A 101766-nucleotide genomic window follows, 5' to 3' on the forward strand; every position below is an offset into this window, starting at 1 on the left:
TTCTCTCATGTCATAACAGAAGGGTTGCAGACACACTCTTAATTACTGGTAAACTAAAACTTGTGCCTGTCTTTAAGGTGGTCCACCATTCAGAAATGAATACATCATTTAGGTAAATGCTCAATAATGGCAACCCAGTTATTAATGATATTTCATAATACCAGCAGAGAATCACCTCGGCCACTGCTTAAGAATCATCAAACACTTCGAAGAGAGTTGCAGCAGAACAACAATTTTAACATGGAACTGTTTTTTTTAATTATTTAACAAAGAACTTCTTACAAAATATGAAAATAGACAAACTACACATTCTACGTGTTTGTCTATCAGATGGTGAGATAATATATATGTGTAAATACATATAGAGATTAGCAGAATCAGGTACTTTCGAGAATCGAGTCCGCACTCGATTCTCTAGCAAAAGGATCAATCGATTCTGTACTCTAATCGGAATCGGTTTTCTCCGTCTCTAAAGCACCCCGCTTCTCCCTGCTCTTGCAATCCAACAGTGCGTTAGTGGCAGACAGTTTGTATTCCACGTAAAGTAAGTCAAAGTATTTGGCAGTGCAGTGTTATATATACGTCGTCTGCATACGTTTCCACTGCTCTGCACTCAAACGCGTGCAACACGCAAGCACGACTCTAGCTGAACTCCACTGTCTAAGCATGTGCAAGAGAATGCTACCCAAATGAATCTAGAATCGATTCCAGGCAATCAGTGCACGTGTAGGGAATGCAGAATCTGAACTCAGTTGCGGAAAAGCGATTCCAAACACAAACACAATCGATTTACTATAATAATGCTAGTAAATATAAAAGGAATAACTTACCTTTTAAGGAAATTTAAAGAAGCTGCTACAAAACAAAAGTGTAATGTGCTTTCGTGGCGCGAGCTTTCTGTAGACATACTTCCCAGTTCAACTCCATTTGGGGGTACTTGCCTTGAATAAAAATGCTATTAATTGTTCGGAACCCACCTGTAGCAATAGATCCCGTGTGAGGGGCACATGGTCCCGGGTTCAATTCCCAGTGGAAAAACACAAAAATCTAATTTCATAATCACTCACTTTAATCAGTCATCCATCTTTAGCGGAAAGGACATAAACGTTGGACGTCAAACTAAGATAATAATTTCATTTCGTCCGCCTGATATAGCCGTGGTGTTGAAATTAGATTTTAAACCCCAATTAATCATCCTATCAAAACTTGGGGCAACGAGGCACAATGATTGAGAGGTCTCCTCTGGTGCGATGGGTCCCTGGTTCGATTCCAGACCGTATGAGTTTGTGGTGGACAACAGCGTGTTGATGGATTTTCTCGAAGTACTTCAGTTTCCTCCTATGATCTCATTTCACAGTTCTTCCGTAATAATTCATTTTCATCAATCATCCATCTCATTTGGTCTGCGTAGCGTAACTGTGGGATGTAAATTAGAAATTTTATTTCATTTCTAAACTCCCGGCATTCAGCTCACGAAGGGCTCGGTTAGTCAGTTTTTAGTTGGGCAGTGTGTGGTCAGCATATCAGCCCCTATCACGATTATTTCCGCCTTTCTAATCCAGAGTTCTATATCGCTTAATTTAAATAGTTTTCATGTTATCTTACGGAGTGATAATTTTAGAGGTTGTCCCGGGGAAAGCTACGAATTTTTCCCCTGGCACCATATATCCGTTCATGCTTAAAGTGAGTTTCTAATATTTGCAGTACTATTTTTCCACCACCCTGTCTCTAAGAAGAAATCTGAAATCTAGTTTATCTATTATTTAAGTTCTATCTTAATATTAGCATGAGTGATAAATGCGGAAACAAAAAAAAAGTTTAGCCTGTTTCATGTGCGCATCATGTTCGTGAATGCACTGCCAGCGAGGTGAGCCAGTGAGTGAGCATAATCAAACAGACTAAGAATCGATTCCAGAGAAAGTGAATACTGTGTATTCGTGAATGCAGGTCCAGTAATGTACGTCAGGGAATGAAGGCAATCAAACCGAGTACAGAAACAGTACCAGAGAATAGAATACTTTAAATAATCTTTCCGTACTCCATTCTGCCCATTTTTAGGTACACGGTATTCAAATTAAATTGTGGAAATTTAAGTTAATTCTTCTGGGATTTTAACAAAATTTAAGGAGAATGATGTAAAATAATGCATCATCATCATCATCTGATAAAATATTGATTGTTTATCACTCTGTTGCATTTTGAAGATTGTTCCTTTTTATTGTTAAGAAAAAATTGAGCGTCATGTTAAAATGGAACCTTATCTGTTGCTATTCTCCCCGAAGAAATGCTGGCTCTTAATGTAATTATTTTCCTTCGTAAAGATAATTCAAGTCTTGATCTGGGTAAAATTGAAGAACAATTTCAGATCACTTGAAAGCGCTTTACTATATTAATTGTGTTATGGCAGTCGGTTTATTTTTTTACTTGTTGATTCAATTTTTGCTTGTTTTTACTTGTAGTACATTAAATTGAGAAAGATGAGTATTCCAAGCTCTCACTGGAAATTTAACTGTAAACAGTTAAAACTGAGTGGCTTTCTGTTGTTAATTGATGCAAATAGCTTATGCATTATTCTTGTTTCTATGTAGTGAACCATTTTATATCTGTTTAATGTTACTAATTATCGTCAATTAGTTTTGCCATCTTGGCTTGTAACACTTATTATGTTTCGGAAGTAATTAAAGATAATGTTGAGAATGGATTATGCAACATTCTTTTCCATTACTGTAAAGGTTTCCTCGTAAAATCCAAATGGGATCTGCATTCAGTTTGATTATCAACAATTTCTGTTGCTGAATGAATAAGATATTAATGTATTTGCCGGATCTTGTCATTAAGTTACCATTTGCACAACTGTGCATAAAATGTAGTATTAAGTGTAAGTGCATATTCATTGTTCCTCAGGTATCGAGAAGATTCTCAGTGTGATATGATGAATGTGTGCTGCTTGTTTGGCTAATGATTCTGTAATTTGTAAATATATATGTATAATTATTGTTTGATTTCGCTGTGTTATCTTGTTGATAAATAGTTTCGTGTGTCTTGTTTTTGTATGCAATCCTCTGTGGTGTGACTGAGAATACAGGAGTTGTTCATGTATCTCGAAACATGTCATGAGTTCTTGCCTGAGAATATAGCAGTTATGAAATCTAAACCCATTTTGTATCAGCTTCCGAATTTCTGTGATATTTGAGTTTATGTATAACTACCAAAACATTCATGGGACCATTTATGTTTAGCTGAAGTCATGGCGTAAATTTAATTTGAACAGTGAAGAATGAAATAATGCTTCTTCATTAGAATGAGCTAACGAGATGCCAGTGATTGCAAGGTTCGTACTGTAAAGTAGTCAAAAGTGAAAATTTCCTTGCTGCTATTATTATTATTATTATTATTATTATTATTATTATTATTATTATTATTATTATTATTTAACTGAGTAGGTTAAAATGAAACAAGAACAGTTCGCATTAAGTAAAGATAAAATAAAAAAATTACCATTTTTTATTTAGATAAGGGAATTACAATTAGAACGGCTTTGCTAAGATTCCGATGTTATGGTTTGATATGTTGGTGTTCTAGTTCAATAGACTGAAATAATGTGACGTAACAGCCTTTTCGTTGGCATGGTGATCGCCATTTTATTTTCTAAACAACAAGTTGCCTAAATAACAAAGCACCTAAATGCAAAGCGAAAACAGATGAGCTATTTTTGAGTTGCAAACATTTGAGTGAATGAAATATTTATGTTTCTTTTTAAACATTTCTAATCAATGAAACTAAAACACAAAGAGAAAACATATGTACTCATTTTGTTCATAATCAGATATTAACCTTAAATAATTCTGGGAATTTTTTGATTCATTAATATAAGTATCACAACATTGCGTACTTGAACATGATTAATGATTAACAGTTGTTTAGAATATATGGGTGAACCTTTCATAATTGGATGTTTTCTTATTGTACTGTTTCTAAATGCTTAAAAAAAAAAAAAAAAAAAAAAAAAAAAAAAAAAAAAAAAAAAGATAGGAAATATAACAGAATATCTGACCAATATCCACTGATAGTATGGATTGAAATTTTTCCAAAGGCTTGTTTTCTTTCTTTTTTTTCCCCCTTTATTTTTTAATATTGTAGATACTTATATTGTGTATAAGTGGACATAAGAAAAATAAATGTGCCAATAGAATTAATATTGCTCTAAAAGATTTTTCCCTTTTAAAAATCGTGAAAGTTTTCCTTGTGCCAACAGTTTGTCAATTTGCACGTTAGGGATTTTATATTGTGTATAATTGCTTCTTAAGGTGGATTACATGATGATAACTTTTATATGATTTCTACATTATCACTTAAAGATGTAGCGCTTTTAGAAATAAGTTCCTTATGAATTTTCTTGATTTTATTCGTAGTTTCCTAAACGCATTTCCATATTCTAAATCTATACTCTTTCCCACCAACTTTATTAGTCATTAAAACATTTTATAATTGTAACTAAATTTACAACCGTTGTCCTTGTTTGTACTAAACTTTAAAATACACCATTCCCTTCACGCGTTTGTATAGAAAAAAAACATGACGATCACCATGGTAACGGAAAGTAACTGACGTCATTACTATTTCTGTCTATATTAAGATATCGTTAAAAAGTTATTTCGAGAAAACGCACATTTAATGTATTTATCCTTGAAATTGTATTTTTCTATTCTTCTCATCCAAGTTGCACATATTGGTTTCAAAGTATTATTTTCAAAGAGCTACTCCAAAATCACATTTGAAGAAAAACAGATTTAAAAAATAATCTAGTACCAGCAATGCATCTTACTGATGTACCTTATTTAAGTTTGGTAATCGATCTAAGTGTGTTTATGCCAAAATTCAAATCTTTTTCTTTACTCTTTTTGTGAGAAATGTGAAGTTTAGAATATTATTAACATTTTTTTTTTATTTCAAAAATGAAGATATACACCAATTAGTATAATATTGTTAAATTTAAAAGTTTCCATTTGTGCTTGCATCCGAAATTAGTTTGAAATACTTAAGCCACAGACTTGTTTCTAAATATGCCGGTAATGTTATTTTCTTAAATGTTTTGTGCTATTTTATTTGTTAATTTTAATTTTGCTTGGGGACCCAAAAATTTGATCCATTCGAAGCGAACAAATTTTGGAATGAATTGGGTGGAAAATAATTAGTTTCCAACTAGACTCGCATTTTTATTGATAAAAACTAATTAAAGGTAATTGTAAGTTATTCAAGATTTACCCTGGACAATTCTTGATGTACGTTTTTTTCCTGCAAACTTAGAACCCAAAAATAACGAATTCTTTTTGAAAAAATGACCCTTTTACCACTTCAATTCTTCCCAAGCTATGTTATCTCTTTTGAAGTTTGTATCTCACCTATGCAAAACATTCAAACTAAAATTTATTAAGATTTACCTTGAAATTCAAGTTGAAAGTTTGTGAACGTTAAAGTAAAGTGATACTTCCGTCCTTTTAAAAGCGCGTCATTCAAGAAATAATTTCTTGTATTTCATTTTTTTTTTTAATCACAAAACATGTTTATTTATCGTGCTTGAGTCATCGTAGAATGCGTTAGTTTTGAGTACATTTGATATTAATCTTTGGGGTTGACCCACTATTGATGAAAACACCAAATGGCTACTTGTAATTTGTGCTGTCGAATTTAGACAAATATTTACAATTCTAGAATGTCCTCCTGTTTCCATGTGTTAGAACTGATAATCAAGATGGAGGATGACTGGCTTGTATCTACAATGGCTGTTATTCCTGTAAACATTTGACAAACATAAAGTATGTATAAAATACCAACCATGCCTAAAATTTATTGTATTGTTCCAAATACTTTTTTATAACAAAAATAAACGTTAATTTTCACACTTTCCGTTGTCTTTTTATTTTAAGCACAAGAAAAACCTGACTGTCATTTGTTTCACTACAGCAAGTTAGAACAGGTAGCACAATTATAAGTGAGTCAACTTGTGATATTTTGTTTTGTACGAGGACATTTAATATCGATTATCATGTGTTTATTATTTATTTATTTATTTATTTATTTATTTATTTATTTACTAGCAGCGTTCACCCCGCTTCGCTGCGGTCACCCTGGAACGCAATAAACTTTGTTACTTAGATAATTTTTACTTTTTCGCTTTCAAGTGATATGATAAAAACCATAGAAGAATGTTAACATTATATCGCCTGTCATTTATGTGAACCCGCCGAGTGACACGGTCATGTGGGTTGCATATAAATACGGTTAGATTTAGCTATGATGAGCTAACAAAGGATTTGTACGTTATGGACACTTGAATGGTCAATTATCTCAAGACACTGGTAATTAAAAATTAAAGTGATATGATAAAAACCATCTAGGGTCCAAATCCTAATAACCCCCCAAAAATAAAAGAAATTGGTTCAGCCGTATTAGCGTGATGAGGTAACAAAGGATTTGTGCGTTCTCTTTTATATATATAGATGAATCTATCCCGTTCGTAGGGGATTCTACTAGACTGATGGACATAAAAAAGTCTGTGATTTTTTTAAATGTATTTTGTAAACTTTCACTCAACCAGCTATTGCGTCAAGACGATTTATTGTAGGATCATGGTTCAGACCTCGTTTTGTTCGGAATGAAGCAGTGTTTCCGATTGTATCAGTCAAATTTCCCTATTATGTACATAAGGTGGGAAATTCCCTCCCAAAATGGATTTTTTAATTTTTTTTTTTTTTTTTTTAAAGAAGACTCCGTTTATGGCGAATTTCTCCCCTCAGGTACATAACATGAGCATGCGAATACAAAAAAAAAAGAAAGAAAAAAAAGCTTCATTGTGAAAAAAATGAATTACGAAGAATAGTCCGAGGAAATAATAATCTTAATGCTCTAGCTGATTTGCCAGTTTTCCCTGGATAATACATTTTCAGTCAATTTTTATTCAATAAGCTTCAGCATAAAGTCTGTTCATTGTAAGAAAATGAAACGTACCTCGTTTTCTTCGGAATGAATTACGCTTTCAAACGGTACCACAAGCATATCGGTATCATGTACCCCAGGAGAGAAAATTCCCTAAAAAGTACATTTTCTGAGGAAACACTTTTTCCAAATTTTGGACCCCTCTGAGCGCCCCCTGTATTAACGCTCAGATCCCAAAATCACCTACATAATGTATGTAATACCAGTCCAAAATCTTAATCTTATATCTTGAAAACTGGCAGCGAGGAAAAAATACTTCCCTATTTGTAAGGAATATCCCACGTCCTTTTTATCATGACAAAGAACAAAATATTATGTAAAAATTTCCCGAGACATCCCGAATTATTATAGGACCATGAATCGTTCTGTTCGGAATGAATCAGCTTTTCGAACGGTACCACGCACATGTCGGTACCATGTACTCGAGGAGAGAAAATTCCCTAAAAAGGTGTTTTTTTTTGTGAAAATCCCTTTTTTCAAAGCAGGGAATTTTCTCTGCTTAGGTACATGGTACCGACATGCGAGTGGTGCCGTTCGAAAGGCTGATTCATCCCAAAGAGAACAAGGTAGGATTCATGATTTTAGAATAAAGAGTGATAATACTGTACATACTTCACTAATTTAATTGACTAAAAATGTGTAAATAGGGGAGAAATTCGAAATTTTTTTGACACATCCTTATTTATCCTAGGGTCATGATTAGTACCTCGTTTTGTTTCAAATGAGGTTAGGTTTCAAACGGTATCATTTGCGTGTCCTTATCGTGTACCTAAGGGGAGAAATTCTCAAAAAAGGGGGAAAAAATTCTCAAAAATCCCTTTCTTCCAATTTGGATGAAATTTTCGCGTTTCTGGTACATAATAGGAAAATTTGAGTGGTACAGTTGTAAAATTGCTTTATTATGAACACAACGAGGTTCGAACCATGATCCTAGAATAAATAGCGATGTCAGTAATTTTTAAAAAATAACTAAAATTTACCTCTTTTCTGTTCTGTTTGTGACGTTACTGCCCCCAGGCATCGCATGCCTAACTGCAAAATACCAATGAAACGTGTTCTTGATGCTTTCATGCTTGAATGAATGCAAAAAACCCGGTGGGGCAATCCAAATGAAATCGACCAATGATGATTGCTGACAAAATTTAGTTATTATTTATTTTTTACCTAAGTTTGTACCACATTCAGGGAGTTGAAAACGAGTATTAATTTATTTTTTAGCCCCGTAAGTTTTCTCATAGCGGCCATTTTGTATAGGCGTCTGAACTTTTCAGAGAATTTCGAAGAAAAAAAAAACGCTCTGAACAGAAAGATTGGAAACCTAGAAATGTAGAAATAAATGAGACTCACCTTCATTTCTTTCCCACATACAGACTAGATAATAGACAACGTCCCAAACAAGTTTCAGTTCTGAGAACCATATACGTGATTTTTTAGAATTTTTTCAACATTACGAATTTTCGAAAATCGTGTATTTTCACCATCAAATATCTCAAGAAGTTAACACGTGAAAAATCTCAAATTTGCACAAAATAGACGATAGTTCTGCAGTAACAAGCGGGTAAAATTGCGTCTCTGGGACTTTATATCTTGAAGCAACATGAGGCGTGGATATAAACTTTATAGTAAAAGTCAAAATAACGCGACAGTAATGTTAAATGGGTAAAGTATGCATAATTTATTAATCATATCCTGTACAAAAAACGAAACATGTCTGTTATTTCTTTTCTGCCCATAACGCTGCTGTTAAGACAGTAGTGATTTAAACAGTTGACTAATTTGTGTACAGGTTGGCACTGATATTGAAAGTACGGCCTATAGGAGTTGTGAACTTTCTGGGTGTGAGTTTCCGGAAAACTTTAGTGATTGGCATCCAGATTTTGTCATTCGTAGATAGTTTAGAAGAGGTTCTTGGGCCATGCGGATAGAGAATGTGAACAAAAAGATCGTTATTTTCCTGACTGATGTCTTTAATTCTCCTAATCAGCTATTTCTCGTTATAAATACAGGCTACGGTATTATTAGGTGCAAATGACAACATGCTATGTTCTGGGAATACTGAAGTATTGCAATCAGTAGATTCATCTGATTGGGAGTATTCATAACATCTGATCTGTGTTTGCGTCAAAGGTACAAATCTATGATATGACCTGGTATTGATAATTCTTTTACAAGTAGCAAATCTCGAATTTATTGCTGTTTGGCTGCACTACTTCTGATGAAACATAGATAAATTGTATGCCTGAGATAGTATCAACACAAAACCTGTACATAGTAGAATTAGGTCGGTTTTGACCTTTGACCCTTAGAGCCGGTGTAAATCAGTGTGTTGCTAAGTGTTAGGACCCGCCCATACTCTTAGAAGCCTGTAACGTCCGAAAAACCGGAACTTCCCAAGGGAACTGGATTTGTTACCAGACTGCATCGAATTTGACGGGTTCCCATGTGTTAGGTATCATAGCATATGATTACAATATGAAAGAAATGTGTGAGACTTCTTTGAAATTGGCCTTGGGATCTCACGTGAAATTGATTTGCTTCTAAGGGTATATAGCGTTTCATGACAATTTTGACGGAAGTAATGTCACGTGACTGTGTGTGGGTGCGTCGTATACCTGAAGTAGTAGGATCACGTGATGAAAAGTAGCGAACGATAGGACGATGATGATGTAGACCAGTGGTTCTCAAACCTTCCGATAACGCGGACCCCCTGTGCATTCGGAAAGTGATCCGCGGACCCACTTGCAGTGCTATGTGAAATTTCACGTGGTATTGAAAACTATACTAATTAGAATTACCACTGACAAGAAGATCAAGAAAAATATTGCAATAAGTAATTTAGTCTAAAGATTGTTTCCTGGTGAACGAAATTTCAATTGAAAATACAGTAACTTTCAAGACTGAAAATCAATGTACTTTTAAAAAAGGAAATTCACTTGATAAACAATGATCTCAAATGTGGGATCACCAATATGAGGAATGAAATTCTTTCTATTTGTCCATAACTGCACTGCAATGTGGAATAAGATTTGTCACCAACAATCTTAGGTCCGTTTCCACATTAAGACGATTTCGCTTTCAGTCTTTAATATTGCAAAGAGCAGAAAAGGTCTGTTCACATAAGTAAGTGGTAGGAAAAGGCATCAAATGTTGCAATGCCTTTTCAGACAACTCTACATACTCAAAGGGCAGAAAGGTGAACAAACACCGTGCGCGTGAGTTTTCTCGGGGTTCTCCCGTTTCCTCCCACTTTCTTCATTCCACCATTTCATTCATTACTCATCATCACCGTCTCCTTTAGCCTAACCGGCATAACCGTGGGACGTAAAACTCAAAGATTTCATTTTCAAAGGGCAGAAATTCAGTAAAGTAGGAAAACATTTAAATCTACAAACGTAAGTATAATTTCTAATTGGTTTCTTTCTAGTAACTGAAAAAAATACTTCTTGCATAACAACTGTGAGTTTCATTTTATTACAACACATTTCAACGTTTGGGCGTCGCGGACACCCAGGGGTCCGCATACCCCACTTTGAGAACCACTGGTGTAGACGGAACGTAGAGCGTACACGTATGTGTATGTGTAGATCATTCTGTTAGTAGTGGTTGTGAAGGAAGAAACATCGAATTAAAGATGTCCTTGACAATGAATCTATTAATAAGCTTAATATGCCATCATTGGAACCCTTTACAAAGATGTGCGATTTAGAGATTGGCGTAGCATTTGGTATTGTAAAGTGTGAGATAATTACAACGATATGTGGAAGGAAGGCGTGTATGACATTTGAAGAAGGAGAAAAAGTGATTTTACCAGGGCGCTGCTGTACTGAAAAATAAGAAGCAGATAATGGTGCATCATTATCTTATTTGCAAAGTAGAAATATATATTTAACATACAGAGGAATGAGCATTAATTTATCTGGACGTAACATGCACGATCTTGAATTTACAGAGTTGGTATCATCTTCGTAATTGTATGGGGCATGTATAAACAAGTGAAACATGATTTTTTCTCTCTTCTTTCGCACTCTCCTCTTCGTGCTCGCCTTCATGCGTGCACAGACATCTGTATTGCATACTGACGTTATTCTTTGTTCATGAGCTACTGGGGTAACATGTCTATGAGTGTGCATCAACTGTGGATACTAAGAAAGAGTACTTATTAAATGTTGAATATGGTCTTAATTCAATGGAAACGAAATTAATTTGTATTGGACTGGATAGTGACACATTCGAGCGAATGATTCGTTGGTAAAGGACTTGTGTTTGGAGTGAAGTTAAATTTGGCAGTGGGAGAAACTTTACATTTGACCCCATTTGTTTCGGGTTTTTTAATTTCTCAGGAGGAAATTACATTTATAAAATCTCTTGGACGGAATAACGAACGGGTGGTGAGAAACTAATGGGTGAAAAATTAGTGATGTTAGAGAAGAAAGGAACACCTCATGCTCCTCGCAACAGTGTGTATTTAAATTCAAGTGGTTGGCTTCATTTCTTGGAAATATTGAAGATGCTGTGAAAAACAAAGTTTGCAGCGTTGTACTACTTGCATATTTTGACTTGTGTACAGATACGGTTCGTAATCATGTACAATCGCAGTGTCTTACATGTAGAGGACTTGCTGAAATTCATACATATGTGGACGAAAATGTATTATTAATGGAATGAACATCAGTTTCCCAAGTGTGTCTCCTGATTATAAGAACGATGATGTGAACATTGATGGTAAAATATTAAAATTGGAAATAAAAGTATTTTGCAAACAAAAACTCATAGATTCAATTAGGGATGAATTATTTCACAGCGTACAAACACAGTCATTGTGGAACGAAACCGATACTCAACCTTTGGAGGGTATCGATGAGGTGGACTTCTGTTCATAAAGAAGAAGAAAATGATTTTTTTTTCGTTTATGTTGAGGAGTGTAGTAATAAATTTATTGCATAATAACAATAAAAATATAGTGAAATTGAAATGTATTTACAAATAAATTTGTTTTGTATTCGTTTAGTACTCTTAAATATGATAGGATTTTTGTTTTACTAGTTTACGATTTTTTGTTTTATGAAAAGAAAATCCTAAATTTTCCTTGCATACTATAAGTGTTATTTATAATAAGGAATTTACATGCTTAATTCGTTCTTTTAAATATAAGAAAAAGTTCCTGTTTGAATTCATTATTATAGAAGTCTTTTTTTAAGTATGAGAGGACAAGTTTTTATTTTAAAAACTTTAAAAATATTTATAACATAATCCTATCATATCATTACTACTAAAACTTTAATATTGAATTCACATACTTGTTTTAATTCAAAGAAGAAAGGCTTATTAAGTATTTGAATTCATTATTATTAGTTATATGATATATATATATATATATATATATATATATATATATATATATATATATATATATATATATATATATATATATATCGGGTGTCAAAAAAATTCCACCGACAAACTACGGGAGCTAAATCCTCTCATACAAACAAAGAAAAAAGCTCAGTTAACATGGGTCCGGAAACGCGTTGTGTCGGAGGTACAAGGCGCCGAAACCGTGGGAAATGAATCTTCAAAGACGTATATTTCAGAAACTATTCAACGTAGAGGGTGTGCTTTGAAAGCTCACCAGCGAAGTCATACCTGCTCTTGTTAAACATGTTTCATAATCTTGCAATGCCTGCGGAAGGGATTCCCCAAAGGAGCATAGGGATTCCCGGATAATCTGCCGAGTGAAGATGGCTCGAAAGGGGTATGAATGGACGACTTCCTCACCTGTTAACAGTACTTCCTTGTACCAAGACGATAACTCAAACGGATACAAAATGGTGGGCACTTGTATACCTGCTGTGTGTGGTTGCATAACTACCACATACGGATGGTGCCCAATAATGAAGTTCGGAATATGAAGTACTGTGAATATGCAGTCGAAGGTTCGTAGTGAGGCACGTGCGGTGTTGCTACAGCATAACACACGAAGCAGAGTGATTGAGAACTGTTGAAACTAGATGCAAACCCGCTATCAAAATGTACATAAAATATCATGGACAAATGTATGTTAACATATGCAGCATTGTGAAGTATAGTATTAACATACGTAAGAAGCAGCTGACAAATGACCTCCTGGGAACAGCGATAATGTGATTCGCATATTAGTGGCATAGTTGATGGCTGTGCAATGCTGTAAAGCATAATCTCCAGGCACACAAATAAAATACACAAAGCACAAAGACAGAAGAAGACGAGTCAATACAGGAAATGGTGTTTGTAATTTACTTGTACCTTACAACGTCACGAAATCTACTAAAAATGTGAACCATTGACTTCAATGCACAAGAGATAGCGTCGAAGCACTTCGTCTCGCACACGAGGGAAAACGTCGTGGTTAACACGAATTCTTGCGGAAGCCTCGACAATGCGGCCCACAAGGTCCAATTCATTCTCCACTGGTGTCTGGTAGACCAACTCCTTCATGTGTCCCCATAGGTAAAAGTCCATATATACCATATCCGGTGATCTAGGAGGCCATGCTACGGGAGCACTATGCCCGATCCATCCATTCCCAAACATATCAGAAGTACATTTTGAACACGCCGCGGTCGATGGTGTGGAGCTCAGTCATGCTGGAACCACATTTGTCGCCGGACTGCAAGGGGGACATTTTCTAGCAGTTCCGGGGGTAACTCTGAAAGAAACACGCTGTAAGTATGCAGGTTCAGTCGTGGAGGTAATACATAAGGTCCTACTAAAACTTTATCCACTATACCGGCCCACACATTAACTGTAAATCTTTTTTGATGTCCTCGGCGAAACATTGCATGCGGATTGTTTGCTGCCCACACATGCCTATTATGAGCATTGTAACATCCGTCACGAGTAAAACTACTCTCATCCGTGAACAAAACATGCCGCGCGAACTGCGGATTCTCCAAACACTCCGGCAGGTATCATCGGGCAAATAGCACACGTTTGGAATAGTCTGTAGAACGCAAAACTTGTACTCTTTGAGGATGATATGGATAGAGATGTTCTTCATGTAGGACGTTCCACACTTGCTGGTGCTGAACATGCAACACATGTCCAACGGCCCGCGTGATTGTTGAGGGATTTTGTTCAAATTGGTCCAACACATTCTCTTCGAATGCTGGTGTTCTCACTGTTCGTGGTCTTCCTGCATCAGGCCGGTGAATATGTAAAGAACCTGATTCTCGCAGCTGCCGATCAATTGACGTAAATGTAGTGTGATGGGGGCACCGTTGTTCTGGAAAACGTTTTCTATACAGTCTTTGTGCCTCCCTTGCATTTCCCAAAGCTGCACCATATGCCAGATGTATATCACTTAATTCTGGCCAAGTAAACTCCATTTCCCTCTACGGTGTTTTATAAAGCACAGACAGTAAGCACTGCACACCAGTACAGTCGCTTCCATAATACACGTCAGTCTTCGGTAGACTAGCTTCTTTAGGTGCTCATCTGTCATATGGCTTAGAGTCGAATCCCACTAACAGCACGACTCTGTTAGTCAATGTTTATTTTATCTCTTCTATCGTATTTTTGTTTCTTTACACAGTTTTGGACGTAAGAAAAACATTATGTACTGTCATTTCAAGAACAATGTCTTTTTGTTGAATATTCTGGTCTCAGTTAAAATTATCGTGTGAAACTGAAATACCTCTTACATGTTTTAATATTTAAAGAAGACAAGAAACCAATTTCTTTACACACAGTAAAATGATAATCAATGTTGTTTTTGTTTTTAAAGGTCGACAATACCCTCCAGAGTTCGACTGCGTGTGCATTTGAATGCAACCTAAATCTGTTTACATTATGAGAGTTAATTACATCCGACGACTAAAGTTCAGACACAAATGCAGGCGATCTTGTGGCCAGAACGTTTATAGAGGTACCATCTTGGCATTCGACTTGTGAAACTGAAGAAAGCCACTCAGAATGGTTGAAAAAAAAAGTGGTGAATCTAGGCTGGGGTCGGGGGGCCTTGGTCCCCCATTTTGCTGCGTTAGTAGAAAATCACTAATGTCATAAATACCAAAACACAGTTCAAATTACGTATTTTACATAGCAAAATACTGACACCCCCTCCCTCTCCAGTTTCACTTTCAAGACCGGCTACTGAACACAAGGATCGTACCCGGTTCTCTCTACACTTAATCTACTCTGGTGTGCTAAATTGGAATAGGCGTATAGATTTGAGGCTCCAGCAGTTGCACTGTAAGGAAAAATAAACATGAGAAGAGTATGACGCTATGATTATTATTTTGTAATAACGTCCCCGCCTTATAGACCTAACAAAATGGACACGAAGATAATCTTGATGTAACTTTAAATGGTTTAAAGACAAGGTGTAAAATATGAAGGTGGTTTATTTTTCTGTTTACATATATTGGAATCCGTTAACACGAGCGGCTTGGGTACCCACAGAGAAAACGAAACCGTAGCAGAAATTACATTTAATTTAACGAGCTAAACCAATTCATTTAGATATCACATTCGCGCACTACAGTATCATTCAATTGTACGTTTATCACAATTGTTTATTGTTTGATTGTTTATTTGTTAAGATGTTCAACGTGCCTTTTCAGCAGCGGCGCTATATGTAGACGGGACCTAAATCTTCAAATGCGATCCGATCCATCTCTTGGTTGTTGAGTCCAAAGCTTGGACTCTTACTGGGGATTGACCTCGTGACACGGCGCGTCAACTTTGCAACCTTGCTTTCTGTTGCTTCCTTGCTTATCCACGTAACGGTGCAACAACTGAAAGGAACAAGTACCATTGAAATCATGTAGATGGTTGCAGACTTATTAAGATAATGCCTATGATTTCAAATCACAAATCTCTTATACATTTAATCAGATCATTCATGTAATGCACTTAATATTGGGTCTCGTTCATTAGTGACATTCACTCAGTTCACTAGACATAACGATATTTCTAGCTATTGCTAAACGTTACTCATATCTGGAAATGTGCTGACTGTATTCGCTATCGCGCTATTTGAGGTTTTCCTTTGCATTAAGTGTTTTCACAATTTCAATCACTCTGCTTCGTGTGTTATGCTGTAGCAACACCGCACGTGCCTCACTACGAACCTTCGACTGCATATTCACAGTACTTCATATTCCGAACTTCATTATTGGGCACCATCCGTATGTGGCGGTTATGCAACCACACGCAGCAGGTATACAAGTGTCCATCATTTTGTATCCGTTTGAGTTATCGTCTTGGTACAAGGAAGTACTGTTAACAGGTGAGGAAGTCGTCCATTCATACCCCTTTCGAGCCATCTTCACTCGGCAGATTATCCGGGAATCCCTATGCTCCTTTGGGGAATCCCTTCCGCAGGCACTGCAAGATTATGAAACATGCATGTTTAACAAGAGCAGGTATGACTTCGCTGGTGAGTTTCCAAACCGCACCGTCTATGTTGAATAGTTTCTGAAATATACGCCCTTGAAGATTCATTTCCCACGGTTTCGGCGCCTCCTATCTCCGAAACAACGCGTTTCCGGACCCATGTTTACTAAGTGTTTTTGTTTCTTCGTATGAGAGGATTTACCTCCGGTGGAATTTTTTGACACCCGATATATATATATATATATATATATATATATATATATATATATATATATATATATATATATATATATATATAATTGATCATAAAACATGTATTAGAAAATGGAACAACAAATAAAACATTTTTAAAATAAAAGATTACAAATTATTTATTGACAATAATAATATTTACTCAAGAGAGAGAAGAAAAAATTAGGTTAAGTACACTACATCTTTTTTCTAAATTTTTAAACACAGTTCTTAATTGGCACAGTTTAAAAAACATTTCGGGCCTTACGCAGAATCGTTTTGACGTATGATTAGCATCATACTTAAGACCTGACTACTGCAGGTAACATATGTTAGTGGATCGCTTTAGTATTGCACTAATCACTCGTCAGAACGACTCTGCATAAGGCCATTCATGTTCACTGTGTTAATTATTTGATCATTTCATTGGACGTCACTTCACACACACACACTATAATATTCCTTCATTTTTCATTTCAAACTGTCACTGAAATTTCCATATTTATGATGACTGTCCACACTGTTCACACTAATTTTCATATTGATGATGATAATCTTATGAAACGTAGCTAGAAGTCATATCGTACAATTTCGCTGATCATACATACGATGTCGCTCTTTTGTCCTCTGAAATGAAAAACTGAAAAACATAAATTTAAAATTTATTTTATCTATAATAATGAACAAATGGAGAAATGATAATAATAAGTATACAAAACGAAGAAGAAGAAGAAATAACAGAAATAAATGTACTACTAAATAATAATGAAGAAATGATATGTATACAAAACAAGTTTCCTGTACTAACAAAGAAGAAGAAGAAGAAATTAATACCTGCAGTAATAGATAGAACAATCGAAGATAATTTTTTCTGGTATTGATGAGAATGTGTGATGAAAATCATTTAAGGACTTCCCTTTAGCCTTAAAACATAAAAATAAGTAAGAGCTGTGTCCACATAGAGACGATTTCACACTTTGAATTTGTTTGTTATTAAATTTATAAGAAAGAATTTCTACGTAGAAATTGAATGTGTTGCATTACATATGGAGGAAATCCAAATGTATCGAAGTATTCTGAACGTCCATCAGTATGAATATACGGATACCCAATGGGTACCGATTTTAGTGGATGGATCTGTATTTATGATGATAGCTGCAGGTACAGGAACATGAAACGGTAATTGATTGGCTACAAATACGCCTATATAATGATTGTGAAATAAAGAATTTGTTTCAAGAGCGTGTAATAATTTAGTGTAGATGACATCATATATAAAATGCATATATGCACTTATATGTTGTGGTATTTAACTAATAATAATAGTAATAACGTACCTTTAAAATCCATGATGTTCCTCTGATGTTCCATTTCTAAGAGGGACTGGGATTCACCATATATGATGCGTGCTACAGGTGCAGGTATTGGGTTCTTAAAATGTACTTCCAGAGGAACACAGCCATGTCTAATGAGGCACGGCGCTGGCTTCTCCCTCTTGCATAATGTCGAAAACAAAGATAGTGTATCCTTGAGGAAGGTCAAGGCGAGGAATGTTGTTGCCATGGTTGGAAAATTGATACCTGATCCACAGAATAAGGTGTGATATAAGGAGCATATAGGTTGTTTTCAAAATTTGGTTGTAAAGGTTGTGAAAGTACAGAATTTCCATCAATGTATCATAAAAAGAAATTGAGGTCAAAATGTTTGAAATTGAACGGATTTGAAGTCATGGTTCCTGTATAGGCAACATTTTGAGTGAACGCCACAACCACTCGAGTTGCTAATACACTCATAAATAAATTATCTATTGTTTTTGATTGAAGATTCTTTGGAACGACGGATGACTTCACTTGCACTATTGTAAGAGGATATTGCGCGGATGTTAATTGTAGAAGCTTGTGTGCTAGTTTTATTGTAGGACTAACATCAATCTTTTTAAAATGTAAAGCAGCGTCCAAAATATTTACTTTAGCCTCAACAGAGGAATCACTAGCGAGAGGCAAAAGTTTGGCTAAACAGGAATTAATTTGATGTGTAATTCTACTCCTTCGATTAAAAATTTTTCCTTATTAAAAATATCACAATGAAGATGTCCAAGGATGTCGAATTTGGCAGTTTTTCTTAATTCATAACGATGTTGAAATCCCGTTTTTCTGCTAGTAGTTGCATCCATATGTCCAGCAGTATCTTAAAACCATAATGCACATTAAAGATGAGTGTTTTTAGCAGGATCATCATAATTTAATAGTTTTTCGATGTATGATCGATATGGATGATTATGAGAAGGAACTGAAATCAACTTGTTATTTAAATATAATTTCCACTTCATTGAATATAGAATTTTAAAAATCATTAATAGGAGCCACAGCCTTATCACTTTCACCAAATGTTGATCCATTAGACTTAACGATTTGAGCTTCAATATAAAGGACAATATGTGAAAGATCTATGTATTCATCACTTGTTTCTGGTATGACAAATTCTATAGGTGCATTATCAGCTAGTTAACTAATTGGCTTATATGTAACAACATGATTGTCTAATATAATGCTTTGTGTTGGTTTGCAAAAGATTATCTGCACTTTTTACACACTCGCAGGATGGATGATGTAAGAAAGCCATGTTGATTATGAAGATTTAATCAAAGATGTCGTCTGATAATTTCCTCCTCTTATAAGACTGATTTTTCTTTGCTTTTTGTGTACGTTTCCTCTTTTTGCTCTTGCACTTCTTCCTCTTCCTCTTGATGATGTGTAATGACGAAGGGTTAAAGATGGAATGATGTGTAATTCTTCTTTTCTTGCTTTGATATCCAAATCTTAACATAGATTTCAGTTTACTTTTAGCTTTTTCTTGCAAGATGGACCTCGCTTCACCCATTCGTTGATGAAAGGATTCGTTAATAGGTTGTTTATCAATATTGACGTCATTGATAATGTTTGCACAAAGACTGTAATAATTCCTTCCCTATTGTTTTAGCGCCTTGTTTTACTAATGGCATGACAAAGCGAAATAATCCTCCAAGGAAACTTCCAAATCCATGTCCAACTTGTTAAGGTGATCCAACATAAACTCCAGTTCCAGAAAGAGCTTGTTTTTGATAATATTGTAAATACGGATTATTCATAATTGGTGTTGACGTCGCACTGGTCGAAAATGTAGTTTAACGCATACAGTTACGAAAGTAAATGCCAGTGGAGAGCCTGTACTATCTCATATCTATGTTTGAGCTCAAAACGCATCTTCTCTATAGGTACATAGTGTGCAGGATTAAAAATTTCTATAGCACTACTTCCAAATGTATGATTCACATGATTCTTATTTATGATACGTAACAATGGTGCTACTGTATCTTCAACGAATACGAATTGAATTATGTCACAATATACATACATTGTAGATGGAAGTCCTAAACGAAAATTTGGAATCCTTTGGCCTTGTTGCATGCCCTTTAAATCTGCTTTTGGATCAATTTCCAACATCGCAATAACACTTGGTGATAATACAACGTCCACATCTGTGTCTTTATGAACACGCCTTATAACACAGGTATAACTTTCAGGAATGTAGGAACTATGTGAATTTGTAAGTCTGGTGTGCGTATTAATTATCTTTATCAACAGTGTAATAACGACATATCAGTATAATAACGAACATTAATAGTTACAAACTTCTATTCATCACTGTTTGCAGATTTGAAAAAAAATATTTTGTTCATTAATATTTAAAATTGAATGATGATAATGAATCTAAACAATAGCCACTTCCCACTTTTCACGGAATTCCATTCCTTGATGAAGTTCAGTAGTGTATGATGTTAAGGTATTATTAGGAAAATATTCAATTGAACTATTACTGGGAAGAATACCGTAAAAATCTTCGTCAGGTCCCTTGTACTTCCTGATCTTTAGGGATGATGCAGGTATCCAAGAATCGAAAGAAGGATATCCTATCCAATGAAGAAGATATTATTTTTTGTTAACCTTTTCTTCTTGTGCGTGTGATTTTATCTATGTAATACGTTCTTGATAACGTCACAGGTTCTAATTCCTCACTATAAAATAATCCATCCAGAGTATCCTAGAGTGTTCTATTACATAAACAGGTGGATCTCTAGATATTATCTTCTTCACTTTAAATATTTCCCAAGTCCAGTTTTGCATGTATCCTTTCTCAAAAGTACGTTTAGTTTTACTAATTCGTACTGTATCACCAAGATGTTTTGAAAAATCCAGATTCTTCTTCCTCTTCATTTTATTATCATACTGATTATGCCATACTTGTATTAGATTATTTTGAGAAACGTTTGCAGGTGACATCTTAACGCTTGAATGATAACCTTCACAAGCAGACGTAATACATTTACATAATTATACGTTATAAAAACAACTTTAAATGCTTTTAACACATCACGTTTTTTATTTTATTGACAGAGCCTAGGCATATCGACTGAACACATCTATCACTGTAAGAATATAACGATATCTGTCATTAAATTTATGAAGAGACTGAATATCATTAATATCACTTTCCCACTCATCATCAAACTTGTAGCCCAGAGCATATATTTTAAATATTTATTTCATGTAATTTTCTATTTAATTAATCATTTTTATTTTCTTGAAAAGTTAGAAATTGTCCATTGAATTATTTTAGCAGAATGAGGTTAAAAAATTTAAAATAACAAAACATTACACAAGCTACAAATAGTGTAACTCTAAGTCTTACAGCATCACCTACCATGTTGATTTTTCTGTGTTATTGTTTAAATTTGGGGATGATAACGGAGCATGACACAGGAAGGTTACCTTTTGTTTATTATTTAGAATGAAGGGAAATAAGTAAATGTACTTAAATTACATACGAGGAAAAGTACTTGAAATAATAAATTAGATTTTATAAGAGTTATGCTTATGTATTTTGAATATAAAAGTATGTTTTAAAGTTTATAGTGTGTGTGTGTGAAGATTGGGTAAGTCATTTTTGCCAGATTTTAATAACGACATTGTTGGACACTATATCACTGATAACTGATTTAGAGAAGGAACACATACCTGATGGCTCTTGGACTTTTCCCTGCGTACAGATGACAATGTGGGCCTGCAGTCATAACCTCCTGGAACGTCAGTGGGCTCAGTTTCTTCCTTGGATCCATGTTTTTTTTTGGGGGGGTGAAGTCCTAAACGACCATTTCTTAAGTTGTAAGTATTTTTGGAGTAACATGGTTCTTGGTTTATGAATGACTTGTACTTTACTAGTACGATATTGCTTTTTATCTTGCTTTTTCGCCCGAATTTCGCGCCGTTTATTCCTTTTATGTGTGACTTTCTTTTCTGAGACTTTTTCACTTCTCTTTGCAACTTCTCTCCAACTTTTTTTTTCAGAGATCAGCGACCCTCCGGTTTTGTTGTGCTTTGCTTTTCCTGGATTTTGCTTTATCATCAATACGTCAGAGGCGCGCTGTTTCTGCTTTAGGAAATTTTTTAGTTTTTTCATAGTTGATTAGTGATGGAAATCTTCAGAATCCTACATCCGCGATGCTGGCAGTTTTGACATACCTGAAATTGTGTTTGTGTTAACAAATTATTCATAAAATTTTGTTACATAAAACTTTCTTAATTCTTTCCTAGTAATGACTATTTTAGATTTTTCTTTTCTTTTACACCTGTTACAATAATGTGCCGAATTACGTTTTCCTTGATGCCAAAGTTATATAATCATTACATAAATTTGATTATACAATTTGTAGCTTTTGTAATGTTTTGTTATTTGACATTTTTAACCTAATTCTGCTAAAATAATTCAATGGATATTTTCTAAATTTTCAAGAAAAAATGATTTATTAAATAGAAAATAACATGAAATAAACATCAAAATTTTTATTGTTCTGGGCTACACAATTATTCACAACATACAAATCTCTTTTAAAACGACGGCGCACTGGTTTGCGTAATGTATATTTTCAGTGTTTCATTAACCAATTTCTTATACAGTGTATGGAAATTTTCTTCTTTGTAGCTATCCACATTTTTTTTAGAAGTTGGAAACGAAGCAGGATGTGAAGGGTTGTAATAAATTTTGTATCTTGACCATACTGGACGTTTACACGCGTTTCGTTTTCCTTATAGGAGATAATACTTTTCATTTTCTTCTTCTTCTTCTACAAATGATTTCAAAGGCTTTTCTCTTGACGATGATGCTACTGGTGATGCTTTGTTCCGTTGTAAAATATATGAAGAACGTTTTGGATTTCCAATACGTTCTTGTGGTGTGTTATCAGAAGATAAATAATTATAAAATTTCGCCCATCCGGGTGGATTTGTCTCTTTCCGTGGTCGCGGCACATCACAAATTAAATCTACAATGCGAGATCCTTCTAGTTTATCACCATTAATGTTAACAGTTCCTTTATTGTTCCACGTGATATTATCGTCTTCTTTCATTCTATGTAGTAGTGATTCAGCTCTTTTACGATACATTTTGGGTATAGATAACAACATTTCTTCTACTTCAGGCTTCTCTGATTTAGTTGACGTAATTGAAATTGTCACAGATTCTTTTTGTTTTCGCATTAAATGTAAATATATTTTTAAGAATATTATTTTATTGATTCCATTTTTCATCACTAAGAGAGGATAAATGTAAAATGTTTTACATTTCTTGATGCAAACTAGATTGACGTTTCTCCAGGGTTGATAATGGTGATTGTATATTTAAGAACTTCAGGTGGAAGTAAAATCGCTTTCTCTGCATTTCCACTTCACTAACGGAATAGTAAATTTGATAATGCACTATTTAAAATGGGAGTTAATAATGCAGGTAAGAATCCACCCTGTTGCACTAAAATGCTTCTTCTTCATTTTGATGGAGTTTTCTTTGTTCACAAGATATCGAAGCTTCCTCTTGCATCGCTTTAATCTTGCTTCCAGCGTTTTGCAAAAGGTACATTACCTTTTAATACATTATAACAAAATTCGAAAATTCTACGAATCACAGAAGAGTGTGCGTTTGCCACTATAGCTTTATGTAATTTAGGATTTGCTTTGCAAAACGTACGAAGAAGATCCCCGAGTTTTACTTTTGGAGACCTATTGATAGAGTAAACAAACAGTTTAAAACTAGCAATATAAACATAACATGGTCATCATCATCTTCTTCTACCTCGTTGGCATATAAACGTATTGATAAACATAATCAGAAAATATATTTCTTAGAAAACGAATTTCATCTGTATCCTGTTTCAAATCAATCAATAAATAAATATCCATATGGTAACTGTTGCGTCGTTAAAACTTTCTTGAGTCAATTTTGAATCCTCAAAAGTTAGCTGATAACTTATATGTTTAATGTGTGATTCATCTCTTGGATTTTTTAAAAAATACAAGAACAATTCAAACTCATGTGTTTCATTCCTTTTCACTGATGAAATATGTTTTGTGTAATAAATATTACACTAAGATTTCTATGATGAGAACCTTTTGTAAAAAATCAACTATATTACGGTTCAATTCACACATATGATTGTCAATAATAATAAAATGAGGTCCAGTTTCAGGTAAAAAGTTTTTTGTTCGACATAATCCTTCAATAAATTGTACTTTCATTGGAATATACCTCTGTATGCATGTTGCCACTCTCCATACTACAAATAAATAATACGAAACGATGTATTAACCGAGATAAATTAGAAAGTAGTCGTATTAGAAAGATTTTTTCACATTCACTTGGTCCTGCAACAATGCATGTGTCTGTGTCGTATCCATGTTAAGGAATATGATAATTCTGTCTTCAACTATATATGTATAAATGATTGTGCTACATTTCTCTTCTTTTGATTGAAGGAGTGTATCCATTTGGTAGAGTATCATATGAATTTAGAATTCTAGGTCGTTTAATATAATTCATCTTATACACCTTTCTTTCGGGCATGCTAAGATAAGATAAGATAAGATAAGATATGCTTTATTGTCATTAAACAACATTTGTTGCAATAGACATTGTCAAATATAACATACATATATGTATACTAGCAGCGTTCACCCCGCTTCGCTGCGGTCACCCTGGAACGCAATAAACTTTGTTACTTAGATAATTTTTACTTTTTCGCTTTCAAGTGATATGATAAAAACCATAGAAGAATGTTAACATTATATCGCCTGTCATTTATGTTAACCCGCCGAGTGACACGGTCATGTGGGTTGCATATAAATACGGTTAGATTTAGCTATGATGAGCTAACAAAGGATTTGTACGTTATGGACACTTGAATGGTCAATTATCTCAAGACACTGGTAATTAAAAATTAAAGTGATATGATAAAAACCATCTAGGGTCCAAATCCTAATAACCCCCCAAAAATAAAAGAAATTGGTTCAGCCGTATTAGCGTGATGAGGTAACAAAGGATTTGTGCGTTCTCTTTTATATATATAGATAGATTTACAAGTTTTATCTATGTATTATTGTTCTTGCTTTCAACTCTTGATAACAGATTTTTTCATATTCAGAGATACTATATACAGAATTGCTTATAAGGAAGGATTTACAAAAGTTTTTGAAGTTGTCGTGAGGCATTGTGCGTACATTTTGTGGTAATACATTAAATAATTTCATACCTGTATACTTATAACTCTTTTGAGTAGTGGTTAACCTAACTTGTGACATATTAAGGTCGCCTTTATGTCTAGTATTGTAGGAATGAACATCACTTCGCTGATTAAAATTATCTAAATTTTCTTTTATATGCATGAGACATCGATAAATAAATAAAGAAGGCACTGTCATAATTTGAATTTCCTTAAACACTTCCTTGCATGATGCTGTTTTAGGTAATCCCTTAATTATTCTTACTGCTTTTTTTGCCATTTGAAGACATTCTGTGCACCAGAAGAGTTACCCCAGAATATTATTCCATACTCCAAATGTGAATGAAAAAAAGCATTGTACGATGTTATAAGAGATTTCTCACTAATTACAGTTTTTAATTTACGCAATAAAAACAATACTCTGGATAACTTTCTACATAAATTTTCTGTATGTTCACTCCAATTTAACTTTGAATCGACGTACATTCCTAACAGTTTTACAGATTTACGTGTATCTGAATGACTCGTAGAATTACTAAGATTAATGTACATAGTTTCCGTTTTATCCTGATTTACTGTAAGTCCTTTACATTTAAACCATATAGAAGACAACTCAAACATTTCGCTATTCCTACTTTGAATATCAATTATATTTTTGTCTGAATTTACAACAGTAATATCGTCAGCATATAAAACACAACTATTGGGCAAAAAACTTGGAAAATCGTTTATATATACAAGAAAAAGAAAGGGGCCCAATACACTACCTTGTAGAACACCATTTTTTACACACATGAAACTTGACTGTTCATTTCCAATGCGAACAGCTTGTTTTCTATTACTAAGATACGATGCAATTAAAGATAATTGCAAGCCAGTAATACCATAATAGTGTAACTTCGCAATTAATATATTATGTGACACGGTATCGAATGCCTTACTCAAATCTAATAATGTAACCCCAACATGAAGATTGTTCTCCAAATTATCTAACACTTCTGATACTATATTTTCCACGGCTTTAGTCGTTTAACACCCAGGTCTAAATCCAAATTGCATATTATGAAATAATTTATTTTCCTCAAAATATCTTGACAATTGATTCTTAATACATTGCTCAAAAACCTTAGATACTATTGGTACCAAAGATATTGGGCGATAGTTACTAAGCTCCGTTTTATCATTTTTCTTGTAAATCGGAACTGTAACAGTGTATTTAAGGCACTGCGGAAATTCACCTTCGAGAAGTACGCAATTGAATAAATAGGTCAAAGGTTCAACTATTATGTCTATTATCTTCTTTAGCATGTTGTTAGAAAACCCATATATATCATCACTATTCGAACCTTTTAATTTATTGACCACTGACAGTACAGTTCTAATATTTATAGGGGTCCATAGAAAATGAGTACTATGTTGATTAATATTTGTCTGTGTCAATAAGCAAGCGAGATCTACTTGTGAACTATTGCCATTTTTGTACCTACCAGTTAGTTTTTTTAGCACTATTTACAAAATATTCATTGAATTTATTTGTGGATATCTTTATCGAGTCTTCAACAACCTTTTCCCCTAGCTCCCTGTTAATAATAGACCAGGCCGCAGAGCACTTATTTTTTGAATTATTTATGAAATTCTCATTCGCAGCAATTTTCGCTATTTTAATTTCTTTTCTGTACAATTTTCTTGATATTTTATATTTCTCTTTGTCACTGGCTGACCCTGTAGCATTAGCTATGTTATAAAGAGCCATTACTTTATTCCGGAGCAGTTGAAGGCGAGGTGTAAACCATTTCGGATTTCCTCTGGTCAATTTGTTAACGCGCTTGTAGGAAGTAGTTTTTTTCTTTTACAGGACAACATTCATCTAGATATTTAGTCAAAGTCCACATGAAATTATGAAAGACTTCAGAAATATTTTTACCGTTTAAAACTACGTTTTCCCAGTTAGTTCCCCTTAGATTACTTCGTAATGTTTGTATGTTAGCTTCCCCCATTATTCTAAACTTTTTAGTTTTAACATAGTTAGAATCCACGCATACTGTCACAGGAATCAGAAGCCACAAACCTTCATGATCAGATAGCAAAGGCTGTATGACGCCACACGTCATTCTGGTCTTATCTTCGTTAGTAAGTACATTATCTAGGCATGCAGATTTTCTAGTTCGTTGATCATTAACGTAATAATAGTTGTGAGATCTGAGGAAATCACAGAATAGACTTCGTACCGGTGAATTAGTTAGAACGTCAATGTTCATGTCACCAATAAAGAATACTTTGTAATTTTTGTATTTATTAAAATAAATATTTAACTCTTCCCAATTAGCAATGAAAATATTGATATCTGAGTTTGGGGTTCGGTATATGGAAACAATTATTACTTTTATGCTTTTTAGCAATAACCCAACTACTTCAAAACTCTGTTCAATACAAAAACATTCTAAATTCAAAACAGTGTATTCAATATTAAACGTATTTTTGAGATATATACCTACACCACCATGGAGTATTGAATCTCTACAGAATATAGCGGCTAACCTATATCCTGTTGGAACATACAAATGTATTTCTTCATTTGCAAGCCAGTGTTCATTAATGCATAAGATATCACAGGGAAATGTATCTAAGAAAATTTCAAGCTCAGCCAACTTGTTTCTTATCGATTGTAAATTTAAGTGGAGTATTAGTACATTCTGCAGAGCTGTGTTAATACCATAGTTCTTAGAAAAGCTATTATTATTATTTCTTGCCTCTATTATGCCACTTATATTACTAAAATGAAGAGACGTCGTTAGACTTGAAGTTTTCACCCGGCCCCATGCAATTTTATTCATGGAGTCGGGTGAATTTGGTTTTCCTGTGCTACCCATGGCATCGCTATTGCTTCCTTACTTTCAAATTTACTGGCTACGTCTTTATCAACTATTTCACAGATCCTGGTATTTAATTCATCATTACCCTTTTGATTGAGATGCATACCGTGCTGAGTGTACATTTCTTTACCTAACATACTGATATCCACCATTACAACATTCTTAAAGTGATTGCACATTGCTTTTAATTTTAAGTTAGTACTTTGTACAGCTTTATTAACACACGAGTCTTCAGTAAGATCATGGCGATAAGGGACATTAACCACAATTGTTTTACAGTTATTCAACACAGAGAGTTGTTTTGCAATTCTACTAATAGCCTCACTACCTTCATTTTTGGCCACATCATTTGTTCCACTTAATATTACTACATAATTACCTTCCTTATTTACCATGTTGGGATTAATACCTGACAACACATCAACACTTTTAGCTCCAGGCTTGATATTTCCTTGCACTGCCAACTTGTGTTTAGAGTTACTATTCACTTTTTCGGACAGTCCACGACCGTGACTATCACCATATATGTACATTTGTGCGTCTGTCTTAGGCTTTCTTCTTGTATTAGTTTTATTGTTTGTAACTTTCGGCACGTTTGGTTGCATAGTAGTTTTTACCTTGTACATGGGTATCCTTGCACTATTCTTCGTTTGTGAGTTTCCTACCGGTTTTTCATTTGAATTCACGTCTCTTTCACTTCCGACGTTTATGATAGTATGATCTTTCCTTCGGCAAACTTTTTTCTTATTTGCAGACTCTTCTTCTTGGCTCATTCCAATTGAGCCGAGCCAGTTAACATCACTAACAAGGGGGAATTATCCAGTAGGTCCTACTCATTTCCAGAATGTCAGTAATATGGGTAGGGTATTTGCTTAAAATTCTTCCAAGTGTTTCAAACTCATACTGAAACACGCCCACATACATACATTTTAGATATATATAAATACAGATAAGAAAGCAGCTCGGCTCACGGCTCAGTCATCATCGTGCCTAACCGAGAAATGAGCCGAGCCAACAGCTCACCCAACCGAGCCGGTTCGAGACATCGGCTCAGTAGGGGCGACCTAAGCCAAGCCGGTGAATCCCCCCAACCGAGCTGGCTCGAGCCGATGGCTCACTTGAGCTGAGCCGATGTCTCACTCAAACCAAGCCGGCTCGAGCCAATGTCTCATTACAACCGAGCGGTTCAAGCCGATGGTTCACCTGAGCCGGTGGCTCATCGCAACCGAGCCGGCTCGAGCCGATGGCTCACCTTATCCGAGCCAAACCGAGCTGTTGGCTCAGATGAACCGAGCCGAGTCGACCCGGATTCTGATTTGAGGACAATTTTAGTGAAGCAGTTGACTTGACCCTTTGGTCGCGACCTTACAAGGTTAGAAAATTTTATCTTTTCCAATTTTTCAATGATGTGTGTTGGCAACGCTGATTATCGGAAAAAGTGTACGCAAATTGTTTACATTATTTCATGACAGTTTATTTTTTCGAAAAAAATATCTGATAAGCTGCACTCAATTTATTTACATTTTTTCATGAGAGTTTAAGTTTGTTTGTTTTTTTTTTTTCGAAAAAAAGTAAGTTAAAAATAGGGTTATAAAGATAGGTTAATATTTAGTGAAATTAATGGTACACTCCTGTTTCCGACATTTGTATTTGTGTAGGAAATCAGATGTAGACGAAGTAAACAAGCTTTGCTTTATCAATTCGTAATTGTATTTCACGTGCAGTTTTACTATACGGATCCATAGTACAAGTAGCAATAGTAGTAGTAGTAGTGTTAGTAGCAGGAACGTTTTAGCCCCGCAGGGGTTTGTTATGATCTCGACATAAAATGGCCAAATTAAACTTTCCCAAATTTTGTTGGAGTTTTACTATACGGATCCATAGATTTATAAAATTTAAAGAAGAAATTTCGGTAACAGTATACATCAGAACCTCCTGATCTGCGTTTATTCTGTGTTCTATTATCACTTCTACATGAAATACCATAAATTTTATGGTATACATGATACTCTACAGTATACATGAAGCTGCATCAGTTCCCGAAGGAGCAGGACGCTCATACTTTTAGGGATTATTTATTGAGTATGTACGAACTTAGAAAGGGGGTAACAAAGCGACTTATCGACTGATACGAAAATAAAAAAGAACGTACCTGTACTTTATCTATGACTGTATGTGTGCGGGGGATTTAACGTATATCGCATGTCTTGTGCACATGGATACTTCTTACTATTGCACTACCTAGAAAATTTATGGTATTTCATGTAGAAGTGGTAATAGAACACATAATAAACGCAGATCAGGGGGTTCTGATGTATACTATTACCGAAATTTCTTCTTTAAATTTTATAAATCTATGGATCCGTATAGTAAAACTCCAACAAAAATTAATATTTTAATAGAGTGGTATACAAGCAGTGGAAATATGGTGTGCACTTATCTCTGAGATGCGTATTTACTTGGAATCATAGAAACTAAAGTTGAATTTGAAATGCTCGTAATCTTCCTTTAGCTGCCATAAAATTTTGGAAAGTCCATAATTTCCCCATTTTATGTCGAGAACAGAACCCAACCAACCCTTGCGGGGCTCTAACCCGTTCTTACTACTACTGCTACTCCTACTACTACTTATACTATGGATCTGTATAGTAAAACTGCACCGTATTTTATTTCTCAATTTGACATTACCCGAGCAAACGGTTCTACAAAATTTTGACACATTTATTACATTTTCAGGTTAGATTAGAGCTTTGTATTTCTATTAGCAGAGCATGCACTATATTAGAAGCTCCATTAGCACTTGCAGACTGACTTCAGAAAGGCACCGTATACATACACTGGACGTATGGCATAGAAACTACAGTGCATAAAAGATCAACCAACTTGTGTTAGGTTGCTACTAAAAAGCACGAATGCTATCTAACCGAGTCACGGTAGGAGCGTAGCAGGGTGCCCGAGCGGTGGCGTGTCATCGACGGGTAGTATACGCGTAAGCGATAGTAGTACATACAGTACTTTCACTATCACTTAAAATCCGTTTTTTAAAAAATGAAATGAATTCTGTGAATTTTACGTCCCACGTTTATGCCGGTTAGGCTAAAGGAGACGGTGATTATGTGTAATAAATGAAATGGTGGAATGAATAAAGTGGGAGGAAACGGGAGAACCCCGAGAAAACCCACGCGCACAGTGTTTGTCCACCACAAAGTTCACTTGACGGTGGCTGGGATCGAACCCGGGACCCCAAGCACCAGAGGTGAACGCTCTACCACTGAGTCACCGCGGCCCCTTAAAATTCGTTTTAATATGTTATATAGTAATTACTTATATTCACACGTAAGTACATACAGTTCTTTCACTATCACCTAAAATTCATTTTAATATACTGTACATTAACAGTAATTACTTATATTCACACTCTCATTCCTTCACGAAAAATGATTCACACCGTATATTACCTACAAATTTTCTATTTGGTATTTGGTCTAGGAATTAATTCGTGCGGGTGGACAAGAGATGGCGCAACGAACGGAGCGTCCCACAGTTGCGTGTATCCACACATGTGTTGCAAACCCCTGTCATCGCGTATCGTTCGTAGTATAGGGCAGTGGATTAAAGCGTCAACAACACCAGTTTGTAGTTAAGTGAACATGGCGCAATTTGTGCCTGATAAAGTGTTTTTGCGGGGTGTCCTGCTGCATTACTTTAACATGCAGAAAAGTGCGACTGAAAGTCATCGTATTTTGGTGGAAGTGTATGGTGACCATGCTCTAGCTGAGCGAACGTGTCAGAAGTGGTTTGCACGGTTTAGAAGTGGTGATTTCGGCTTGGCAGACCAAGAGCGAGCTGGACAGCCAAAAAAAAATTCAAGACGAAGAATTGACAGCATTGCTCGAGCAGGATTCGTGTCAAACGCAGGAACAACTTGCAGCAGCATTAGGCGTTGATCAAACAACAGTCTCCAAACGCTTGAAGGCCATGGGAATGATTCAAAAGATGTCACATTGGGTTCCACATGAATTGAAAGACAGAGACGTTGAAAGACGAAAAACCATTTGCGAATTGCTGGTTCAACGACAGAGCAGAAAGGGGTTTCTGCATCGAATTATTACGGGTGATGAGAAGTGGATTCATTACGAGAACCCTAAACGAAAAAAGGCCTGGGTGAAACCAGGTGAACCAGGTCCATCACAACCAAAACGAGATATTCACTGTGCAAAGGTTATGCTGTGCATATGGTGGGATATGAAAGGTGTGGTGTACTATGAGCTGCTGCAACCGGGTGAAACTATGAATGGAGAACGTTATCGACGACAATTAATGCGTTTGAAGCAAGCTCTGGCCAGAACACGACAGAATGGGAGAACAGACATGATAAACTTATTGTTCAACATGATAACGCTCGCCCACATGTCGCAAAACCGGTCAAAACCTATTTAGAAAATGTCGGATGGGAAGTTTTACCCCACCCGCCGTATTCACCAGACGTTGCTCCTTCGGACTACTACTTGTTCGATTGCATGAACAACGATTTGATTGGACAGCGGTTTACTTCTTCAGAAGATATCGAAACATGGGTCTCTGACTGGATCGCTTCCAAGGATGAGGACTTCTTTCGCCACGGAATCCGTACATTGCCTGACAGATGGGCGAAAGTGGTGGCTAGCGATGGACAATATTTTTCTTAAGGTATTTATGTATTTTGTGTTTGTACTACAGCTTCAATGTGTGCGTACCAACCGCACGAATTAATTCCTAGACCAAATAGAACCGTTTGCTTGAGTGAACCCCTCAATTTTTGTTTTTGTATTTGTTTATTTGTTGGTATCAAGAATGGTGATGATTGACAATATGGTTTCCATGTAATCCTCATAGTACTGTAACAAATCGGTTTCAACGAAACTTTTCTGCTAATGTACAGGGTAGGGTTATTAGTGATACGATTATTGACTCTATTGCTGTTAACCGTCTCCGGGTGGAAATATGCACACCCTTCCTCACTGCTACTCTACCACAATACTTGAGAACATACGCCTTACCACAGCCTCGTTCGGATATTCTACCTATTATATAACTATCAGCTCATTACGAATTACATATGTGTGCATTTCCCTGGTCGGTGGTTCGGACATTATGGCCCATTTGATGGCCACTACTTCACCGGAGCTAACCCTCTCGACTACTGTATATAGGGTTGGGTGCAAGATTTGATATACTAAGTGAAATAACATATGGATGAAGCCATTCAGAGGATTACAGAAACTTCCGCAGTTGTAAATGAACTCGCATTCCTAAGGTATACCCAGTCGTTACTGCGACATCTTCAATGATGTCGTGGAAGTGGTTGTAGCGCTGTCGATATCACGTCATCCCTTCCATATCCAGTAGGGCATTAAAATATTTTGCTTGTGTCTATTCATAGTGGCAAATCTAGATCTACTCAGAATAGTCCACACATAATCATTTCCTTAAATCTTAACTATTCGTCCTGAAACGATCTGTATGTTCTCATATTCTTTTCCAGGTATGTACAGCCTTTATTCGACCACGTCTGCAATTGATGTTAGCTGTCATAGCGCTGTTGCCTTCTTACAGAACACTCTTCTTCTGGCAATTTCATTTACATCAATCCTGCATAGGGGACCCTTCTGATAGCAGTCTACCTCCGATATGGCTCTAAATTTTATTGTAGTTGCAACACATAAGTTACAAAGTGAATTTAACTGTTAGTAAAACTTATAGAATTACTAAAATTTAATATTTTTTTGCCACGGGATTATAACTTAATAGTTATAAGAGAAATGTATACTAATGTAAGTATAATTTTGGTTTTAACGTCCATATATCTTCCAGGTCAACAATCTCAGTATTGAAACGAAGACGGCAACATGACATTGGGAACTATTAACACAAGTTTGAGAATTGCAAGGAAAATCTCTCTTCTGCCATATTTAAGAATGAGTACAGTAACTGCTAGCTTAAATAAGGAAATTTGGAAAGGAAAACCTTTCTCGGGTATCCCAGGACCATTGAAACTACCACTGGTTGGTAACTTGGTTCAATACAAAATAGGTAAATAATACATCATTCGGCTCTGATAATGCATCATTTATATACTATGTATAAAATTCTCTTTATTGCTTGTTTGTCGCCAAGTATCTATATTTATTTATTTATTTTTTTTTTTTTTAATAAAAAGCTTGAGTACCGTTTAACCCCTTCAGTGCGTAATTTTCAGATGCGAACCGCCGTAAAAAGTGTAGTTTTTTGGGGAGAACTTTGGATGTTGATTCTAAATCTGTTTCAAAATCACTTACATCAGAATCACTAATTAATAATTCTTGCTCGATCTCAGCATCGTTGAAATATCGTCTTGAAGCCATTACTGTGCTGTCTGGTCTCAAACAAAACAAAGAATGAAAACTGTATTTGACGAAGCCCAAACTCTATTTTAATTTCTTTATTTTTCCTCTTCTTCTTTTAATTAAGCAACAATTGAAACCAGCTGAGCGCAAACTAGCTAAATATTGTCGGGATAACATTACTCATATTATAGGCAAGTATATTCGCCATACGCAATACAAAATAGCCAAAGCAAAATGAAAGCGTGTATATACGCCACCCACACTGAAGGGGTAAAAGAACGATTTCGTTCAGCTTGTATTTATTTGTGTAGTTATTTAGTTTATTTTGTGGTGCAATGCTATTGTAGGTTATGGATATTAATCCCTGATCGGAAATTGAACCTAGGACTATTCCATCAAAGGCGAGCGCACCTCTGCGCTCTACTGTTCCCTTTGCATTTCCAGGGTTCACACTAAGGTTGAAAGTCAGGGAAGTCTGTTTCATTTCACAGAAATGTCAGGGAATTTTTTAAACAACGCCTCAAAGACTCAATATAGATTGAGAAAGAAAAAGATTAAAAAAGAATAATAAAATAAACATTAAAAAAAATAAAAATTTAACAGAATAAAAATAAAGAAGCTTGTGGAACGCCGAGGTTTTGAAGCTTCAAAATTTAAAGGAAGAAGAACAAATTAAATCAAAAATGCTACAGACAAAACAACGTTAGGTTTGTTGGTTTAAGATAATCAAATAGATAGACCAAATTATGATATATGTTTACTTCTTTGTGAGTGTATTAAGAAAGCTGAGATATTAAATATATCAATGTGTATAATTATTGTTTGGTACTAGTCTTCTATTATATTTTAAATGCAGGAAGAGTGACTTATAAGTATTTACAGTAAGAAAGTAAGCCTACACTATATTTAAAAAATTAAAAAAAAAAAAGCGTTGGACGGCTATGGGGATGGTGGAGGCCGATTAAGAAATGATTGTGTTCGTACTGTCGCGAGTAAGGGACACTTTATTTATTCAGTCATGGAAATTCAGGGAAATCAGTACTAGAATTTCAATGTGAACCCTGATTTCGTATACAGTATGGCGCTAAATTCGTTGCACAAAAGCAGAGGAGTGATTCTTGAGAGTAAAACTAACAATAAAGTTCCAATAAACATAAGGTGAAAACCACGTCGTTTACGTGTTATGTGCTGCCGAAAGCGTGGGAAAACAAACTTTAGAGTTAAATATTTCACTAACTAATGAGTGTAGACGTGATGCGGTATGATATCGTCAAAGGATCCTAACCTGCTCTATCCAAATTTGCAGTTTTTAAATTTATGCAATGGCGGCGCAAGGGATTCCCCAAAAGACGTTAGGGATTCCCGGACATTTTCTGACGTAAATTGAGTGGACAAGAGCATGTAAAGGACGTCTCACTGCCTGGAAATAATACTACGTGGCAGGTCAGTACTTACACACGCAGATTAAAAGATGGCGGATGAGATAATAATTACTGCGTGATTGCATACCTCCTCAAAAAATACTAGTAAAAACGTTCTACAAGAATTCAATGGAAACGTCATGTCGCTACAATGTAAAAATACATAGGACGAGGAGATAGGTAGCAGAAAATAAAGAAATTCCGATTGCTGATCTGGAATATTAATGATATTACATCGCTTTTAATGACGATCTTTTACTAATGCTACTGTCGTTTAGTTTATTTGTGTTTCGTAATGTACACTCATGTCCAAAATTATTGTCGCATGTCTAAAAATATGTTGTTGTAGGAATATAATTTTATAACGAATTCGCCCGGTATTTCTTATAATGTTTCTATGTGTATAATCGGCAAAGATATGTATGTGGCAAATTTCATGTCAAAAGAGCAGTAAATAAGAACAATAAAACGAAAATAAAACATTTTGTTTTACTCACTCTAATTTTCGTATTTATATAATTATTTTCCTATGAAATTTACCACAAATACACATTCCTCGATTACACACTTAGTATCAGTATTAAAAGTACCCTGCATAATCATTATCAGATTATATTCTTACAAGAAGACAGTATAGATATGCGACGATCATTTTGGACATGAGTGTACATACTCGTCTGTCATTCTCTCCAGTATCTTTTTCAGCCCCTTCGTGGCTAAGCGGTTAGCGTTTGCGACTTTCGCATGGGAGCCCCGGGTTCGATTCCCTGCGGGAGCTTATGTGGTTCGGATTCCACGTTAATCAGTTTGTCCAGTGGCTACGCGAACAGCATGCTAATACACCCCGCTTCATGTCTCGTAGTTCTCTTCACAGATGAAGCTACATTTTCCCGTGATGGAGTGTTCAATACTCACAAACAACATTTGTGATCTGTGGCAATCCCACACGGAATGTCAACTCTTGCCCATCAGAAACAGTGTTCTGTGAACATGTGAGCAGGAATCGTTGATAATTATCTGATCGGACCGTACCTACTACCACAAGGCTTGACCGGGTGGGAGTATCGCATATTTTTGGAAGAGGTTCTGTCTGAACTAATAGAGATTGTGCTACTGGCTGTTCGTCGAAACATATGGTTTATGCACGACGGTGCTAAAGCACATTTCGCTGCGGAGATGCAAAATTTTCTCAACACATTCTACCCGAACAAATGGATTGGTGAAGAAGGACCAGTGTCTTGGCCACCTCGCTCACCAGACCTTAACCCCTTAGGTTTGTTTTTCTGGGGCCATATGAAACAACTATTCTATGCGAGCCTGTACGATCAGAGGAGGATTTGGTTGCTCGAATTTTCGGTGCTGCCTGGAGCATTAGTGAAACGCCAGGAATGTATCAACGCGTCCGCCGGTCCCTTCGCCGCTGCTGTAACCTTAGCATTGAAGTGGCTGGTCGAAACTTTGATCACCTTTTGTAGTGACAGTTCTGACAACCATCCTCTTTTAATTTCAACAAAGACCCTTATCTGTACCTTGCTTCCTACAACTCTCTTCGGTATGCAGTCCCGTTATACGATTTGGGACCAGAAACATCAGCCTCTGTTACATCAAATATCGCAAGTAGAACGAATGTTTTGTTTCACGATCGTCACTTTAGAACATTGATTGAAAAAAATAACGTATAGTAATCGCATTTATGTGATATACTGATCAAAATGAAAGTTATTATTATTATTATTATTATTATTATTATTATTATTATTATTATTATTATTGTTATTATTATTATTATTATTATTATTATTATTATTATTATTATTATTATTATTATTATTATTACGAGTTCTTTAGTTGTCTTTAGTTCTTGTTCAATTCCTGTAGTAGTAAAATTGGAAGCGTTCTCAAAAGCGTTGCCATATCATTAATATGAGCAGATCAGCAATCGGAATTTCTTTATTTTCTCTTACCTATTGTGTTGTACGTATTTTTACATTGTAGCAACGGACGTTTCCAGTGAATTCTTGTAGAACGTTTTTACTAGTACTTTTTGAGAATGTATGCAATCACGCACAGTAATTATTATCTCATCCGCCATCTTTTAATCTGCGTGTGTAAGTACTGACCTGCCACGTAGTATTATTTCCAGGCAGTGAGACGTCCTTTACATGCTCTTGTCCACTCAATTTACGTCAGAAAATGTCCGGGAATCCCTAACGTCTTTTGGGGAATCCCTTGCGCCGCCATTGCATAAATTTAAAAACTGCAAATTTGGATAGAGCAGGTTAGGATCCTTTGACGATATCATGCCGCATCACGTCTACGCTCAGTAGTTAATGAAATATTTAACTCTAAAAGTTTGTTTTTCCACGCTTTCGGCAGCCTATAACACGTAAACGACGCGGTTTTCGCCTTATGTTTATTGGAACTTTATTGTTTGTTTACTCTCAGGAATCATTCCTCTGCTTTTGTGCAACGAATTTAGCGCCATACTGTATATGGAAGCCTATCATTCCGTACATGTCCGAGCCTAGTGAAAGGAGTGGTAATGGCCAAAATCTCCATGAGTGTTCTATAGTTCCAACGGATTTTTAAATTATCCTCGCTTTTTCATGGAAAGTATGTGTTAGTACGTTAAAAAGTTTCCAGTCAGGACTGTAATAGCTGATTGAAATCTCCTAGTAAAGCTGTTAAGCTTAACTCACTTTTCTAATTCTGCATATAGACATGTTTACTCTCTAAGTACCTGTATACACAGTTTCAATCTATATACTTACTACCAACATTTCGCTTATTATACATTTTCTACTCTTTAAGTGTCTGCTTCCAGCTGTATTGTGTTTCTTTAAGAAAGAGAAGTAGAGAGAGAGAGAGATATCTGTTCAAAATGTAAGAAGTATGGCTGCAGCAGCATTGAGCATATAAGAACAACTAAAGATATAAACGATTTTAAGAAACAATGTGGCATTTTTTTTTACGTAAATGATTTCCTCCGTGGTTTCGCGTTTCCAAAGTGGTATTATATTAGCAATCGTACATTCAATTTTCATTCTCTTTTCCACTTATTGAAAGCAAAGCCAAATCAGACAACCTTTCTTGGCATCTATTCTTAACATAAGTTTATTAGAGTGACTTTAAGGGGTAAAAAATAATTTCCAACATTTCAGTTCTTCAAAAAAAAAAAAAAAAAAAATCTATTTAATAAGTCGCTTTTTACCCCTAGCTCCTGAACTTGAGGTAATATCGGAGTATTTGCCTAGCGTGTTATGATGGGAACTAAAGAATCTTCAGTCAGGTCGACTGGTTCAGGGATTTGAACCGTGAATGTATTGGGGATTTTATTCCTATTTTATATTATATGGAATTACCAAGCTCTTTGTTACTCTATTTCCTTCTTTCTAGAAATCGAAATATAAGCGAGTGTCAATGGTGCAAAGTGTGCCGTATGAAACGCGCGGATTCACTTGTTTCGACCTTTGAAAGAAAGAAAGAAAATAAGTTTAGTTCAGTGACACGATTATGTCGAGCCTGGGGGAGACGATGATGATGAGATAGATGATAATTGTGGCATAACGAAAGTGGGAGGAAACGGGAAAATCCTGAGAAACCCATGTAGACGGTGTATGTCCACCTCAAAATCCACTGGGCGGAAGCTGTGATAGAACGAAGAACCCGCGTCAGAAGTGAGCCACCACTGCCCAACAAGGAAGTTCCATAGTTTCATGAATGCGATAGAACATGAATGCTTAAATGGTATTTTGAATAGGAATATATATTTAAATATACGCACAAAATTTAACAAAACTCAGTTTTGACCAATAAAACCCACTGGGTTGGAATTCTGAAAAAAAAATGTTCTGTTTTTTATAATTTTGTTCTGATTCCGCGTGTAACTAACGTCAATTTGTCTTACTGATCGCTATAATTTCCGTAAATTTGACTACGGGAAAAGGAACTACGGGACACTACTAATTCGTGTCTTCTCCCACGACACTACGGCTTGCTGATCTATTTAGCCCAGTTCAGCCTGGGTGGTTCTTCTGGTAGTGAATTATCATCGATTTAGCCCTAACTTCAGTGTAGCACACAATCCCCTTCACCCGACTCATAAAAGTGTATTCATGAAGGTGATGTCTGTGTGTGATTCAATATTGATGGAGTTCTCTTTCAGTCGCTGCCATTCAAGGAGTCAAAATAAACACCATTTGCCCGAGAACAATTTGTATACGTAGAGTGAAAATACTAAAGTACGAGGGTGGGCTGATAAGTTCTCGGCCTGACCCAGAAGGACTTGAGCTGCAGGCATGAAAGTGTGAGACTATTCAACATAGTCCCCTCGAAGGTCAACACACTTGGCATTTCGATGCTGGAACTTCTCCAACCCCCCCCCCCCCCCCCCCCCCCCCCCGCAGCTGCTATCACTTCTTCATCACTGTGAAATTTCTGTCCTTTCAGTGCTGTTTTGAGTTTTGGAAACAGATAACAATCAGAAGGGGCAAGATCTGGCGAGTAAGGTGGGTGGTCAATGCACTGAAACCCTAGGTCCCTCATTGGTTCTGCCAGCCTTGTGGACGGGAGCATTGTCCTGCAAGAACAAGACACCTCGTGTCAACTTTCCCCGGCGCTTTTCTTTAATAGCGTCCTTTACCTTAGCCAGCAGGCTGCAGTAATACTCTGCAGTTATGGTTTGGCCTTTTGGAAGGTAGTATGAGAGCAAAACACCATCCTTACCACAGAATATTGAGGCAAGCACCTTCCCTGCGGCCTTTTGTGCTTTGAATGTTTTGGGCCTTGGAGATCCTGAGTAGCGCCACTCGCATGACTGCTGTTTGGTTTCCGGATCAAAGTAATGCAACCACGTTTCATCCTGGGTAACAAGCCGATTCAAAAAATCGTCCTTGGAGTTCGCAAAATGCCGTAAAATCACCTACGATGATCTCACACGTTCGCGTTTCTGATCCGCGTTCAAACATTTCGGAATCCATTTCGCAGAAAGCTTGCGCATGTCCAACTGATCATGGATTATTGACCCAACACGTTCTTTGGATATGTGCACTTTGTCAGCTATCTCCTGAAGCGAAATCCGTCTGTTGCTCAAAATCAGGTCATGAATCTGGTCCACTTTTTCCGGAGTTGACACTGACACTGGCCTGCCACACCTGTCACCATCTCTGTTGAAAATTCACCATGCTTGAAGTTCGCACACCTTTTCTTCACGGTGGAGTATGAAGGGCACTGTCCACCTAATGTGTCTAGCATGCAACCATGGATTTCCTTGGGCGACTTCTGTTGCAGGAAGAAGAACTTCATTACACCTCGCAACTCCTCTTTGGTGAATTTGACATCTGGCTCCGCCATGGTTCATTCAATTACTTGAAAAATAAAAACAGTTCATGGTAGAATCGTGAAATTTGGTGCTTAAACATAAAATATCAACATTTTACATGACATCAATTACATCAGGGTAGTACATTCGGAAGGGGGTCGAACCGAGAACTTATCAGCCGACCCTCGTAGTCGCTGATGTTAGCCATTTTTAAATATATTTCTCGGCTCTTGTTAAATGAGGGAGATTACTAATCATTATCAAAAATTATTTTGCTCTTTCTACACTCACCTATAATGAAGTAATATATGAATATAAGAAACAACGTTGGCATTTTTGTTTATTTACTAATTATTATTATTCATAATGATCTTTAAACATACGCATTTCAACCAAATTTTGCAAACTTTAAACGTCTCAGGGAAGTAGAAAAATCTGTTAAGTTTTCCACGTGATAACGAATTAATTTGGTCAAAACTCCGCACTAGTCGTAGACAGTTTCAAGAAAAAGTATTTTTTCGACTCTCTGTATCATGATCTGTCTCGATAAACTGCGTGTGGACAGTTTCTAGCATATCTTGCGCGGCTTTAAATCGAATTTCTTGTTGTTCCTGTAAAAACAGCTTTGACACAAACTCTGCTGGTCCTCCCTTAAAAGTGAATGCACAGAATCAAGACAGATATTAATTTCAACAATGTCTGGGATTTCAAACAAAAGTTTTCCATTCTAAACAAACAGGCTTTCTCTATTACTTGTTCATTGTGACTTATTGATGGTTCTCAGAATGTGAAGTTCTCTCTCCACTGTTGTGCGCCTTTTTAAGTCAGTTGTACCGCCTTCATTTGAATGAGCCCCATGGCGTTATCGTGAAGCGCCTGTTGAATCTTGTGAATTGGTTTGGCTTTCATATCTCTAAGTTTATGAGAAATTTGATGCAGTATATCTTTTCTCCTCACGTTTCAAATTCCCGATTGAATGCAAATATGGCGATTAAGCAAAATACTGCTTCACACACTTGTCTGTCCCGTAGCAACTGACGTATTCAGCGAGTTTAGCAAAATTCGGGAAACACGAGTTTTCCTTCACCTGTACACATTGTGTTGGCGTCATTACTTTCCGCAGGAAATAAGTTGAACACCTTTTGGATAAGCCATATATATTGCTTACAGGAATAATTTTGGTTTGTAGCCATGTAACATAAGTGCTTGCGAGTATTTCGTGGGATCCCTAGGAAGAATATGTTTACATGAATTCACTAGTTTAGCGTAATAAAGTGTTTCCTGGGAGCTATAAAATCATCGAATGGACTCTGCCAGGTTTGGATAGGATTGGTATCTGATGATATCGAGACGCCTCCTGGTACAGTTATTGAAAGGTCAGCTTTCTTTATACTCCTGAGGCGGTACGCTCCTACTCGCTTGGGGAACTAGCTCAACCACTAGGTGTAATTAGAAAATGACCTTGGCCTATTGCGCTATGGGAATATCTCATTGCCATTCTTCGAATAGGTGTTAGCTACCGCTCTAGAAATGGTGGGAGATATACTTCGGGTGACAGTATTAAACGCACTGTGAATTGTTCCACCCAATGATTTAACTAGTAAGAAGACTTGGCCTTCGCGTATCAGGATTATTTACTCCATCTTCGGATAGGTGGCAGTGGGGGTTACAATCTTAGTCGTCGTAGTGAAGCCTGAGGTCAGCCCAGGTCAAGTGACCTGAGTCCCTCATTGCCTCAACCATACGAATGCAAAAATGTAGGAATATCTTAAAAGTGAAAAGACCCTACTGGTATTAAGTCTTCAGGTTGTGAATCAGCACCTTCAGTTTACCCAGCCGTGACCTGCTTGTCAGTGGCGTTTCTAGGAAACTGGAGGATTTTCACTGTATCTGAAGAACAAACAGAGTTATCGGAAAATTGCGGAATCAACACCATGGACTTACGTGGCAATTTTTAATATTGGCTCTCTCTACCAATGGCGTCTCCAAAAATTTATTTTAGAAGGGAACAGCTTTCAAGTTAAGTGAGTTCCTAGAAAATGGATTGGTGTCCTTTTTGTTTCCTTTCATTTTTATTTTTCAGTAAGAATTAGACTCTTAGTTGAATGTGCCGAAACAGCTTTCTCTACTGGCGAGTTGGAACGGAGTCGCATACATTTACATTGAAGCTGAACTTGTTAACCCATTCAGAACTGTTTTTCTTTATATTGTTATTTTATCGGGAACTTCACGATGGGTTATGTCTTGAAATAAATATGTTGTTTACATTTACTGATTTTTCTTCATACTAAATTGAAATTTTGTTTGGAAGTTTGAAAAGTAGTCAGTTTTTTCACCAAACTGTCTTTCTGTAATAGGATATTTCAGTGTGTCAAAGTATCATAAAGTACTGGAGCACCTATATCATTCATATGGTCCTATAGTTAAAGAGAACATTGGAGGTAGAATCATTATCCACATTTTTGATCCTGACGACGTAAAAATGGTCTATCAGAATGAGGGAAAAATGCCACACATTCCTCCTCTTCAAGAAACGACACAACTGTATAGACAACAACGTGAATTTTCTCTTGGACTGGGAAATACGTAAGTTATTGTATAATTAGAAGATTGAAATTAAATATTTAACGTCTACAGTTATGCTTTATGTTGAAAAAGAAACTATGGTAAATGCAAATTCATGATGATCAAGTAAGTAAATGTTTGAACGAAAAGTAGGAGTAGTAATAGTAGTACTTGGAGAAAATTTACGGATTGTAGCTAGTGATCGAATCTATTTTCTGTGCACTGGAAGTAAGAGAACTGGTAAGTCAGTATTGTTGCTCTCTCACTCATTAAAATTAGTGCATACTATATACAGGGTGTCTACTGATACTTGAAATCCTGGAAATTTGTATTGATACTGGAAATATTGAAAATATAAAGGTAATTGTTGTGTAATACTGGAGACCCTTTGAGACCCTTAAGAGCTCCATTGTGGCTAAGTGGTTAGTGTACGCGCCTTTGGCGTGGGAGACCCAGGTTCGATTCCTGACAGGAGCTCATGTAGTTCGCATCCTAAGTTAAGCTGTGGGTCCAGGTCTCATATAGCCTCGCTGCTGAGAGGGATGGTAAACTCAAAATTAAATCTTTGAGACCCTTCAAGATGGCAGCCCCATCGTCTATGTGTAAGTTTGTATTCATTTAATATTTGTGAACTTCAAGACATGAGCACATCTAAATGGGTAAGCATGAACATTAAATGTGTTTGTCTTTGACCTTTGTAATTGATTGCAGGGTTTCCACTCGTCCTGGAAATCCTGGAAAACTTGGAAATCTCCTTGAATTGATTTTATCCTGGAAACATTATGGAAATGTCCTTGAAAATGCATTTCTATCCTTGAAATTTACAGAAATACTGAATGTCAGATTTTTCATAATTACATATACAGGTATAATGAAGATTTTAATTGATTGCTACTTTTGTTTGCTATTCCTGTTTTAGTGCTGAATAATAATTTGTCATGATCCTGCATTGTAGGTGGTTGGTGGACTTTTTCTCCGAACAGAGTGGTTGGCTGGAAGAATTTCTCTCTTCTTTCCTCCATGTCTGTCCATCTTCTGTCAATCCATTCTTGAACACTGTCTTTACTAGCATTATCCTCCAGGAACTGTGGTTTTTTCCAATATCAGTCCTCCATAATCAATTTTCGCCACAGTACTTCCTCTTTAGTAAAATTTCATATGAATGCTATTTGAAACAAGGTCATATCTAGGTGAAACTCATTTCCATGCAATAGCAAAGAAACTTTAAGTTTCTTGCACGTGAAGCAGAGCAGATGTCGTGCTTTACTTTGACAAAGTCAAATGCTATCCGTAGAGCAACTTCACTAAAAGAGAAAGAGGTTATGCCTATAGATAAGGAAATCACACAACTCTATACTCAGCTGAGGAACATTTTTTCCTAATTATATCTGTCATACTGTCACGCAATGAAGATGCCATGTACGAAAAATAGATTTTTGTTGTTTGTAAATTTGTTCGGTGCACACTTAAAATGTCATGTAGAAAGAATGAAAATACATGTGCTGGATGTGGATGGATCGGGTCGTTATAAGGAAAGTTGGGAGCTCCCCCCAAAAAAGAATAAACAAATAAGTAAAAGCACATTACGCTCCGCTTTGTGTATTAATACTGTACTTGCGTCAATATTCACTTCATAAGCTACTGTACTTCTCATTTCACTGTTGAGTTTTGAACCTACAGTTGCAATCCTGTTATACTTTCCTGTGTAGAAGACCTGGAAAATTGGTGATTTGTCCTGGAAATTTTGGGGGGAAAGAAAGTGGGAACCCTGTGATTGATCTTCTACTTCACTGTTTCTGTACCAAATGTAATACGAACGTGAAAAATACGTTGAACCAGCTGGGAAAATAATTGGTGTGAGAGGTGAGTGGAGGCCAACACACACACACACACACACACACATATATATATATATATATATATATATATATATATATATATATATATATATATATATATATATATATATATATATGGGTGTGGATTACGACAGGCATTTTGTGTTAGATAACTTTATTAGTATTATTATTCGATTTTACCCACTAGTCTCTCTGCATTCCTTCTATTAGAATATTGAAGAAGACTGATTTTTCAACATATTTCACAGCCTTTAAATATCACATCACAAAGTCGTATGTGACAATCACTTTTTTTTTTAATTCAACGTAGCATACTGGAAATTTTTGTAGTAGGACACTGAAAGTACTTGAAATATACTGGAAATACTCAAGTTAGTATCAGTAGACACCTGATATAGGTCAGTTTAGAAAGAATAAAGATTTATAATTATGGCTTTATTTTGTTAATAAAGTGGTAATCATCCAATATTATTTGTAAAATATGAGAATGTTCTTAATGCTTTCTACAGTGAAAACATGCAATGTAATATATTGTCTTAATTTGAAAAGTTGTGAAGGAGAACGAAACAAAAATGTTTGCATCAACAAAATATTAAAAAGATCTCTAAAGCAATTAGAATTATTTTAATTTCATTTCTTTCTTTGTTCTTTTCTTTCTTTTTTCTTAAAATTCAGGGAAGAAACGTAATGTACTTAGTGTTGCTGTTTGATAGACGCGCTCAGTTACTGTGGTGCATATCTACTAAGTTTAAATCAACTTGCTTAGGGGGGGCATTCAGTGTCTTCTAATACTTACCAAGAAAACTAAATATGTTTGCTTTCCAATAGATTTCCCATCCTTTGAATATATTTTGTCTGTTACCATTTCAAAGTTTCTGTGCGAAGTTGGAAATAGTTTTCCTTCTTTCTCTTGAAATGTGTATCGACAGCTTCTTCCTTCATATGAAGATTTCCAGAAAAGTATGTCCTGTGAAATGCTGTTTCAGATTTTGAGGGTGAAAATCACTGCCGTTAAGATCAGCTGAGTATTGAAGAGATCGTGATTTATGAGTGCAGCAGCATCTCCACGTCTCTAGATTCCTTTCCTCCATATTACAGACAATTTATCAGCTGTCATCTTAGCACTCCAAAATACAGATACCACAATTTTTCTGCCTGAATAGTAATAATAATAAATCTTTGTGAGGGGATAGGAGGATCTGTATTTCTACTGGATGGGTTTGTTTAGCTTTTGTGTCAAAGTAGTGAACCCATATTTCGTTCTTCGACTCATAAAATCTAAAATAAAAAAGTGAATTTGCTCGATATCTTCGTAAAATTTCCCTTGAATATGTCTGTATGATGTGCTTTCAATCAGGAGTCAGATCGCAGGGAATACCTTGCTGGCACATTTTGATACATAAATATTTACTTATCTACTGTGCCCATTCTCTAAACTGCTTTATACGAGGAAAAGTCTTTGCGCCATTTTTTCTCCGAGCTTGTTATACATTTTAATACAAAATCGAGATATACGAGCGATGCGGTAGGCTTTTTTTTTTTTTTTTTTCAATTTCTTCCACCGCACGGTACTGTTTCAGTTGCTAAAGATGGCCAGAGTGTTGAGGACGTCCACAGCATACGAGCAGATTATCAACTGACACACAGCTAGAGATATCCACAAGAAAATGGATCCAGTATATCGGGATAAGTGTTTGGTAGTGCGATGTGTGCAGTAGGGGTGCAAGGAGTTTGAAAATGGATGAGAAAATGTCTTAATACAATGAGCGATCAGGTTGATCTCGTTCCTCGATGACACAGAACGACGTTACGCATGGTGACGAAATAGTAGAAACAAATCAACGTTTTCATCTGAAGAACATTGTCAGGGAGCTAAACATTTCCTCTGGTCGCGTTTATGACATTGTTCACGATTCGTTGGGATACCGCAAGGTCATATGGTAGGCTCCTAAGCTTCTTAATGATGTTATCAATCTGAACCATTTGCAGCGTTATTTCTATGATCTTCTCGACTTTTCCGAACCTCATCGTCACGCGACGAAACATGGATATTGCAATACTCTCCAGAGTCAAAACGGCACAGCATGATGTGGAAACATCTCGGCTTGCCAGTAACGAAAAAATTCCGAACAGTACTGCCGACTGGTAAACTGATTCTCACAATGTTTTGGGACAGTTGGGAACCACTCCTACTGCATTACCTGCCAAGAGGTGAAACCTTCAATGCAAAACGCTACTTTCGCACACACTCATATCCGCGAGCAACCATTAGGGAAAGCGTCAAGGATTTGGTTTTCGTTCATAACAACGCAAAACTACACGTGGGGAACAAAACAATCGCCACATTTCTCTTTTAGAGGTGGGAGATTATGGAGCATTCCTCTTACAGTCCAGACCTTGCCCCCAGTGATTACTATTTTTTTGATCAATTGAAAATGTTCGTGGCAGGGCAAAGGTTCACGAGCGACACCGAAGCGCATAACGTTATTCGTTGTTGGTTCCGTGATCAGCAAGGCAAGGTTTGATGCCTTGTACGCAGCGGGCATCGAGAAACTTCGGGTACGGCAGGACGAGTGTCACAACAGATGTGATAATTATCTGAAAGAATAGGCAAAGGTGCGTAGAATATTGTGTCTATGTTCTTTTCCATGTAGTTTGTAAGCGCAAAGCTTTTTCGATTTTCTCTCGTATGTCTGGCGTAACTCGTCTGTTTGCCATTCATGTTGTCATGGTGCCATTCATGCCATTCATGGTTCCATGAATATTGTCAATGTTTCCTTAGGGTTTGCTGTCACTGACATGGGCGTTCTCGTATGACCGCTACATCTAAACGCATGGACTATATAGCAACAGATGATGGAGCGTTTCTCTAAAGTTTATTCCAAGTTCTCATGAATGTTTTTCAAGTTTAAGTCCTCATTTTCTAGTATTCGATCACATCATGAACTGCATCAGTTTTCCTGTTTTTCACTTTCGTACGGTCCTGTATTTTGACATCCTGAAAAATGAAAAGAATAAATGTTCATATTCAATACAGTTTTTCATACACTTGTACAATATACTTTCTAGGCATGTTAAAATGATATTACGAAGAGGGAAAAGGGTCAGTATTGGACATACTGAAACTTTCACATGTTTTTGTATATTTCATTCTTACAGTCTTTGGTATATGTCAAAGTGGTGGAAAGTCGAAGGAAAGTGTATGAATGAAACGCAAACTTTGGTTTTGCATCCTAGGGTTACAGCGTATAGGCTTAATAAGAAAAAAAGAGTATATTGCCATATTTAATTAAGACTGTGAGAATAAATTACCTGTTCAGTAGCGTTAACCTGTTTTCATTTGAAAATAATCTAATCAAATATATGTATTTATTTTACTTTTTCAAATAGAAATGGAGAAGAATGGTATAGACTACGGAGTGCTGTCCAACAGATGATGCTTCGTCCGAAAGAAGTCCATTATTACTTGCCGTTCGTTGATTCCGTAGCTAGAGATTTCGTTAAGCAACTAGGAAAGAAGCGGGATTCCAATGGCCAAATACAAAATCTTAGGAATGAAGTTGGAAAATGGTCGCTTGAGTGTAAGTTCGATATAGGAACAAGAGAAAAAGTGAATATTTAGAATGAGTGAACTTTCAAGACAAATTTGAAATATACTGTGTATTGGAATGCGTAAATCTGGTGCTTTAGTGTAGTTTTTAAGTATATGTAAGTAGTAATCTTATATAACAATTTGTATAATATTATGTGGCAGGATTCTTCCTGTTAAGAGAATAAAATGAAGGTACGGGTCACTGCACTGAACTTCCTCGCTTCAATTCCTTAAATTAAATCATCTTGTGCTGTAGCTATCAATGAAACACGTACCTGTGAAATACGAACAAAATTATAAAGAATTCTTGGAAAATTTCACCCCAAGAAAATTCACTCCAAATGTAAACTACCCCTTGTACAGCGGGAGACACTTCTAAATGGTACACCTTAGCCGTAAATCTCCATATGGCTGTACCATTTAGAAGTGTCCCCCGCTGTACATTTTTCCATAAGAAAATGACTTATATTGCCATAAGTAAGAGTTATTAATGAAATATTTGTTATAAAATAACAAAATCGCATAAGTTATATTTAAAAAAAAAAAAAACACTCATCCCAAGAGTGAACTACCCTTTGTGAATATTCTCATTGAAGATATTTACGCAATATTATAGAGTCATTAATGAAATACTATTTATAATATATATAAATATATATTACATCACGTGAGCTGTTTTTGAGAAAATTGTCAAAAAAAAATCTCATCCGTAAGAATAAACTATGTCTCGTACATTTTTTCAGGACAAATGCGTTATACCATATTGTCAAATTATTAATGAAACATGAACAATATCGCCTGAGTTATTTTTAAGAAAATCGTTTTGAAAAGATTCATCCTCAAGAATAAACTATCCTTTGTATATTTTTTTGCAGGACAAACGAATTATCACGTATTATTAGGTTACTAATAAACTATTTAATTATAAAATATGAACATAATTGCCTAAGTCGATTTTGAGAAAAGTCCGAAAAAACTCACCTCCAAGAATAAACTCCCCGTCGTACTTTTTTTTAAAGGACAAATGAGTTACGCCATATTGGCAGGTTATTAATGAAATATTTTCATGAGGTAACGAACAAAATCCTGTGTGTCGTTTTTGTGAAAATCGTCCGAAAATAGACTCACCCCAAAGAATAAAATACTACTAGTACATTTTTCAGGGCAAATAAGTTATGCCATATTCTCGGGTTAATAATGTCACATTTATTTGTGAAATATAAACAAGATTACCTGATCCGTTTTTGAGCAAATCATCCAGAAAAAACTCACTTCAAGAATAAACCACCCCTCGTAGATCTTACCCAGAGAAATTACTTATACCACAGTATGGAACTGTTAATGAAATATTGATATTTCAAATATAAAGAAAATCGTTACAACCGTTTTTGAGAAAATCGCAAATTTTGTTTTCACCCTTCGGTAACCTATCCTTATTTGTAGGGGTATTAAGAAAATTCGAACCCTCTCCACCCGGGAGAATCACATTGAAATCTTAAGGTTAGAATTTGGGAAAGATACATTAAACGGTATGGCCTTTAGGCGAGTGTACATCACGTACATACCATTGAGGAATAATCAACAAAAAACGTAGACTTAACCTTGGAAAAGCATTTGGCGCCGCGAATTCTTATTGTAAACAATGGAAAATAGAATATTGAGCATTAGAAATAGGGTGAAGCCCTTTCCGTTTTGTTCTGCGAACACAATTTTTAAAGCCCTTATGCTTTCCACTGATGTGTCAAATTCAACTATTTGTATGTAGTGTTCGTTCACTAAAATATTATATGAATCAATAAAGTTCAATCGCTTCACTCCAAATTGTCAATTGTTGCATACCTAGTATATATAGGCCGAAGTCGTGTAATGTGGAGACTTACTTTTACACGTTATATGAGCCACATCGAACTGTCCCGAATAGACGTTACATCGTTAACTTTACCATCGTAACTAGTCTCTTTTTTGTGTTTTAAATTTCATAGTCGAGTTTCTTGTTATTAAGATACGTTTCTGTGCCATTTCCTAATACTCACTTCTTGCCTCCCCCCGCCAAGTGAACTTTGTGGTGGACAAACAGCGTGTGCGTGGGTTTTCTCGGGGTTCTCCCGTTTCCTGCCACTTTCTTCATTCCACCATTTCATTCATTACTCATCATCACCGTCTCCTTTAGCCTAACCGGCATAAAAGTGGGACGTAAAACTCAAAGATTTCATTTCACTTTTCACTTTTTGCCTCTTTCATTCCTCCTGGTTTTTGAATGGAATTCAGTTTATATGATGGATGCAAATATACAGAAAGTATCTTAATATGCTCATGAGTAGGTTGATGTATTTTATTGTTTCCAAGCCATTCTTGTTAACGCTTTTGCTTCACACTAAAATAGAAAATAACTTAGGTTTATTTTCTATTTTAGTATGATCCAATAACCTATCACAGTGTGTGAGTGTTTGTTACTGTAATTTACGTGTTAATCTCATATATACATTTTATAGATAGAAACAAATAATATTTAGAAAACACATGAAATTTCAGGGTGCGTTTTTCGTAGTTGAGCCGTTCTTATTTTTTACCAGAAATGTAAGTGAACTTAACCCCAGCATGTGGGCTTTCTAAAACATTTTTTTATAAAGTCCTATACTGAATCCAGCGATTTATTTTTTAAATAAAATTTTTCGTTGCCTAAACAAAAATAATACAAAATTTGTTTTCCTATACCGCCTAGATACAAAATTTCATCATTTAGGTTATACAGCCATGTTAAAACAGTGGATTGCGTTTCATAATTTTTGTTTTCAATTAGCTGTTTCTGAATAAATTAATCAGTTAGAGTATGTAATTTATATTTGAATGCATTTATAAAAGCTACTTCAGTATCAGAAAAGTAAACAATTGAAAGGAATGTACGTCAAAGAACATAAGCAAAGTTTAAATGGTGCACATACCCACATAGATATAACTCTGACAGTTGCTTTATAGTGTGCTTATATTCTTCCTTTGTGCTTGTGGTTAATAAGCTTTAACCAGTAATATCATAGTGTTCTAATTGAACTTAAGGCTTATTTTGCACAATGCTTTTTTTATTTGTTCTCACGTATGATTTTATCAACTGCCTTTGTGACTTAGTAAACCTTTAACAATATTGTTTTTATTTTTATTGTAGGATACAAACAATTTCCGGATTGTTATTGATGCTTTGTATAATTTAAGAAATGGAGATAGTCGATATTAGCTTTAGCGAAATAGGGTTCGCATGGCACTAGTCTAGAATGATAAAAATACGTTAAAACGCAGATTGGTTAAAAATTATTGATACAGTGAATGAGGAACACTTTAGACATGCGTTTTTTTTTTTTTTCGTTAATTTATTTTAGGGGAATTATTGTGCAGAAATGAGGTTCCCCTCTCCACATTGCTTCAAAAACCTTAGGCAGGGTGCCTAGTACAGATTAAAGATATGCTATTCGCTTAAAGAAGTATGTAATTAGCATTAAAGCAGACTTAGGGACTGTAGGAAACAATGAAACATTAATAATAATAAATAAATAAAACTCTAAGAAACGAACTTCGACAAATTGGCTTGTAGTGAAATGATTTAAAAGCTTCGCAATAAAGAGATACAACATGTAAAAATTTGTGGATGTTCTTTCTACTTTAATCCCACATGCAATGTGTTCGCGTTAACTTAGGTGGTGGGGGGCACGGTGGGTCAGTGGTGAAGCGGTTACCTCTGGTGCGTGGGGTCCCTGGCTTGATCCCGGCCAGGTAATTTTGTGGTGGACAGCATCGTGTCCGTGGGCTTTCTCGAGGTACTCCCGTTTCTCCCAGTTTCTCATTCCACCAATTCTTCAATCATTCACTTGGTTTAATCATCATCTCCCTTAGCCTAAAGGGCATAATTATGGGACGTTAAACTGAAAGATTTCATTTTTTATTTTAGACGACTGCGGTAAATGCACAACATTGATGAAATCTGACCTTAGTTCTCGATTGTCTCTGTTTTCTATATTTAAAGTCATATTAAAATCATTGTTCAGAATGCTCTCAGGACACGTGTCTGTAGAAAGTAGATTTTATGGTTAGTCGACAAGCTCCTTTCACACCAATACCGTTTAATATTCATTATATGCATTATGAGCCAAATATAGAAACGAACAACTTAATTAATTACTAAAAAAGTGATGCAATGTGCAATTATTTTTAACAAAACACTAATGCAAATAATGGCAGTTTAGTTCTTGCTTAATTTTAATTTTCTTTTGTTTTTCTTCGCTTTTTTCGTTTTATTTCTTTCTTACCTGCATGTAATTTTTGTTTGTTATTAGTAGTTGTAGATAATGTATGTGCTTTCTAGCTTCAGGAATGGTATGTTTTGAGACACGATTAGGCTGTATGAGTGGTGGCATGACAGAGGCAAGAGCAGAATCAATGGTGGAGGCTAATAAAACTATATTTCATCTTTCTGGATTACTAAAATTTTCTCTTCCTGTATATAGATATATAACTACTCCAAGGTGGAGGAAACTGGTTGAAGCTGAAGACTTTTTCTATAGGTATATAAATGCTTCTCTTCTATTATGCTTCTACTAGAAACAAATTGTTTATTGGTATAACAAGTAGTATGTGCGTAACCGTTAGGAGTATGAACACAACCAAATATATCTAGTTATATCATTTTCTTCGCTGTAATGACGAACAGTTAGTGATAGTGATTTTTTGTTTTCAAGTTACTTTGTTGTTTCGAAAACCTTTTTACTTTTTTCATAGTGTCCATGCCGGGGTTTCGTTAACTCTGTTCTTCACTTTAAGAGTATTTGTGTTCTGAATTATGAGCTGGAGGTTGTTTTATCACAAAACTTTTACTATATCGATTTACTTTTAGTATACATAAGTTTATTCTTTATAAAAGATGCTTTTTGTTCTATATGTAGCCAATTATTATTATTTTTTTTAAGCAATGCAACGAAGTTTGTTAATGACACCATCGATAAAATAAGGACTCTTACTGATAAAAAGCAGCTTAAAGATGGTCAATACAACTTTATGACTTATCTTCTGGGAAAGAAGGAACTGACAAAGAAAGATGTTTTCATCATAAGTTTGTCCTTATTTGGTGATGGGTTAAGTACAGTAAGTATTTGACTATGGTACGACTTATTTGTTTTCTCTGAAATTGAAATTGATATAATTACAATCTCCGAAATTTAGTTCAGATACAAAGTGAAGTTTATATCAAGCGACTACCGCTTGTTCCACAGAAGAGGTGTCATTGAGATGGGTGACACTTTTTTTTTTTCTTTTATTAAATACAGTATTGTTGAAAGGACACGAAACACACACAGTACTGTGCACATGAGTAGGGTATTTCTCTCGGAACAAAAGGCTCAAATTAAATTTGACTTCCTGTACTTTCTTACAACTATGCTGATCTTTGTTATCCACTTCTTGAAATTCAGTTGATTGTTTACAAAGAAGGAATAGTCGCAATCAATATAATATTGGTATATCAATGTTTGGTGTATCAATATATTATTGCAGTTTCCTTCTCAAATGAGTCTATAAGCACGTGAAATGAGTCACAAATATGTACTCTCTCATCGCAGTTTGTAAAATTGCAATTTTATTCAATTTCTCTCAAGTTTCAGTGTATCCGGCAATGGTGGAATATATCTGAACCAAGCTCTTTTAACCATTCTCATTATCTTTATTTGACCGTATTTTTCTGTGGGCAAGGGGGAAAAATTAGAAAAGATAGTACAATATCCCCATGATTCAGTTTAATAACTTTTGCACTGCCAGGCGACAAGTAGGGGGGAGGGGGGATTCCAGTAACGTAATGTATAGTGTTGTTCTGTCAATATTTGTGTCATAGATGAAAGCATGAAGTAGCCGCATGTCCTTTTCTATAACGCCTAGTGGTCGAGGCAAGGAGTGGTCGTTGAAAAAAGTTCCAAATACGTTAACTTTACGAGACTTCACATCGGTTCCTGAAGAAAGAAAGAAAAAAAGAAAAAAAAAGTAGTCGTCTTCAAGAGAAAATTTGACTCAGGATGTTTTTATTAAAGCTCGTTTACAATGCGTGAGAAGTGATTCTACGTATGAAAACAAAATATCTGTGTAACAAAAAAGGTGAAGACTGTTTCTTTCTTTGTGTTTTCAAAACGACAATTCATAGGCGTTATGCGACAGGCGGCCCACAAAGGATCATAACGTGGACTGTCCAGAGATACAAAGATCAGACTGGATAATGAGTGAGCAAGGAATTCCTCAAAGAACGCAAGGGGTTGGTTGCGTGGACATTATGAGAGAAATATAGGTCGAGAGGGTGTGTGGGGGATGACCATTTACATTTAAACGAATATCTAAATGGTGATGGCAGTCACATTCGCATTCTAAATGTCGGAGTTGTCCATAGTTATATAACCCGACAGGAAGGAAGAGGACTGAAATGCATGAAAACAATACATACGTAAATCGTAAACAGTTCGGAAGGAATGTCAAGTGAAGGATAGTGATGTACTTGACACACACACGCACACACAAAGATCGAAAAATAAAACAGTATAATATACGTACAGTAAATGGTAGCAGGAAGTATCCAGAAAATACATTACATTACATGCCTTTTTCGAAGGTGCTCCAATCTTACATTTGTTTCCCCTTTCTACAAATAACGATAAACAGTTGTGCTAGCAAAATCGAGCCTATGAAGTAAATAATGAAAATTTCAGCGGTGTTTTGACTCACTAGGACACTCCTCTGTTTTGACTCACTAGGACACTGGCTTCGATTCATAAACTGCATTCTTCTAGTATGGGCTTACGATCAATCAGCATAAAATTATTCCTACAATCACTAAACAGTAAGCGAAGTTCTGGTACTTCTTCAACCGTACAGTAAACTTATTTAATAAACAAGTCATTGCTTAATGAAAATTCAATGGATTTATATTTCAAGGGGATCAACCAGGATCTTAAAACATAGTTGCATCAAAAATTTCATTCGGCACTCAAGTGGTGTTGCTGAATGATTAAACTGTATCTTTTGCTATCAGTTTCTAAAATTAAGTGACCTCTCTTGGTGTGAAGTTAGAGTTGAAAGGCATTTTGGGACTGATGCTACACATCAATCTTACCAACAGTATGTAATATCCTTACTTCAAGGAACCGCATCATCAGCACGTCAAACATTCTGCAATCTACATTTGGTTATTTTGGAAAATCGTGTGTATAAGTCACATCGTCCCTAAAACAACTGCCTCAAGATCTTCTCGTTAGCATTTTCCAACCTAAAGTACTCTACCAATCATATTTTAAAACACTCAGTCATTAAAAAAAAAAAAAAAAAAAAAAAAAAGGGGGGGGGGGGGCACAATTTTCCAACATTCCGAAAGTTGTGATTCTTCCAACTTCATATATATCCTGTATTAACTCCCACTGTCCGGTCGTGTATGTTGTCGAAACACTTCTTGCTTTCGATCCGGATCAACACTCATCGATATTTCAGCGCGCAAATCTCCCTGCCCCAAAATACTGACCCGTCACAACAGATTGCTTTTTTAGAGACACTTATTATTGATAATTTGACAATATTCATTACATTCAAAGAGTGAAAAATTGATTGAACCGAGATTCGAAGTCAAGTGTCCAGTTTACCGTGCTGTTCTCTTAACCGTTACAATATCCAGTCCACTTTTGAAACCGGCCGCTCAGACCAGCCACACGTTTCTCTGTCCAGTGGTGCATTCTTTCACTCTTCGAATATCATTAAATTTGCACCAATAGAGGAATTGGTGTTAAAGTTTAAAATTGGTTGTTTCTTCCGTTATCGTAATAATAATCTTGGTAGTACGAAATAAATTCTAATCAATTTTAAGTTAAATAAATTGATTGCTACTTAGCAAGAAGTGGAAGATATTTTTGTTGTTGTTAGTGTTGTATAGAATTAATGTGTATTAACTATAAGCAATGTAATTTTTCTTTTACCTTTACAGTATTATTGCTAAAATTGTCATTTTTTAATGCATAAAATCAAAACATTAGATTTTTAATACTGTTCAGAAGTACACAGTAGCACCATTCTTGTGTACTGTTCATGGACACATTTTAGACACAAGTGTTCAGTTCATCACGAATCGAATATTACCTAGAAATCTGTAATTAGTGAATTATTCTTGTTTGGGAGCTGTTTGTGCTTCGTGTTCAAGCACAGCTTTCTACAAAAATAAAATTAAATTGAAGCACTTTTTTTTTTTTTTTTTTTTTTTTTTTGTTGTTGTTGTTGTAGACTACTCCAAGTTTGCTCTTTAATCTCTATTGCTTGGCGACCAACCAGAAAGTTCAAGAGAAAGCATACAAGGAAATTATGTCTGTTGTCGGACAGGAAGAGCCAATTACTATTGAAAAACTGAATAAACTGCAGTATTTGAAGGCAGTTGTTAAGGAAACGTTTAGGTGAGTTAGGATATGAGTTGGTTGTTGACATTATGATTGTATTATATTTTTACAATACTGCTTCAGTAAGTTTTGTGTTGTTTGAATTAAATTGAAGATCCATTGTGTGTAATAACTTTTTAAAATTCTAGTTAAAATTCACAAATTCTAGTGGTATTTAAATGCAAGAACAAACTGTAATCAAAAACACATAATTTGCAGGCGATCAAATCCATATTTCGTTTCAGTGTTCAAATAAATATATGCTAAACTATACCAAATACAAAAATAATAAATCAACAACAACTATTACATGTAAAAAGTACGGTTGTATGAGTGTTTGTTAGATTTGACATTTAAAAGTATTATTTCTTGAAGGAAAAGATCAGATGAAGTCCGATGTTCAAACAAAAGAAGACTTGAAAAGGGAAGGACTTAAGGAATATTTACTTCAGTAAAGTTATGTGTTTCAAATATTTCATAATTTCTTATTTATTTATTTGCCACGTTTAAAACGCATATTGAAGGAATAGAATTCCATCTTTATAAGGTTTTGGACTCTATTGGTTTCCCTGCATCCTTCCTGAATTAGAAATTAAGTACTTGGATTCATTGTTCCTGTAATATGTAAAGAAAAAAAAAAAATAGTATCTTCATCAGACTTCTACTCCTTCTGGCTGTTTGAGAGTTGGTCACCTCTTATATACTTTCCGGAGATCAACTTTTAATTAGGCTCTGCCCCTTCATTAAAAAGTAACACTTGCGTGGTTTTCACTTTCACTTTTTAGCTGCACACATGCCATATTAAAAGTTTACTTTCTCGCTGGATAGATTCTGTCCTTTAATTATCCCTATTTTTCTTATTAGTTCGTTCTCTTTCTTTCTTCCTTTTCATTTCTTCTTTAAGCAGAATCTTCTCCCACTCTTTATTTATCGAGAATCCTGCATTCCAATTCATCACTTTGTCTCCTGCCTTTATAATCTCCCTGGCTTTTATCCATTTTCTCACCAAAGTTCTCTTCTCTACTTCTATGACCTCTGCTCCTTCCCACTCTATTCTGTGGTTTGTCTCTTTCTGATGCTTATATATCGCATTGTTATCCCTTTTCAATCTTACATCATCCTTGTGCTGTTTTATCCTTTCTTCCATCTTTTTTGTTTCTCCTATGTAAATTTTGTTACACTGCGCGCATCCTGCTCTATATATTACCCACTTTTCGTCTTCGTCTGCTATTGCTTTTCTCTTGGTTTTCCTGACTGGTTCAATTATTCTGCTTCCTCCTTCCTGTACATCCTTATTCCTGCTTTCCGAAGCATTCTCTTTGTCTTCTCTGTTTCTTTGCCTAGGATTTCTATTCCAAACCATTTTTGTTCTTGTTTTTTTCCTCTTTATTCCTGTCTCTTGCTATTTTTCGTGTGACTCTTTCTTCTTCGTTGTATCCATTTCTCCTTAGTTGTGCCCAGAACTTCTTTAAATCTCTTTTCCTCTGTTCTTCATTTGTGTTTAAGTCTCCTATTCTTTCCTCCATGCTTTTTATGAAGTTCTTCTTGAGGACCAGTAGAACGGCAGTGTGCAGTGAACTGAGCATATGGTGATAGTGTGAAATTGGCGGCCACTCTGATTTCCAGACGGTAGTTTGTTAGCGCTCAGTTTTGTGGTACGAGCATGGCGAAAGTGACAAGTGTGCTGTGTCTGTCGCGAGAAACAGTGTCCGGAGTAATGATGGCCTACAAAATTCAGGGTAAAACCACATCGACGAAGAGGAACAATGTCGAAAGGAAATCTTGAGTAACAAGTTCCGCCAAGCAATAAAGCAGATTATTACTCAGAACCGTCGTGCGACTGCGGTGCAAGTGACGTAGGAGCAGTGTCAACAGTCAGATTCGCCGCAAGTTACATTACGTGGACATACGATGTCGGGTTGTGCGGGAGAAACCACTGACAAGAGACCATCACACTTTAGCATGACGGCAATGTTGAAGAGAGCAAATCATGATAAGGAAGCACAAAAGTTCCAGGGAAAAAAGAAAGAAACAGCTGGATTACTTCTCCAGATCGTCACAAAAGAACAAAAAGTTTAGAGTAATCATAAGGCATGTAGAGATAAAATAATCATAAGGCATATAGAGAGCATACTTCAGTGTGTATACAATTAAATATGGTTTGTGTCAAGAAACTTAAAGTTTTTCAAATTAGTCATAATTTGCAGAAATGATAATTAGTGATGATAGAGGAGAGTATAATATAGTTGGTCAAGCGACGTTTTCTTTTTTTTCTTTCTTTTTTTTCAGTTACTACTAATGTGTTTGGTTCATTGTATAACTCGGAATTTAGCATTCCTTTCAGCAGCATAGTTATATGAATTGTAGACCTACAGCTTAACGTGGGTTCCGAATCACATGAGCTCCCACCGGAAATCGAACCCAGGTCTGCCGCACGAAGGCTCGTAAAACCACTTTCATGTGTTAAGGAAATTTGTTCAGGTTATAGTGGCATGTTTAATTGTTTGTCATAATGTGTAATTATTATTATTAAACATTATGAAAAGTAGAACAATAAACATTATGTAAGTTACGGAACTACTTATATTTATTACAAAAAGAGTCTAGGTAGAAAGAATATGTACTAGTGATCCTACCTATTAGCTTTTATTTCGAAATTCTTACTTTTTCTACTTTTCTGTCATTAAAAGTGGCTTTAATCATTGTTTTCATGAGTTTTACATGGAAATCAAAGTAATGATCGTGTTTTCACATAAGGTAAACAAGTTGCAACGAGTAGCTTTTGTGTTGGACCAAGTTCTGAAGTTTAGAACTTGGCAATTGATATTCGTATGGATAAGAGTATATATATTGTTGGAACCTAGAAATCTTGAAGTGTTCTGGAGAAGAAATTACTGCGAGAAAATATTAATGCATTCTTACACAGCACAACACAAATGAAAGTAAACTGTAAGTACATCCGACAAACATTTCAACACATAAGAAGAAGAAGTAGAAAGGAAATATAGTATAAAGCGTGGAGAAGTTGCTGTAAAGTATCCAAGTGGTCATCATATTGGAATCCAGGTTCACGCGGTAGTATTGCCAGGTTAAAAAATGAGCGAATGTTCAATGGAAGAAGATAACATTAGATTGATGGCTTGGTCAGTAAGAGTATAGGAGGTGGAAGCAATAATTAATAGAGAAAATTATGTAGAGTGTTTAATTGTATAAAATCGTGCGAAAAGAATAAACATAATAATAAACAGGATTGAAAAGTATAAAATTAATTAATATAAAAAAGTTTTCTTCCTTCTTATTTATAGATTTGAATGTGTATTTGACCGCTATATAATTCACACTGCTTGATAGCTGTAGGAAGGAAGGCGTAGGCTATTTAGAATTTTTCCCAGACAATGTCGAGTATGTCACCTAGTGAATTAAAGAAAAATTATGTATGTTCTCAATAGTAAAGTGTGTTAATATAGGTAACAATATACAGTGTTATTACAGATGGTCTTCCCAGTTGCAGCTCTGAACAAATCTCACAACACTCAGACACGTGAAAGTGGTATCAATGGAAACTGAAACTGAAAAATTTTCAGTAACTGGTAAAGCTATTGTGTAGTTATTGTTTTCATTGCTAGGGTGATAGGAGAGAAAATGGTTACCAATGAAGACAGAAAAGCGTTTTGTGTGTTGGGTTTTCACGTTTGCCAGTCTGTTATCACTGTGCAACGTTATTTTAAAAGAAAGTTTGCTACAGCATCTATAATTGATATTTTGAATTTAAAGCAAATGGGTGTATCTGTAAGTGAAAATTAACGAATGTCCGCCAGTAAGCGAGGAAACTGTGGGATGTAGGAGATAAAATTTCCTCCATACGAAGTTCACAGAAAGGCACCGCCGCAGCCAGCAGAAAATTAGACATTCTGCAACCAACTGCATAGAGGATTTTATGTAATTGTTTACGGTTGCATTCTTACCGTTTGCAACTGTTCCAAGCCCGGAAACTGGACGACAAAGCCAAAAGACAGTCTTTCTGCCAGGACATGGAAATCTAAATGAAAACTGATAGTTTCACGGAATTATTAGGGTTCAGTGATGAAGCCACCTGTCAGACAAAATGCGTATACACCATGTCAAGATTTGGCGTCTGAAAAAATCAAGATGTTATGTGAAGCTTGTATACAATTACCCCAAGGTAAACGTTTCTTTTTTTCGATCAGCCTGAAAAGGTGTATGGATCTTTCTTCTTCGATGAGAACAATCAGAATCCTTCAAATGTTACGGACATGTCTTCTTCTACAACTGGAACGGGATATCTCCGGCTTCATTTGTCAACATTTCCTCTCAGATGTCAGACGTGAACTGAATAGGTGACTACGAAACAGATGACTTGGGCGTGCTGGTAGAGATGATAGTGAACGTTTACGTTGACTTCTATGTTCCTCCAACGTTGCACCTTGTGACTTTTTTTCTCTGGGATTTTGTCAAACAACACGTGTATCGGCTTCTTTACCAACTACCATCCAGGGTCTTCGTATTTGCATTACAGAGACCATTGCATTAGTGGATCGTCCAATGTTACAACGTGTATTGCTAAAATGGGACTACAGGGTAGATGTATGTTATGTGACAAATTGAGCTCACATTGAATAGATGTTTTCAGTTTTTACATCCCACGATTATGTAGGCTAAATGAGATGGTGATGATTAGCATGAATAAAGTGGTGGAGTGAAGAAAATGGGAAGAAACCGGAGAACCCGGACAAAATTAATGTACACGGCGTTTGTCCACCACAAAGCCCACTTGGCGCGAGCTAGGATCGCACCAGGGCCCCTACGCACCGGAGAGGAACGCTATAACTGATGCGCCGCAACCCCCTTGAGGACATGTGATGATGTGTTCTGAACAAAATGTAAAACGAAACTTTTCGAATTTCTGTTTCAATTGATGGAACTTCCACGTGTCTGGGAGTTATTAAGCGAGATTTATTCAGGTTTGTAATCGGGAAGATTACTTGTAAAACTACCGTATTTTCAGCATTCAATCTGACCATCATCATCCTTTTCTGTTATCCTATTATTGTGATAATAATTTTTTCTACATTTTGTGATGAGACAGTTAATAGTTCCTTGCTGTTGTAAAATGCGTAATTTACTTTTTTATACAGGATGTACCCAATTGGAACTGAAGTTTCAAGAATAATCCAGAAAGATCTACTTTTGTCTGGTTATCATGTTCCAGCAGGGGTAAGCATTGTCTAATATTCATTTGTATTTTATTGTAATTGTGTTCCTTGCGGAATATCGATTGGTTTCTGTAACTAATACCGAACGAAGGTCCCTCCACGGCTAACCATGGTGACAGATTTCCCAAGTTTTTCGTCTGTTCCACTGAACTGATACCTTTAAATATAGGACCTGACAATTTTCCTTTTCAGGTTTCTTCCTATCTGTCATTACTGTTAAAGATTTTCAGTGTAAATTGACTTGGAAGTGTTGTATTTGGAGCTCGGTTAATAGTCAAATAAGTAATCGTTTCTTGTGTGTCCTTTTACCTCTGGCTCCTAATGCTAATTGACACTAAAGAAAATATACTGTACCACGACTCAAAAACTAAATTTTATAATATGCAGCCCATGAAGGTTCCAAATTGCCCACACTACTTATTTAATCAAGTAGTGTATGTTCAGTATGTAGGCTTCGGATTCGCACTGTTTTTTGTCTTTTTAGGATGGACGTTCAGACCTTTTTCTTTCAGTTCAAGTAGCTTCACCGTTTGAAATTTTATTTATTTTATCGGGACACCAACTAACGAACCATTTTCATTTCAAGTGCGTTTCAAACTAACGTTTCTCCGGCTTAGTAAGAACACTTTTCGATAATCTAAAGAGATAAATTCATTAAAACAACAGGGTTTGTCAGGCGATGAGTGCTAAATTATACACCATTAAGCATATCAGTCATATACAGGGTGTAACATAAATGCATGGCCAAAAGTGACGAGGTGATTGCGGACATCGAAATAATTAAAAATGTTTCTATAAACTTGGGTCCAATGCCGCTTCGTTTTCGAGATACAGGGTGTTCAAATGTCGAATCCCTCAAATGGCTCAAATGACAAGCCAATAACCTCAAATGTTGATTAGTTTCATTCTGTATGTTAGTGTAAATGTCTTTGCACAGGAATAATTCCATTTTATTTTATTATTCCTGTAATATTGAACATTTCCATTCACTTTCTCATTGTGAGCCATTGGAGGGACTCGACATTTGAACACCTGTATCTTGGAAACGAAGCGGCATCGGACCCATGCTCATAGGAACATTTTTACTTTGATGTCCACAATCACCTCTTCACTTTTGGCCATGCATTTATGTTACACCCTGTATAGGCAATTACTAGTTGTTCTTTAGAGTTGAGAATAAGTTATGCGTAAAAACAATAAATTAATATAATATACAGAATCAAAGAGCAGAGTACCTTTTCCTGAAAGAATAGGGGTATAATGTACTGTTTCTTCCTCCATTCTGTTCCTTAGCTCGTGACTAGATACAGTCTCATGTTTCGGAAGTTTTTAAATGGATTATACGTTTTGATTTCAAAGTTGGAACAATTTTCACGCTGATTATAGCAAATAGCATCAACTACTAGTAAATTCATATTTAATTAATTCAAAGAAACCTACTGATCCTAAATTATATTATTTTCAGACTCATGTGGATTTAAACCAGTCAGTACATTTTCGATCTGAAAAGCACTTTGTCAATGCTCATGAATTTAAGCCAGAAAGATGGCTGCGAGGTGACTCAGCAAGCAGTATAAACCCTTATCTCCTGACACCATTTGGTCACGGAACAAGAACATGTGCAGGTAATTTTGTGTGTGCATTAAATCACTATTTATGCAGATGATAAAATTAATTAAAATGCTTCAGTAATGCAGTGCCATACCCAAGAGTGGAGTAAAGGAAATATTGAGAGTCAGATCCCTTGCTCTACAGGACATTCTCAAGTTTACAAGGGAAAAAATGGTGTATCAAGTAGCTAACAGCAGTTCTTATTTTTCTACTCTAATTTTTTAAACAATATCAGTTCCTCGATTTTTTTTTCTGGGTACGGCCACGATACAGAGTAAACTTAAGTAAACTATTAACTAATATTCACCTCACACTCAAACGTGACACATTCTATCCGTGTAAAAGTTAAGTAAATTATTGTTAATAGGTGTGTATCGATTAATGAAATTTCAGTACCAGAGGTGGCTTTAGCAGGTAGGCCCTTGTCTTCCCAAAACATTCGAAAAATATAGCCCTAAATTATTGGTAGGTGATTATTTAATAAATAGTATCAACTATTAGTGCAAAAATAATCTCAAAAACTTTGGTTCTCTGAAGGAAAGTAAAAAGCAGACGGCGAAGGCCGCATGTTCTTTGCGATGTTGTGATTGGTTAATTCCCCAGCTTCAGGAGATAACATACTAATAACACTGTATGGTATACGTAGAGGATTTATTTCACATACTTACTTATTCCGCATATTTTTTCCGGCACATTCGCAGGGATGCATGCACTTTCGATAAGAGAGAAAGGTACAGTATGCCATAAAATGGAATTTCTTTCAAGTTGATCATTGTTTAAATCCTTAATCTCCGAAGAGTGTTTTATGGTAGGACTTCTGATGAAGATAATCTCATAAATGTGAGGAATTGAACTACAAGCGATTACAATCGCATTTCGTATCGGAACTCATTCCTCATTTTTTTTCTTGCGATAAAGCAACATGAGAAGCACTCCAATCTAAATCTTAAACATCAGTTCCTCTTTGCCTCGTTTTCAATAGTTTGTAGCCAAGGAGTTTTATTCTGCATTTTTTACCAGTGTTATTGTTTGCATCGTTCTCGATAACAGTTCTCTTTCTTTTTGCTATTGGTATCATAAAGCTAACTATATCCTCGTTTTTGAGTATGATTGCGAGAAACAGGTCAAGGTCGCCACGATCGCCAAAATTTAGTAGTCATAGATAAGTGACAGTGTATTAATGACCCATTCGTGAAGTGAGTGCATAATCAGTATAGTGAGAGACAAGTTAACAGTAAACAATTTTGAGTTACGCTTATGAATGTAGTGGCGTGTGTGGTGCCCAATTCTGTTCATAATGTCTTTGATCAAGACTAGGGTACGCAACAGTTGAACATGGAAAATTATTTGATCAATGAGAAACGGACTTTATTTCTTGTGAACCTTAAAGGCAGTGGGGGCGAACAAATTAAGATCGAATCAGGTGAGCGTGATGAAAATCTACTTGTCTATCACCACTACTTGTAATAAAGAAGAGAAGTTAGGCGTCTCAACGCCCTCTATCAGTGAAAGTGTTCTTAACGAAAGTAACATGCATGTTCTTCTGCGTGCTTATGTTAACGAAATTAAACACGATGAAACACCATCAGAAGATATAATTGGTGATTTTAATAGTGGCCCAACGCAACCTAAAATAAATTCTCCTAGGAGAATATACGGAGCACAAACTGATCCTTTCGAAATAATTGGTGTGATAGGTTTTCTTGGTGAGAATACTCATTATAAGGAGATAGCTGTACTTTGTAGCGAATTTTCAATTAAAGGCCACGGAACAAATCAGATCCTTGTTACTTCAGGTTGTAACGACTGTAAAATTTTAAGGAAGGTAGTGGATAAAACATGAAAATTTAAATCAACATAAAATATGTTTAACCAAACAACATGTCTGGTTAGATACTCAGAAAACTGACACCGTTATTGTCAAAATAAATGAGCTGTTAGCAAAACGAATAGAAGCTAACACAAAAATGTTATAACCAATTATAAGAAGTATATTATGTTGAGCGCGATAGAATATTGGCTTAAGATGACACAGGGAAGTCAAACGTTTGGACTGATGAAGAAATAAGTACAGAAGAAAATGATGGTGATGAAGATAATGAAAACAGAAAGAGAAAGTAAAAAAAGAAAAAAAAAACTAAATATAATTCTGGAAATTTTAAAGGATTGGTTCAACTACTGTGCCTTGAAAGCAACAAGTTGAACAATGATATACAAATAATATAATACAAGAAATTCAAAGTGGAACCTGTGTTTATAGCATCATTGTTGATGAAACTCGTGACGAAGAGCATGAAGAACAAACGAGTATCTGTTGCCGTTATTTGGCTAGCACTCAAATAAAAGAAATATTACTTGGTTTTGTTCTATTGGAAGAGCTTGATTCTCATTCATTGGCTCTCAGCGAAATATTTCTTGACTTCATTTGTCTCCATATTAGAAACTGTGTAAGCCAGTTATTTGATGGTGTCTCTCTTATGTCAGGAAAATTCAATGGTCTTCAAGCTGCAATACGAGAAATGTCGGATAACACTTGCCCTTATATGCATTACTATGCAAACAGACTGAATTTAGTTCTCGTTGTTGTGTCAAAAACATGCAACCTGTTGCTGAAACCATAGGTCTTTTAGAAGCTATGTATGCTTTTCAATCTCCTTCACCTTTGCGACATGATATTTTACATTTAAAAAGGAAATTTAGACTGGAATAAAGGTTTACTAGCGTTCCCCAACACAGTGATATCAGGTGGTTGTCAAAGTACAAAGGAGTACACAGTATGAACTTACAATAAAAGCTTTACGAACGTGCACTGAAAGTAGTAAACGAAGAGAAGCAGGTAAAGCGAAGCGTCTTCTTGTTCGACTTAGATCTTTTGGTGTAATTTTTACTTTTGTTTTCTGGATGACATTTTGAATATTCGCTGACCATTGAGGCTGACAAATGTCACAAGCTGATAAAGACAACTACAGAAAATCTTACGAAAATGAGAACTAATGACAAATTTGACGAATTACTCAAAGAAACTTCTACTATTGATAAGAAGTATAACTCTACTGTTGACATCCAAAGTAGCAACAACCCGCGCAAAAACCAGAAACCATCATCACATCTTGATGATTATTTTCTAATGAAGACCATAGCAAAAAGAAGAACAGTAAACACTAGAAATGGACATCCGAGCATAAAGTTGAAAGGTCAATTTTTCTGCATCATAGACAATATTTTATCTAAGATGCTAAAACGATTTTTAACAAATTCTTCCAATGTAATAACCTGCTTAACAGCGTGTGATCCAAATGTTGAGAAAAAAAAAAAACCGAAGTTTTGTGTTTTTTTGCCAAACTTCATGGTAAAGATAAAGGATTTGTTTTCAAACCAAAAGTCCAGCAAGATTTTGGTAAACCTATGTTCTGACAGTGTAGAGATGTGCTAGGGCTGTACAAGAACATCACTGAAATAAGGGATTCTTTCAAGGAAGTGACACTCCTGGCTTCAATAGAAAGAAGTTTTTCAACTATAAGAAGAATAAAATCGTTCCTACGTGCTACAGTGAGTGGAGAAATACTACACAATTAGGTGTGATAGCTATTGAAAGAGAAGAAAGTTATTATTTAATAAGTCACCCTGAGATAATGGTGATTAAATTGACATCACAAAGAGGAAGTCATCTACAGTTTATGCTACACTAAGACGTACCTTTTAAGTTCAGTTCTATTTCTTGCTTTTAAAAGTTTCTCCTTTGTTTTAATCGTCTTAACGCCTAGTAAATAACTTGTGCCTATATGTACTTTCTAACCTATACATTAAAACTAGTCTGAAAAAAAAAAATAAGATTTGTCAAGTAGTTAAAGCCAATTATTTTGAAGATCTTGATTCATACTCAGATGATTACTTTTTACGTCACTCATACCGAATTTATCATTCAAATTATAATTATTCAGTAGCTTATATGTATATATCCAAAAGTATCATTTAATATTTCCTACTGTCATTAATAAAAAAAAAAAATATATATATATATATTGTGCATATGTATAAATGAGCGAGAGAGAGGACCTACGCAAAATTAAAAGCCTAAAGCCGCCCCTGTTCAGTATTAATAAAGTTCTGAAGCAGATTACGTGATGAACAATTATCAATGCGCGAATATGAAGTAGTAGTCTGCAACACAATTCTGAAAGCGGGAGATTTATTTGTGTTTAAAATCAAATATATATTAAATACAGAGCAATGTTTTAGAAGTTGTAGTATAAAACATAGATTGATTTTGCATAAATTCTAGCATTTTCTTTTTATTACGAACCGTACCTAGTTATAATTTCACACATTAATATTCGAAATAGTATATGGGAGACGTAGGATTGACGGTTCTAAATCTATTATTATTATTATTATTATTATTATTATTATTATTATTATTATTATTATTATTATTATTATTATTATTATTATTATTATTATTACTTTTCTTCTTCTTCGTCTTCAATGTTCGCTTCATCGCTTATAATGTTAATAAAAAGTATGATGTAACTTTTATGAATATTGTTGTACAATCTTAAGGAGGTTGGGGAAAAATAGTTAAATACCGTTTCGGTACTTCGTTATATTAATTCTGATAATGAATAAGCAAGACCTTGATCATCGAGTCCTCATCTACTGAGCCCTGGAAAATTTGTGTTACAGAGGGTCACAGTGTTGCGAAATCAGGAAAGGAAATCAAATGTTAGAAATATGAGGAAGGGTTATGAAGAATATGGGATAAAAATAAACGTTAGAAACACAAAAGCCATGGTGATTGGAACGAAGGTAGAAATAAGAGGGGAGAAAATAGAACAGGTGACCAGTTTTAGATACCCGAGTAGTATTATTAGTGATGGTATGAAGTGCGAACGTGAAATAAAAGCAAGGATAGGACTGGCGAAAGAAGCCTTTAGGGGGAAGAAAAATCTGTTTTGTGGGATATTGAATAAAGAGTTGAGAAAAACTCATAAAATGTTCCGTGTGTAGTATTGTACTGTATGGGGCAGAAATATAAACATCACGCAAAAATGATGAAAAACGACGGAAATCTTTCGAAATGTGAGTGAGGAGAAGAATGGATAGTATTGTATAGGTCGAGCGAAAAACGAGTGAGAGCGTGTCAGAAATGGTGGGGGAGAAAAGAGCAGTTTTATGTGTTATTAAGAACAGGAAGAAAAACTGGTTGGGACATTGTCTAAGAACTATATCATGAGGGACATACTAGAGAGTATGGCGGAAGGAAAAAGAGGGAGGGGACGAAGGAGGCTACAATTGGTGAACGGTATCAAAACAGAAAGACCGTACGTGGATACGAGGAGGTTAGCTGAAGACCGTGGAGCATGGAAGCATCTCAGTTGCGGCACTCGATTCTTCACATTACATTAAATGTAGACTGACGTCTTGTGTAGTTTTCGTACTGAAAAAGAACGTTTAGCTTTAATAAAAGAAATGAACAAAACTAATCCACATATATATAATACAACTAATATTTATATTTTATTGTCAACAGGTCGACGATTTGCGGAACAGGATTTACATACTGTTTTGTGCAGAATTCTTCAGTCTTTTAAGTTATGTTACCCTGATCCAAAACCTTTGGAGCAAGTATACGACACATTGCTGTTCCCTGAGGAGCCACTGAAAATACAGTTCATTCCCCGATATTGAACACGCTCTGTACATATAATCCCAGTTGAGTATATTAGTAAATTGCTTAAATGCCAGTACTTGTTGTAAAACCAATTTTAAAAAATGAGACAAAAGTTTTGTGAAGAAAATGCACATATTGTCATACTTCAAGGATTTGTCGCTGGCAGTTAGTTACTCGTTTTGTATTCATATTCCAACAATCGTAAAGCAGATCATTAACGATATTTTAAATCACATGAATCTGTAAGTTTCAAATAAGCTGCATGAATTTAACTATATTGGTAATTTTCAAACAATGAACAACAGGGTAGAAGTTTATATATGTCACAATTAATGTTAAGAAGAAAGTGGATGTGTTCTATCCATTAAAGAGATGTAACTAAGATGAAATAGATTAAAAAGTAATTACATTGTGGAATACTATTCACTCGCTTGACGTTACTTCGTCACTATTTTTTTTTATTATTATTTTATTATTATTAAAGGACTACGTTGATAAGTCTGTTCTTTATTAGTATTGGTCAAGTGGAAAGGTGTCAAACTCGTTAAAACATTTTGAACATGATGTAGAACAGCGACGCGCTGGGAGATCTGCGAGAAGATTAAGATATTTACATGAGTATATCGTGTGTCAGGCATTACACTTTGAGGAAACCATAAGCGCGGTACAAGGGGGGGGGGGAGTTATATAGAGGTTTTCTGGGTGTCTGTGAATTTGTGAAGGTAGCATGTTGTTTGCTCTTAATGTACTGCGATACGGATCTGAATTGCGGAAGGCACTATACCGATCGACACTCATCAGAGAAAAGTAATACTCGATCATCAATCGTAAGTCGGAAGGAACTGATTTTCTGGGACAATGTCGTTGGGAGATGTGGGACATGTATCGTATTCTCCGGACATGTCATCTTGTGATTTCTATTTGTTTGGCTTCCTCAGGAAGTTCAACTGAAGTTGACGTTCCAGAGTAGATGAGGAACTGCGCACCTATGTGATGGGTTTGTGGGCTTTTGCAATAATTAAATTCTTGCCTCTAGGTTCACGAAATTCTTCTTTAGTGGCATGTAACCATCCAGAAACTGGCTTCACCTTTTCATTTGTCTAATCCCTATATTTGCAGTATATATTCTCAATGTTGATGTCCATCGTCCTAGTTGATGTAATCCAAATTATAAGCGTTTATTCAATATGAGAAGTTATTTTTGGAACATCGACTAAGCTGTGGATTACAAAAACGAGAAAATCACAAAAATCTGCTTTACTCTTTGCTTTTGCCGTTGTTCCAAAATCTTGTCATTTCAAAATGGTTGATTGTAATTTTGTGTAGTACATAGCTAAACTGTATTTATAGAAACTTACTGAATGCAAGTTTAAATGTATGTATAATTAGAGCAAGAAGTATCTCCCATTTTATAGAAATGATACGCTTAAAATGGACCTTTTTGATACGTTTTCAAATGTAAAGAAGGTGCCTTTCTATTAATATTATTACTTGAATCTATGGTAGTGCCTATGAAGTTCATTTTTAAACGAATATTTATACAGGGTGGACAATTTTTGATCATCCGCTGTAACGGAGAGACCAAAAGAGAACAAAAGCGAAACTTTGCACGAAGCAACTATAAGGAGAGGAACATTTTTGTATGTATTAAACAGAAACACCCAATAAACAGTGTTGCCAACCCAATATGAAGTTATGTTTTTTCAAATGGCATTACGTCAGATTATTACGTATTTCAAATCAACATATTGAACGAAAACTTATAATACGACATTTATTATTCAGTGTTGCAAACTAAGGATGTTATAGTATCACAAACATTCAAAGTTTGGAAGCCTCTATCACACGTACAGCACAACGGAGATGGGCAGGACAATGCACATCGAAAGTACCTTAGCGTTGGATACTATAGTCGTGGTATGACTTGTTTTGATTGAATAGGAAAGAAGTTACAAGGGCTTGACAATTTACTTTTTTTTTTTTCGAAAGATTTTATTTCGAAAACATACCTAATTACTTGTGTGGTTAGCAATTAGCAAACAGATCATTTTGCAGTTTACAGCGCTTCGATATCTCAAACCGTTCCGGAGATATGATAAACATTGATCAAGTTAGTAACACTGCTGAAAATGGCGTATTTCTGGAAAATATTTAAAATGATTGTTGTTTTCCTTCTCTTTAATAGCATTGCAGGAATAACTTGTAGTAGCTGTAATTACAACAAGTTCTCGCAATTACATGGTTTAAGCAGTGTTGCAAACTTCAGCAATGCTTTTCATATTTCCGGAATGATTTGAGATATCGAAGTGCTGTAAACGGCAAAATAATTTGCTTGCCAATTGCTAACCATAGTAGTAACTAGATATGATGCATATTTAGCATGTTTTCGAAATAAAATCTTTCGAAAAAATTTAAGGTTTCAAGCCCTTGTAACTTGGTTGCTGTTCATTCAAAACAAGTCATATCATGACTATGGTATCCAACGCTAAGGTACTTTCGATGTGCATTATTCTGTCCAGCTGGGTTGCGTTGTATGTGTGATAGAGGCTACCAAACTTTGGATGTTTTTGATAATATTAACATCCTTAGTTGGCAATACTGAATAATAAATGTGGTATTTTAAGTTTTCGTTTAACATGTTGATTTGAAATATGTAATAATCTGACGTAGTGCAATTTAAAAACACATAACTTTATATTGGATTGGCAATACTATTTGTTGGATGTTTCAGTTTAATAGTGCAAAGATGCCTCCCTTCTTATAGTTGCTTCGTGCAAAGTTTCGCTTTTGTCCCTCTTTTGGTCTCTCCGTTATAGCGGATGATCAAGATAAATTGTCCACCCTATATATATTCGTCATGGAAATTTTTCTGATAATGTTTATATATTAATTTTATATATATTTATAAAAGAAATTTGTATGATGTTTATTTTTGGAGAGATGATTATGCAATTTTGTTCTATGTTTCTGTTTTGTATCCTTTATTCAGAGAAGAATTATGTTTTGTTACATTACAATTTAAGTTTATATATATATCTAAGATCTTGTTAAACATTATGAAGAGTTCTAAATAAGTTATTGTGGTAGATCAGTGCTAATTTAGTTGTAACTGTACTGTTGATGATAATTGCAGGTTTTTAAATTCGTAATTTATTTGAGATAATCTAGAACTTTTTTATTAACACAAGATTTGTGATTCATTCGATATTTTCGTAGTATTTTTCTTCGGATGATAATATGTAGAGTTAGTATCTTTATGAAGACTAACATGAAATCGAAGTATAATATTCTAGTGAACCAAAATATAGGTTGATAATATAAAAGATGATACAGGAACTACTTACTTGGGACATTATGTAGCTTAAGAGGTATATAATGAAATAGAAAAAGCAGGGGCAGCTTACATCTCTATATTTTGAAGACTACTCACAGTGGGAAACATAAAGCGCAGTCACTTGACAATATTTCAACAGTACACGCATGTTCATCTTCATCTCAGTGCTCTGTGGCCTCACTGGCGAATCTCCTATTTTTAGTAAGCCAGATGAACATACATAAGAAGCAAAACAAGAAACCTGACCTTTTGACAAAGGCAGTAGTGATAGGCGAATAAGGATTTTAATGGCGAAGTAAATGGTTTCGCAGTTACACCACTCGTGGATCTATTACTACTCGTATACTAACGACATCTCTCTCTATTTTCTTCACTTTTTCCCTCTACTCATGAACTACCTCGTGGCTATATGGTTAGTGTACGCAGAGACCCTGGTTCGATTCCCAGTGGGAGTTCATGTGGTTAGGATCCCACGGTAAGCTGTAAGTCAACGTCCCTTATAAGCTCTGTGCTGAACGGATCGTTAAACTCCAAATCAAACTACCATCCAACCAATCACTCACCCATCCTCATTACTTCTCGTTGTCACTGCTCCTACGACATACGTCGGCCAGGAAAAGTAAATATAAATTAGTCAGCACATACGAGTTTTGACCAAAAGCGAGCAAAAACCAAGCAAACAGTATCCTCTATTTCGAAGTTTGTGTTGTGAAATATTTACTGATGTGTATAACCTCTAACAACACCCTAATGCCCTAAATAGAGCATAAACAGCACACATAATAGTTCTAAGAAAATACGAAAGATATTTGCAATTTGAAAGGTAACCTTAATATTAATACTTGCATTATGAAAGATCTTGAACGGCGGCTATAAATGCCAGAGCCGTCACGTGGTGCTGAATGTATATCGATACTGTAGCATTAATATAATAGTTCAGATTGGGCAGAAGATGGAGTCTAGGGTGGAAAAGTGGAGGTAAGACTATCTTTGAAGGTTGAAATCAGAGGAAAATATGTGAATTAGACTAATAAATGGATAGATTGGTAGAATGGAATCAATAAATGAGTAAGTGTGACTCTGAAAATGTTTGACAAAAGTTAAGAAATGGGATTTTAGCGTGGCTGGTTGCTTCTATTTCATGGCTGTGTATATTCGTAAGAGCTGCATTGAGGGTGTTAAATTAGTAAGTAATAACAAATACTGCAGTGAGAAAAATAGCTATGTGCGAAAGTCGAGTCATTCAAAGAGTATGCCAGGAAGGGCACCTCCTACACTTTTTTTCTTTTCCCTTTAGAATGATCCACTTTTGGAACAATCAATTCGTTTGCTTGCGCATTATATGTAAGAACAGTAAACTACACACTTGGAGAAAAATGATCGGGATGAAACACAAAAATAATTAATTTTATACATGACTTACTAAATCTTTGAGTGTTTCTAATTATGCAATTATGAACGAAATAAAGCCAAAATAAATATAAACTGTATTGCAAGTCATGTATGTAGGGATCTTCCGTTTTGCTTTTGTTTTTCATAATTCTTTATATCAAGAGATAATCAATTATTACTCTTTTTGTTTTAAAAATTACGCGTATACATTAAAATTTATTTTTAATACATTTTAAATTTATATACAATATAACTTTTATATTGCATTTGTTAAAATCATTACCTACCTCATAAAACATGTACGTTAAATTGGAAAGATCATTTTGTAATAGGAATTAATTACTTTGGGAACCAAGTTTATATGTATTCAAAATGTTTATGAGTTGCTGTTTCTTTACATGTTACATAATACTTACGTGTATTTTCTATTTATGTGAATGTTCAAGCAAGTGCCAAATGTAGTTATTAAGTTGCAATAAATCATAACTTTGGCAAAACTTATGCATTTTCTTTTCCTTTTGTTATTAAATATGATGAGATTTTGTGAAAATTCCTGAGTTCGTTCCACACGGATGTAGCTAAAGGGTTCATATGCCAAATGTTTTGTTACTCGGAATGTTTGGAATTATTTTCCTCTGTTGCAAACATTTACAAATAGTCAGAATCAAAAGTAATACCTATCTCAGACGTATTCTTTTGTCAACACAACAATATATCACTCAGTCAAAGTTTAGATATATTTAAATATAGTTACAGGCAACAAACATCCAAAGAAGCACGGTCTCTCTATATCTCAAATTATTTCAGAAGAAAATTGATTCGTTTGCTTCATTCGCTGGTGGTCTTACATTGCATTCAAATTATTCTTTTACTTATATCTACCAACTTTCGTTCTTATCAACTTAAATTTAAGTGCTCGCTGAGCAATACAATATTTTTATTTAAAAATTATAGCGACAAATGATTTTTTCTTGCAAGCGTTTCAAGAGTCACAACCCGCAACACTATCGAAACCGGAAGTGGTTGAATTTTCTAGTACTTCTGCTTTCAATACTGATTTTCATAGAGCAGAAACTGCGAAAGGTATTTAGAAGTTGCTTTTTTCGCAATCGATTCAGCGTCCCAAGATATGGTTCAATATCTTCCCTTAACGCTCTATTCCAACCTGAAATGGTTCAAATTAACGATTTTTGGTTTCGATTTTTATCGCCATAGAACAAAAACAGTAAAGGCTAGAGAGTAATGGCTTTTTGATATGGATTCAGAAACAGGTTCTATCTTGGAACTTATTTCTCCATTACAACCAATAGTTGTAGATATAGCCTACTACTTCGAAGTTTGAATATTGTATTTGGGTACTTTGGAAGTCTTCCGTAGTTTCACACTGTGGAACGAAATTCATTTGCGTCAATTTCATCTAGAAGTTATAAGAATCCTTCAGCGTAACGAAAGCTTCATGAACGGAATGATATAACGAGGGTGCAAAATTTTCGGTCGCCAGTGGCGACTAGAAATTTAGAGCTGGCGACCAGTGTTCAGTAGAAATGGTTTCTGCCAAAACTCACAGGGTTGCGCAGTTTGTTTCTCACCAAAATAATTGTCACTGAGGAAAAATCCCTGAATTTGGTGTGGAAGAAATAAAACTTTTTTTTTTTTTTTTTTTTTTTTAATATTTACAACCAGATTTATACGTGAAAAAGTGGATCTTGTCTTAGCAGAATATTCTGGAGTCTGGTGTCCAGAATTATGGATTATTTCTTCATTAGTCTCGTAATAAAACACTGTAATAAATATTAGCACCGAATGTAACGACGTAACCAGTAAGAGACATGCTTCTTAGCAGAGAGGATTCAAGTTCGAATCTCATGTACAATATATGAATGAATGTTTCTATAGTTTTCTTGTCAACTCTCCCAAATAAATATTGAAATAACAGATTTAAATACATTATGGAATTTTATATTTTCCGCACACATTCTGGCGGATACCCCTATTGCTAGCTGTCAATCAGATTCAGTTTTTGATTTTTTTTTAAGGAGTTTTAAAAGACTGACCTTGTCGATCCAAATCACATTAGATCGGGAGTAAATGGATCAACAGGGCTTGAGCCTAAAACAAGTTTAAAGCACAGAAGTCACTTAAGTATAAAGTATGAAATGAATGAGCCTACTCTTTCATCAACACAGATTAAGACTTTTAGTCGAGAACCTAATAAGAAAAACAATTTTCCTGAAAATATCTTTTAAGCATTTCCGGTGTTCATTAACGAACATAAGTTACAGATTCATTATAAACTGAAAGACTGATCGTTATGTCCGTCTTGGTATTGCCGTTATTTAAGTAAAGAAAGATAATATACAATTCTGTCAAATTGAGGCATAGGTCTTCAGAACAATTTTATTTCATTTAAGACGTTATTACATACTTCTTTTTCTTGCAAATATTTTCTCCAAGAACTAAGTTGGTTTTATTTATAGTTTCGAAATTCATCTGACATTTTACAAATATTTTTTTAAAAAGTGAAACAGGCATATGTTAAATAAAGACAAGTTCATTTATTAATTCATGAAAATAAATCATTACTTGTTTTGCAATTGCTTAGCACACAGTTTAGATTTTCAAAGCTCTCAAAGTGAAAACAACAGATGAATGCCACATTCATACAGTCTGATTTATCCGATCTTCTACTTAAGGAAACAATATTGGAAAATCGGGTCTCATCCAGCGATAAAAATGATTTAAAAAACTAAAACAGAATTAAACTGTATACTCATGGATAGTAGAATTAACAGCTATGTTCGGAAGATAAACAGTTGACAAGAAAATTTCCTTTGTAATCTACCAAAATATTGATTAATAAATACGAATTTTTAAATATTTGTTAGGGTCAGAAGGTCTCGAGCTCTTAACCTGATAGCACTGCTGCTCATGAGGCTCTCTTACAGTAACTATACTTTTTGCTTTACATTTCTATTATTCTGTTTTCGAACTCAGAATGAAAGAGTAAATTAAAATCAGGAAGGTTCTGAATTTAAAAATTCCAGTTACGCGCAGCTAATGAAACTAGTACGCATAGATAACACCAAGTTCATTATCCAAACTTCTGAAGCATTAACATGCATGACTGAAACACCTCGATATTTAAAACATGTCTTGATTCCAGTAACACCTTTTATTTGAATAAAATGAAGATAATGCATAAATTTTATTTTATGCAGACAAAAGCCCGTAGCAATAAGCGGTATTAATAGTTATACTGTACGTAATCAAGTCAACTGGTGAGAAAATATGATGGTGGAAACTGGCTTGTATGGAGTGATACCGCAGAGTCATTGTTTTGTTTTCCGTGTAGGCTTTTTGATAGTAATTGTGGGAGTGAGAAATCTTATTCAAACAAATCTGTTTTATTGAGTAACGATGGATGGAAAAAGGAATACGGCTGGCGGAAGCTGTATGACAAACTACCAATTCATGAGAGGAGCATCTCTCACAAAAATAGTTACATCCAATGGAGAGAGTTAGAAAGGCGGCTCAATGAAACTTCAGACATTCATTCGCAGCTTGATTATGAATTGGCCTCAAGAACGAAATACTGAAAAGAAATATTTCAAAGATTGTTATCTGTAGTTATGTTTCTTGGAGAGCGAGGTTTAGCTTTCAGAGGGACCTCTTAAAGGATAGGTGATCCCAACAATGGCAACTTTTTGGGGCTGATGGAATTGTTATCTGAATTTGACCCATTACTCAGAAAACATATCTCAAAAATATAAAACGCTCAAGAAGAGGGAAAACGGCTTCAAGCGCACTACTTATCTAAAGATTCCCAAAACGAGTTTATCCAAACTTGTGGTGCTACAGTTCGGCAGAAGGTGCTAGAAGATGAAAAGATCCATATATTTTTCCATTATTGCTGACTCTACCCCAGATGTCTCCCACAGGGAGCAAACAACATTGGTGTTAAGATACGTATTAGATTGCGAATCGGAATTTAAGGATACTGAGAGGTTCTTAAGTTTTGTTGATTGCAACCAAAAAACAGGAGAGGATGTTGCTAACTTGATTATGAGTGAACTTGAAAAGAACTCAGTTCCTTTAAAGGATTGTAGGGGGACAAGGTTATGACAACGGTGCAAATATGGCCGAAGTTTATAATGGCGTTCAACCCTTTATAACTAAACATAACAATTTTCCCTTTAACTCGAGTTGTACCACACAGAGCCTGAATCTGTGTGGGGTTAATGCCGCAGAGTGCTGTGAAGAAGTAATAACATTTTTTGGGATGTTACAAAAAACATACAACTTTCTCTCCAGGAGTCCACAGAGATGGGAATACTTAGAAAAACGGATAGGATGCTCCCTGCATAACCTTTCTCAACTAGATGATCGGCACGAGTAGATAACTTTCGACCTTTTGTCAAGCACTTGTCGTTCATAATTCATGCCCTAAATGACTGTGAAGAGCTTAATCTAACCGCAGAGTGTAAAACAGAGCTAAAGGAGTTACGAAGTATTTGAGATCCTTTGAATGTATTATCATGTCCACAATATGGCTAAAAGTGCTTGTTACTATTGATCACAAGAATAAAGTTTTACAAACCCGATCTGCAACTCTCGACGTAGACACAAAAAGCATTGGTGATCTAATTGAGGAACTGAAGAATCTGCGGGGTAAATGGTGCAATCTTTATTCTGAATCAAAACTAGTGGCAGCGAACATGGCAGAAAGTATAGAATGTGAAAAGGATTTCAAGGAGAAAAGACTTAAGAAAAGAAAAAAATCTTCCATGACGAGGCCAGAGATTTTGAAACCTCATCAAGATGTGATGATCAAACGGGACGTATCGTAAAACACGAGGAGGAGAATTTCAAAATTAATGTTTTCTATAAGCTTCCTGACTATCATTGGAGGCCTTACTCAGAGATTTCAATTTTCTGAAAAAGTTAGTGACCTCTTTCAGTGTATTTGGTCATATCATAATGAAGATGAAAATGAAATCGAAAAGCAGTGTTTGACTTTGTTTCAAACGTACAAAGAAGACATAGACACTGACATTTTCAATGAAATCAAACACCTAAAGTCGATACATAAGACTAACTCAGAAGCAACGTTATTACAACCTTTACAACTTTTGAACGCACTAAGGAAGATAAAGTTGGACAGCTTATTCCCTAATATATATATATTGCAATTAGATTGTTCTGCTGCATCCCTGTATCTGTAAGTCAAGATGAGAGAAGTTTCAGCGTAATGAAAAGAATAAAAATTGTCAATCGATAAACGATGAGCCAAGACAGGATGAACGATCTCAGCATATTGGCGATGGAATCTGATTTGGCAAAGAGCTTAAAATATGATGATATTATTGATGACTTTGCAAGAAAGAGGGCTAGAAGAGTTGTATTTTCATAAAGTAAAAACAGAAAAATGCGTTTAATTGTGAAATTTTAAATATAAAATGTTCAATTAAGTCTTAGTTTTGACTACTGTGTAGTAAAAGGTGTTAAACCGTCAAAAAGTTCTTATTTCGAAAATGTTTCCTAGTGCATATTTCTTGTGGAGAAAAAGCTGATAATCAAACAGAGAAGTCTTGGTTACAAAATAATCTGCAAGTTCGCAGTTGTGGTCTTAACTAAGTGAGGGTATGGGTGGGATGTACCGGGATTAAGGGGCCCGGATTCCTCAGTTGCCCAGAGGCCAGAGAATCCTGTCGCCGGCCCTGATTTCTAGACCAACAAAATTGCTTGTAGTTGAGTTCTATGTGGTCGCCATATCGACCCAAGCGCGATTGTTACTGAGTGTCTAGGACTTCCAGAATGGCTTAAGTTGGGTGATGCATGGTAATCAAATTGACCCCAGTGAAGTTGTAACTGGATTTCTAAGTCTAACAGACGATTTTCAGTTGAGTAATGTGTGGTCCACACATCCACCTCAACGCAATTATTACTTGGGTTTCTAGGCTTACTAAACAGCTTTTAGTTTAGTAATGTGTTGTCATCACATTGTTACTGGATATTTGATCCTACTAGACGTTTCTATTTAAGTGGTATCTGGCAAGAACATGGATCTGAGCGCGATTGTTACTGGGGTTTCTAGGTATAAAGACAGCTTTTAGTTGAGTGATGTATCATTACCACATCGAATTCAAACGCATTTCGTCGCTGCGCCTCGAAGAACCGCTATGTGACATATTTGTCGAAAATGAGTTATGTCGTGCAAATAAACCCCAAAACTGCCAGGCAGCGTCCCTTATAAATGTGACAAGTGAATATTCAATTGTTTCGCCACAACAATGAAAAAATAATAGATTGACATTAAAGGCTTCAAATTCTAATAATGTACGTATTGATTATCTATGTGCTTATAAAGACGCAAAAGATAGACTCGACATGCGCTACGTAAACACAAAAATACTAATAAAATATTGTTGAGGCAAGTTACAACAATGTCCAGTGCATAATATACGCAGAACCATTTTATTATATTTTTTCAAATGTTTCCGTGTATATTTGGCAAAATTTTAAGAGTGGAATGTTTTTTGCTTCTCCTGAAAAGTTGTGGTTTTAACACATAGTAGTTCTTCGAGGCGCAGCGACGATTTGTTACTGGGCTTTCCAGCCCTACCAGATTGCTTTTAGTTGAGAGATGTGAGGTCGGCACATGGATCCCAAGTCAAATATAACTGGATTTCTAGGTCTACCACATGACATTGAAAATTAGAGAAGTCGCCTATTTTACACAATCACCATCTGCTCACTATACAGTGATGTGCTACTCCTCCTTACATAGCTTGTGCTACTCCTCCTTGGCTTTGCCCTAACCAACAAACAGCTTTGACTTACCAGCCCAGACATCTGACGTGTTTCCATCTTTAGCGGTTTCAGTTATTGACAGATAGTACTACTTCAAGTTTGATTGTTGAATTCGTATAGTTTGGAAGTCTATCGTAGTTTCATACTATGAAACGAAAAACTCATTTATTTTAAATTGTCAAGCTACAGCATTTTGCAATACTGCTTATAAATTTCCACATGATACGCACACTGGAAGAAATAGATATTTTCCACCTCAAAATAAGTTTTAGAACATTGCACTCATTCAAGGATAAGTATAAGAATTTCAGAAGATACGGCAATATAGATGGCATATTGGTTGGGGCTTTATGTATTTTCCTACCAGCTAGGTTATAATCTACTAGTGGTGTCAACCTGTGGGGAAAACCACATTTCGTGAGATTTCCTTTTACGTTAACTTTTCGGAAAGGGATCAAGAGCAACAAATATGGGATTTGTCATGTATGTACACATATAAAATTCACGTTATCAAAAGTCTCTACGGGCGGAAAGTAGACATAATGAGTCAATAAGGTCTAAAATAATCTTAATCGTCAAATTCAAAGTCTTTGCTGAAAGGAACGCTAAACTTAAAATCAAATCAAAGAACACCGAATCTATAACTTTTTTTAAAATCAATAACTCTCACCATTTTTGCTCTGTAAAAATTAACTCATTACACACTTTTGTCATATTTTTGGGACGCTCAAGAAGTCATTGTAGCTTGACACAAGATATAAGATTTGTGTTTATCTTTGCGTTGTGTCACCTAGTCTTGTTATAAATTATAAAAGTTTGCTTTTATTTTAAAATGTAAACTGAAATACTATTTACTTACTCATTTTCCTTTATTTTCAGAAGAAAATTTTAAACCTTTTTTTAAACATAAAATTTTGTCTAGAAAGTGTTCCTGTAATAGGCAGAAGCTTGCTTTAAGACTTTGGTGGACTTATTCGTCTTTAACAGCAAACGTTAAATTGTTTGTAAATCTCCGGTCTCAAAAACGGTGTCCCGACAAAACGTACCAGCGACAAAACGTACCACTTGAATTTTCGCGACAAAACGTACCACTTTTGACGACCTGTCATAAATGACAACCTATCATGGATTACTTAAGGCATTTCTGATATTTATTCCACGACAAAACGTACCACTTATATAAATTACAACCTGTCATGGACTAATTAAAACATTTCGGATATTTAATCCGCGACAAAACGTACTACTTCATGTTAAGAAACTACTTCCTCATGAGCAGGTAAAACAACGGCAGTATAAGGTTGAGAAGAACAGACAGGTAATGTATCGAGTTGTCAAAGTGCAGAAACTCGTTGGTAAAAGAGGGATCATTTACAGAGGAAATGTAGCAGCCTATAAACTGAAAGACGCAGCTATAGATCATGGAAACCTTTTGGATATTATTCCTTTCTTAAGCAAATTTGATGTTCATCTTAAAAGTAATTTAGGTAAGGTGTCTGAGAAGAGTCATATACGAGGAAGTAAGCAGGATAGTGGTCGCATAACTTTTACTAAACACGGTGAATTATGTTTTGAATGCTATCAGTACACTTATCAGAGAAGATATTACAAAAAAAGTCTCTCAAGCTTCAATATTTTCTGTTCTATTATACACTACTCAAGAAATAGTAATTTCAGGCCAGTGCTCTGTTGTTTTACGGTATGTTGTTAAAATGGTTGTTAAACAAAGTATTGTTGTCATTGTAAAATGCATATCTACCACATGCCAGTGTCTTTGGGTTTACTGCTGGAAATTCTGCAGAAGTTGAATCTTGATATTAAGAAATGTATTTGAAATTCCACCGATGGCTCAAGCAAAATGCAAGGACAATATTCAGATTTTTTCAATTCACCTGTGATCAGTTACACGTGTGATTCAGTTGATTTTGAGTTTAATTGCCATTTTAGCAGCGAGGCTATATGAGACGGGACATACTTATTTACGGGAAATCCGAAGCAAGGAGCTCCCACCGGGAATCGAACCCAGATCTCCCACACCAAAGGCGCATGCGCTAACCGCTTAACTACTAAGAAACTCAGTTACATGTGTGGTATTACGCTCATATATTCAATCATGTCATATGTGATCTGACAAAAAATTGCATTGATTCTGTGTCATTGTTCTGTTGAATGACTGTGCGATATTTATGCGTGAGTCTTATCAGCGAATGCACATTTGGAAGATCAAATGTTAACAAAGGCGTCTTACAGTTATTGCGGAAACAAGATGGTAGAAAAAACATTGTTTTTCAGAAAAAGTTTGGTCATTTAAAAGTGCTTTGTATATAGAGTTGACAATAACAATTAAGAAAATTGCTTCTACAGAAAATATCAAACCAAAAGCTAAATGTAAAGCGAAAGGATATATAAAAGATCTTCTGCGGCATTTGCGGCATATATAAAAGAAGTTCAAAACAATTCAGACAGCAGAAATGTTCCTTAAGATATTTCAAGTGACCACCTCTCTGTCAAACTATCTCCAAATAGAGGGTGCTGCTAGTGTAGTCCTATCGGATGGTGCAGACTACTCTGTTCCAACTGAAATAGTAGAGAGATAATTTTGAATCCGTTAAGAATGCAGCATTGAGCTTTGCAGAATGGGCCAATAACAAATTTAAAGACTTAGAACGTGATTTATTTTTTTCTATTGACCTATCGACAATTCACCTTCAGAGATGGACAAAGATTTTTCCTGTGAATATGAAGATGAAGTTGCTTCTATCCAATGACCAGGTACTGCATCGAAGCATTCAACACAATATTGGACATGGTAGTTTTGAGCATTTCTTCAAGATTCAAGAAGCAATGTACTTTATGGATTATTTGGACCCTAGCCACTTCAACCAAGTAACAGAACTTCCAGACGTGCCTTTCGATAAACTTACATATTTTCTGAAAAAATTCAGTTAAGAAGTTTCCAAGGATACTATAAATGTATTCTCTTGGACTTCTGAAGGACGTGGATATCCTTGAAAGTCAGTCTTGATGATGAGCACAACCGAGGAAAAATGACTGTGCTGATGGTGCAAGTGATTCAGAATAAGGAGAAAATACATTTGTTTACAAGGAAAGCGAATGCAAAACATGTTGAAAAATTGTCCAATGTGCTGCTTTTTAATTTTGCAGAATTGTAATTTGTGCAGTAATACTTATCCAGGTTTCCAGCATACAAATTTTTAATGACTTTGCCCGTAACTCAGGTAACATGTGAAAGAATTTTTTCAAAATTGAAATAAACTGAAATACATTAAAAATAGGCTAACAAGTACCATGTCTCAGGAACATTTGAAAACATTTTGTTCATGTCTATTGAAAAAGATTTTAAAAAAAAATATTTCGAATGCAACAGTGATAGATACAGTAGCATCAAAAACTAGTACACTAAAACATCTGCTAATTTTGTAATATAGTATACGTTCTCCTTGAACTTCATATAATATTTTAAACAATTCAGAATAATATACTGATGAAAGAATATCAGGTTTTAATTGTCAATTGTTAACACTATTGACTTACTGTAGAAAGAAAACTGCAATTGATTTGTGACATTGAGGTGCTGGTGGCCCTTGTGGGAGAAAGCGCCCGCGCCCCTCTAATAATGCCTATCCGTCTCTGGTCCAAAGCCTGGATAAGTGTGATGGAAATCAGCAATTATTCAAATATTGCATATGCAAGATTCTTGCTGGTCTTGGTCTGGCGAGAATCTAGCAGGTATGGTCTTGGTGTTGCGAGAATCTTGCAAGCATGGTCTTAGTCTTAGCCTTAGTTTTAGTCTTGGTCTTGCATCGGTACTTTTCTCACTACCAATCTGTTTAACTTTTAACCTTATTTTGGCCGATATATATATACTTATATATCGTCCTATCAAGTGGTACGTTTTGTCGCCTGATTTTATTTGATGGCTGATTGGAAGACTCTTCGCAAGTAGCCCTCCAGGCAAATGGTACGTTTTGTCGCTTGTCATTATTTAAAGTGTTTTTAGAAAACCCTTCACAAGCAGCCCTCAGGGTAAGTGGTACGTTTTGTCGGTGGTACGTTTTGTCGCTAGTACGTTTTGTCGCGTATTCCTCAAAAACAAGTGATATTTTTGAACATCAAAATAGATACACAGGGTTGTTCAAAAAATCATGGTCACCTACCTTGCTTTAAAAGGCATATTTTGGACACCGTATGTTGGGGAATTCTAAAGTTTTGTCTCTAAATAAAGATTCCTTTCGGCCAAATTTTGTTTGATTTATTTCCGATTGTAGGTAAGAACCCAGGGCTATCAGAAGAGGGCTAGGTGGCCAGACTTTTTCAATCAAGACTATACATAGTTGAAATCTTATTTGTAGCTTTTTGGTATACATTAACTCCAAATACATAAAAAAAATCCAAATATTTCGTCTCGTCGAGTTCTAGCGGTTAGTGATTTAATATTAAAACCGGAAATGATACGGTAATAGATTTTTACCTCTTCCGTTTTTAATAAGGCCTATAAAGACGAAAATGGAACCTGTTCTTGGGATGCTGAATCCACTTGTAAAACTTCTTCCTGCTACATATAGTCACAGGGCTGGATTAACTCATCTGGAGGCCCGAGGTTAGAAGAAATATGTGGCCCTGCTGACTTCACCTAATATATTTCTGTGAAAGTACAGTAGGAAAGTCAAGGGAATATGTTTCATATTTTTGGTCATATTTTATTTTATGATGATGATTGTATCTTCTTGATTCTTTTCAGATAGCCAGTTGAGATTTTGATCAAAGTGGAGGCCCCTATCCACCTGGAGGCCCAGGGCTATACCCTCCCCTCAATCCGGCCCTGTATAGTCCTTTTTACTGTATGATTAGCAGAGCCCGGATCTTGTTGACAAGTCAACTTTTTTCTGTTACGCATAGGACAAGGCAAGTTCAAATAAAAACAATATCCATCAACTCTTGGTTCTAAAAATTAAATTTTTTAGGGTCAACTTTTGGTCACTTTTTACCGTTTTGAAGTTTCAGGTCAATTTTCAATATTTTAAGGTAACTTTTAGGTAACTTATAGTCTTTTTTATTATTTTTCTTCTACATAAGGAAATCTTAAAATGAAAACTGTTTATGGATTTAAAAAACACGAAGTTAAATGATCTTTTTTCCTGCTTCCTGATTATTGGGGTAGAAAAACTGCATTCCTAACAAGTTAATGAACACTAAGATGTAGCTGGTTTACGAGGGCTGGGGGTTCGTAAATGGTTGTAGATGGTTGTAGGTTGTTTACCACAAAGGATATGACTACGTAAATAACTAAAAATAGATTAGAAGACGTACAAATATTTTAAACAGGGTTTTTATCTATTATTCTGGTGTATACAATCTACACTTGCGAAATTTTATTCTTTAAGTGTGCATCCTAGTTTCAACTTGAGAGTGAATTGATGCTTTCAGTTGTAGAATGCCGAGGCCTAAACTATCTACAACTTCTCATTTAAGACAGATTGTTTCTGAATTTGGTGAGGATATTTTTAGTACTGACGGTACAATGTTGTTTTACAAGGTATGTGAAGTAAAAGTGACAGCAGAGAAAAGATACACTATGCAAAAGTACATCAGAAGTGAAGTATTTACGCGCAGTTGAAAACAAACATAAAACCAAGTGTTCGCAGTTGTTACTTGTGGAGAGCGCTTCGAATAGTAAAGGCAAATCCTCAGTTTTCAAAAGAATTGTGTGAAGTTTTTGTGTCTTCAAATATTCCTCTTTGGAAACTCAATAATGTAAAATTACTGGATTTCCTGGAACGTTATACAGGTCATTCCATTCCAGACGAAACGAATCTTAGGAAAAATTACATGCCAAAGTGTAACGAGGACACAATAAGAAAAATAAGAGAGGAACTTTGGACTCAGATAATTTTTGTTTCTATTGACAGACTAGTAATGTGAAGGAACGCTATATACTCAATATTATTATTGGGGCGATGAAAGCCGACGAACCTAGCAAAATATTTTTGCTAACTGGTGAAATGTTGCAATCTGTCAACCATTTTACAATATATAGAGTTTTCGATAAATCGATATCCCTACTTTGGCCTGAAGGTGTCCAACATGACCATGTTGTTTTTGTAACAGATGCTGCTCCGTATATAAGTAAGGCTGCTAATTCAATAAAATCGTAACAATGTTTACAGTTATCTACTGCAATGCTGAATAAGGTATGAGCTAAATTTTCTGACGATTAGAAAGTTCTTGAGTTAGTTTGTTGTATCACAGCTTATAAAATGTTGATATGTTGCTTAACTGGATATAGACCTATATATATATCTGTAACTCAAATATGAAATGCTTAGCTATTTATTAACTTGTTCAGTTTAGTTTTAATATTATTGTTCTTTTTTAAACCAAAGACACAAATGATCAATGGACTGCAACTAACTGAAACAAAACTTTTGAAAATGAGTGAGAAATGGTAATTAAAATAGATATTCAAAAAACGTCAATGTTTTAATGAAATAAACGTTTTAATAACTGCAAGTTTTAAGGTCACCTTTTGTGAATTTTAGGGTCATTTTACAGGAAGTTTAGTGTCATTTTATAGGTCACTTTTTAGAAAATTTTAGGTCAACAAAATCCGGGCCCTGATGATTAGTATTGAAATAAACAAATGGTGAATAGAGAATGGCCCCTTTCGGTTTAAATATGAAATAAATTCAAATTTCTAGTTTAACATCCCACGGTTATGCCACGAGGCTAAGACAGACGGTGATGACGTAATGAATAAAAATGGTAGAATGAAGAAAGAGAGAGAAAACAGGATAACCGTAAGAAAACCCACGTACACGATATTTATTCACCACAAAGTCCACTTGACACGAGCTGGAATCAAACCAGGGACTCCTGATACCAGAAGTGAGCACTCAACTACTTAAAAAAAAAACTTCCCGACCCTTATTTTCTACCACTGTTCAGGATTACTGGTCTCGACAGAGATACAAACACAGAAATATCTAGGACAGAATTCCACCAGTGCTACTACAAAACGACTCGGAATCCCCAATGGGTTTCCCCTTCTACATCGTCAACTTCATACCTCAGTTACACCTGTCAGCTGCTAGTGAACTACCGCGGCACCATCTTCCGGTTTGAGTTGAGAGTTATTGGAGTAAACAGAATTTATTCTTGAGACACTGAATCTGTTATATTAAAACCACATCCAGTTAAAAAAAGGAAAAAAAAACTGTAAAGATAAGTATGTTACTTTGTATATACAAATTAACTAGACAATATTTAAGCTAAAGATTTATTAGCAAAGTAACCTTGAATGATAAAAAAAATATTTAAAATATGATAGTACCAAATAACCTTTTTAAGGAAAAAGATTAAAAAGTACAATTTACAAGACTATTAGCAGAGCATGAACGATCTTTAGACACAAAAATTACAACTAATGCATGTATTAAAAGTGGGCTTTTTGCAGCAGATGCCAACAACATAGTCAATAAAAAATAAATAAAGCCCTAATTAACAAGATAACTTTAAATACATAGCAAAGGCGAGAAATGAAACTTGGTGTAATTTATTTTTTTACATATTTTCATTGTCTTTGCTAGGAGATGCTACAGCGTTTAAGAGAGATGAACGAAGGAGAAAAAAGAAAATATTTTAAATCTTTTTTTTTTTTTTGCAAATTAAATGTATGCAAGTTAAACTATATTTCTTGATAATGTAATGTAGTGCCGGGGGGCGCGGTGGCTCAGTGGTAGAGCGTGCTTGGGGTCCCGGGTTCGATCCCAGCCCCCGCCAAGTGAACTTTGTGGTGGACAAACACCGTGCTCGTGGGTTTTCTCGGGGTTCTCCCGTTTCCTCCCACTTTCTTCATTTCACCATTTCACTCATCTCTCATCATCACCGTCTCCTTTAGCCTAACCGGCATAACCGCGGGACGTAAAACTCAAAGATTTCATTTCATTTTTGTAATGTAGTGCTGTTAGAATTCGAATAGTTCATGATTCGAATGTTCGAATAATAGGTTCTTTAAATATATATTATTAGAATATTCGAACATTATTCATTATTCGAACAATTATTCGGATGATAAATAATTATTCAAACAATTATTCTGACAATAAATAATTATTCAAACAACTATTCGGATAATAAATAATTATTCAAACAATTATATGGATAATAAATAATTGTTCGAATATTGGAAACTAATATTCGGATATTCGAATAACAGCAGATCAATTACCCAAATAGTTATTCGAATAATGAATATTCGAATAATTTTAGTATCACTGTAGTCATATTATATTAGACTGCTACAGATAGGTCTATGCTTAACGGGCTTAATTGTATTCTTTTTAATTTAGAAGCTTTACAGCTTAGTCTTTTAAGCTTGTGCTACCGAAATTTTCAATTAACTCATGACAATAAATCTCTGTCAATGATGGTGTAACCAATCTCAAGTTCGTGGTCCATGTTCGGGCAGCTATTTATTTGTAACCGGCTGGAGTTCAAGTCGCTGTTCGGGCGTCCATTTATTTGTAACCGCCTGTAGTTCTGTTCGCTGTCCTCGGCTCGTGGTATTACCAATAAGTATACTCCTGATACTTTAACTTACCTGGACAGGACGACGAAGACCTCTCCAAGAAAGCTTACAAACTGTTTCCCAAAAAGCTCGTCGGTCTCAATAATGGGATGAGCATTAGGCGCCGAGAGGTTCGGGTGTCTCGTCTCGAAAACCTCACGGACGATCAGACGGTCATCCAGACCATAACGCACACAAACACCATTCATACATACAACGAAAACACACTGGGTTAAATGACACTATACTTATTTATTAGAACACTATTCTGAAAAAAACATAACGAAGAGAAATGAACACAACACTGGACACTAATAAATTTTGCCGCTGAAATTACGTTTTGCCCTTTTCGGGAAATAAAGCCCTTTCTATATATATGATTATAATTCAGGTATCACTATAAATACTTTGCTCACACCATTAACACACTTGGGGGATTCGCACTGGGGAAAAGTTGTCTGGATCGTCCCACGATGAATCCAGTTGTTACGCTGAACAGTCCTGCAGCGTAAAGATGAATCTTCAGCAAACACACAAAAGAAGATCTCCACAATGGAATACAGATATTGGAGGGCGCGTATGTAACATTTTAAACGCACAAGGTCTGAGGACCTGGGATTTCACTGATTGGGGCTAGCCGTAAGAAATCGTCCTTCACCGGCTAAATAGCTTGTGCCCCTTAACACAACTTATGTTTGAAGTTCAACGCGAGATGCGTGGTTGCATCTTCCAGACCTGGAGTCAAACTCCTCGAGCATCCAAGCTCAAGCTACGGGTTGCAATGGTCAACAGAAAAGTGTTGGCAGTTCATTTCAAAAATCACTCGGTTAACTCACCTGTATGCACATACAAACAGAATACGGAAAACAATTTATGTTAATTTTAGTCAACTGCCTATAATGCACTAGACGCGGCGATAACACTGGCGTGAGAAAGTACAGATAACGAACTACGAAAACTGTGAGGCTGGTGCCACTTTGGCTACTGGGACATCTGGTCAGCCCGTATTTCTCTAATCTATTGTAATGTTTCCATAAGCGATTAAAGAAAGCACTTAATTCAGTTCCCAATAACTATAGAATATATACTGTGCATATAATAAGTCAGGGAGAAACACTGAAATGGTTAGTCACTAACTGAAATGTTCTCAGCAAAAGCAACGTTTTAAATATATATATGAAAAAAACGATGAAAGACTTCTTTGTCCAATTGTGTGGGAAAGAAGCAATTCCCACCAAAGAAAGAACTTATGTGCGTAGCAGAACAAAGTATAAATCGAAAATAATAATCACTGTCTTTACGAAATATACAGAATGTCCACAAAAAATCCTTCTATAACCTGGTAGCGGTTATATATGGCGTCTGAAAGTGGAACGACCTGTCAAGTACACACGTGGACAGGTTGAGAACCCTTGGCCGTATGACGAAATATAAATAAAATTAGGTTTTTCACCTGAAAATTTAAAATAAGTTAGTTGGCAACACTGTCATATGGTATGAGACTTACGTGCATAGACGATGAATGGTTTTTCACCTGAAAAAAGGGCTATTTAAAATAGTTAAATAACTTGTCCACTCACTACAACATGATGAGGTTCCTGCATGAGCAATGTCCAATCCAAGTGTTCCATGAAGTAATAAGATCCTCTTGAACAATTGGTGCAGTTGGGTTTCCTTATCTTCCGTTTCTTCACATGTTGAAACCATGCTGTCTTCCTGTGTGAGTATCCTCCAATCCTCCATGATTCTCCAACGATGAGTTGATGAGGGGAGAAGGGGAGATGTTTTTTTTAACACTGGTGTGAGAAACGTGGTATGGTTTAAACACCTATATGATAACTTTTTTTTTTTTAAGTTCGCAGAAAGCGTTTCTAGGGCTATTAAAATTCTTACTTTTTTTTAAAAAAAACACACAAATACTTCTCATAAAATGTTGAAGTGTTCCGTTTCGATCACTTTATTTGATATAATATGAAGTAAATACGTTATAGGGCTATTTAAATGCTTTTTTTTAACACTAATAAATTCTTTTCATAAAATGTTTAAGTGTTCCGTTTCGATCACTTTATTTTGTGTAATATGAAATAAATATACACACACGATAACTATTCATGAAAACATCGACTTGAAGAATTATCAAATATCTCAATAAAAATTAGTAAATATACTGATATCTGTATTTAAAATATCAAAATGTGAATGAATAAGCAAATAGCAAAACATGTTAAAGGTACTAAAATATTAAAATTATTGTTAAAGTTTCGATATCACTCTAATATATTTGAAAAATATGAAAATCATTGAAAAAGTAAAATGAATGGAAATGTAAACACATGATAAACTGGCAATATATAAACAAAATAAGATTTTCACCTGTATGTCCCTTTTTTTTTTTAACTGTGCCTCGTGTTGTTTGGCAGAAGAAAACGAAAAATCGTTTTTCAAAAATAAAAAATAAACTTAAGTGTCAAAAATGACGTTCATAGTAATTCCAAGAAATAAGCATGATTCTGCATATCAAGAAAAAGATCGTGATTTCGTTAACATGTATGAAGAAAATTTGACACGCCATAAGATCAAATGCCATCTGCTCGTCGTGAAAATCGAGACTTTAATTCAATAATGCTCATTACAACAAATGGTTTCGTTCTGAAACAAAGTTATTATTAGCTTAGGCCTAGAATAATGGTTGTTCACTTCCATAAACGTAAACATTGTAGGGTTACCAAAATAGATGGGTATTATCTGCAAAAAATTTATTAATTAAAATGTTGAAAACTATTCAATATTGATCCAAGTTTTTCAAAGGTCTGAATCGAGGAAGTTGACTCACTAGTCCAAACATTCCTGAAAATAAATGGTCATTACACCATGAATTGACCAAAACCATAGGTGGGAAAAATGTGTAATACTACACGTACTTACACACACAATATGCCATCGACACCTGCGAGGCAAAAAACTAGAAACGTGGAAAGGCCTGTGACCATAGGCACTTACAAATTGTTTCTGCACAAAACTGAAATATAAACATTAATATTCAGTAAACTACGCGTATGTTCCCTGAAACATAACGTACATCATCCACCTGGAAAAAGATGTGTAAACACACGAAATACAAATGCTCTCCTAGCATCGTAAAGATATGTCTCTACAAGACAAAATACATGAGACCGGTGAAAAGAAAAACATGGGATACAAACAAGAGTATAGTCAACGACATTACAAATTTCTGGTCGGTCTGAAAACATCCAAATTAAATTCCCTACAAAACAGCTGTAACAAGCTTCCTTAGGCATCTTCGCTACAAATATTCAAAATGGTCTTATTAACATATTAAAATTCAAAGTCATCGAGCATATGAAATAATTAACAAAATAATTTTAAAAAATCGTTATGGCTTCACGCTGTTGGAAAGAAAGAAAATAAGTTTATTTTTTCAGGATCTATATCAATATCTCAGAGACGGCTGAAACCTCATAAATAATGGGCCATGTCGATTTTTGAAGAAAATCATCCGTCATTGGCAGTATGGCTGAAACCTAAAGGTTTATATTCCAAAACCTTTGGCCATGTTGATTTCTGAAGGAAATCCTCCATAACAAAAACAATTTTACTAAAAAATTCCAAATAATTTTGGGACATACTGTGACTAAAATGTGACTTTCTGAAAATGAATAAAAATTACAACACCTTAGCATACAAGTACACAATTTAGTTACGATTCATAAACGCTAAAATATTTGCTGGGATATTACTAAACAATAAAACATGCTGAAATGAAAACAAGAAAAAATTAATGACATTAAACTAATAGTAAGTCATTAGTAAGGTTTGCAACACTCATACACAGCTGACTGAGGTGTGAAGTGCTACACGGAGCAAAGACAGAAAAAAAGAAAAGAATTAATCAGCTGTATATCACCCGTTATTCGTAACCATAAACACAAGTGGTTCTACAGTCTGGCAACTGCCTTATCGAAACAAGAAAAAGAAAGAAAAACATGTTATCTGCTCTTTGCTGAACAGTTAAAAGCTGGAAGCAAAAATGAGTTTAAAAGAAATGCGTGGTTCTTCTGAAAGAAAATTCGTATGAACATACAAAATCTTGGTTGACTTTTTTTTCTTTTCCTATGATTGCTATTTCTACTTTGATAATTATGGTTTGTTCGTCTATTCCTACAATGATTACTACTACGTACAAAAATACTCTTAATGATGTCACACAAGTTGCGGTTCCTGTCTCGTTTGTGAGAACTCAGGTTACATGGCCGTGATTTACGACTCCTTCTGTTTCTGTTACTACCTTTTCGAGTGCGGTCTTGGTTCTGATTCCCTTTAAATTTCGTATTGTTTACGCTCCGGTCTGCGTATCTTTGCCTATTGCTATAACTGTAACTTCGTTTACGCTTTTTCAATCTGTAGTTTGTGGTAGTTGTTTTTGTGCGCTTACGACCTCTGTCGTCTACAATCATATGTTCGTAGATTTCACTACTTCTACTACAAGCGGCGTCACTAGTACTACTATTAGGGATGTTATTAGATTCTGAATAGATAAAATCGTTGCCAGATTTGTTACGAGGTTGGTTTAGACTACCTATCTCTGGTTGGAGTTCAGATTCCTCCATTTCCTTTTCATTAGGAGTGTTAGTCTCTAGCTCAGGTTCCAATCCCAATGTTTTGTTTACACTAGGAATATCAGTCACTAACTGAGGTTCAATTTCCGGTGTTTCGTATTCAGTAGGAACATCTGACTGTACTTGGGGTTCACATTCCGGTATTTTGTTTTCAGCAGTTTCCGTTTGCTGACTATTTTCACGAAACACGTCCCGTAAAGCGTCTATCTTTTGACCTAAATCACTCTTTAGCTCTTTTCCTAATCTATCTAGGTTTTCTTTATTTTCAGCACGGGACTCTTTACTTTGCTTTATATATCTATCGACATTCTCTTTAAACTCAGCACGACTTTCTTTACTTTGTTTCAATAATTCTTCAAGAAGTGAAATCGCCCTAGCCATCGCATTAAGTCTCTGGTGTGCCATCTTGAACAAGAATAAAGCTTAAAACATACAATTAGAATAAAATGAACTATCACAAGAATATATGATTAAAATCACCTGAAAGAGATTTTTTTTTAAATTCCTGGTACTGAGCTGAAAAAGAAATGGTATATTAAAATATTAATCTTATAAGTATTCGAGCACCAACGGTCTCGATTCGGGTCGGTAGTTCGGGCGTCATTTATTTGTAACCAACTAGAGGTCGTGGTCCATGTTCGGGCAGCTATTTATTTGTAACCGGCTGGAGTTCAAGTCGCTGTTCGGGCGTCCATTTATTTGTAACCGCCTGTAGTTCTGTTCGCTGTCCTCGGCTCGTGGTATTACCAATAAGTATACTCCTGATACTTTAACTTACCTGGACAGGACGACGAAGACCTCTCCAAGAAAGGTTACAAACTGTTTCCCAAAAAGCTCGTCGGTCTCAATAATGGGATGAGCATTAGGCGCCGAGAGGTTCGGGTGTCTCGTCTCGAAAACCTCACGGACGATCAGACGGTCATCCAGACCATAACGCACACAAACACCATTCATACATACAACGAAAACACACTGGGTTAAATGACACTATACTTATTTATTAGAACACTATTCTGAAAAAAAAACATAACGAAGAGAAATGAACACAACACTGGACACTAATAAATTTTGCTGCTGAAATTACGTTTTGCCCTTTTCGGGAAATAAAGCCCTTTCTATATATATGATTATAATTCAGGTATCACTATAAATACTTTGCTCACACCATTAACACACTTGGGGGATTCGCACTGGGGAAAAGTTGTCTGGATCGTCCCACGATGAATCCAGTTGTTACGCTGAACAGTCCTGCAGCGTAAAGATGAATCTTCAGCAAACACACAAAAGAAGATCTCCACAATGGAATACAGATATTGGAGGGCGCGTATGTAACATTTTAAACGCACAAGGTCTGAGGACCTGGGATTTCACTGATTGGGGCTAGCCGTAAGAAATCGTCCTTCACCGGCTAAATAGCTTGTGCCCCTTAACACAACTTATGTTTGAAGTTCAACGCGAGATGCGTGGTTGCATCTTCCAGACCTGGAGTCAAACTCCTCGAGCATCCAAGCTCAAGCTACGGGTTGCAATGGTCAACAGAAAAGTGTTGGCAGTTCATTTCAAAAATCACTCGGTTAACTCACCTGTATGCACATACAAACAGAATACGGAAAACAATTTATGTTAATTTTAGTCAACTGCCTATAATGCACTAGACGCGGCGATAACACTGGCGTGAGAAAGTACAGATAACGAACTACGAAAACTGTGAGGCTGGTGCCACTTTGGCTACTGGGACATCTGGTCAGCCCGTATTTCTCTAATCTATTGTAATGTTTCCATAAGCGATTAAAGAAAGCACTTAATTCAGTTCCCAATAACTATAGAATATATACTGTGCATATAATAAGTCAGGGAGAAACACTGAAATGGTTAGTCACTAACTGAAATGTTCTCAGCAAAAGCAACGTTTTAAATATATATATGAAAAAAACGATGAAAGACTTCTTTGTCCAATTGTGTGGGAAAGAAGCAATTCCCACCAAAGAAAGAACTTATGTGCGTAGCAGAACAAAGTATAAATCGAAAATAATAATCACTGTCTTTACGAAATATACAGAATGTCCACAAAAAATCCTTCTATAACCTGGTAGCGGTTATAATGGCAAAATCATAGGTAGGTACCGCGCAGACGGTAATGTCAGGAGAGAAGATAAGAATGAAGAACCTGGTTCTTCATGTAATTTAGAACATCCAATTGAAGAAAATGAAAGAGGCCAATTAATCTGTGCTGTTTGTGAAAATAACTGTAGCGTATGTCTTCATCTTGCACATGCTATTTGGAGTGAACTTACAAGAAACGACTACGAGGGCTACGGATCCAAAATTATGTGCTTCATTTGTAAGAAAGAAGAGAACATGTTCGGAGAGAAACGAAGTATATAGAGGAGTAAAACCAGAAAATTGTGTCAAGAACACAAAGATTGTTGCGTGACATTGACATTGATAGTTTTGTAATTGTTGCTCTATACCAAAGGTCGACCGTGAACCTCCAGATATGAAGTTTATTACGTGGAAAGTCGTAGATTTCAGAAATGATGTTTATAGAATTGGCACCACTGTAGGAACAATTAAAAATTGGTTTCCTCGAAACAAACTGTAACTATGTAATTCTGCTGATCCCAATTCTGTGTCCGAAAGAAACATTTCACTAAAAGAAGCAGTGTTCGAGCTCTCACCGTTCGGAGGTCAATGTTTCAAAAAAAAAAAAAAAAAAAAAAAAAGTTCTTATAAGCCTGCAAAATGTAAATGCCCGAACAAATAGATACACCCGTTATGAAAACAGAAGTCAATGCCATTCCAAAAGTTATTTAAGGTTACCTTATGTAAACAAATGTTTTCACAATGTTTGATATTTTTCATGTTTGGAAAGGTAACAGAAATTAGAAAATAAATAACGTGAGAAGTTTGTGAACTCTCATTATTATCATCAGATATGAAATGAAACAAGTAGGTTAACACAGAGAAGATACCCAACATTAACAATAATGAAGACGAATTTGCACAGGGTTAATAAAAGGAATAACATAATCACTAGCAAATGTATGGGAAAAAATGAATGAAACAAAATGTTTCAGTTTAACGTACCACAATTTTGCCCTTTAGGCTAAGGGAAACGATGATTAAGGCAAGTAAATGATGATGGAATAATCGGTAAAATGAGCATGTAGGAGGAAACGGGAGTACCTAGTGGTTTTAATTAGTTCGGATTTTCGACTGCTTACTGTACTTGCAATACATGGTGGCGAGGTGAGCGAGATATCCTGGAAGAGTCAGGGAATTTGAAATTTCTAGAAAAGTTACGGAATTCTCAGAATTTCTGCTACTAGTCAGGGAGATTTCAAGCTTCCGAAAGCATAGTGCCATTGTGTAACAGCGTGGACATTTTTTAACGTATTTTTTTCATCGCATCCTTACAATATCAAATATGTTATTTCAAAAACAATTTTCTACTCATCCTTTATCCTGTCATTTGGAACCGGCAGTAGTTGACGGAATAATAAAAACAAAAATTTATGTATTAAGAAAGTTCTGTTAGCATTTGATTCAACAGAGAAAGGAACGCAGATATTGTAAACTATTTTGAAAGACATTATTGAGTATGCACGTTTTATAATAGTGAATATGTACTTTTTATAACAGTTGAAGTCATAATGAAAGGAAAATTGTTATATTTGAATAGAGGAAGGACGTAAATATTATAAAATCTTTTTCAATACTTTTTTATTCTTGTACTCGAGATTTCTTCACAGTTTGCTATTAAAATACTTATCAACATATCCTCATTTTATTGTCCTAACAAACCAATATATGTTGTTAGTAAAGTAGTTTAGATTGATCGAGCTCCTAGGCCTTCAGAATTTCGTGTCACACCTCCCCCCCCCCGTTAAGAAATCCTGGCTAAATGAACCAATATATGTTCCAGTAAAATAGTCTAGGATGATCGAGTCCCTGGTGTGATGACTACAGTATTTCATGTCACGGACTCCCCCCTCCCTTCACGAAATCCTGGCTACGTGCCTGGTTGTGAAATATGTGAATGTTACTTTAGAAAATAATAAACAATATTGAACAGTAGTTTAATAATAAACAGTTAACAAATAATAAACAATAATTTGATGCGCATTTCTAATCAGGCGTATTCTTTCATCCATTTTACATAGAGCTTGGTCACCTCGCCAGTCCTTTTGTGAAACGTAGTGCATCTTTACAAACGAACTAAAATCTATCAGTCATTTGATTGAGAATTACGTTAATTACTTTACAAACGGCCGGTGTTTTGTAAAACTCTTAAGGCTTTATGCAGAGTCGTTCTGACGCGTTATTAGTGACATACTAAATAGTTCAAGTAACATGTTCCTGCAGTAGTCAGACCTTTAATATGACACTAATCATACCTCAAAACGACTCTGCATGAGGCGGTTAGTCTCTTTGTAAAAAGGCTGAATTTATAAAAAGCCAGCGACATACGAATTGATATATGTCTTTTCTTCGGACAAAATTTGCGAGTTAGCAAGAAAAGTAAAGTTTAAGAGTCAAATATATTTTTGGTCTATATCTCATTATACATACTAGGTACTGTCATTTTGCTAGTTTCATAATGAAAACGTTGAGTAGTGTATGCTTCTGTGTCAGATTCATTTTAGTGCTGAGTTATCGTACACCATCAATTACTAAGTTTACAAAAAAAGTTATTCTTGACTTTCTCAAAAACTACGCATGATGAATTACACTCACTCATCATAGTATATATTTATACACAATACCCTTTGGCTAGCTGGAGTCATCTCTTATGTATCAGTATTTGGATCAAGAGTGAATTTCTTACATTTGCTCTTCATATTTCCTGAATTTGCCCAGCTGGGGGCTTCAATCCCACACCTCTCCCTTTGCTCGGTCTACGGCCTCGCACCTCTTATACCCACAATTCTACCGATTTTCAAGTTTTCTTTTTTTCAATTATCTAAAATATAAGATTTTGTATCCCAAGATAACGCCTATTTAAATAACATTGAGATTTTTCCATCCCTCTTTAGACCCCTTAAATATTAAAAAGTATTCACCTTAGCAATTGCTCTGTAGGTTAGTCTCGAAAAGCTACAATCATGCCAAATTTTATCCTTGTAATCCTGCCGGAAGTGCCTAAACATTTTGGGGTGTAAAAGGTGTCTCATATAAATAATATGGGAAAGATTTTTCAGTTCCCCATAAAACCACTCTAAAATTAGAAATTTTAATTTTGAATGATTTACTTAGCTAACGCTAACAAAAACGTACAAGCATACCAAATTTCAAGAATTTATTCTAATTCCAAGCACCTAAAACATGAGATTATATGTCCAAAAAGACCCATTTAAATAAGATGGAGAAATTCTTTATCCCATCTTTAGACCCCCTAAAAATTAAAAATATTCAGTTTTGGCAATTTTTCTGTCGGTTACATGCTGAAAGTTCTTAAAAGCTACAATTATGTCAAATTTCAATTTTCCACGTCAACCGGAAGTACCCGTTTAATTTATGTCAGTTCATGTAATTTTATATATAGTTATCATCTTTGGACTTTTTTTTTTTCATTAGACGATAATAATATTGCAAAAGTTAACGTTTGCTATTTTTCAATCCTTATAAGCAAACATTACCTTGCTTATTTTTTAACTCTTTATGAACAACCATGATATCGTTTTAAAGTTTGAAAATACACAAAAATGTAGTCTCTAGTGGGTCTAAGATCTCGATGGTTAGTGTTTCACATTAGTAACACATTCAGCTTCTTTGTTCAAGAATGAAACACTAGCCAAAGAGGCCTTAAGTCATGTGCCACGTGCGAATGCTGTTCTTCATGTGTGCTAAAACGTTACAAATATGTCACATTTGTCCATAAAATGTTAAATATTGCTTTAAAATTTAAATTTATATGATCGTGACAATATTAAGAAAATATTTCTCACGGACTGACGGACGTAATCCTACTACAAGACTTCCAGTACTTATGCATATCAAGGTCTAGGAGCCTAAACACCAGTATTATTAGGTTTATTTTGATCTACATATATATCTAAAGTTCTTAAGCTGGTACAACCAACTGAGACAGAAACTTGCTAAGTATGACGATATAGTTTATATGTATGACGAAATGTTGAACTTATATTGCGAAATGAGGTGAAGTAGACGTAGATAAACCTATAACACTACATATTTATTTTTCTCTGTAGGGGGCATCCTGACGTCATAGTCCTGACATCTGAATGACCTCGTTGTCAGTATTCTTGTGGCAGACCAATCTGTTAGGAGCAATAAAAATTTCTTCTTTAATTAGCTTCTGGGTATATATTATTAATATTATTGAATGATGAATGTGTGATAACAAGAGTTGGCAAATATCCTGTTGTCAATAATAAAAAAGCAACTAGAATGTTGCTTTCTCTCACTTTTTTCTTAAAGATGCTATGCAAGTTGATACGTAATGGAATTTCATCTCTGGCATTTGTCTTCACTAATTTACGAAAGCAAAATTTTCTTCTGATAAGAAATGCAAATGACGTCAGGACGAAAGCAGAAAATACCAGTCGAGAATGGAATTGCATAGTTTTTCAATTTGGTAAGTGGTTTGAGGTTTTCTAAATCCCTTATTTTGCCATGCTTGTGCATTAAAAAATATTTAGGATTTATATCGCACTACATTATGAAAAATGAGATTAATACCATAACTACGAGTTTAGTCTGAAATCTGTTAGAGCTCGTATTTTATAAATTATTACTAAAGAGATGTCCAGGTTGTTCGGAATGCAAAGGAGCGATGCTGGTCGTTTGCGAATGTCTAACCGTCATCATGAATTAATCTTGCGTCAGCACTGAATACTGCGTCATGTTAACTTCG

At 35.4% G+C, this 101766-nt stretch overlaps 1 protein-coding gene across 3 annotated transcripts; it reads left to right on the forward strand.

Moving 5' to 3' along the window:
* The first annotated feature begins 21598 nt into the window (after nt 1-21598).
* On the forward strand, nt 21599-75350 carry LOC145688082 (putative cytochrome P450 CYP44). Of its 3 annotated transcripts, none has more exons than XM_081761808.1 (10): nt 21599-21803; nt 33913-34131; nt 43523-43751; nt 48980-49170; nt 53533-53731; nt 54134-54308; nt 57465-57631; nt 62770-62848; nt 64313-64472; nt 69989-75350. In XM_081761808.1, exons 2-10 carry the CDS (start codon nt 33948-33950, stop codon nt 70144-70146), a joined length of 1542 nt encoding a protein of 513 aa, XP_081617934.1. In that variant the 5' UTR covers nt 21599-21803; nt 33913-33947; the 3' UTR covers nt 70147-75350. The 3 variants fall into 3 exon arrangements, with proteins under 3 accessions (XP_081617934.1, XP_081617933.1, XP_081617936.1); XM_081761807.1 differs by lacking the exon at nt 21599-21803 and adding an exon at nt 29486-29630; XM_081761810.1 differs by lacking the exon at nt 21599-21803 and adding an exon at nt 30588-30795.
* The last annotated feature ends 26416 nt before the right edge of the window (nt 75351-101766 follow it).

This window comes from Thermobia domestica, chromosome 6 (assembly GCF_964235325.1).
Source record: "Thermobia domestica chromosome 6, izTheDome1.hap1.1, whole genome shotgun sequence".
In the NCBI taxonomy this organism is placed as follows: domain Eukaryota; kingdom Metazoa; phylum Arthropoda; class Insecta; order Zygentoma; family Lepismatidae; genus Thermobia; species Thermobia domestica.

Bases quoted from the DNA above. Each gene is read 5' to 3' on its own strand.
- LOC145688082 (XM_081761808.1), top strand. From the start codon at position 33,948: ATGACATTGGGAACTATTAACACAAGTTTGAGAATTGCAAGGAAAATC. The intron at 53,732-54,133 runs GTATATAAATGC...ATTTTTTTTAAG, and splicing joins GCTGAAGACTTTTTCTATAG to CAATGCAACGAAGTTTGTTA. The intron at 62,849-64,312 runs GTAAGCATTGTC...TATTATTTTCAG, and splicing joins GTTATCATGTTCCAGCAGGG to ACTCATGTGGATTTAAACCA.